Source organism: Pseudorasbora parva, chromosome 4 (genome assembly GCF_024679245.1).
Source record: "Pseudorasbora parva isolate DD20220531a chromosome 4, ASM2467924v1, whole genome shotgun sequence".
Lineage (NCBI taxonomy): Eukaryota > Metazoa > Chordata > Actinopteri > Cypriniformes > Gobionidae > Pseudorasbora > Pseudorasbora parva.
Window position 1 is genome coordinate 11,734,787 of NC_090175.1, and position 110,700 is coordinate 11,845,486.

A 110,700-nucleotide genomic window follows, 5' to 3' on the forward strand; every position below is an offset into this window, starting at 1 on the left:
AAGCAGCCGAGAGCCATTTAAAAAAGCCGCGGCAAATGCAAGCACAACAGCTAAACAAACGCAGCAGCAGTTACACAGAAAAGACAGAACAGAAATGTCAGAGGCACATGAGTTACATGCCAAAGCACGCACGCCAAGTTTATTTTATCAGATAAACCACCGTGTTTCCGCTAGCTGCTAAACTTGGAATAAAATAGAAGCTAAAGAAAACCACGTCTGACCTGTATTGATTAGACCAGCGGTTCCCAACCGGGGTGCCGTGTAAAACGCACTTGCACCGCGGTCCATCTTACATCTGATGATGACGCATCTTTGATATGGGTTGTAACTTGAAAATAATGCTTTATGTATGTTTCTGTCGATGGATACACGTGCTGACTCCTCAGTGATAGGCTACACTACAACAACGATGATAAAATAAAAACTGGCAAAATGGTTTCTCTTTGTAAACTGTGTTCAATGCATGCGAGTGCTGCCGTTTGTCCAGTCATTTCGCCGTCCTCACCCGGGACGGGTATATTCGCCAGAAGACGCGAATGAGAGCGCGCACGCGCTGTGTGAAGATCTGTCATCCGAGAGCGCGCACGCGTCCCACAGCGCGAACGGACAAACTCATACAAAAAGTATGTCAACATGTCCATCTTGTTAAGTATCCAAGCAGACATAGTCTGAATATGCCTTAAGTGAACTTTATACAGTCGAGAAAGACGACGCATACCCCTGTCTTAAAGGGGCAGCAACCTTTAATGTCAAAGAAAATATGAGGACTCACTGCTCTTGATTGAATAGCTTGTGTAAGTTTAATAAGGATTAATCTTTCATTTAAACAGTTAAATAAGTAGTTATTAGGGCCCAAGCCCTGAAAGGGCGCAGAGCCCTATTGTTCTTCTAAGGATTATTATTAGGGCCCAAGCCCTGAAAGGGCGCAGAGCCCTATTGTTCTTCTAAGGATTTTTTTTTTTTTTTTGTGTTATTATTATTATTATTAGGGCCCAAGCCCTGAAAGGGCGCAGAGCCCTATTGTTCTTCTAAGGATTATTATTATTATTATTATTATTATTATTATTATTATTATTATTTTAACCCGACTATTTGGGCATTTTCGAGGCGCTTCCCATGCTCGAAAACTCTTGAAACTTTGCACACGCATCAGAATGCGCGGCCATCAGGGCCGGGCTGAGGCTGGTACCCGGGCGTGGCAGGGGGGCTCTACGGCGCCCCCTAAAGTGGGGTCTGAAAACGTGGTCTATAAATCAAACACACTTTCACGTACATATATGAAACTCGTGCTCTAAGTTATGTGTCAGCCCAACAGGAAGTGAGCTATTATGGGTTGTTCGGAAAACGCATGCTCTGGAATTTGTGATACTCCTCCTAGACGATTCACCCGATCAGCACCAAACTCGGTCAGCATGAAGTCAAGACACTGAGGATGCTAAATTGCGAGCGACTTTTTAATATCTCAAACGGTTTGGCCGTGGCGAAGAGACGAATTTATGGCGAGAAAAGGGAAACAGGAAGTGTGTTATAACTTTTGCATACATTAATTCATTTTGATGAAACTTCAGCTGTGTGTTCGTTGTAAGAGGCTGATCACATGGATATGACTTTTGTAAGCCAAAGTTATAGCGCCACCAACTGGCACCAGGAAGTGTCCCTTTTTTCCAAAGTGGGGGGTTAGTTTTATCTACAGTCACCAAACTCGGTATATATATTGTACTTTTCGAGCCGGACAACTTTCTAATTTACAGTCATTAGCTCTGACCAACAGGAAGTCAGATAATTTGGTTGGAAGATAACACAAAGTGGAAAGCGAGCTCTTAGTTTTTACCTTCTCCTCAAAAGCGATTCATTCAATCTCCTCCAAACTCGGATAACATGAAGTAAATATACAGAAGATGCTAAAATGCGAACGGTTATTGGATATCTCAAACGGTTTTCCCTTAGCATAAGCCTAAAAAACACAAAATAAGCACACAAGTGCCTGGTTCATAAATAAGGCTATACTCCCACCTGCTGGTTATTCTATATATCACACTGTTTTTTTTGTTTTTTGTTTTTTCAACACTTATGTTCTCCCTTAAATGACCAGTAGAGGGCAATATTGTATAAGTTTTCAAGCAAAAAAACTTGCCTCTGTGTGTGTGTGGGTGAATGGTTTTCTAGCCTGGTGGGGACTAAAACCTGAATGCACACAGACTCATGGGGACTTCCCAATGTGTACAAAAGCTTATAAATCAGACAGAATGAGTTACTTTGAAAATGTGAAAATGCAGAAAGTTTCCTGTGATGGGCAGGGGCAGTGTAGGAGGACAGAATATATGGTTTGTACAGCATAAAAACCATTACGTCTATGCTTGAGTCCCCAAAAAGAGTGAACCAGACATGAGTCTGTGTGTGTGTGTGTGTGTGTGTGTGTGTTGGGAGGAGGGGGGGGGGGATCGGGGGGATGGGCTGAGCTTATAAGGGTTGCCTGCAGCATACTTCAGCATTACTACTGTGTGTGTGTGTGCGTGTGTGCGTGTGCGTGTGTGTGTGTGTGTGTGTGTGTGTGTGTGTGTGTGTGTGTGTGTGTGTGTGTGTGTGTGTGTGTGTGTGTTATTTTTTCTAGCCTGGTGGGGACTTCAACCTGAATGCACACAGACTCATGGGGACATGTGTCACTGATTTCTACAGTGTGTGTGTGTGTGTGTCTGTGTGTGTGTGCCACTCTTCTGTCTAAAAAGATTACCTCTCAATGCTGTGCTTTGGCCTGCATTAAAGGATAAAACATATTATTCTGGGTTTGAATAAAAAAATAAATGTATAAAACCAGTTTATTTGTAGGGCATTGACAATATTGTTTTATATAATTAGCTAAATATTTGTGTAAATACAAATAATTATTAATAAAAAATATATAAATATAAAAAAACATTACTAACAAAGGAAAAAACACATTTGAGTGTCTTTAAAAAAAAAAAAAAGTAGTGTAACTTAAAAATTAGAAGATTAATGCCTTTTGTTTAAGGACAAAAATGAGAACCAATAAGCTATTGGTTTGATTTTGTGTCTCTGTCACAACCCTTCCCCCCCCCCCCTCTCAGGATCACTCTATGTGTGTGTGTGTGTGTGTGTGGAGGGGATCTCTCTCACTCTGTGTGTGTGTGTGGGGGGGGGGTCTCTCTCACTCTCTCTCTCTGTGTGTGTGTGTGTGTGTGTGTGTGTGTGTGTGTGTGTGTGTGTGTGTGTGTGTGTGTGTGTGTGTGTGTGTGTGTCACCTTGTCTCTTGTTTTTTCATAATTTAACCCTTTCATATCATAGGCTATCACAAATATCTATCACTTTATTGTGAAAAATAAGTAAAACAAAAACATATATTATATCTTTAATTAAATACTGGTCTTGTGAACTTACAAAATTTTGAGCTGCAAAAAATACATTTGCACATAATTGAAAGTGATATCCTAAATACTTTTCTATAACATGGGCTTTAAAGAAGGTCATGTGCTGTGTTTGCAAAGATCACGTATGACACCTCTTTAAACTAATTATTTATTGATAGAATTCAAATGGATAAAAAAAATTTTTTCACATGATCTTATAAAAGTGGCTGTTTATAATAAACTTCCATAAATTATATGCACGGATATTACTCTTCCCTGACACTGATATTAAAATCATTGTTGCGGTCTCTGTGATTTGGCTTAATTTATTTTTAAGAGAAGTGTAAGGATAATACAACATCAGCATTTGGACAGTATTCTGCACTCATTTTGAAATTGACATTTGACATCATCTGACATAAAATTAATGAATAAAATGTAATTGATCTCATAGATGTGAGTGTTGTGGTTCCTGGTCATAGCGGCACCAGTTGCTGCAGTTAATGAGGGGAATTCAAATGACTTTGACATAGTCCCTTTATTTATTTTTTCCCATATTAAATGCCTATTGGCCTGCTGTGCACAGTTAAACTGATGCCACCAGGGTGGCGGTGCCACCGGCTTGGGCCCGTCATCGCTGCTCGCAGCTTTAATTATTTATTATTTTTTTACGCGACTATTTGGGCATTTTTGGGGCCCTTCCCATGCTCGAAAACTCTTGAAACTTTGCACACGCATCAGAATGCGCGGCCATCAGGGCCGGGCTGAGGCTGGGACCCGGGCGTGGCAGGGGGGCTCGACAGCGCCCCCTAAAGTGGGGTCTGAAAACGGGGTCTATAAATCAAACACACTTGCACGTACACATATGAAACTCGGTACACATATAGAGCTCATCGGGCCGAACAACTTTCGTGCTCTAAGTTATGCGTCAGCCCAACAGGAAGTGAGCTATTATGGGTTGTTCGGAAAACGCATGCTGTGGAATTTGCGATACTCCTCCTAGACGATTCACCCGATCAGCACCAAACTCGGTCAGCATGAAGTCAAGACACTGAGGATGCTAGATTGCGAGCAACTTTTTGATATCTCAAACGGTTTGGCCGTGGCGAAGAGACGAATTTATGGCGAGAAAAGGCAAACAGGAAGTGTATTATAACTTCTGCATACATTAATTCATTTTGATGAAACTTCAGCTGTGTGTTTGTTGTAAGAGGACGATCACATGGATATGACTTTTGTGAGTCAAAGTTATAGCGCCACCAACTGGCAGCAGGAAGTGTGTCACTTTCAAAAATGCTTTAAATCCCCATCTTATTTTCACCCGATTTACTTCAAACTTCATCAGTATAATGTCAAAACATGGCAGATATAGACATATAAATGGATTCCTGATTCTTGAAATACTGTTGTCATGGCAACGTGTCAAAGTCCAATAATCTTTTTAGGTGTTTTTGAGACACTTAGCATGCTTGAAATTGCATGAAACTCAACACACACATCTGACATGCTGTCCAGAAGATGCAAGCAAAGATTCAGAAACGGGCGTGGTAGAGGGGCTCAGTAGCGCCATCTTTTGTCCAAAGTGGGGGGTTAGTTTTATGTACATTCACCAAACTCGGTATATATATTGTACATTTCGAGCCGGACAACTTTCTAATTTAAAGTCATTAGCTCTGACCAACAGGAAGTCAGATAATTTGGTTGGAAGATAACAAGAAGTCGAAAGCGAGCTCTGAGTTTTTACCTTCTCCTCAAAAGCGATTCATTGAATCTCCTCCAAACTCGGACAACATGAAGTAAATATACAGAAGATGCTAAAATGCGAACGGTTATTGGATATCTCAAACGGTGTTCCCGTAGCAAAAGCCTAAAAAATACAAAATATGGACACAAGTACCTGGTTCATAAATAAGGCTATACTCCCACCTGCTGGTTATTCTATATATCACACTGTTTTTTTTTTTTTTTTTCAAAACTTATGCTCTCCCTTAAATGACCAGTAGAGGGCAATATTGTATAAGTTTTCAAGCAGAAAAACGTGCCTCTGTTTGTGTGTGTGAATGGTTTTCTAACCTGGTGGGGACTTAAACCTGAATGCACACAGACTCATGGGGACGTCCCAATGGGTACAAAAGCTTATAAATCAGACAGAATGAGTTACTTTGAAAATGTGAAAATGCAGAAAGTTTCCTGTGATGGCAGAGGCAGTGTAGGAGGACAGAATATATGGTTTGTACAGCATAAAAACCATTACGTCTATGCTTGAGTCCCCAAAAAGATGGTGAACCAGACGTGTGTGTGTGTGTGTGTGTGTGTGTGTGTGTGTGTCTGTGTGTGTCTGTGTGTGTGTGTGTGTGTGTTGGGAGGGGGGGGATGGGCTGAGCTTAGCTGATAAGGGTTGCCTGCAGCATACTTCAGCATTACTACTGTGTGTGTGTGTGTGTGTGTGTGTGTGTGTGTGTGTGTGTGTGTGTGTGTGTGTGTGTGTGTGTGTGTGTGTGTGTGTGTGTGTGTTATTTTTTCTAGCCTGGTGGGGACTTCAACCTGAATGCACACAGACTCATGGGGACACGTGTCACTGATTTCTACTGTGTGTGTGTGTGTGTGTGTGTGTGTGTGTGTGTGTGTGAGCCACTCTTCTGTCTAAAACAATTACCTGTCAATGCTGTGCTTTGGCCTGCATTAAAGGATTAAACATATTATTCTGGGTTTGAATAAAAAAATAAATGTATAAAACCAGTTTATTTGTAGGGCATTGACAATATTGTTTTATATAATTAGTTACCCCCCCCCCTCCTCAGGATCACTCTGTGTGTGTGTGTGTGTGTGTGTGTGTGTGTGTGTGTGTGTGTGTGTGTGTGTGTGTGTGGAGGGGGTCTCTCTCACTCTGTGTGTCACCTTGTCTCTTGTTTTTTTAATAATTTAACCCTTTCATATCATAGGCTATCACAAATATCTATCACTTTATTGTGAAAAATAAGTAAAACAAAAACATATATTATATCTTTAATTAAATACTGGTCTTTTGAACTTACAAAATTTTGAGCTGCAAAAAATACATTTGCACATAATTGAAAGTGATATCCTAATACTTTTAATTGTTTTCTATAACATGGGCTTTAAAGAAGGTCATGTGCTGTGTTTGCAAAGATCACGTATGACACCTCTTTAAACTAATTATTTATTAATAGAATTCAAATGAATAAAAAAATTAAATTTCACATGAATTTATAAAAGTGGCTGTTTATAATAAACTTCCATAAATTTTATGCACGCATATTACTCTTCCCTGACACTGATATTAAAATCATTGTTGCGGTCTCTGTGATTTGGCTTAATTTATTTTTAAGAGAAGTGTAAGGATAATACAACTTCAGCATTTGGACAGTATTCTGCACTCATTTTGAAATTGACATTTGAAATCATCTGACATAAAATTAATGAATAAAATGTAATTGATCTCAGAGATGTGAGTGTTGTGGTTCCTGGTCATAGCAGCACCAGTTGCTGCAGTTAATGAGGTGAATTCAAATGACTTTGACATAGTCCCTTTATTTATTTTGTCCCATATTAAATGCCTATTGGCCTTCTGCGCACAGTTAAGCTGATGCCACCGGGGTGGCGGTGCCCCCGGCTTGGGCCCGTCATCGCTGCTCGCAGCTTTAATTTTACATTTGATTATTTATTCTATTTCTCTACCTAAAACTAACGTTAGACCTACCTGAAAAACAGGAAATGCATTGTTCATTTTATCAGTATCTTTGCTTAATAGAATTTATTTATGCTACTGCTTGTATTTAAGTCATTTGCTCTTATCTTCTTTATTTTTAATAGTCCTTTATTCTGTGAACATAGCAAATACCGAACCGTACTGAAACCGTGAACCTAAAACGTTATACAAACCGACCCGTGAGACTAAGACTAAAACTCTTATGATATTTAGTCGACTAAAACTAGACTAAGACTAAAAGATTTCAGATGACTAAAATGGGACTAAAACTAAATGGTGTGTTATTCAAAAGACTAAGACTAAGACTAAATCTGAATTTGCTGTCAAAATTAACACTGCTTCAGACAAGGCTTTGTCAAGCCAAACAAAACCCATGCTGTTTCTGCATTAGTTGAATATGTGGTCAGTAAACTGTCAAATAGTGAGATGTAAGAAGATGCCATCATCCTCGTTTACTCTCGTCTAAATGAGCAGAGTACTGATCTCTCGTCAGCATGACAGCCTAATCATCTCTGTTCACACCGCTCTGATCTGGGACAGGCATCAGGTAGCCACACACAATCTGTGAAGTAACTCAACCGTGCTGGACATTTAGACAGCGTGTTTGGAAAGGACTTGGAGGCATGTCTGCCGCTGTCAAACGAGTTCACCAGGTCTTTAGAGCCGCACGACTCTGTTTTAAGACGTTAAACTCAATCTTTTAATGGTTAATCATACAGCTCTACTGTCCAGCGTCTGTGCTTCTTCACTTCCTGTTATGAGCTTCACTTATTATGATGGGAACTGTGTTGCTCATTTGACCGTCTGTGTAAGATCACTGTTTGATATTCAGCTGCTTATAGCGCCAGGGCTGCTTTTATGGCTCACTTTTCTCAGGACACGGTGTATGCGTGAGTGATTTAGAGAGAGATATTTTGGTCCATGGAGCAATCTACTGTGCTCTCCTATCAGTGTCGGAGCTGTAAATTTCGAGGATGTTCAGGAATGGTTCTGTCGAGAGTGAAGGATTGTGTGTGTGTGTGTGTGTGTGTGTGTGTGTGTGTGTGTGTGTGTGTGTGTGTGTGTGTGTGTGTGTGTGTGTGTGTGTAGGACAGCATGATGCTCTTTGATAGATTCTGTGCTCTACCTGTGAGTAAATCTTGAACACGACACCTGTTTCACTTTCTGCAGGTTGTCAAGACGCTTGTCTCATCTCGTGAATCCCACGAAAATCAGTCTAGGTCATATTTCAGGCTTTAATTAAAAGGGGAAAAAGAAGAATTTAGTGCCACTGAATTTTAAAAAATGTAAAAGATAATTCTGACTTTTTTTCCTCACAATTTTTTTTTCTTAAAATATTTGAAAAAAAAAAAAAAAAAAAAAATATATATATATATATATATATATATATATATATATATATATATATATATATATATATATATATATATATATATATATATAAAAAATATTTTTCTTCTTAAAACAACCTTCTATGGTAAATTGTTCTGAAAATAATGTGATAAAATTAAAGAAAAAGTAATGTACCTAATAGTCCTCCCTGTCTATAAGTGAAATGCATTTTCTTCTGTCTTTATTCAGATGTCTTTGTTGTTGTTGGTGGTGAAAATGGAGCTGGACATGTTTTGGGGTTTTGAGCTGTTGATTTATTTGCCCAATGAAATGACCTGATGAAATCTCTTCTCGTCAGGTATCGGGTCTATTCCTGACCCTTTAACACCATATCAGTAATTTATGAAGGAGAATATTTCTCTCAAGGTTTTCTCCATCATCAGTCCCCGCTGACACCTGAAACAGAACGATATCAGAGGAGGACATAAGTACAGAAATATTAATGACCAAACTGAATATCACACTTTCCACTGAACTAAACAAGACCAAGTCAAGTCACCTTTATTTATGACTGAATTCAGACCACAAAAATCTGGGATGGAAAAGAGCTCTTAAACTACAAAATGCACTAATGCACATGTATTGCTCCAGAAGGGCCTTTAAATGAAAACCACACATAACAAGACATTTACCTGAACTATAAATGATCTAATATTGAGTGCCATATCATTTATCTAAGGGTTGAAAGTAGTGCTGCTAACCCCCTTCCAAAAAGACAACTGCTGAATGTTGCAGTTTAAGTCTGAGGTGAAGAGCCTATGCGTTTTTCCCTCATGCTTTTCGTGTTAAACTGTGCATTATAAACTGAAGCAATAAAAATATTGAGGCATTTACATTGTTTACATGCGTCTTCCTGGTATTCAAAGCCTTTTGGCCATGTAGATAATCAAACGTGTTTTTTTAAAATAACTTTTTGTGTAGTCATGATATGGGGATGTAAAACTTTGAAAAAATATTCTGATCATGTTTAGGTAAATAAATTTAACCATTTATTAAACAAAATAAATTAAATGGAATATGAAAATGTCCACCCTGTGAGGGACGGAGTCATATGCCTAAAAGTCATTTTTTGTTTCCCTTTTAATGTACAGCATTATTGATATTTTACTATATTTTCATTCACTGAATTATTAGTAAAGTAGTATTGTTTTGCTGATTTTTTTTATTTAATTATTGATTAAAAAAACAGGGTGGACAAATTGATAACACTGTGGAAAAAATAATAACAGGGTTATAAATAAAGTGGTATAAATAATAGATGATTTCCAATTGCGTACATACAACCAGTTACACTTTTACTTTATTTTGAACTGGGTTTAGATTAGAAACAATATGCAAACAAACTTTGAAATGCACTACTACTTTAAATATAGACATACATCACTTTTACAATGTCTATGTAAACCCTGTATTTATTTAAAGGGAAAGTAGTTCAAAATAACAGGGTGGACAACATATTGAGGGACACGCTAAAAACTTTAATTATTAGTTAAATAATCAATTGTTAAAATATGTTTAATAAATAAATAAATAAAGATTAGATAGAATCCTTACTATTATACCCAACCATGTAAACAACACTTACATATATATATATAATAAGTGTTGTATTTATCATGAGAAGAGCCTCCGCCGAGTGGACAGCAGAAATGGTGATATGAGGTGGTTCAAAATGCTGTCAAATATAAAACTTCAATATGCTTACACTTCAATATTTATGACTACGTCTGTTTAAAATTTAAAGGCAAAGAGATCATGATCTTTACTGGGGACAAAAAACATCGAAACCACATCAAAAATGTAGAATTGGAATAAACTTTTCCTCCATGCAGTGCATTGGTCGAACTGTAGCCGTTCACTGTTAGCCTACATGCCAACCAATTAATGTAGCGACTTGGCGCATTTGTGGCATTTTAGTCAGAAATTATTTCCACACTATCCATTTTAAAAGCATGTGGATTTTTTATGAGCTCAGCTCCGAGTGCTGGGGGATTAATTATGACCTGTTTGTGAAAGTTGACTTACATCTCGACGAACGGACTGCTCGATCACGTGAGCCGGGCTGCAGACGCGCGTCACTGCCGCTAGAGGGCGCGAGGCGCTGAGACCGACGCGGCTTCATTCATCAGCAGCAGCCACTAGAGAAGACACATCTGAAGATGCACAGATGTCCTCACTCGGACATCAAGACGAGTAAAACAAAAGGATTAATATTGTGCAGGTAGGACATATTACTTTTTAATTCTGAAGGGAAAGTTGTCAATGTCAATGTCAATGTCAATTTTATTTATATAGCACTACTAAACACAACACTAGTTGACCAGTGTGCTTTACATCAATACAAAAGACAAACTAAAACACAATATAAAAGCAATACATTTCATCCTCAGCCATATGCCAAATCAAAAAGATATGTTTTTAACTGAGATTTTAAAACAGCCAAGGAAGGGGCTAATCTAATATTTAAAGGTAACGCATTCCATAGTCTAGGCGCAGCTGATGAAAACGCCCGGTCCCCCCTACTTTTCAACTTTGTTTTTGGTATATATAAGTACCTCTGATTCGACGACCGGAGAGACTTAACTGGACGATGTTCTGTCAGTAAATCCGAAAGGTAAGGAGGGGCCAAACCATGTAAGGATTTAAAAACCAGAAGAAGAATTTTAAAATCAACACGATATTGTACCGGTAGCCAGTGCAAATCAAGTTAAATCATATTGGGTGTTTTCCCCTGAATACCTGCCTTTTTTGTAATTAAAAACAAAAACAAAAAATCGATTATGTCTGTATGATGGCGTACAACAAAGCCTGTTTTTAAGAAGTTTGTAACCAATTAATTCTGAGGCTGTTGTTGACCGGTGAACCACAAACCAGTGATGGTTTTATAAGTGCATAATACATTTTATACATCACAGACTGAAGTGCGTGTATTGTTCACATGTGAACAATTTATTGTAGGCCTAAACAGTTTATTATAAATATGTGTTTTGCTGATTGCAGTCAATAATACAAACGTTTGTGATTTTACTGCTTGTTTTGCCCATGCCTGATCAAATTATAGCGCCATTCTTAAATAGGGAGTCACATTTTGGTTGTTCCCCAAAATTATAAATGCTTTTTAAGTATACATGCAACAAAATATATTTAAATGTATGTTGTGGAAGTTTAATGCAAGTCTGTTCCACCTTTTTAGTCTAGCCTTGTATTTATACATATTTTGAAAAACGGGTTGAGAACAGTGTGGTCAAATGGTAGCTATAAATAATGGATGTTTCAATATGTTTCAGTATTTTATAAAACTGTTTTATTACTTGTCATAATAGCACTCAAGGGATTATAACTAACTCTAGTTTATGCCACTCTTAGCTGGGAAAGAATCATATAGGCCACTAAAAACACCCACTAGTACACAAAAGTGTAGTAAATTATGTTCTGTTTTAAAGAAAAACAAGCTCAGCAAGTCTTAATTAAACATACCACAACATCTGTGCTTTATCATAAATCAATTTCTAACGTGGCCATCTGTAATCTTTCCAAACTTCAAAATGAAAATCTATAATTGCCAGATTACCAATCACATTTTTGTCTCTCATCCACACGTTTCACAGAGAGTGACTGGGTCGCCAATGTGTTTTTTTTTTCCAATTAAAAGCACACTTCACCCCAAAGTGAATATTTTGTTGTCATTTATTCACCCTTGTGTGAGTAATTTTCTTTCTTCCATGAAAAACCAAAATGAAATGTTAGGCAGAATGTGAGATCTTTTTTTGTTATTTTTGTTTCGTCAAAGTGGTAGTTGTGTGGAGAGACAGAAAGTCTCTCTGTAAGACTTCTTTAAAAAGATCTTCATTTGCGTTCCAAAGACGAACGAAAGTCTTACGGGTTTGGAACATAGACTGTAAAAGGTTTGGAACGACGTGAGGGTGACAGAAGACAAAATGTTCATTTCTGGGTGAACTATCCCTTTAAAAACGTTCTTTAAACTTAAACATTATTTGGGGAACCAAAAAGGATTCTTATGGGAAAAAAAGAAAGGTTCCTAACGGGGAAGAGGGGTTCAGGGTTTCGCAGTGATGTCATAGAATAACCATTTTGGGTTCCTCAATTAATCTTTCAGTAAACAGTTTTTGAAAGAAATGTTAACAATCTGAAGATTATAAAGAACATTTTGTGCAATGGAAAAGTTCATGGAGTCAAAGCTTCTTCATGGAACCGCAGATGCCAAAAAAAAAAAGTGGTTTTAAAAGTGTGGCACCTCTGCGAATACTGCGGTGAATGTCCTTTAAAAGTAAAGTAAAGCTTGTGGAAACTCATTTTTTTTAATTTTGCAGCTGACAACAGATTCTGTACTGGAGAACGAGTATGGAAGACCCTGGTGCTTTGACAGACCAGTAAAAAGAGACGATGGGAGAAGACAACACGAGCGCATGGACTCTCATCCCCCATGACCTCCTGCCGAATTACGACGTCCCTCTGGACTACGAGGTTCCAGCGGACGAGATCCCGGACACGACTCAGGGACGGGCGTTCTTTGTGGCCACGATCGTTATCGCGGTGGTCTTGGTCTGCATCATGCTGGTCTGCGGCGTTGGGAATTGCTTCTTTATTGCCTCATTGGCACGTTACAAAAAACTCAGGAATCTCACTAATTTACTCATCGCCAACTTGGCAGTATCAGACTTCCTGGTGGCGACTGTGTGCTGCCCCTTTCTGGTGGATTATTATGTGGTCAAACAGCTGTCATGGGATCATGGGATTGTTCTTTGCGTCTCCATTAACTATCTTAGGACCGTGTCGCTCTACGTGTCCACCAATGCCCTGCTAGCCATTGCGGTGGACCGGTGAGTTTGTCTCTCTGAGCTCGTCCTGCATGATGCTGAATGTTGTATGCACCAGTGGGAGTTTGTTTAACCCCAGACTTCAAAGAATTCTTACTGTATGTAAGAAATGTATTTCAATTAATCATAAAAGGGCCCTGATATGTCACTAGACAATCACGAAGTCAGTAGTGTTTCTGCATCCGGGTTGCCAGATCTCCTCTAGTTACCACAGCTGCAGATCTCCAAACGTTCCTGCTGATCCTGCAGTCAATCTGGCAACCTCGAGTCAGGGGGAGGGGGATACACCACTCTACAGTCATTTAAAAGTGATTGCAGTACCAGTTTTGGCCACAATCTTAAATACACTTCCTTTAAAGGAAGGGTAGGTAAGAATTGGTTTAAAAACTTTTTTTCCAAATTTGTTTAAACGTTCTTTATATATCAATCCATAATTAAAATGTAGGTACTCTAAAAAAGCAAGTATAAAATTTGAGTGTCTGTAGACCTCTCACGACTGTTTTAAAGACAGCTCATTATTTCCATTCACTCCACCTTCACCCTTCTGGGCTCTTTCCAAAGCCACGCCCCCAAAATACATGAACGTGCCTCACCGACCAAGGGGGTAATCTAGCGCTCGGAAAGCATTCCACCCCTAGGGGCTGCCATTGCTAACCAAGCCATCACCTGCTGTTAGCATCCCATTGACTCCCATTCATTTTTGAGTCACTTTGATAGTGAATAACTTTACATCTGAGGCGTTTAAAGACTCCATTTGTCCATTGTTTATTTCTAAAGAAACACGACAATGCATAAAAGGCTCCGTTACCTTGTATCTTACACTATCGCCCCGCAGAAGCTGTTTTTGTAAAAATAGGCTAACTATTGCGTCATAACCAACGCGACTCTGTCGCACAGTTGAGAAATTACCGTATAGACCTGAGGAGACGCTCGCAGGCAATCTTTTACTGTCTATGAGACAGTCGGGGGGACGTGGAGACATAAAGTCTGATAAAGTCAAAGGAGAAGAATGGGGATAAGCCCATAGTGAGCCAAAAGCAACGGGAGAAAATATTAAAACAACGTGATTCAGCTTTCACTTTCCACAACTACTAGAAGACCTACAGCTGTCAGACAGGAGGCTCACGTCACATCTACGTCCTCAAGCTCAGTCTGAGCCTGCGCAGTTCGCTCAGCCATCAGGAAGTGAGTGCTCCTATACTGACATCACATTCCGCCGTTGACGTCAATGGGGTAGCTTTGTCCATTTCTTTTACTGTCTATGTCACCGACCGCTCAGCTGGAAGACGCATTATTGACCTGAGGAGGCGAGCGGTGTGCACATTATGTCAGAATCACATGTAATAAAACATCTAACTTTATCAGTATGAATATAAACAAATAAGATGTCTTTTAGTACTCAAGCTAGAATACCGATACTGGTAAAGTTTAAAATATATTTTTGTTTAATTCGGTAACAAGCTAGTTATATTTATAAGACAAAGCTAAAAACGGGTAGCATTGATACATTTTTTTCCCCGATAACATCAGTTATACTGTAATGAAGATGAATTTCTTGTAAGATTCATAACATATACTGTGTTTTGCATGTAAGAGTTTCCATGATGAAAGCATTGATGATTAGCAGTAGCTAAAGCTAACTTAGTTCTAAAAAAAAGTTCCTGGATGCGGTGTACTGGTGATCAACTTGAGCTAAGCATATTGAGTATTTATCATCTCTACTAATGGCTAAGTGTATAACATTGTAACTTTATGCTAAGTAATTATGCTATATTAGGCAGCTTCATGTGCTAGTGATACATGCTTCATGAAAACATAAACCGAAAAAATGTATAATCAAAATGAAAGATTACCTGTCCAGCAGAAATACAGCCAGCAATGAGTCGTTTTTCAGGTCCCTCAGTTCTCGACATCGTTGGAAAGCCACTCCCATATTTACTCGCATTTAATTTCTTTGTTTATCCAAAGACTTTTTGTGCATTGCCTTTACATGTAGGTCTACTGTCTTCCTTTTTTTTTTGCATTGTTTGCCTTCACTGACTGCAAAACCCCGCACCGTGCATTTTGAATGCTTTTGCTCTTCCTAGGTAGCCTGGATGCCAGCCGAACTTAGCCCCGCCTGCAAAATTTTTAGGTCGGGCAATTCGGTCTGGCCTTGCTCCATAGAGGCGTAATTATCCCCGAACAGAAACTGTTCAGACCAATGAAATCATCAAGGCGGGCTTTAGACGATGACGGACAGATGATAAACAGAAACGTAATCATGCACGTCATCAAAGGGGCTTGGATTATATTTGTTCGAATCCTAAACGGAGAGCTTGTTTGTATCTGCATTCACCTTCATAATTTCTCTCAGAAATGATGATCATGTTGGATAAGTACTCTGTGTATCATAAAATTATTTTACAACTCTGGCAAAGATCGTGTATTCCAGCCTGATTTCAGCGCGCGTGCAGACAGGGTTGCCATGTTTTTACAACAAAACGCGGGAACTACTAGGGGGGTTCTCCGGGGGGGAAAAGGCGTTTGGGGGGTAAAAGGTGTCTTATTTTGGCAAGGTTGCCTGCTAAAATTCGCACTCATGGGTCTATATATCACATAATAGTCGCATCAACCCGCGGACATAGAAAAGAACCTGCGGAAAAAACGCGGACTTGGCAAGTGCAGTTGAACTCTGTTGACATTTGACAATGCGTCGCTTCGTTGCTCTGATTGGTTGTAGATCTGTCCAATTGAGGCCTTTCCTGGTTCGGCTGAAACACGCCTCATAATCACAGCCCAATGGAGCAGTTTCAGACTCATATTCTGACTGGAATTGAGTATGACCACGTCAGGCTACTTCCTAGGGGTGCGTGCATGTGTTTTGAAAGAAATGAATACTTACGTTAGATGACAATCTCTTCAAGTCGTATTCATGGAAAGTGCCAAGTGAAAAAATAAATACATCAGAGTGTCTAAATCGCTTAAACATACACAAATTCATATATGACTTCCAATCTTACAAGCAGGAATTTCTTGAAGACAGGAATATAGACTTCAGCAGTTCAGATTGAGAGACTCAAGGACACAGTGATTTGGATTAGGTGCAGAAGTCATTCATACACTCGGAGTCGGAGCACATGCATGTGAAGAATTGCACTGTGCTTGCATCACATTTGGCCATTTACTGAGGCTAAGCTAGGCAATTTAAATGACAACATGTTAATGGCCAGGGAGAGCTTGCTGTATTTAGCCTCCAGCAGCAGCTCATGTAAATCGAGGCCTTAGATGTCAGCTGACAGGTTTGCCTGCATGTCATCAGCATCAGGCACACAGAACGGTACAACCAACCGTCTCATCGCCTCTAAAGATCTTAATTCAAACCCGTGCTGCAGATTGGTTATTTTTATTCTCAAGCACATTTAAGTAATAATAGGACATATATTCACTTTAAAATGATCGCTAATGACCTTCTAAGACAGCATCCTAACTGAAAGCCGCCTTGTACGTTTCATTTATTGCTTTATTTTGACAAAATACCACTTTATTAAAGGTGCAGCGTGTAGTGTTTATAAGACTCTATTGACAGAAATGCAATATAATATACATAACTATGTTTCAGTGGTGTATAAAGACCTTAATGACATTATGAACCGTTGTGTTTTTATTACCTCGGAATAAGCCATTTCTACATACACCGCAGGTCTCCTTACAGGGAAGTCACCATTTTGTGCCTCCATGTTTCTACGCTAGCCCTAAAAGGACAAACTTCCTCTCTGCAGAGCACTAGCTACTCTCTGCTGTCACAGACGACGACATCTTTGTCCTGTGTCGGTTATCGAAAGGGAGGGGTGAGCGGTTGCAATTCACAACCTCACCACTAGATGCCGCTAAAATTCACACAGTGCACCTTTAAGTATTAAAACACATAGCAAGCTAAATAGAAACTGGCTAAGGGCCCGTTTACATGACACTATTTTCAACCAAAAACTGAAAAGCTTTTATGCATTTGGGCCATTCATTTACAGGACACGTGAAAACGCAAGTTTTTGAAAATGATACTGTTATCTTCTCTGTGAAACTACAAAAACATGAATTTGTGAAAACGGTGATATCATTGAAAAGAGGAGTCGTTTTCACAAATCTGGGATCGCTTTGATAATGTTTCTAGTACATCGTTGTTGTGTAAACACCCTCAAATAGTAGGGACTTTTCTATTTTGTAATATTTTCAGCATTGAATGAATAATAATTGGACGGATTATATTTTACTGAGCTTGCTGCAGTGCATTGTGGGATTTATTGCCTTCTCATATATTGCAGTATTTAGCCAAAATAAGTTACCTGGGACAGACTATAATGCAGAGGTGTGGACTCGAGTCATGTGACTTGGACTCGAGTCAGACTCGAGTCATGAATTTGATGACTTTGGACTCGACTCGACAAAATGTACAAAGACTTGCAACTCGACTTGGACTTTAACATCAATGACTCGTGACTTCACTTGGACTTGAGCCTTATGACTCGAGAAGACTTGCTACTTTTTGGCAATTTTTCTTTCACACGGCCGCGCTGCTCTCAGTGAAAAAAAGCTGCACCTGTATGCATGCAGAGAGCACGCGCGCTGCCAGCACGAGTCACGACATCCAATCACTGTAGTCCCACGTTGGTTTGATTCAACAGTATCCATAGCTACCAAGTCCGCGTATAACACGTGACTTATTTGGGCTTCTTTTTTTGGCAAGTCGCGGTAAAAAATCTCGAGTTGCGGGTCGCGGTTTTTTGGGCTTATTTAAAAAAATGTGGTTACTTGTTAGGAAAATATGACAAGCAACTTTACATTTATGGTCTCTGTTTTGTCCAAATACATTACCTGACACTGTCTTCTCACAGCTAATAGCCATAGTGCAACGATACAAGTGCTGTATTCATTCGTCCTCATACATCCCGCCTCCTTCCCCTCTTTGAAGAAAAATTGCGTTCAACGTGCAGGCATGTGATGTGATGTTATAAATGTAATGAGAGTTCGTAGACGAATACATTTTATTATTATTTTTTACAAACAATGCAACCAGCAGAGATATACAGAGATGGAGAGGAAACAGGAGGTAAGCCACCTAATTTAATTTTAAAAATATTTTTTATAATGTAGGCTATTTATTATGACTATTATTATTTGGCTATTATAAAAATAAATAATAAAAAAGTATAGGCTACTAATAATAACAGTAGGTATGGTTCGAATGTATATTATTATAAACGTCTCTATATTGCAGCGCTCTGTGTTTTCCTGGGCACCAACTCCCAATCATAGACTGTAAAAAAGTGCATAATAATCCTAAATAGTAGCTATGTGACATTAGTAATTTTCAACACTCTTTAGGGCAGATTGCACATTGAGATGCAGGGCTTATCCTTTTTACGGTTTATAGTGTGCATGTTCACCACTGCTCCTTATATGTGTGCAATAACTCCGACTGGAGTTACCATAATCCTTCACGTCACTTTTTCTCTTTTTCCATCTCCAAACCTCTTCTGTTCAGTCTTTATTGCAACTTGAAGAATTTTGTAAAATGCCATCTGTATTTGCTTTTTAAACTCCACGAGATTTCAATTTAATATGTTGCAGGCACATTTATTGATACATTATTAATCATAAATTATACTGATGATAATAAATAATATAATAATATTGGGCTTGTTTTGGGCCCCCCACCCCTCTAGGTATTCTTCATACCTGAGAAGAATATGAAACAGATGTCAGAAAATCTATAGCCTCACATGTTGTATTTGAACTCTTTACTCATATCAATGTTGTTGTGTCAATATTCATTGTCTATAATACACTACGGTATACAATAATATTTCAGTTTCAGTGTATGCAATATTAAGAATATTTTCACTGCTTCAAAAGTCATAAGAAAGCCCTTTCCCTCCAGAAACTGAAGTCATATGCTTTGCCATGGCAAGCTGGCATAAAAAGTATAGCAAAACAAAATAATTGAATAAATAAAATTATTAAAGTAAACCAAATTAAAACCAAAAATAAGCTAAACAATATTCCCATAATGGCCCTAAGTTTAGGCTAAAAGGACCCATATCTATTTGAAAGTTTAACTGTTTTGCAATATGAGGTCAACACAATACAGCACTGAAGCTGCTGTGCATTGTTCTAGTGCAATATGCTGTTGAAATACAAGCATTTTCTGTGAAAATACAAATCTTACAGACATACATAATTTGTATAATTTTTTTTGTGGTTAGATGACTTGAAGTGACTCGAAACTAAAATGGTAGGACTTTGGACTCGACTTGAGACTTGTTGGCTTTGACTTCTGACTCGACTCGAGACTTGACTCATCTTTGACTCGACTTGACTCGGGACTCGAGGGCAAAGACTTGAGACTTACTTGTGACTTGCATAACAATGACTTTGTCCCACCTCTGCTATAATGTCTTCAAATGCTCCGTACTTAAGGCTCGTTCACACCAAGGAAGATAACTATGAAGATAAGGATAAAGATATAGTTTTAAAAATCATTCTCAATATTAAAGAATAGCAGAATTCACACCACAGCTGTAACGATAATGCCACAGAGAGAGAAACAATATTGTTTGAACGATTTTGTCCAGCTGATGATAAAAACATTGACAGCAAATCATAATCCATCCCGCTGTAACAAGCACACACTCACAATAAACAAAACGATAATATAGCTTATCTTATATAATATAATATATTATGGTTCTTGGTGTGAACGGGCCTTTAGGCAGCTCACTAGGTTTTGAAACAGAGCCGCTGTCGTGTCTTACAATGACACTCATTCAACCTGTTGCTCCAAGCGTGCAGTTTCCCATCAACTCTGACTTCTTATTTGGGATCTCGCCAAGTGGCACAGATGAGATGAGAAGTCTTTAGTCTTCCCATGCATCACAGTAACCGCTGTGTATGTATTTGGGGTAAAAGTACGCTCTGTTCACCCCTGCCGATCTAACAGAGACTCCAGAGTATCGCAAAGGTTTCCTATGGGAAGAACAGAATTTTTTTTAACATCAGAATTTCAAGTTACACACAGATGAATTCAGCAATTAAATTTGTATTCACCAGTAATACATTTAGAGATGTTACAGAGAAAGGGACTGATTTCAGATCTCACCACGTAAGACAAAACAAGAAGAGCCTGGGGCAAAGATGTGCTGTTAATCGAAGCGGACAGAGTATAAATGGGTAGAAATAGTGCTGTACCTTTGATTTAGAGAACAAGAGATGGATAAACCGGTTTTTTACCATGAATGTCAAAAGGTTATGGAATATCTCATTAAGGACGGGGAGCAGTGATCAGATCAGACAGAGGGATCAGAGAGTCAGTGCGTGTTAATAGACCGCTGTGTGCCAGACCGATAATCCTGATTCCTTCTGAGGACTTGAGCCTTGAACAGAGCTGTTTATTAAATATCAATACAGATCTATCATAAACAAACACACACCAGATTCCAGACTCATAATTGGGCACAATTGAGAATTTAAGAACTGGCTACACCCTACAGAAAGTTGAACCAGAATTAAAGGATGTGGAATTTACTGCATTTTAATTGAGAGAAATTCAACAGGTATTGGCATTTTAGAAAATGTAATATTAATATATTTGGATATATTTAATTTTATATTAGTGCTGTCAAATAGATTCATCGCAAATAATCACATCTAACCTAACATCTAAAAAAAAAACATGCGTATGCATACAGTACACACATATAGGCTATGTATAATATATATATATATATATATATATATATATATATATATATATATATATATATATATATATATACACACACTCACCTAAAGGATTATTAGGAGCACCATACTAATACTGTGTTTGACCCATTTTCGCCTTCAGAACTGCCTTAATTCTACGTGGCATTGATTCAACAAGGTGCTGAAAGCATTCTTTAGAAATGTTGGCCCATATTGATAGGATAGCATCTTGCAGTTGATGGAGATTTGTGGGATGCACATCCAGGGCACGAAGCTCCCGTTCCACCACATCCCAAAGATGCTCTATTGGGTTGAGATCTGGTGACTGTGGGGCCATTTTAGTACAGTCAACTCATTGTCATGTTCAAGAAACCAATTTGAAATGATTTAAGCTTTGTGACATGGTGCATTATCCTGCTGGACGTAGCCATCAGAGGATGGGTACATGGGGTCATAAAGAGATGGACATGGTCAGAAACAATGCTCAGGTAGGCCGTGGCATTTAAACGATGTCCAATTGGTGCTAAGGGGCCTAAAGTGTGGCAAGAAAACATCCCCCACACCATTACACCACCATTACAATTGTAGCCTTTTTTTCCTATTTGTAGTGGAGATGAATGGTCCCCGGTGGGGTCTTCTGCTGTTGTAGCCGATCCGCCTCAAGGTTCTTGACAGAGACAGATCTAGCTTCAATGACAGGAGAAATTGAAAGAATATCAAAGAAAATACAGAAATGATCAGACAGTGCCACATCCTTAATGACAATTGATGAAATGTTTAGACCCTTACTGATAAGTAAATCTAGGGTGTGTCCACGATTGTGTGTGGGTCCATTTACATGCTGTGTCAAATCAAAAGTGTTAAGAACAGTCATGAGCTCTTTTGTTGTACTGGATTCAATATTGTCTATGTGAATGTTAAAATCCCCAGCAATAGCAAAACAGTCAAACTCTGAGGAAATTATTGATAACAGTTCTGTAAAGTCCACAGTGAAGCCTGCAGAGTATTTCGGAGGCCTGTAAACAATGATAAGCAGGATGCGTGGAGAACCTTTTAACACAATACCCAGATATTAGAGAGACAAATAGTCACCAAATGATTCTTGTTTACATTGAAAGAAATCTTTAAAAAAGAGCAGCAACACCCCCACCTCTCCTAACAGATCTGCAAACACTCATAAAAGTAAAGTTAGGAGGGGCTGCTTCATTTAGGACTGTTGCACTACAGTTTTCTTCTAGCCACGTTTCATTTAGAAGCAGAAAGTCTAGGTTGTTAGTGGTTATTAGGTCATTGACTAGAAATGATTTGTTCTTAAGTGAACGGATGTTTAAAAGCGCTAACTTAACAGTAATATTTTTTTTCTCCACATTAATCCTATTTTGCAGGTAACAGGCAGCAGATTATATTGGTTTATTAAACGGCCTGACAAGGCCTTAGACTTTCTTTCACGTAACAGAACAGAGATAGAGAAAGAGGCAGGCACACTGGGTTCCCCCTTGTTTTGTAAACATTTGATAAAGTTACTGTTATCATAGCGGGGACCCAAAACACATCACTGAGAGCTGGAATCAGTTGTTTTTGGTTCACCTACAACAGACGGAGGAGGGTGTGGGCCCTGGCGTTGTGACCGAAGAAATCTCACAGGAGGAGGGCGAGGGCAAGCTGGGCCCACAGGCTTAGGTGGTTGTGGGGCTCGACGATTTTTGGTCGATATTTGGGGGCTCATAGCGATCGAGTGTGATAGTCTGATTCCAGCATGAACCAAGTCCTCCCTTTTCTCTGAGAAGCTCAGATGCGGGGATGCTGGAGAGAGGAATGACATGTCCGGTGAGAGGGGCTGTTGCTCTGGTGTTATCGGAAGCTGAAATATGTTGTCCTGGCTTCCCTGTCCATTTTCCAGAAAATCATCCTTGGGTGCTGAATCTTGGAGCAGTTCTAATCCTTCACAGTCTGTCTGTAGTGAGCTCTGTGGGCAGGGCTCAGCTGGGAGTGTGTCCGTGAGCAATTCTTGTTGTGACGGCGTGGTCTTATCATTGTCCTTGTGGGATGTGTCAGCCGCATGTCCATTCAGCTGCTGAAAAGAAGTCCTGTGGTCGTTCATACTCTGTATCAGGTTGAGTGGGTTAAAACACACAGCTGAAGGATGATGAAGGGAAAAATAAAAATTGTCCTTTAACACTCTTGCACCAAGTTTGTTTGGGTGGTGGCCATTTGATGTAAACAATTGTCTCTGGCTCCAGAAGAGATTAAAGTTGTCGATGAAATTCACTCCCTTCATCATGCAGGTTTTTTGCAGCCATGTATTAAGCCCAAGCAACCGTGAGAATCTATTTGTTCCTCTTGCTGGCAGTGGTCCACTGATGAACGGCTGAACTTTCAGTTTGCTAAGTGTTTCAAAAAGTTCATTGAAATCCCTTTTAATGAGTTCTGACTGCTCTCTCTGAATATCGTTCTTCCCTACATGAATGATAAGTCGATTTGCGGTCTTGTTTTATCAGGATGTTCTGAATTTCCCTGTTTACATCAGAAATGGTTGCTTGTGGAAGGCAGCATGTAGTTGTATCTCTGCTGCGAATGTTTCTGACTGTAGAGTCACCCACTATCAGAGTCCTTGGCTCGGCTGTGCTCTGAGCTGAGGGCCGCTGTCTGCTCGACCTTGAGCGCCTGTTAGCATTAGTGTTAGCTGTGGGCTGATGCAATCTGTGTTCGATCACATTCATCACGTTTTGGGTTTCATCACCCTCATTCATTAATACTTCAAATCTGTTTTCAAGATGTATCGATGTTGGTCGGAAACTAGTGTTTGCAATCCTTGTGTCTGGGGTAGAGCATGCAACGGCAGCAATATATGAAGCTCGTGACAATCTGACGTCTCGAGTGCGTTTGGGTCTTGCCCCCTGTTTGTGCCATTGATTAATGTGTTGATCAGTTACTTGTTTCTCTATCTGTTGAGTAGCATTAAATTTATGGGACTCACCAGCTGTGTGCAGAGGGCGTTCGTGATGAAGCTCTGCTGTGTGATTCGTCCGGTTTGGTAGTTCCGCAAATAACTTTGTTTCAAGAACTGCAATCCGTTGTGAAAGTCTGTGGCAGTTTGTGCAGCAAGTAGATTCTTGAACTAAAAGAGGCATTTTCTTATCCTTTCGATAGAAGGCAGCTGTGTTTTTCCTTCCGGAATGTAAGCTGATGGCAGGGAGAGGCAGTCGGATGAAGTGTTCGCTTTTTTGTAGTAATCCAGTCTCCAGAGTTTCAAGTTTTATCATTTAAGTTAAGCTTTGTTGTTTGAGCGCTTTGTTGATTTGCTGAAGTTGAAGTTATGAGATAAAATATAGAAGCGATAGAGCAAAGCGCGAAGCAGTAAGCAAGAGCATCCGAACAGTAGCAAAGCAGGAAGTAGAAGTCTAGTATAATACTAGTATATATACTAGTATAATATATCTAGTATAGTCTAGTATATATACTAGTATAATAATAATGTATAGCTGTGTGTATATATATATATTCGATATACCAATCACAATCAACATCATTTTTAACTGGATTTTAAATATGCTTAATCTTTCAACATCAACAAAAATATATATATATATTATATGTATATACAATATACAGTCTTGTTCAAAATAATAGCAGTATAATGTGACTAACCAGAATAATCAAGGTTTTTAGTATATTTTTTATTGCTACGTGGCAAACAAGTTACCAGTAGGTTCAGTAGATTGTCAGAAAACAAACGAGACCCAGCATTCATGATATGCACGCTCTTAAGGCTGTGCAATTGGGCAATTAGTTGAAAGGGGTGTGTTCAAAAAAATAGCAGTGTCTACCTTTGACTGTACAAACTCAAAACTATTTTGTACAAACATTTTTTTTTTCTGGGATTTAGCAATCCTGTGAATCACTAAACTAATATTTAGTTGTATGACCACAGTTTTTTAAAACTGCTTGACATCTGTGTGGCATGGAGTCAACCAACTTGTGGCACCTCTCAGCTGTTATTCCACTCCATGATTCTTTAACAACATTCCACAATTCATTCACATTTCTTGGTTTTGCTTCAGAAACAGCATTTTTGATATCACCCCACAAGTTCTCAATTGGATTAAGGTCTGGAGATTGGGCTGGCCACTCCATAACATTCATTTTGTTGGTTTGGAACCAAGACTTTGCCCGTTTACTAGTGCGTTTTGGGTCATTGTCTTGTTGAAACAACCGTTTCAAGGGCATGTCCTCTTCAGCATAGGGCAACATGACCTCTTCAAGTATTTTAACATATGCAAACTGATCCATCATCCCTGGTATGCGATAAATAGGCCCAACACCATAGTAGGAGAAACATGCCCATATCATGATGCTTGCACCTCCATGCTTCACTGTCTTCACTGTGTACTGTGGCTTGAATTCAGAGTTTGGGGGTCGTCTCACAAATTGCCTGTGGCCCTTGGACCCAAAAAGAACAATTTTACTCTCATCAGTCCACAAAATGTTCCTCCATTTCTCTTTAGGCCAGTTGATGTGTTCTTTGGCAAATTGTAACCTCTTCTGCACATGCCTTTTTTTTTAACAGAGGGACTTTGCGGGGGATTCTTGAAAATAGATTAGCTTCACACAGACGTCTTCTAACTGTCACAGTACTTACAGGTAACTCCAGACTGTCTTTGATCATCCTGGAGGTGATCATTGGCTGAGCCTTTGCCATTCTGGTTATTCTTCTATCCATTTTGATGGTTGTCTTCCGTTTTCTTCCACGTCTCTCTGGTTTTGCTCTCCATTTTAAGGCATTGGAGATCATTTTAGCTGAACAGCCTATCATTTTTTGCACCTCTTTATAGGTTTTCCCCTCTCTAATCAACTTTTTAATCAAAGTACGCTGTTCTTCTGAACAATGTCTTGAACGACCCATTTTCCTCAGCTTTCAAATGCATGTTCAACAAGTGTTGGCTTCATCCTTAAATAGGGGCCACCTGATTCACACCTGTTTCTTCACAAAATTGATGACCTCAGTGATTGAATGCCACACTGCTATTTTTTTGAACACACCCCTTTCAACTAATTCAACTAATTGCCCAATTGCACAGCCTTAAGAGCGTGCATATCATGAATGCTGGGTCTCATTTGTTTTCTGAGAATCTACTGAACCTACTGGTAACTTTTTTGCCACGTAGCAATAAAAAATATACTAAAAACCTTGATTATTCTGGTTAGTCACATTGTACTGCTATTATAGGCCTATATGCATTATACATGTAAATAAATACATTTGTAATTTTGTAGGGAACTTTCTCTTTAATATCGCTAATATTGTACATTTTTCTTGAGTAATTCATGTGCGTTTACAGTGGAAATAAAGCAAGCAATGACTCTTTTCAAGTATTTACTTGCTTTAAGCATTTTTGGATATTTTACTGAAAAATTTGTCAAATAAGAAAATGAAGAACTTTTTTTGCATTTAGATAAACTGTTACAAAACTTTCTCAAAGTTTTCTGTATTCCACAGGTACATGGCCATCGTTCATCCTCTGAGGCCCCGTATGAGGTTTCAGACAGCGTACTGGCTCATTTTTGGGGTTTGGATTATCCCGGTCCTCATCGCGGTACCGTCGGCCTACTTCGCCACAGAACAAGAGTACCCGCACAGCGCGCTTGGACGCGACAAAAAGATCTTCTGCGCCCAGATCTGGTCGGCGGAGCAGCAGCTCATGTACCGCTCCTACTTCCTCTTCATCTTCATCGTGGAGTTCCTGGGGCCCGTGGTCACCATGTCGGTCTGCTACGCGCGAATCTCAAGGGAGCTTTGGTTCAAGAACGTCCCGGGATTTCCAACGGAGCAGCTGCGTAAACGGCTACGGCGGCGGCGCCGAACGGTCGTAGCGTTGATCGCGGTTCTGGTGGCGTATGTGTTGTGCTGGGCGCCATATTACAGCTTCACGCTGCTGCGCGATTTCTACCCCGCGCTGATCACGCGAGGCCGCAACTCGCTGGTCGTTTTCTACATCATCGAGTGCATCGCTATGAGCAACGGGGTCATTAACACTCTGTGTTTTGTGAGCGTTAGGAACAATGCTGCAAAGTGCCTCGGAGCCGTCAAACTCGCCAACTGGCGCTCGCTAACCAGGGCGATTGTCGGCAAGATGGCGGAAGACGACATTAGGACTTCCTCCTTAAGGGTGACAGAGGATGTGGAATGTACACAAATTAAGTGAAGGGGTGAAATGGAAAACACACTAAAGGTTTGATGGTCTACTTTGGAAGAATCTGCACAGCATGGACATATGATTTACAGATATATAAAATAAATGAAGGGCTTGAGAGCCGAATTACCAATGGAAAAGGTTCAGATCGCATAACTGAAGACCACTAATGTGGTTCAGCCAACTGTTGTGATGTGAAATATTATGCTGATGGAAAGCTGAACTTGTATGTGCGCAACATGAAAGGAAACGCTTCCAAATTAATATATTTTTTGCTTCAAAGGCCCACCTTATGTCAATAATGTTTATTCAGTGTGATCGATGTAGATTATAGAGCAGAAATGATGTTGCTTGAGTTAACACATTTGAACAAAAGTGCCAAATGAAATGTCGATGTTGTTTCAGACTAATGATAAAAAAAAATGTTTGCTTATCGCTATTTTTGCTAACCCTAAACTTCATAAACGTACCTATACTGTGCATTTCAGCTGAAATTATTACTAGCGCCAGTAAAACACCAAGATTTATTCCTTTTAACACAAATTACGATTTCAATGGAAGATTATCCATTGATAAAGACTTGTACGTTATGCACAATATACGTTATGACCAGGGCTTGACATTAACTTTTTTGCTCACCAGCCACCATGGCTCGTTGTTTTCCAAAGTTACTAGACACTCAGCATTTTCACGGGCCACAATTTTGAAATCGATATCATGGGGAAAAACTGCCATATAGATATTTTTAATATTATCTCATAATTTGGCAGCTGGTATATTAGGTTGCTGTCACTTTAAGAGCTGACGTACAGATTTATTGGACTGTTAAACATGCGTCTACCAAAGCATCTTTTTTCACACGGCTGGCGCATTTTTCCGCTTGTTTTTAATGGGAGCACAACATTTTTAAAACACCAGAAGTGAAACGAGGTACTGAGCATTTTATTTCACACTCAAGTGATAAGCGTGCGGCTTTTTTTCCCGGGTTGCTGAGAGTTGAAGAATCTTCAACTTTGGGTAAAATGCAGCGCTCATCACTGTCACTTTTTACCCAGCTGCCGAATCACAGGGGAGAAGAGGCGGGACAAATACAACACCGACCAACTGCCACACACTGCTTGTACAACGTCAACAAGCAAGAATCGTTTTTGATTTCACTATTGTGAAATTAGATACTTAAGCAGACATTCCTGATCATAGCAAGCAAAGCATCTCAAATTAAAAAACTGACTGTGCTTACGTGAATACAAGCCAACACCAGCATTTTGACAATATTTTGTGTAAATTTGACTGTTTAAGTCCTGAGAGGCGGCTTTATGTGCATCTTACTTTGGATGTGAGTTTAGTAAACTAATGCGCAATACGCAAAATCCCACGACATAATTCAAGCCCTATAACACCAATAATATTCATCCAGAGCAAATGAAACAAGTGAGTGACGGGAGGCGGGTTTGTGTGTAACTCGCTGTTGGAGAGATGAGAGAAAGAGCAGCTGTTATTGTGTATCTATTCTGCAGAAAATTAGTATTGGGGTAGCAATTCAGATATTTCAGTATCGATATGTATGTTGACACTTAATTGCACTTGGGTTATTATTCAGATTCCTTTTTAAAAGACTACAATTAAAATATAAATATACAAGATTATTTATAAATTCAACTCGCCAATTGGTTAGTAGGAGCGACTGCGTTACATGCCACTGCTGCATTTGGTGGGTGTTAATGTCAAGCCCTGGTTATGACCTCAAAACACTTTTACCATAGGCTACATGATTTGTAAACTAATACATTTTGATGTTTTCATCACATATCCAGCTCTATATACCGCACTTACGTTATTGAGTCACAAAGACTTGAGGAATCAAGATAAAATGGCATGGCTGCTTCGGCAAATGCGTTTTTATGTCATGTTTATTTTTGTTAACACTATAAGTTAGATTTAGTGTACAACCAGCCTAATAAAAGGTTGTCGGATTTACGTTCATCTGTTTCGGGTTTAGCACCACCGTCACAACGTGGAAAAAGCTATGTAATATATTTTTCAGAAATCTTTGTCCAGTGAACCTGCGGTTTCTAATAAACGATTAACTTTGCTGTTACATGAATAAGAGCAAAGGTAAAATAAAGCATTTAAGATACAAATAAACAGTTTGCAATTGGTACCCAACCTCAAAAACAGAGTTTGTATGTACCTCCATATATATATATATATATATATATATATATATATATATATATATTTTTTTTTTTTTTTTAAGTGACCCCGAACAGAAATGGCATGTAACACTGTAATGAATAACAACAGTCACATCTGGATGCAACGGCTTTATTAATAGTTGCCTACTGGGTTTTCTTTAGATCAGAGGAACATTTCAAACGGGGAAATCAGAGGTTAATTTACAAATCACAATTGTTATTATTCTGAGAACTTGTAATAATAAATAAATAAAACAATAAAATGAATCTAAAAGGAGGAAGCCCATTTTCCTAGTGTTCAATCCAAAACGCACATGCACACTTGGGTACATAACGCACTTTTGTCAAATCGATAAAAAAGAAAGTTTCCATACATGACAGTCAAATCCTGTCATTTGTTTTGATCATATTTAAGACTTTCCGAGTCGGTTTAACGCTCGGAGAAAATATAAAAACAGGAGCAGGCGGTCTGGGGGAAATAAAAAAGGTGTGCGGATTGCAGAGTAACGTGTCAAGAGCAGCAAAAAGCCAGAACAAAAGAACAATGGGTCCCCTCACACTCCATAGGAGTTATCATTGTGGGCCTGAATCTGAAAAACACATTCGTTCTGTTCCTAGTCAACTGCCTACATAGGCAGCATTTTAAGATGCCACATTGCCTCCTAAAATTTTAAAAGCTCCTCTGAATTTTAAAGCAGAATAGCATGTGTCATTTGAAGAGAAAGCTATCCCATAATGCATTGCACAAGCTCTTTGAAAAAATAACTCTTTTGAAGCATCAACAATACATTTTGGTCCAAATATAACAAAAAATACGACTTTATTCAGCATTGTCTTCTCTTCTGTGTTCTTCAAATAAAGAATTAAACGGTCATGAATCAGTGATTCGGATCACGTGTCAAACTGCTGAAGACACGTGACATTGGCGAAACGAATCATGAATCAATCTGCTGATTCACAACCGTTTGATTCTTTATTTGAGGATTGAAAACAAAGGCGGAAGAGAAGACAATGCTGAATAAAGTCGTATTTTTTGTTATTTTAGGACCAAAATGTGTTGTCAATGCTTCACAAGAGTCTCACTAACCAACCATACCTGTCAAGTATCCCGTTTTGGCAAGGAAAGTCCCGTATTTTACCCTTCTTTCCCGCCGGTTGCCTACAGGTGGCCGTTGTCGCGAGGTTATAGTGTGTGAGGTCAGATGACGACGAGTGACAACGCGGGGAAAAACAAAGCAGAGACGGATGATGGACGTAACTAACGATAGAGACGGAAGGCACTCCTGCCAAAAAACCCAAATCCTCGTGTAAATACTGTGATCATTGGGACAGCAAATTTAATTTTCTGAAGAGGAGCAGGTGGGGGACAGTCACGCGTTTTGTAACTGCGACTTCATCATGTGCGACAGGCGGAAGATCTTTTAAAGTGACAGTAACCACTTATAATGACTAAAGAACAAAATTAATTGCTCACTAAATATGCTCTGCTCTTGAGTAAATAACTCCAGTACCTTTAATAAGGATTAATCTATATATAATTCATATCTTATGCAGTGCAAACTGATAACAATTTATGTATATTTCCCACTTGATAAGTTGTTATACAGGTAGGAAGAGCGCAGGTACAAATAAAATGTATTATTATTATTATTATTATTATGGGTTTATGTGAGGATTTTCTGCTGCTGTGTGAACGTAGCCCTTAAATACATTTCCTCTCGGATGTTAAATAGACATTTAGAAAACGTCTTTAAGATGTTTATAATTTTAGAATGAATTATAAAACTGCCTTTTTAAAGATGTTCATCAGATGTTTGTATCCAGCAGATGCTTTCAGGATGAACTGCTCTTTAACAGGCATCTTGTGTGTGCGATCTAATTCGACATGGCGTGAGTGGGCCTCATACCATAAACTTTTGACTCAATGATGCTAACAAACAGATTTAATTTCAGCTGAAAAGCAGCCCTAAAAAGACAATAGCATCATTCAGTTCAGTGTTGATTCAATTATTGTGTGGAGATCATCAATTTGTTAATTTCATCTAAAGCAGTCTTTTTTACTTCTTCTTTTAAATTATCACAGTGAGACAAGATATATCAAGACGCCGCATTGTAAATACAAAACAAGCCTGTATCAGACAGTCTTAAAGGGCTAGTTCACCCAAAAATTAAATTGATTGTCATTAAAGGGGGGGTGAAACACTCAGTTTCAGTCAATCTCATGCCAATCTTGAGTACCTATAGAGTAGTATTGCATCCTTCATATCTCTGAAAAGTCTTTAGTTTTATTATATTTATAAAATAAAATGGGCTGTACCGAGTCTTTCCGGAAAAAAACGAGCGCTCTATCATGTGGAGGCGTATCGTGTGGGCGGAGCTAAAGAATGACGAGCGCACACAAAGCGGTGACGTCCTCAAGCGGGGAGAAACCCATGGCTATCGATCTCAGCTAATAGATATGATCCAGAATCATTCGGAGGCTGAAATAAATTGAACAGGTGAAACAGCAACATCAGGATGTCCGTCTCTGTGGTATGTACTGTATTTAGTGCCCTGTCAACATTTGTGTCTTTAGTCGCAGTTTATGAGGACATGATTCGGTTTATGGACTATTGAATGCGACTAAACCTTAGCAGTAGCAAGCAAAACGGTTTTGCACGTCAGACTAGTGTAACGTTATACAGAACAGCAATGGAGTCTGTTAGCGCATTTGAATGACGAAGCACGCGATCGTGTCGTTTACTGATGTTTACTCACGCGACGAGCCAACAGCAGAGACATTTGAAGCAGTTTTACTCACCGGCTGCTTCCAAAGCAGGACCGAACCTTTATCGCTGGGGCCGCTCCGTCAAAAACACACTTCTTTGGTATGATTTGGTGAAGTCCTGTGACAGCAGTGACTTGCTGTGCTGAAGCGCTGAAGTCGCTTGATGTCACCCATAGGAATAAAGTGGAGCGCGGCGGGAGTGTATGGGCGTGCATTTCCTCTCTCGCCTTCGTCACACGCGCGCGCACCCTACCAGGAGAAGAGCCCGTATGGGCCATACAAGGACCTTCCGCTCTAGTAACGTCAAGCCGAGCCATACTCAGAAAAAAAACTCTCCGAAACTTGTGAGAAACCGGAAGGAGTATTTTTAACACAGAAATACTCCATCAAACGTCCAACATTAGTTTTTGAAACTTTGTCTATGTTTAGGATGGGAATCCAAGTCTTTAACCGTGTAAAAAGTAGCCTGACGTGGTCATACTCAATTCTAGTCAGAATATGAGTCTGAAACTGCTCCATTGGGCTGTGATTATGAGGCGTGTCCAATTGATGTCTTTCCTGGTTCGGTTGAAACACACCTCATAATCACAGCCCAATGGAGCAAACCAATCAGAACAACGAAGCGACGCATCGTCAAATGTCAACAGACAGAGCTCAACTGCACTGTGTTGTCAAGCTCGCGTTTTTTTCCGCGGTTGTTTTCTATGTCCGCGGGTTGAAGCGACTATTATGTGATATATAGACCCATGAGTGCGAATTTTAGCAGGCAACCTTGTCAAAATAACACACATTTTACCCCCCAAACGCCATTTCTACCCCGGAGAACCCCCCGAGAAGTTAAGGGCTAGTAGTTGGCGGATTTTGTTGTAAAAACTTGGCAACCCTGTCGGCACATGCGCTGGAATAAACGACATTTGCCGGTGTTGTAAAAAAAATTTATGATTTAATGATACACAGAGTACTTACCCAACATGATCATCATTTTTGAGAGAAATTATGAAGGTGAATGCAGATACAAACAAGCTCTCCGTTTAGGATTTGAGAAAATATAATCCAAGCCCCTTTGATGACGTGTATGGGTACGTTACTGTTGATCATCTGTCCGTCATCGTCTAAAGCCCTCCCTGATGATTTCATTGGTCCGAACAGTTTCTGTTCGGAGATAATTACTCCTCTATGGAGCAATGCCAGACCGAATTGCCCGACCTAAAAATGTTGTGGGCGGGGCTAAATTCGGCTGGCATCCAGGCCATGGTAAAACGCTCAGTATGCATGAAACAGCATTTCACCCCCCTTTAATGACTCTCCCTAATGTCGTTCCTCACCCGTAAGACTTCCGTTCATCTTCAGAACACAGTTTAAGATATTTTAGATTTAGTCTGAGGGCGTATGCAAGTGACATCGGCGATCCGAAATCATTGATCGATTCACTGATTCATAACCGTTTGAATCTTTATTTGAGTATTGAAAACATACGCGGAAGACAATGCTGAATAAAGTCGTAATTTTGTGATTTTTGGATCAAAATGTATTTTCGATGCTTCAAGAGAGTCTAATTAACCCACTGATGTCTCATATGGACGACTCTGATGATGTTTTTATTCCCTTTCTGGACATGGACAGTATAGTGTGCATACACTTGCATACGCTCTCGGACTAAATATAAAATATCTTAAACTGTGTCTGAAGATGAACGAAGGTCTTACGGGTGTGGAGCGACATTAGGGAGAGTCATTAATGACATCAATTTCATTTTTGGGTGAACTAACCCTTTAAAATGAATACAATGTAGGTTACACATTTAAAGAAACATGAGGACAAATTTCCACCACACACACACTTGAAAATGGAGGGGAAAGCTGTGGATGAATAACATTTGACTGTTTGGTTTTACATGTGATTATGTGTGTTAGTGTGGGGTCTATATCTTGTAGCATTTCTTCAGAAAACAGTAGTGCCATTAGCTCAGTTCAGTTCTCACAGCGGTTTTAGTGCAGCAGATCATTAAATATTAAGTGTGTCCCTAACTAAGCAAGCCAGAGGCGATAGTAAGGAACCCAAACTCCATCAGGCAACAGAAAGGGAGAAAAAAAAACCTGACCCTGTTTAGAGAGCAGGCTCAGTGTGGCAGTAACCGTAAAATCTTACCGCAGATTATGATGCACTATATGCATCAACAGGCGTACAACATCCACTTTAAAACGAGTCGAGCACTGACGAGTGCTTTATCACTTTACTGAGCTCATGAGGAAAACAGACACGTTTTGGCGATTCCCCGCTCTTAATGCTGGAATAGAGGCAGGATTCTCGGCACAAAAAGATAACCTCCTAAATCTTAAAACACTAAATGCTAGAAACAGACCGAACCACAGCGTCTCTATTTACCCCCCTTCTCCTGGAGACTGATTTATAAACCGGCAGCCTTTCAGGGCAGCTCGGACCATCAGACTCTGATTTATGAACAAGCATAGCCTATAATACCGTTCAGAAGTTTGGGGTCGGCAGACATTTATAATGCTATAAAAGATTTCTATTTTAACTAAAACCTGTTCTTTTGAACTTTCTATTCATCAACAAATCCTGAGAATATGTAGTTTCCCCAAAAATATGAAGCAGCTCAACTGTTTGATAGTTTCATCGCAATTTGAGCAAGAAATCCTCATATCTGAATGATTTCTGAAGGATCATGTGACACTGAAGACTGGAGGAATGATGCTGAAAATACAGCTTTGATCAAAGGAATAAATCACATTTTTGACACAGAAAACAGTTATTTAAAATGTAATATTTCACAATATTGCTGTATTTTTTAAATCAAATAAATGCCGCCTTGGTGAGCAGAAAAGATCTGTACATACACAAACAGCTGACTTCCATTAAGTTTAGCTTCATCTGATGTGGTTAATATTAATTTTTTATGGTTTGAATGGGGTTTCAGGTTCAAGTTTCAAACGTTGTGACTCACATTGTGTACAGTTAAACGCATCGTCCAGGTCTCTCCATCCAAGACAAACCTTAGACCAGAAAAGCCCCGGTCAGCCAATACGTTTTTTTTTTTTTAATTATTAGTTAGCCATTAAAAAACACAATTAAATAGGCTAAATAAGCAGTTCTCGACTTTGCTTCAGGACACTGCTTCGTTCTACAATGTGCAACCAAACACAGACCAAAATTCTTAACTGTACAAAAGTTTAAAAAAAAAATAAAAAAACTTGAAATAAACACTTAAAATGAGTTAAAATGAACACAATCTGCATAGGACTATGCATATGAAAATACGACATGCATTTTTTTCCCTTTTAAAAGTAAAAAATCGATTAAACTATGTATTCATTACTGTATTTTTAGCAATGTGAAAACAAAAGGTTCTGACGGGTGTTTATCTTTGCTCTTAATGGTAGACGCATGGTTGATTTAGTGCCTATTTTCTCTTCTGGAGTGTCTGGAGGGATTAAGGTTAAGCCAAAAAAAAAAAAAAAAAAACTAGACATTATTCATCTCATTGAGAGTTAAAATAACTGACATCTACCAAAAAAAGGCTTTGTACCCTACCTGACTGCACGCCGACAGATGGGAGGTCAGGAATGAGCCGGTGTTGGTAGCATGTTTTTATTTCACATCTCTTAGAGATTTAAATCCTGGATGTGACTGGGTGAAATGCAGGACTGGCTGAACTGAATCTGTGCCGTGATTCTCTGATTCGGTTCAGTCCGGCCACTAACAGCATGACCGGAAACTGGACCAAAACAATGGTGCATAAAAAACTCTGACTTCTTTCACTCTTGACAACTACAAAAAATGAAGACAGGCTATTACAAAAAAAGAGAAATGAATATTAGAAAATAGTATCCATATTTTGAAAATAAATACAAATATTATTTGCATCTAAAAGTAGCTAGGCCTAGGCTATGTTTGTTTTAAAACAATCATTTTTACCTCCTACCTGAATAAATGGTTTGGTAACACTTTACAATAAGGTATCATGAACAATGTCTTTTTTACACAATTAATTGTACTGTTCTTCATTTATTTATATTGTTTCATATATATCATATTATATATAGTTATCATCTCCCAAAGAAAAAGTCGACTCTGAACCGCTATACGAGTCATTTGTGATTCAAATCTCACTGCTTGATAGTTCTACGAAACTAGAAAAGACATTTGCATGATACCCGCCTATGTTGTGCCAAACAACTTGACCAGCCCTCAAAAGTCATTTTTACTGACGACTGCTTCTCAAATCTCAGTTCAACTCGGGATTTGCAAAATGCTTGCTCTTGAAAGACGGGCCAGTACCCAGTTTATTTGGACCAGCTTCCTCCTCAGAATCACAACCTGTAAGTATGAATAATTATGGATGTATATATTTTCTGTCGGGTGTTCAAAATACGTAGTTGAGTGTTTTATATTGTGTAATTTTCCGGCTAACTTGCTGAAATACTTCTGCTAATCAGCTGTGTGCTGCAGTATTACCCAAAACTCTGTCTATTAATACAGGCTGTCGGTCATGCTTACTAATTTCTTACAGATCCACCACAAGCTCAGCACCTGCATACCCACCAGAAGCCTTCGCTCGGCAAAGGAGCGATGGCTCGTGGTACCACCACAGAGAGGCATAAAAAAATGTTTGTTCACTGTTCCTTGCTGGAGGAACGATCTTCCCACCTCCAACCAGAATGCAGAATCACTGACAACATTCAAAGACTGCTCTTCCATGAGCACTTAATCTAATCTTTTAAAAAAAATCTAAATGTTCTCTATTTCCTCTCTATTCTATCTTACGCTACTCCCAAAGCTTAGTATTTCAGGGACTTTTTGTGATTTTCCACCTCTTCATGACGGATCGCTTCAGTGGTAAGTTGCTTTGAGTAAAAGCGTTTGCTAAATGAATAAATGTAAATGTACTTTGAGTAAAGATAAAGGATGGAGCAAGATTTGTTTCACAAACGTTAATGTTACACCAGTCATTCACGTAAGTGCTGGGCTAACATATGCATTGTTATTAATACAGTTCCCGCATGTGCATCACAATAAATCAGAAATATACAGATGTGTTTGGACACACACTTGTTAATGTTGATGGTGAGGAATTACAGTTGAAACATCTCATAATGTACTTTAATATGAGGAAAGTATCACTGAGAAACGTCCTGCTCAAGTCGTCCTTGCGATGGAGGTTCAGGATGAGTAACTCATCATTCATCATTGGACTCGCACTCAGACTGATATGGTAAAATCAACATCGTGGAAAGTTCAGTTATGGTAATGGTTTGGTTTTAGACATGTGGAGGGAAAGAGTTGAAATAAAAAAATCCATGTCATGACCCCTTTCATTTAAATTGCTTGAAATATTAAAAATGTATAGATCACTGCAAGTATTGGTGATATCTAATGAATTTACAGTGACCTCTTAAATCTCGCTGTAAAAGTGTTACAAACGTTTTTATAAACATTAACAGGACAACAAATTCAATTTACTTAAATTGTTCGGCTTGTGTTGTATGAATGGCTCTGTTCCAAATCCCAGTGAGCAAGGGAGCTCACACATTTGCATGATTTCATGAAATCATAGTTTCTTAGTGTTAGCAAAGATAATGATATGCTACTCAAAGTATAGAAGTATTCAGCACACAATTAATCAACTTCAATACTGAATTAAATACAATTCAGTATCTCTTAACTTGGATGGATTTTGTATGCTCATGGATTTTGTATGGTCAGCAACTGACATGACAAAACCTCTCTCAGTGTTTAATAACTTCAGGCAGAGAGAAACATCACTCTCATATCCACCGAATAAAGGAGACGCGTCACACAGATCATGTCTGTGTAGACAGCGTGGAGAGCATCTGGCACTGATCGTCAGGAGGATCGCCCCGAGTAAGAGTATCAATTCAACCCAGACTGCGGTTCTTCAGATCCGCCTTTGATGGACTAATGGCCTGATGTTGAAATGTCAACAGAGGACAGCAGCTGACGAAGCAATGTTTTCTCTAACAACAGGTTTACATGCATCCAAGGTCAAACCAAGAGCTTTCTCTCATCTCCTCCTTTTTGAGAAACTACTCCGCTCTGATTGGCCAGAGGACTCGGACTGTTGTGATTAGTTTACTCTGCTCTGATTGGTCAGATGGTCCAGTCTGTTGGGATTGGTTAATTGCTTACAGCGCATGTTGGAAACAAATAAAAAAATGGTCCAAGGAAGGAACAATGGTGAGCCGGCAACAGGGTCATAGATGAAGGCGTTTTCTTTTACATCACATAAATGGTTGGTTACGTGGCTTACCTGGGGAACACATCCATCCATCCATCCATCAATCCATCAATCTATCAACTTTATTTATATAGCGCTTTTACAATGACGATTGTTTCAAAGCAGCTTCACAGTGTTAAACAGGACAATATTGCAACAAAATTGAATTTGGATAGTTAATAGAATCAAATATGACCTAATTAATACATTTAATTTGTATATTTAGTTGAATAACTTGGATCATAATTTTAGTGTCCCCAACTGAGCAAGCCAAGCCAAAGGCGACAGTGGCGAGGAACCAAAACCCCACCAGGGCATGATGGAGAAAAATAAACCGTGGGAGAAACCAGACTCAGCCATGGTGCCAGTTCTCCTCTGGCCTTTATTGAACAGTGTATAATTATTATTCTGCCAACCCTGCAAGTCATAAATCATATTAGATAGGAATATTCAGCATTTTGGGTATCACGCAAGAGACAGGTTCATTTAGGATGGTGCGTCGATTACACAAGAATATGAATACTTGAAAGATCGGCGTTATTGCGCCGGATTATTGCACGGGTTTAAAGCCAACACATGGCCCCAGGATGCACTATGGGAAGAAGGCAAGTCGGCGGAAGCAATGTGATGCTTTGGGTAATGTTCTTCTGGGAAACCTTGGGTCCTGCCATCCATGTGGATGTACTGCCTACTTAAGCATTGTTGCAGACCATGTGCACCCGTAAATGGAAACGGTATTCCCTGGTGGTTGTGGCTCTTTCAGCAGGATAGTGGACTTACAGGACTTAAAGGATCTGCTGCTAACATCTTGGTGCCATATACCACAGCACACTTTCAGGGGTCTAGTGGAGTCCATGCCTCGACGGTTCAGGGCAAAAGTGGGACCAACACAATATTAGGATATTATTATTAGGTCATAATGTTATGCCTGATCATTGTGTGTATATATATATATATATATATATATATATATATATATATATATACACACATACACACACATATACATATACACACACACATATATATATACACACACACACACACACACACACCCAGACACAAATATGTCCATTCTGTTCTACTGTTTTTGAAAAACTTCAGAAAAGCTGGCCTTAATCAGGAAATAAGCCCTGATCCAAGCACTAGGTTTTGTGATACACTCCAAGTTTCAACCTCAGAGTTGGAGACTCCTCATAATTGTGAAGTAATTTCACATGTGCCAATCAGTTAACTCTCCCATGTGGCGTGCAGTCGTTCCAAATCAATCACAAGGGTTACAAATACAAGCTTAATTTTCAGTGTGTTGCTTTATCTGAAATTATAGAAACAATGCTGTCCAAAACAGAAAAAAAGTTTTAAAAAAATATATTCCACAGGACAAAAAAAATCCCACAGATTTGAATGCTTTGTATAATATATAAAGCTTGACCAATCACTCATAATCTACTTAGATCAACAGGTCCTCTTCTGAATGCTCAGATGCCAGTTTATTTGTGTTTCCTAAACTGTGTGTGAACGGTTTAAGACACTTAAAATCAGAGTGACCTGGAAAAGAGCCCTAACTCAAAGTCATGGATTTCCTGTTTAAGACTTGTTTGTTCTCTTCTCCATTTAGTCATTTGTAGTGGCTCAGTCACATAATTCATTGTGATGTCTCTTCTTTCAGAGGCTGTGTTCAAAAACCACATGAGCTGCCTATCTAGACAGCATTTTAAGGTATCAAACGGGGCCTTCCCATGTGAATCCTGTTCTAAAAGGTATGGTTACCTTCTAATATACTTTCTATTAGCAAAATTTAATTTAAATTTAAAGCTGCACCAGACGTGACAATGCTTATTCAATACCTAAAACTATAAATAGCAGTCTTATCCTGCATGTGCACTTAAAGGAGTTCTCTTTGTATGATGCAGGGAGATCCTCCCTAAGGGGCAATTTACAAAACACCATTTTCAACTTAGGCCCTATCCCAATTGGCACACTTCATATGGACTTTCGATTGAGAGGACTTACAAAGGCTGCCACGTGCGTTAAGTCCATGAGACCGTAGTGTCCCCATTTGTCATTTAAGGTTTCAGAAGGGTGAACGCTAGCCTGGATGCCAGCCGAACTCAGCCCCGCCTACAAAATGTTTAGGTCGGGTGGTTCGGTCTGGCCTCGATCCATAGAGGAGTAAACAGAAACTGTTCAGACCAATGAAATCATCAGGGCGGGCTTTAGACGATGACGGACAGATGATCAACAGTAACGTAATCATCACGTCATCAAAGGGGCTTGGATTATATTTGTTTGAATCCTAAACGGAGAGCTTGTTTGTATCTGCATTCACCTTCACTATTTCTCTCAGAAATGATGATCATGTTGGAATGAACGTCATTATTCAATTCTTTCATTTTTTGACAACAAAACCCACCAAACTACTAGCCCTAAACAATAGCTTCTCGGGGGGTTCTCCGGAAAAAAAAGGTGTTTGGGGGGTAAAATGTGTGTTATTTTGGCAAGGTTGCCTGCTAAAATTTGCACTCATGGGTCTATTTATCACATAATAGTTGCTTCAACCCGCAGACATAGAAAAACACCAGCGGAAAAAAACGTGGACTTGGCAACAGGGTCTGAATAGGACCATGTGATATTTCAGTTGTTCTTTTTTAATAAATCTGCAAAAATGTCAACAATTCTGTGTTTTTATGTCAATATGGGGTGCTGTGTGTACATAAATGAGAAAAAAAATGACCTTACATGATTTTAGCAAATGCCTGCAATATAACAAAGAGTGAAAAATGAAAGGGGGTCTGAATACTTTCTGTACCCACTGTATATGAAGGCTAGAATTGATTTTTTAAAGCTTAATAATGTTTGAAATGAATTTAGCTTTCCACTATACTGTAATCTTGAATGTCTAACATTAATGTAAAAAAAAAGAAAAAAAAAAAAAAAAGTTTCAGAGAGACATCAGAAGCAGTGATACTGGCCTTCATTCATAAAAAGATGCATTTACAACAAATATTTAAAATATTCAGTATAAGTTGTTTCTACATTAATTTAGAGTAACTGAAATTACTACAATATAAAACTATAAAAACTTGTAATTAGTTACTTTTAACAAACACACACACACACACACACACACACACACACACACACACACACACACACACACACACACACACACACACCTAAAGGATTATTAGGAACACCTGTTCGATTTCTCAGTAATGCAATTATCTAATCAACCAATCACATGACAATTGCTTCAATGCATTTAAATTAGGGGTACTAGGGTTAACAAAGAATGGTGTGAAAAGGGAAAACCATCCAGTATGCGGCAGTTCTGTGGGGGAAAATGCCTTGTTGATGCTCGAGGTCAGAGGAGAATGGGCCGACTGATTCAAGCTGATAGAAGAGCAACTTTGACTGAAATAACCACTCGTTACAACCGAGGTATGCAGCAAAGCATTTGTGAAGCCACAACACACACAACCTTGAGGCGGATGGGCTACAACAGCAGAAGACCCCACCGGGTACCACTCATCTCCACTACACATAGGAAAAAGAGGCTACAATTTGCACAAGCTAACCAAAATTGGACAGTTGAAGAAAAATGTTGCCTGGTCTGACGACTCTCGATTTCTGTTGAGACATTCAGATGGTAGAGTCAGAATTTGGTGTAAACAGAATGAGAACATGGATCCATCATGCCTTGTTACCACTGTACGGTGGTGGTGGTGTAATGGTGTGGGGGATGTTTTCTTGGCACACTTTAGGGCCCTTAGTGCCAATTGGGCATCGTTTAAATGCCACGGCCTACCTGAGCATTGTTTCTGACCATGTCCATCCCTTTATGACCACCATCTACCCATCCTCTGATGGCTACTTCCAGCATGATAATGCACCATGTCACAAAGCTCGAATCATTTCAAATTGGTTTCTTGAACATGACAATGAGTTCACTGTACTAAAATGGCCCTCACAGTCACCAGATCTCAACCCAATAGAGCATCTTTGGGATGTGGTGGAACTGGAGCTTCGTGCCCTGGATGTGCATCCCACAAATCTCCATCAACTGCAAGATGCTGTCCTATCAATATGGGCCAACATTTCTAAAGAATGCTTTCAGCAGCTTGTTGAATCAATGCCACGTAGAATTAAGGCAGTTCTGACGCCGAAAGGGGGACAAACACAGTATTAGTATGGTGCTCCTAATAATCCTTTAGGTGAGTGTATATAAATCAATGTATTGTAGCGATTAAAAAGCATTTTAAAAATTGTGTAAGTGAACTAACTGTTGTTACTTGGTTCAATAAAAGACACCACAGCAGAAATAAACAGCCAATCAGTACAAATAAAAGTCCACATAACTATAATTAACTAAATCCATACATTAAACAACAAAGAAATGTACTTATAAAGTAGCAGCCTTTATATAAACACTCACAGACAGGATAAGACAGGCTGGGATAAAAGAAAAAAAATTGTCTCTGAAAACAAACAAAAAAAACATTAGACTGCGAAGATTGCAGCTCATATAAAAGGCTCTTTAAAATGATTCCTTAAAATGTAAAAAAAGAAAAGAAAAAAAAAAGGTACTCTAAACCTGATTAAAATCCCTCCATGGATAGGGAGGTTCTATCAAACCCAGTGTCAGAGGTTTCATAGTCTTTGAGAGATCAGTGTGAAGAAGCGGCAGTATTCATGTAATCTACCCCAAACGAGTCACTTCTTCCTCCTCATGAAAGCTTTGGCCTCTTTCTGCAGCCGTTTAAAGTCCTCTCCTTTTCCACTGTCGTCCGATTCGGGCACATAGTCCGAGTCTTCATCCACCTCTTCCTCCTCACTCTCGTCATTAATAAAACTGTTTTCGTAGTGATCTTCATCCTCTTCATCAGCAGCGGTCTTGGCTGGGGAAACAGAACACCATGAAATGTGGTTTGAATGAAACATTTTGGAGCCGTTTACACCAGTATTTGTGATCAACCAAGACAGTGTAAACAGGGCTTAAGAAGAAACATCTTGCACAGCTGCACGGTTACACGCTTCATTTTTTAAGATCTTCCGAGAACGATAATGTGAGCTGAAAACAGCTGCGAGCGTCTGGGGTTTTGAATCTGGTTTTTGTGAGGCGTCCAAAAAGCAGCACATTTTCTGGAGAAAAATAAGCAAACGGTCTGTGTGACTTCATAAAGCATTTAATACCAATCCGTCAGTGACGGCTAATGAAACATCACAGAAGTCTTGGTAGATGTTTCTCCTAATATTTATGCTGTTGTCAATATGTACAATCTGTTCTTCATGGTCAGGGTTCATCACACAACATGTTCTCAGTTAGTTTAAGAGCAGTTTAATTAAGTTAAATGTCCAAAGGAGCCGCAGGTTACTCAAACATTATGCTCATTCAGTCCCATGGACAATAGTTCAGATTTTGGCTTCTTAATATGCATGAGTGGAACAATGAACATCTTGTTTATTCTTCATCTCCGAATGTCAAAGCGATCGCATCTCAGAGAAGAGAAACTGTTTTATTGCACTTTCATAGACTGCTGTATGCAAGCAGAGAAACCTGAGTGATGACCAATGTGACCACTTAGGCATTTTTAACTAAATTACAGATACAACAAAAACCCCAAAACCCTTCAGATGAAGATTAAAACACTCCTTTAAAGTGAAGATGTCAGAGAGCCTTCAACATGACTCACTTTAGGCTGATCCACTTACAGTACATTATATAACAGGGATGTTCCTGGGACAAAAATGCTGTTTTGTGGTTGATTGTGTGATAGAGTTTCAATTCATTGTTTAACTTAAATGATTAAATTCATATCCTATTTAGGACAGAAAGATATTTTATGCTTTTAAAAGAAGTTTGATTTATTTGATCAAAAGTACAGTAAAAACTTGTCACTTGTCATGGTCAGACATCTGTCATTATATTATGAACATATGACCAAAATCAAATTAGGTTTTTGACCAGTGAATTTCAGAAAATTCTGTTAGAATAGCCACATCGGAGAGAGCAAGTGCATCACATCACGTTTTCATCAACTGTGTGGGCAATCAGTTTTTTTATGTTTCATTTGACCAAAATCTCATGTCAATAAAGACGTAGTCTAAGCATCAGACGTGAGGCCATCGGCCCGTTGGCTGAACGTCTGATGCATACGTCACAGGAGTTTCGAAGTCTGCCTCTGATTAGTTGAAATCTACAGGATGTCCAGGCTGATGGACGGGGCCATGTGCTGTAAAATCTTGGACAAGAACCTCCTTCCCTCAGCCAAAACGCTGAAGATGGGTCTTCCAGCAGGACAATGACCCAAAACATACAACCAAGGCAACAAAGGTTTAAGAAGAAACCTTAATCCTATAGAAAATATAGGATAGCTGAAACTCAAGCGAAACCTTAATGCTCTAGAGAGGAAACGTCTTACCGCTGTAAGGGAGAAGGGTTTCTCCACCAAGTACTAAGTCATGTTTTGGATTGAATACCCATTTCACGTACTGAAAAGCAAATCAGTTTATAATCTTTATTTTACGTGTTTATATTTGATGTGTTTATATCATTTCCTGGATTTTTTTGGTTGATATTCTCTATATATGTTCAAACAAACCTACCATCTATCTATCTATCTATCTATCTATCTATCTATCTATCTATCTATCTATCTATCTATCTATCTATCTATCTATCTATCTATCTATCTATCTATCTATCTATCTATCTATCTATCTATCTATCTATCTATCTGTCTGTCTGTCTGTCTGTCTGTCTGTCTGTCTGTCTGTCTATAAATAAATAACTTAAAATGTACAAAAAAAAAATTTGTTTACATTTTTTTTTTTTCTCTGCCTTCGATATCCAGATATCAACTAAGTGCTTGGAGATTTGAGATATTTGACTAGCGATTTATGTCGGATTCAAATGGCTCATTTAGCTTTTGTTTCTACCGCTCAATTGATCCCTAATGAAAACATGAATGCAGGAAAAACTCCAGGAAACAGTCCAGAAGATTATCACGGCTCATATCTCTCACATCAACGCTACGACCTACAGTGGAATTTCACACTGCTTGATCGGTCTATCAACCCAAATTAGCCACAGGGAAAGGAGAGGAGACGGGGAAGAAAGACTGATGCCATTTTTTAGGACTTCGAATCTGTATTTTTGGAAAGTGCAACTAATTTTTCGCTCCTTCTTAGATAAACACAATTTATTTCACATTTGAAAGCAATAATGTTGTGATTTAGCATGAGCAGTCATAAAGTCATATAATACCAAAATCTTTTTTGGCACCAATGATTGAATTCTGAGAGTTACTCATTAAATCAATTTTTCTATATTTTAATTGATTGCCAATCGTCATTAATACGACATTAGTAGGGATGCCACAATTCTCAATATAATATTGAAACGTTCGGTACGGCATTCACGGTTCAATACGCGCTTGTGAAGTGCAGTTTTTTCAGTTTTGCATTTAATGAACTATTTCTATTTCTCTGAGTCTATGCGCTGATATGAGCAAATATCCAATCATATGCACTAAAGTTAGGGGGTGTTTAGCCACACTTCAAATGCTGGTGTTAGAGAGTTATACTCTATATTTATTCATAATCATGAAAGTTCATTATTTGCATGTGTTTTAAAGTCTTTCCAGTTAAACATTTTATTTGCGTGCTTTTGCACTGTTTTACATCCGCTGAGTGTGCGTACTAAGCGTCTGTCAATGATTACTGGACTAAGTCGTCTTACTGCGCTAATACTGTCAAATACACACAAGGTTAACATATAAACACAGTCAGTTATGGCTAAACTGAAAGTAAAATCGTTTGTGTCTGTATAGGAGATGCGAGCAGGTCTTAAATTGACAGCAGCGCAGCCTATAGTGTACAACCTAAAGGAACAGTTCACCTCTAAAATTATGTTAATAAAACAAAAAAAGACAAAGAGAAAATCACTCGCTGCTCTTTAATAAATAAATAATAACTTTCATACAGTAGCTTTTAATCAATGTATATTGTATATTGAAGACTATGTCGTTTTAATTTTAGTCTACATTTATTCATTCAATTTCATACTTAAATGCTACTGTACATCTCTGAGCTGCCACTGTAAATCATTATATATATCTTTATATATATATTATACAATACACTGGGAATGTGTACAAGCTTTTTTTTAAAGGGTTAGTTCACCCAAAAATGAAAATTCTGTCATTAATTACTGATATTTTTGAGAGATATGTTGGCCTTCGTTGACACCTTAAAGGCCTTCATTGACACCAATGTCATTTCCTCTCTCAAGATGGGTTTATTGGGACTATTATTTTTGTATTGCATGGCCAATACGATCGGTCGATATAAGCGCGAACAGCGCGCGCCCTTTAAATGTCAAGTCAAGAGAGATAACAGCGCAGAACAAGAAAGGAATATTATGAGATTCATTGGCCTACCGATGGGCTTTCGCTTTGGTAGCCCGTCTGGAAAACACACAACCCCGGGACGTTGGGCTTTGTGAGCCCTGGCCCATACATGTCTGAGTCCAGTGTGCTAAAGGTATGTTCTGTTAGACACGTACATATAAGCAAAACGATCTATAACAATGCAATACTATTACATATAAAACACACATTTTACTCACATAAGTGTGTTGCACCATTCCTGCCGGATCCAATTTACAAGATAGACAATATAGCATTGTGTTTTAATCTCAAATGTCTGCAAATCCAGCATCGCCCTGAGATTGGTTTACTAACGATTCTGCAGTGAAATTAAGTGAATATGTCTTTCCCACGTCAGCTGGAACTTCATTTAAAATAAAGTTCAACCACACATTCCTAATATTAGGATCCGAAGGAAGCTTATGCAGCGACTGTGTTCTTCCACAACCAGGAATAGCGCAATATCTTGCTATCTTCTTCGCAGCTCCATGAGTCAGAGTCATGCTTATTATCCTGTAGAGGCGTGTTTTGTCAGTCGATGAAGTCAAGATGCGAAAACGATTGTTTTCTGGGCCTGGTGTCTATAAAAGCTTTTCTTTGACTAACAAGGACATTTTCAGCTCTGCAACTTACAGGATATTTTTATATTACTATGACCTTTTATATATCAAAAGCTCAAGGGAAAGGTGATTTCTCAATTCATCACCCCTTTAAAGGAAGTGTATGTATGATTTGGCAAAAACTGGTACTGCAATCACATTCAAATGACTGTAGAGCGGTGTATCCCCCTCCCCCTGACTCGAGGTTGCCAGATTGGCTGCAGGATCAGCAGGAACGTTTGTAGATCTACAGCTGTGGTAACTAGAGCAGATCTGGCAACCCGTATGCAGAAACCCTACTGACTTTTTGATTGGTCGATAGGTGGAGGGCGGAGCTACAGGCCAAAACACAACATGACAACATCAACATCAGTTGAGGGCTGCAACAACAACTTTAAAATGACAATATCCTGGCCGGACTACTGTTTTAATGATATAAATATTTGAAATTAACATGATTTCTTAATGTCTAGTGACATATCAGGGCCATTTTATGATTAACTGAAATACATTTCTTACATACAGTCCCTTTAAGTAAGGTTTTTAAGTAAAATAAAGAAAGAATATTGCAATAAAAACATTTTCTCCTTAACCTCTTTCTGATCCTGTTGTCTAAGAATAGAATAGCAAAAAATTGAACCGAACATTGTGGTTAAAAACCGAGGTATGTATTGAACCATGGACTAACTGTATTGCTGCATCCCTATTATTCAGTTTGAAGTTTAAAAGGAGGACAGATAGAAACCTTACTCTCAATTAGTGGAGTCTTCTAAGGTAAGCTTAGGTCTGAACGAACCCTTCATCTTACTCCAAGTACTTAACTGTGGCAGACAGTTCACATTAATTTGCATTTATAAATACTCACGTGGTGATTTAGTGTGTTTGTACTCTTTCTTGTGAAGTAGATTCTTCCTGAAATATTGAGACAAGCACACAGAACAAATTTTAAACAAATGCTAGAATTACACCTAATGCTTTAATAATCTCTCAGATTTTTTTTTAGCATTTGAGGCAAGACACTAGAGGCACCGCTTTTTCATTTTTTCCCCCCATTAGAGCTGCACGATTCTTGATAAAGTGACAATCATGATTTTTATTTATTTATTCAGATTAGACAACAAAACAAAATAATAACTAGAGGCTGCAGTAAATAGCTGCAGTCTACTTAAAAATATATATTTTTTAAATTATTAATTTTAATTTGTTTTTTTTTTAAATTGGTTGGATGAAAAAATTAAATTTGTTTTTAATTCATAATTCATTAAAATCATTACTGGAGTAATCAGCATTTATGAACAAATCTCTTCAGTGAATGATTCAATGACTCAAATGCGTAACTTTTTTCATTACTGGAGGAATCAGCATTTCTGAACGAATCTTGAGTTTTTTGACAGTAATTTGAAGCATCAAGTAACTTTCAAAAGCTGATTACTGTATTTTGATGGTTACCATAGACATCAGTGATTATATCAGAACTATAAACTTATCCCAGGACTTCTGTGAAAATCTGAATTATTGTAACAAAGAAATAGTGATACTGTGTGATTGAAAAACACTGTTCGTGAAGCCGTTTCATGAAAACTGCTTACTCTGGATCAGCGGCAGCACCAATGCAGATTTTAATGATAGTTCAGTTTAATAAACATAGCTGGTTCATTGTCATTTAAGATCGCGTGGGTGTTTGAATCGTGAATCGCAGTCATGCAGCTCTAATGGTCTACATTCTGAAGGTTTTTACAGGGGAGGGGTAGCCTAGAAATCTAGACGCACCCTAGTGGCAGCAAATTTAATCTGCCCGCAAGTGTCGTCTAGCATCTCTTAATACCCTTCTGAGCTGTAATCGCCTAACTCTTGCCGGGCCAATCACATCGTCTATAGAGTCGGTGGGCGGGGCCATAATGACGACGGCCGAGTTGCGTTTGCGTGCTACTAGTAAACACAGAAGCTGGCGAACGGCGGTCTTTCGAATCAGCTTTGACCGCGACTCTGGAAGACTTCAGTTAAGCTTTTCTCTGAGAAAAGAACAAAGAACGGCACTGAAGTCATTCTTAAAAAGGGAAGATTCAGAGTTTTGCCGACCGGATACGGCGAATGTTTAATCTGTCAACGAGCTCTGCTTCACCTTCATTGCTCTGGTTGGTTGTAGCGCTATCCTATCGTGTGCAGAGGGAGTTTGAAAGACAACCGTTTATCTGCCCCTCGGATTGAGTCCTGTCTATGGTGAGTTTCAAGACCAAACATCTTGATGTGGGGCTAGCTTGCCAGGCTAGGGGAGGTGGGAATTATATATAAAATGCCTGATTTACATTACATTTGCTTTTACTCCTAAAAACATATTGTGTGATTTATTGTCCAAAACTAAATTAGGGCATTTTTATTTAATTAGACAATCTTAATGCATCGTGATTAATAAACTGTTCACCCTATTAACCCGAAGTGCCTTGCCTTAAATTTGTCTTCCTGAGCTCCACCGTAAGTTTTTTATGATAAAGACATGTAAAAAAAAATCTTAAAGAGAAGTTTTCCCAAAAATGACAATTCTGTCATCATTTACTTTATTTTTTTCATATGGAAGTCAATGGGGACCAGAAATTGTTTGGTTACCAACATACCAAAATATAATATTTTGTGTTCAACAGAAGGAAGAAACACATACAGGTTTAGCACATCTTGAGGGTGAGTAAATGACAGAACTTTCATTTTAGGGTGAACTCTCCCTTTAATGTCTCAGGATTTTATGAGATTAGAAAAGTTAAATTATTTTTTGCATTTTAGTTTCATTAAATGTTTTGAGTTTTAAAAGTTTTTCCATGTTGCAATTAACTACAAAAACTTGAATAAACTTCTAACTAAAAGACATTTAAATGAAGAACGGTGGTGTGTCATTTTATATGTTGGCCTTTTTTAAGCACATTGTTGTCACCTGTAGCAGTGGGTCCCGTACGGACACTCCGGCCTGTCATCCTCATCAGCGTCCTCTTCCTCTTCCTCCTCAAAGTCGCTGTCTCCGGGGTGACTGCACTCCTGAAAGTGGAGCGGGTTTTTCCTGGAGAGAGGAAAAGCACAACTGCTGAGTGAAAGGCAATGCACGCTGGAACACAATAAGGCAAATGAATTCAATCAAGAGCATTCATGCAACTTAATTACACTGACAGCTAATCTATTTGGAAATTAAACGTTTCTCTTCATTGCAGATTGCTGTTATCATTCTGTGGACCTTCAATTGAATATTTCAAATAAACTCAACAGAACAGTTAGAGAAGATGCTTTTACTATGCAGTTTCTTCACAACGGTTTGTTCACAACGGAGTGAATTAAACAATAAAAAGAAGAAGAAAACCGAACTGAAAGCAAATGGTTCACAGATTGTTGTCACATCACAACGTTTGAGGACAGCACCCTCTGGCTAAAACACAGATTTAGTGTTTTTATCTCTCAGCTTTTTGTTATTAAAAATAAAAGTCAGAGAAACTGAAAGGGAAACGCGTGCGTATGTCTTTGAAGAAAACGTGCAAACCTTTTCAGTCGCAGATCTTGATCCTCTTCTTGCATTTTATCTTGAGATAATATGAACTACATGAAACTAATTAGCAAGTGCAGTGTTGACCTTCAAGGAATATTTTGAGTTATATTATGAATGGCATTATAGACATTGAATGTTTACACGCTGGCTTTGTTTAAAGGTGGGGTAAGTGTTATTTCAAAACCGTTTTACAAAACGGACTTGGGCCGAGTCCAATAACAAACTTGTAGCCAATCAGCAGGTAAGGGGCGTGTCTACTAATGATGGTGAGAAGAGAGCGCTCAGTCATTATTCAAAACACATGATGGACATTAGCCGAGAACTAATATATGCTAGCTTTTGCTTGACTATGCCCGTGTGTCATTTTCTCTTGTTTGTCCATTTGCGATCATATTGTCGCTCACTTCAATGATGTTAAAGACCCGTTCATTTCCGCACCGTATGGAGCATCTAAATCTCCTCACTGTCTGTTTCAAGCGTCAGCTCACAAAATGTGTCCAACAAGTAAGATAATATACTCCTGATATGTTTGTTTCCTCTTTTCATGATCTATACAACCCTAATCCGGTCATAATTGTAATATGTCGTCAGTTGGACTGTCGGCTTGTGTACTATGGAGTTGTTCATGAGAACTTTTTGTGTTTTGTGATGGAAAGGGTTACCTTTTAATTGAATATTTGACCTGGATTAGTAACACACAGATTCTGCCATAGTCGTTGCCTGGGTTACATATGTGTGGGGCGGAGCTATCGAAATAGGGCGTGACCCTTTTGGGGGTAGAGGGGTGTTTGTTTTGGTGATTTGAAATATCCACAACATTTACCAGAAAGCACTTAAAGGGATAGTTCACCCAAAAATGTAATTTATTTAATTAATTACTCATGTAGTTGGACACCCGTAAGACCTTCGTTCATCTTCAGAACACAAATGAAGATGTTTTTGTTGAAAGCTGATGGCTGAGAAAGGCTTCAGAAAGGCCTCCATTGGCATTCAGTACATTCCCACTGACCCACTCACAAGACCCATAAAGGCACTAAAAACATTGATACAAAGTCCATCTCACTACAGGGGCTGTGCAATAATTTTACAATGCAGCGAAAATAGTTATTGTGCGCAAAAAAAATCTAAATAACGACTTTATCCACCAAGTTATTGACGTGAACTCGACGCATGCGTGAGAATATGACGCAGATCCGCCGTTCAATACATGAACCGGAAGAGAAGAAGCGCCGCTATAGCCTGAGTTCACGTCCGAGACCTACACGGAAGACAATAACTTGGTGGATAAAGTCATTATTTCGATTTTTTTGCGCACAAAAACTATTCTCGTCGCTTTGTAAAATTATTGTACAGCCACTGTAGTGAGATGGACTTTGTATCGACGTCTTTAGTGCCTTTATGGGTCTTGTGATTGGGAATGTACTGAATGCCAAAGGAGGCCTTTCTCAGCCATCAGCTTTCAACAAAAATATCTTCATTTTTGTTCCGAAGATGAACGAAGGTCTTAAGGGTGTCCAACGACATCAGGGTGAGTAATTAATGAGATAATTTTAATTTTTGGGTGAACTAACTCTTTAACCCACCTTTAAAGGTAGGCTGTTGAAGTACCTGTAGCAGGAGCTGCCGTAAGCACAAGGCGTCCGTCGCTGTTTTTTCACATTAATGGTGCTGGTTTTGCTCTCGGCCTCCATGATCTTTGGCCTCTGCGAGGGTCCCTGGCTGACCTGAGGATCACTGGGATCTTCTGCCTGTGTCTCCGAGTCTTCAGCTCGAGCTCCTCGTCTGACCTCGACTCCTTTCGTCTCCCCATCATCACGCTCCATCAAACCAGAGCCGTTATCTCTGTCTGGGACTGTTGTGACTCTACTGCTCTTGGGAGCGGCTGCATCCTCATCCTGTCAGGACATGCATGCACACAGTTAGTACTTCCATTTCAATGCAACCAAATTCATGTACATCTCTACCAGGTTTTACTAAGGAGCCCTGCACATGACATGTCAAAAACACACATATTGTGGTGACAAATTATTTAAAAATTGTTCTCGTTTTAGTAAATCACACGTTTTAGGTCGTTCCCTCACATTAAATTAAATAAAATGTCACTGTCATTTTACTAAATCATGCCGTTCTCTCGTTTTAGTAAATTGTGGCCATGTTGTACTAATTAGTTCCCTCATTTTGATTGAACTAAAACAAGGAAACAAATGATTACAATTTGGAAATGATTTACTAAATCGAGGGAACATATTATTTTATTGTGTGCACAATTTACATAAAACGAGGGAGTAATTTAGTAAAATGTGCCACCGCATTAATAACTTGATGAATAAATTAATAAATTCGTGGCCACGACATACATACTGTGTGGGGTTCTGTATTTTACAAATAAAATGTACTACTAAAATCTGGCAAAAATTAAATAAAGATTTTAAATATTATTAATTAATATTATTATTTGTATCCAGAAATGTAATGTTTGGAATATGCATACTTTTTATAGTTTATACTATAATAATTAATAATTGTATACCATTCCCCATTCCATAGTCAATTTTATACAGGAACAACAAATTATAAAAATTGCATAAATAATGTGATATTATTAATTTTAATAGTGTTTCTATAAAGTATTCACAAATTAAAAAGTTGCAGTATGTAAGTCATTTCAAATTATTATTATCATTACTTATATTATTACTACCAATTATTATTTTAATTCATATTTATCATCATCATTATTATTATTTGCTGTTATTTTTAATAAACAGTGTGCCTCGATCAAGTAAAAGTGAGTAAGTTGCAGTATGCAGGTCATTCCGAACTATTAGTGATGTTGTTGGTTGTATCATTATTAATAATAATGGTAATAACAATAATTTAATAAATGGTATGCTTCCATCAAGTAATCACAAATTAATAACTTGCAGTCTGCAGGCCATTTCATATGATTAAGAATCACAATTACCCTTTTTATACTAATATATGTAATAATAATACAGTAATATACAGTAATGTATCCCACCGGAGATACCAGAGGCACCGACTCATCTTCAGAGTCACTCTTCAGTCTTTTTGTTTTCCTTTTGGGCATCTCTTCCTCCCGCTCCTCTTCCTCAGATGACAGCTGTGCGGCTCGGGCTCGTTTGGGTCCAGTTGCCCGCTTTGGTGTTGCTACTCGTTTGGGTTTTGTAGGAGTCCCTTTACCTGCTGAGCTCCAAAAGGACATGAAAAAAATAATGTTCATGCGTTAAAAAACCCATTTTCTGTCACACCATAATTTAAGGCAAATCATGGTCTTCTGATTACACATTTGTGGGACCTCAAGAAAGTAAAAAGACCTTCAGATGTGAGCCGTGGCACTGAGATGGTCAGATATGAGAGGTGACATGGATGTTTTGCAGACAGAGAGAACAGTACAGCTAATAAATGCCTCATGACTCAGTCTTTCCAAACATCCATTATCGATCACAGTAAGTGTGTGCAAAGGATAGAAAATGTCTGAAGCGAATGCGTGTGTGTACTACTAAGTATGAAGGCCGTTGCCCAACTCTTGCTTCAGTCCATTACTGCTGCAGGTGCAAACAAGAGCTGAAGTCCTTTCCCACACTTAACTCGACACTAAAACATCCATAACAGAAAATGATAGCATGTGTTTTAAGCTGGAGTCCTACAGACAGCCAAAGCTACGCTTACAGATTAAGTGGGGTAAAAAACTACAGTTCAAAAGTTTGGGGTTAGTACGATTTTTTTCCGATTTTTTTTTTATTAATACTTTTTTTCAGCAAAGGTTGCATTAAATTGATCAAAAGTGACAGTAAAGACATTTTCATCATTGATAATAATAATAAATGTTTCTTGAATGCATCAAATCATGATATCAGAATGATTTCTGAGGGATCATATGACACTGAAGACTGGAGTAATGATGCTGAAAATTCAGCTTTGATCACAGGAATAAATTACATTTTAACATGTTTTCACATGTTTTCACAATGTATAATAACGCAATGGGGGAATATTTGTGGGTCCTGATGTCAAATTACTTATGTTACCAGTAAAAACTGGCCTACATTATTTTAAATATATCTAGTCAGTGACAGTATTTTCAGCTTCAGAATCATGAATATTTGTATTCTGGTGTCACCATTGTCCTGTGCATTGTGTTAACAGCACCAAGTCCAAGCCTCTTCATTTCCATCCCCAATGTAATACCACTTTTAGCATTTTAAAATCAACAGTACATTTTTTGTTCACCTTTTACCATATGTCTTGGAGTATTGCAATAATACTGTATTGTGAGTTCACTATCGTGATAAACTACAGGGAGTGCAGAATTATTAGGCAAGTTGTATTTTGAGGATTAATTTTATTATTGAACAAAAACCATGTTCTCAATGAACACAAAAAACTCATTAATATCAAAGCTGAATATTTTTGGAAGTTTTAGTTTTTAGTTTTAGCTATTTTAGGGGGATATCTGTGTGTGCAGGTGACTATTACTGTGCATAATTATTAGGCAACTTAACAAAAAACAAATTTATACCCATTTCAATTATTTATTTTTACCAGTGAAACCAATATAACATCTCAACATTCACAAATATACATTTCTGACATTCAAAAACCAAACAAAAACAAATCAGTGACCAATATAGCCACCTTTCTTTGCAAGGACACTCAAAAGCCTGCCATCCATGGATTCTGTCAGTGTTTTGATCTGTTCACCATCAACATTGTGTGCAGCAGCAACCACAGCCTCCCAGACACTGTTCAGAGAGGTGTACTGTTTTCCCTCCTTGTAAATCGCACATTTGATGATGGACCACAGGTTCTCAATGGGGTTCAGATCAGGTGAACAAGGAGGCCATATCATTAGATTTTCTTCTTTTATACCCTTTCTTGCCAGCTACGCTGTGGAGTACTTGGACGCGTGTGATGGAGCATTGTCCTGCATGAAAATCATGTTTTTCTTGAAGGATGCAGACTTCTTCCTGTACCACTGCTTGAAGAAGGTGTCTTCCAGAAACTGGCAGTAGGACTGGGAGTTGAGCTTGACTCCATCCTCAACCCGAAAAGGCCCCACAAGCTCATCTTTGATGATACCAGCCCAAACCAGTACTCCACCTCCACCTTGCTGGCGTCTGAGTCGGACTGGAGCTCTCTGCCCTTTACCAATCCAGCCACGGGCCCATCCATCTGGCCCATCAAGACTCACTCTCATTTCATCAGTCCATAAAACCTTAGAAAAATCAGTCTTGAGATATTTCTTGGCCCAGTCTTGACGTTTCAGCTTGTGTGTCTTGTTCAGTGGTGGTCGACTTTCTGCCTTTCTTACCTTGGCCATGTCTCTGAGTATTGCACACCTTGTGCTTTTGGGCACTCCAGTGATGTTGCAGCTCTGAAATATGGCCAAACTGGTGGCAAGTGGCATCTTGGCAGCTGCACGCTTGACTTTTCTCAGTTCACGGGCAGTTATTTTGCGCCTTGGTTTTTCCACACGCTTCTTGCGACCCTGTTGACTATTTTGAATGAAGCGCTTGATTGTTCGATGATCACGCTTCAGAAGCTTGGCTATTTTAAGACTGCTGCATCCCTCTGCAATATATCTCACTATTTTTGTCTTTTCTGAGTCTGTCAAGTCCTTCTTTTGACCCATTTTGCCAAAGGAAAGGAAGTTGCCTAATAATTATGCACACCTGATATAGGGTGTTGATGTCATTAGACCACACCCCTTCTCATTACAGAGATGCACATCACCTAATATGCTTAATTGGTAGTAGGCTTTCCAGCCTATACAGCTTGGAGTAAGACAACATGCATAACGAGGATGATGTGGTCAAAATACTCATTTGCCTAATAATTCTGCACTCCCTGTATATTGCAAGTATTGGGACATCCATCCAAATCATTAAATTCAGTTCCAATGATGTAACATTACCCTAAATGGTTAAAATAAAGGTTTTTCCGGAAAAGTTGTGACTGGTAGTACCTTCACACTACCATTGGTCAGTGGAGATTATGTAAATTAGTAGGTGTGGCTCTAAGGCTCCGCCTTCTTTCACTCTGACATTTTTTCTGCTTCATTCAGGGCGGTTCGGTCTGGACTCGCTCCATAGAGGAGTAATTATACCTGTTTCGGACCAATGAAATCATCAGAGCGGGCTTTAGACGATGACGGACAGATGATCAACAGTAACGTAATCATCACGTCATCAAAGGGGCTTGGATTATATGTGTTCGAATCCTAAATGGAGAGCCTGTTTGTATCTGCATTCACCTTCACTATTTCTCTCAGAAATGATGATCATGTTGGGTAAGTACTCTGTGTATCATTAAATTCTTTTATTTTTTTACAACACCGGCTAAGATCGTTTATTCCAGCGCGCGTGCAGAGTTGCCAAGTTTTTACAATAAAACCCGCCAAACTACTAGCCCTAAACAATAGCTTCTCGGGGGGTTCTCCGGAAAAAAATGGGGGGTAAAATGTGTGTTATTTTGGCAAGGTTGCCTGCTAAAATTCGCACTCATGGGTCTATATATCACATAATAGTCCCTTCAACCCGCAGACATAGAAAACAAACGCGGGGGACAACACAGACTTGGCAACACAGTGCAGTTGAGCTCTGTTGACATTTGACAACTAACGTTATGTGTCGCTTCGTTGCTCTGATTGGTTGTAGGTCTATCCAATTGAGATCTTTCCTGGTTTGGTTGAAACACGCCCCATAATCTCAGCCCAATGGAGCAGTTTCAGACTCATATTCTGACTAGAATTGATTATGACCATGTCAGGCTACTATAACTGATTTGACAAGTGGAAAATTACTAACTCTCTTTGCCTTTTCCAATTTATCCCATTAAGACTGGCTGAGTTCATCACTGTGATGACCGGACACTTGACAGATGTGGGGCTTTATTCCGTCTGGGTGTGAATAGACAGAACACTGGTTCTGTTGCCATGGGGACAGTGTCCCATCGCTATAGTGGCCGTACCTTTGGCAGGTGATGGGCTTGAGGATGCTGAAGTCATCATCCAGGCTGGCAAGACACGCTTCTTCTGTGGCAGATCAGACTCCACGTGTTGACTCTTTGTGGGCACCTTGAAAACACAAAATAGATTAGAATTAGATGAGAAAACTATAGGACCACAGTCAAGTAGGGTATAGAAGAGCATATGGTAAAACAGTAGGGTACAGAATAGAAGAGTATAGATAAGTATTTAAAAGAGTAGGGTATAGATTTATATGACAAAACCCCTATTCACACATGATTAGTATTATCTAGGGACCTCTGTGATTTAGAAATGACTCCCCCACATCTGAGTTTTGCGTGGCACATTCGCACGGGATAAGTAAAGCCTGTGATTTTACTCGAATTTACCGACTTATCTCCCGGATATGATGTCAAGACTTGTTATAGATATAGCTGTTTGAATTAATAAACAGTCATCGATATCGTTTTGATTATTTTATAGTAATAAACATCATTTTGTTCACTTAGAGAACAGACGCTACAATTAAAAACTGACCACCGCCAGGAGTCAGATTTAATTTTAATAAATAAATCAATCAATCAATCAATCAATCAATCAATCAATCAATCAATCAACTTTATTTCTATAGCGCTTTTACAATGATGATTGTTTCTAAGCAGCTTCAGTTTTAAACAGGACAATATTGCAACAAAATTTGATTTGGATAGTTTATAGAATCAAATATGACCTAATAAATCAATTTAATTTGTATATTTAGTTGAATAACTTTGATCATAATTTTAGTGTCCCCAACTGAGCAAGCCAAGCCAAAGGCGACAGTGGCGAGGAACCAAAACCCCACCAGGGCATGATGGAGAAATATTAACCTTGGGAGAAACCAGACTCAGTCGCGGTGCCAGTTCTCCTCTGGCCTATTATTAAAAAGTGTATAATTATTATTCTGCCAACCCTGCAAGTCATAAATCATATAAGATAGGAATATTCGAAATTTCGAAATTTATCACGGGTATTCAAAATTTATCACGGGTGAGAAGCTGACGGTATACGGCGGAAGATTCAGTTTCAAAGCTAAATGTAAAAGCGCCCGTTTAAAATCAGCTTGTCATTGTACTGTTCTGTTCTGTTTTTCATTAAGAATAGTATTGATATTAATTTTAAACACATCATTCAAGCAATTTGCTCCCAAATTGGAAATCATTCAAAACTGCAAGTAATCCATGCAGGAATTCATAACGGTGCGCATTAGCCTCCATTCTTCGTGAAAGATAAAGACAGAAATGCGCACAGGAAACAAAAACCTTGCAAAAAATTATATACGATCCGCCTAATCCTGGCCAAATCACAGAGATGCCGTTTCGCACGGGACTAATATTATCACAGGACCTTGGTGTTCGGCGAAATATGGTAGGTAATTTGCGGGGGAATATTTACTTTACATATTACAGACTTGGCCAATTCGCACGGGATTAAGATCACAGACATTCCCTGCAATTATTACAAATCACTAGAGGTCCCCAGATAATACTAGTCCCGTGCGAATGGGGCTAAAGAGAGGCATAGAAGAGAGAAATTATAGAACTACAGTACAGTATGGTATATTATCCAAAATAAAGAACTAATATGTATAGAAGAGACTGGTATTAAACACATATATCATTTCTGAGGGGAAACAACAAACAGCAAACAGAGCACATGATGTGACAGGAAAGTCCAAATAATAGCAAAAGCAGCCATAACAGCAGGGTGAGTCCTGCTGCTCCTGGGATCAAATATTTCCCTTTCGCAAAGAATTAATGTACACAGTACAATTATGCATGTGTGTAAATATATTTAAATCACTAAAACCCACATCTATAGCTACGGAAGTTTGGAGTCAATGCGATTTTAATACTTTTATTCAGCAAGGATGTTTTAAATGTTTGAAAAGTGACAGTAAAGAGAGTTATAATGTTACTAAAGATTGCCATTTAAAATAAATGCTGTTCTTTTGAACTTTCTATTCATTAAATAATCCTAGAAAAAAAAATCCACAAAGATTTGAAGCAGCACAACTGTTTTTAATATTGGTAATAATCATAAATGTTTCTTGAGCATCAAATCATCATAGCAGAATGATTTCTGAAGGATCATGTGACACTGAAGACTGGAGTAATGATACTGAAAATACAGCTTTTAATCACCGGAATAAAAAATTACATAGAAAATGGTTAATATTTCACCAGCGCGCAATAATTCACAATATTATTGTTTTTACTGTATTTCTGATGCAACAAATGCAGCTTTGTTGAGCAGAAGCAACTTCTTTCAAAAGCATTTAAAAATCATACACACCTCAAACCTTTGACTGGTAGTTTATAGTACGTAAACACACACACACCTCGGTTACAGAGCAAAGAGTGTGTGATGAAGCAGCGCCTGCTCCTTTATCTCCGGTGAGTGTGGAGCTCGGGCTCGAGGGCGTGCAGCTGTTGGCTTCAAGTGTGGCAACGTCTTCAGAGAGCTCTGCCGGTCCAGTCAAACACTTCTCCTCCTCAAACGCCTGACTGTTTCTGTGAGGAACAGCAGTGGAAAATCTTAAAGAGGCCCAATTACGACCTTTTAAAAGTCTTAGTTTTGGGGTAGAATAGGTTTTCATGCTTGAACATAAAAAACACACATAATTTTTTACATATTTGACATTGTTGCAGCACCACACTTCCCAGTCTGTCAGTAACGCTCTGTTTAGTAGTTCCTGTCTCTATGAAAACCCTCCTTCTGAAATTCACAATGTTCTCTGATTGGTCGACTGGACCAGTGTGTTGTGATTGGTCAATCAGTTTGAGCATGTGTGTTTCAACCACAGACTGTAAAAAAATATGGAGGTAGTGTCTGTGGCGTCACCCATACGATTCTGAAGAGCCGCTTTGAAGCATAAAGTAAAGACGAGCTGGCCGTTGCCATCTTGGCATCGTGTCACTCGCGGATAACAGAAAATGGGCAAAGAGGCGGGACGTGGGCGGAGCTGAGGTAACGTGATGACTAACAGAAAGCAGATAAACTATCCACCGGTCACTCAAAGTGGCCACGCCCTTAATGAATATAAAACCCCATCACAGTCAGTGGTGGTAACGAAGTACAAATACTTTGTTACTTTACTTAAGTACATTTTTCACGTATCTGTACTTTACTTAAGTAGAATAAATAGTGCATACTTTTTACTTTTACTTCGTTACATTTTGCAGCAATTATTCTACTTTCTACTCCACTACATTTCCACAACGTTTCGTTACATTTTCGTTACATTTTCTGATCAGTTTCAGGGCTCGAGATTAAGGCTTGCCCGGAAAATAATATATGATGTAAGTTATAGGCTAATGAATTGACGGTTGCTGTTGAGGCTCGCGCAGGCGCAGCCTCTCGAGGAGAAATGGAAATAAATCAGCCCCGCTCACACAAAGAAACTCAGTAACATACTGCATTAAAAATTCAAAATGTTTAGTTTTTATATTTTATAACAGTTAAAAAAACATCACATGACACGACCAACGAGTGTAGTTTTCCTGAATACCATCACGACAGAAAATGTGACACCGATTTCATTTGACAGTTCCATAAACAATTAATTAACATCAAGTCACTTACATTTTATTGATTGCTTTAATGCTTTTGCTCTATTTCAGCAGCGAAATATTTCCAAGATCAGATTTCCACATCCGAACTAGTGTTGTCAAAAATATCGATATTTCGATATATATCGATACTGGAATATCTGAAACGATACGATTCTCAGTTTTTACAGTATCGATACCAGCTGCGCTCTCCTCTCTGACCGTCAGTGAGTTGACACACACCGGCATATTCTCCCTCAGCCCGGTTAACCTCTGAGCACGGCGAGCGCGCGTTCTGCTGAACTTTTTCCTCATGACAGTGTGTTAGTGTTAGTGTGTGATCGGTCTGAATTTCGCACGGGATTGCACATAAATTAATTCTACTAATCCCCGCAGATTTCGTGCTCACATCTGAAGCGCACACACACATAGCCTACCTTAATAAAGCCGCCTCTGACATGATACAAGTGCAAACATTTGCTTCCTTTTCCAGCTTATTATTGGTCAAATACACTCAAAGAATAATCAGTGCACATCTGGAAGAGTATTAACGTAAACACAGTCGCAAACAGTTCAGGAAGAAATGAAGAACGAGTAACAGGAACAGTGTTTAGGATCCACGCGTCCGTTAGTCTTAAAGGGACCGCAGTCATTTGCTGTTCAAACTACAAAAAGACAAACTATCAACTGCTCTTGACTGATCAACTTGTGTAACTTTAATAGTTTCATCTGTACGCCATTGAATTTTTTTACAAAGAACATTATCCAATGTTGTTTTAAATGTAATTACTATGCATTTTTTAATTCAGTTTCTTATCTGAATGTTAGACCTACCTGAAAAAATAAAGCAGTCTGTTTAATTTGTATCTTCTATTCTATTGCATTTATTTGTGCTATTGTTTGTAATCTGTTTATTTGTTCTTATTTTATTACTGTTTACTCGTCTTTTTTAATTCAATTTACCATTCGAAATCAAGCTTTCTTGTGCTGTGTGTAAGCTATTGCAACACAATTACCCCGTTGTAAAAAATACATTGAGATAGCAAAAATTTGTGAGATAATTTTAATAGTAATTGATCAATTGATCAATAATTGTTCAAATCAAAACGATGCCCAACCCTAAGGAACATGCTGGCCACATGAATTTTTAGTTAAAAATAACAATGAATAATAACAAGTTCTGTTGTCGTATTAAGCATCTTATCTTATTTATTTATTTATTTTTTTTACTGTGGTATCGATTTAGTATCGATATATCGATATTTTAGTCTGATATCGTATCGAAGTCATAATTTTGGTATCGTGACAACACTAATCCGAACCATAACGTATTGCACAGCAACAGCGTTACTGAATCAAAGATTCAATGCCCTATTCATAAACGACTGCCTCATTTATGAACGAATCAGCCGTTTGAACGAATCGACTCAATGACTCTCATAAGGATTCACCTGCCGCCATCTACTGGTGGTTTAGTTAACTTTTTTTAGTTAAAACAATCTCATAGCATTATTTAGTGCAGTTGTAATTTTTTAGTGTTAATTATTTAATTTGATTGGCAACAACCCTATTGTATCTTATTCTAATTTAATTTATTAATCAAATTTAAGAATATAAAGGGAAAGCTGAAGCAAAGCCTATATTTAATAAGATTAGGGGAAAATGTCCTTTATAAAAGGTAAAAATATCATAAATATGAAGATTTAAATACATCAAAGCTGATGAGAATGTTGCTTCAGAAAAATGACATTTAACTTTGCAGATAACCAGAATTGTAAGTCACAAAGTAAACTAGGCAACAGATGGTAAGAACAATTACATTAACCCAAAACTAACTCAATTAAAATGCCACCGCTCATACTGTTTTCTTCTTTTTAATTATTAGAATTAGACATTAAGAGAATACATTTTTATGCAAGTACTTTTACTTTTAATACTTAAAGTACATTTAAAATCAGGTACTTTTTACTTTTTACTTAAGTAGGGTTGTCGTTGTAGTACTTCTACTTTTACTAAGGTAAATATATATTTCTGGTTACTTGTACTTTTACTTAAGATTCAGTACCTCCTCCACCACTGATCACAGTTGTCATGAAGGGCAAATTTAGGCGTATAGACCAAAACCACAATATTTTTCTGCTGTAAAGTTGGGCATTTTAACTTGGGGCTCAATGAGATTCTGCTCCCTGTCCTTAGTAGCCAGTAGATGAATTGCAGTTTAAGTCACTTCAGTATTGGCTTCAACATAAACTGGGGGAGGTTGCCGCTTGGATTTAACACACTACTGACTCAAACAGACCTCGCTCCCTTCATTTGCATATGCCTTAGGCAGAAATTATTTAAATGAGGAATATTGTGATGTGTTCGTTCCCAGAAGAAAACTTAAGACTACAATGGAGACGTATCATAGAGTTCAAAAACAGTGACATTGATATGGAGGACAACTCCCATTGGGCAGACTTTATGATTTGTAAACGTACAGATCTTTTTCATGCTCAAATAGCAACATTTCACACTAAAGAAAGTTAAAACATAAAAAAGCATAAAAGGTCCTCTTTAAACCCTGCCATTTTTATACACTTTACAACATGGATCTAATAAACTTGGGTACGACATGTATGTTGACTGTACGATTATGACACCTATTGAATTGTAGGGTATGCCGCACGTTAGTGCAGAAGAGTAAAATGTCATCAGCATGAGTGAGTGGTAAACAAATAGAGCAAGAAAAAGCACAATTTTTCAATTGTGGTTTTTGTGCGCTGAAAAAAAAGAGGGGAATATGCATGTGGTCATGGCTACGGAAAAGAGCCCCATGTCGCATTTTTCAGGATGTATTTTTATTGGTTAGTCAGTAGACGCAGTGAGATGATCATTATACGGTTCTGGCACTTACAGAAAAAGCCTTAAAGGCTATCTTTTGACAACAGCCGTCTTTAAATTTCTCTCACGGAATGATTTAGGACCACCGTTTAGAAACCATAACCACAGAAATCAACCACGATTGGTTATCTTTCATCTGGGAAAGTCCAAAATCATACAATGTGTACAGCATAAGCCTTGGATAATCTTCAGCAACGTAGAGCACAAGTCAGACACAATAACTGCGCCCTTTTGAGAAGACAATCAGGCTAAAAATCTTGCCTTTAAACCAATTCATCACTAACAAAAACAACAATCCCTCGTCAGCGTGAGCACACCATAAAAAAAGACAGCCACCTAATTGTCTAGTTTCACAGATAAAAGGCATGACTTTTAAATGCATGCAAATCAGCACATTGAGAATCAATTCGCCACAGCAGCACTTATCATTTGTGTTTTCAGCTGATCATCTGGGTGTTATCCATCTGTTTGAAGGTGTCCATTCAAGACCAGTGTGCCTGTCTGCTCTTTATAGAGAACGATAATAAAACTGTCCTTTGATCTAAACTCAGCGGGTCACAGATCGGTAACACGTTCAACCAGACGCTAATTATCATGGCCAGAGGAAATGTGGAACGATGAGATAAATGACTGGCCTTAATAAAGTGCACTATTTGAAGATGACTAATAATGATAGCACCAAGATCATGAATGTATTTGAATATTCATGAGGATCCTTAATTGAATCTAAACCCATTTCACTTCCATAATGTGACAAAATGTACAATATTCAACAGTAAAACAACGCAGCTCTTCATTTTATCCATCAGGAATTAATTTAGCTAATAAAAGTGAGTCTTTCAAACAGAATGAAGCCAGACCTGTTAGTATTAAAGAAGGTAAATTGTGTCAATAATATATTAACCCTTTCTTTTACGGAGTTATAAATAGAGAGGTTATCTGTTGTACTGTCAGACCATATCATCGCATGGCCAGTGAGATTCAGCTCTGATGTTGTTGAATAATAAATGAATGGCTTTTAGTGAATGGTAGAATCACCTGAGGGTTTGATCCTCCTCTTTGACGCGCACTCTGTAAACATATTTCCCGGGCATGAGAGAGAAGATGTCACCCTCTTTTAAGCAGTGCCACTGGTCCTTCTCCAGCGGCTGAGGGCCGGCCACAATGTTCGTCTGAATAAAACATGGGTTCAGGTGTATCTAGAGGACGGAAACCAGAGAAATGCAGGTTGAGAGCGTGCAAATAATTATGTTTGCACAGGTCTTTATTAGAGATGTACCAATATATCGGCTTATGATCAATTTATAACTATCGGCTATAGCATGAAAAAAGGCAGATATAACAAAACAATGGTTTATTCATTAACTGCTATGAAGGCACTGAGATGTATAACGTCTGTGGCATAATCCAACATTTTTCTCTGGTAAAAAAAAAATGAAATCTGTGCAAAATATATGTCCCAATCGGGCCACTGCTCTAACTTTATCCTTTGCATGTAGAAACCTGAATGGAGTTGTCTTTCCCTTCTAATTGGTTATGTCTTAATTAAGTGTAAGCAGAGAAATAAAACGCTTGTGTAACAGTATATTGGATCCGTGCAGCTCTTAAAGTGACAACAGCCTAATATTCCTAATCAAACAAAAAAATGATAAATTAATCAGATCTTGACTAAATAACTTTTGTAAGTTTCATAAGGATTAATATGCTTCAAATTTATACAGCGAAGAAAATGCTGTTATTATTGTACATAAAAACATTAAAAAAGATACTTTATTTCATATGTATCTTTATTTTGTTTATGTATTTATGTTGAATTAGCTTTTATTTTTATATTTTCATTTTATTTTTCATTTTGAAATAAATTTATTTGAGTAACTTTGTTGTGCTTTTGTCCTTTTTGTATTATTTCTATTATCTTTATTCTTTTTGTTTTGTTTGATACATTTACATTTTTCCTCTAATATTTATACTATATCCTTTTAGTCCAGACTTATTTAAATTAATTAAAACTATTTTGGTGACTCAAGAAGGTTTTGAAATAACGAAAAACAATACTTCTACAGCATTTATTATTTTTAGTAAAGTTAATCTCAGCATTTACTGATGCATTTTTAAGAACAAAAGTTGTGTCTGTTAACATTAGTTAATGCACTGAACTAACATGAACACAAACATTTTAATAAATAACATCAATAAAGGATAAATGCTGCTAAAATATATTGCTCATGTTAGTTTAGTTAATATATTACCTAATGTTAACAAATGAGACCCTAAAGCATTACCAAGATTTTGGTTACAATTTATTTGAAGGTGTCACTGTTAGAGTATAATTATACATTAATGTACTTAGTAATATTAATTAACTACATGTACTTACTACAGGATTAGGGTTAAATTAGGTTTAGGATCAGTCACATGTAATTATGCATAATTTTCTGTTATTACTATAGTAAGTACATGTAACAAGGAAACTAAATAAAGTGTTACCAACATTTTTATAGATTTAGTAACAACAATAACAAAATTGAACTGAGTTTATGCAGCTAGAGACATTTGTATATTTGCCTAGACTGTGTTTAATTATTTAATTCAATTAGCTAAACTATCAATAATCTGAATATTCATAAGATAAATGCAGTTTTTAAAACAAGGGCTTGTTATAAACTCAGAGTCAAAAGATCAATAGAGGTGAAAATGACCCAAATGCAAACATTGTTGCTATGACAGCATGACTAGGAGGCTAAAATGACACATGTAATTAAGAGAGACAGCTGCTCAAGAGAGCAAGAGCTCATATTCGAGAACTTTTGATGTCTTAACATCAAAGGCGAGTGGCGCTTTTGTTCAGCAGAAGAGTATAAAATGACAAAACCACCATCACGACTCTCTGCCCACGTCAGACAACTCATAAAAACCTACAGGCTTCAGACGCAGTAGACCATTGTGGTTCTCCAGGATGCAGTGGTTCCTGGACACCCTCTTATCATTCACCTGGTGGAGAAAAAATAAAGACAAGGTGAAACAGAAATATAATTATTTGCAAAACAATATAATGATAAACTGTGTCTTAAAGGGATAGTTCACCCAAAAATGAAAATGATCCCATGATTTACTCGCCCTCAATCCATACTAGATGTATATGACATTATTCTTTCAGAAAAACACAATCAAAGTTGTATTTAAAAAAAATCCTGGCTATGGACTGGAATGGACTTCATTTATATAGTGCTTTTATCCAAAGCGCTTTACATTTTGCCTCACATTCACCCATTCATACACCGACGGCGATGTCAGCCACGTAAGGCGCCATCCAGCTCGTCGGGAGCAGCTGGGGTCAGGTGACTTGCTCAAGGACACCTCGACACTTGGTCAGGTGGAACCGGGGATTGAACCACCAACCTTCTGGTTTGTAGACAACCTACATGAACCACTGAGCCACTGCCGGCTAATCCAAGCATTGGATAATGGAGAATGGTACGTTTATAATGGATGGATGCACTTTTTTGGGGTTCAAATTTTGGGCTCCTATTCACTGGCATTATAAAGCTTTGATTAGCCAGGACATTTTTTTATATAACTCTGATTGCATTTGTCTGAAGAAAGTCATATACACCTTGGCTTGAGGGCAAGTAAATTATGGGACATTTTTGGGAGAACTATTCCTTTATCTTGAAATGTATGAAGGCATCTGGTGATCTATGGTTCAAAAGTTTGGGGTCAGTAAGTATTTTTATTTAGCAGGTGACAGTAAAGACATTTTTAATGTTATTAAAAAAATTATTCCAACATTCTATTGAAAAAATTAAAATAAAATCACAGTTTCAACAAAAATATGAAGCAGCACAACTGTTTTCAACATTTAATAATGATCATAAGCATCAAATAATCATAGAATGATTTCTGAAGGATCATGTGACACTGGAGTAATGATGCTGAAAATAAAGCTTTGATCAGAGGAATAAATTACATTTTAAAATAGTATTCATGAATATATACAAAAAGAAAAGTTATTTTTAATTGTATTTTTTTTACTGTATATATGATCAAATAAATGCACCCTTGGTGAACATAGGTGACTTCTTTCACAAACATTTAAAAAATCTCTGACCCCAAGTAAGAAATATGTATTTTTATATGAAGATAATTCATAATTCAATGCCACTTCTGAATATAAATGTCCAATGTCACCCAGCACTATCATAAACTGTACAGTTTCTGTCGCTCAGTATCATTTATCATACGTGTAGCAGAGCACAATAACACACTTCACTAAGATCTGGGTGATTTAAAGACATGAAATGGCTCATATAAGCTTTCCGTCTCGTCTTGTCATATTTCCAAATGAAACAGGAAGAGATTTTTGAAATGTGTGTTCAAAAAAAAAATCTATGCTTTATAGCTGTTCGGGTTAGGGTCAGGACTTCTGAAGCTTGTTAATACAATGAAGAATGCAGCTCATGGATCACTCCATGAGATATAAAATTATAATTATGGATATTGCTCTTACATAAAAGCATCACTCCAGAAAGCCTTTATTGTTCTCTATGGATTACTTTTATGATGGATGGATGTGCTTTTTGGGCTTCAAAATCGCAGGCTCTATTCTCCCATTATAAAACTTGAAAGAGCCAGGATGTTTTAACTCTGATTGTGTTTGGCTGAAAGAAGAAAGTCATATACATCTAGGATGGCTTGAGGATGAGTAAATATGGGAACATTTTAATTTTTGGGTGAACTAATCCTTTAACCTCAATATCTTCTATTTCTAACCCTCAGATATAAGAGTTTGGAGTACCATCTACAGGGCTTTGATTGTCATTGCTCAAAAATAAATGACTTAATCATGCTTGAAACTGAAAGTAACACATTTGTTTCGAGAGTGAAACAACAACGAAAACATTCAATAGGCCAAAATATTATATTCCAATATACATCAATTCACTGCACTTGATGCAAAAACATGTCTCTTTCACCCGGCTCCATGCTTATTGAGCTTTAAAACATTATTTCTGTAAAAGCACACACTAAAGTGTATTAATTATAACGTGATAATTTGCACAATGGCAAGAACCACAGAGCAAGGTTAATATAGCATGTTGTCTCGTACATTATCAAGAATAAACAGCACAGTAGTAATGGCTCACTTTACCCCCAGAAATGGTCCTCTCCCCAAGACAGTTTCTCCATAGGGTAGATCTATAGGACTGCCACCGTCCACCTGCTCCAGCTCAAAGCCTGGCATCTGTGCAGAAGAGAAGACAGAGTATAGTTTATTAAAATATAAATAATAAAAAATAAAGTGCATACAACTGCTGTAAAGCAGCCCGCTCGCGCTGCTGGCTTTCTCAGTATAAACTCTCCCATGATTAGTTGAAGAATTACTTACTATTTAATTAGGTTGCGAAGACAAACTCGTTAGTGTTATATGTAACTTTTAGCTGCTTCACGTACGTGAACGTGCGAAATAAACTCAATGTGTTGACTGACTATAAAGTGCAGTAAGAAATGAATTATGATTACTTTTAGTGCGCGATTAAGCACTTCCGGTCAACTCCACCATTAGCATGCGCTGTATAAACACGCACGTCTCACCTATCCAAAGCTCTTGTCGACAAGGGTGCGCAAATTTTAGAAATAATATAAAATGTAACCTACAATTCATATTTTTGCACTACAAAATCAAACGGAGAATCAAAATAACTCCACATTGGCGCTGAAGAAACGCGCATGCGCAGTGAGAACTGGGCGAGGTTTGCCTTGTGACGTGTCTGTCGTAAACAAACAGAGACGTTTAAATCCTCAGCTGTCAGCGAGACGCGACTCTCGGTATGAATCTTTACCATAGACCGTAAAAAAATATGGACGACTCGACATCATCCGTTTCCGCTTGCCATATTTGAAGCTTTCAGGCGGGGGTGCACGGCGCTGACATCTTGGGACCGAGTCTGCGCAGTAGCGATTTCGGGACCGGAGTTGCGCAGTAGAGCGCAGGAAGTAGAGCAGGAAGTACAGCTGCGATATCTAAAGCCCGCCCACACTCTCGCAGATGCAGAACAATTAATTATGTTGGTGTGAAATAAACAGTTATGGAAATGTAGAAATTAAAGCTAAAGCTCTAATCTGCTCCCAAAAATTTCGAAAAAAGTCCGTTAGTGCCTCAGTGACAACTTCACTCAGAGAAGCCGTCAGTCTCAGCTGTCAATCATGACGTCACACCCCCCGTTTTTATAGCATCAAATAACTAACTCAAACTAAACTTATTTTTAAAACGAACAACTGAAATGAAATCATCGTGATGATAACTGCCTTCAGTGACATAAACTAACTTTGGGGAAACATTTTTAAAGTGTAATTTTATTATTTAGTTTGCCTCGCGTCCATTAGAAAACACAGAGGAGCGGCTATACTGGGACCGGTCACCGGGGGGCGATCGAGGCGCGAAAGCTTCAGTAAATGAGAGGGAGACTGCAGGCTTGATCTTTACACATAAAATGTTTTTATTTTTATTTTTTTATATCATCTTAAATATCACCGCATGCCATGCAGCTATATAGATGTGACCTTTCGTGGTTGTTTTTAAAATGCTTTATAGTGTTGCTTTAGCCATTGGGTAGACTAGCTAGCTAGATGTACAGTTACGTTGTTGTTGCGGTCCGCTAACGTTATACGATCAGATACTGCGACCGTTCAGTTACACGCACAATATAGCCTTCGTATTGCTTACATGATAATGTTTGATTTGTAAGTCAACGGTTCTGTCATGTCACTGGGTTTCTTGAAACCGAAACTGTTTCAGGACGTTGAGAGATGCAGCATGTCTGCAAAAGGAGCAAAAGCGCCATCTTCAGCCCAGAAGGAGACTCGACCATGATCCCTGGTGGCCAGGATCCACTTCAGCAGGACTTTGCAGAGACTCTGCCATCAGAGATGAGTGTGAGGATCTTCAGTGAGCTGGACATCAGGAGTCTGTGCCGGGCCTCGCTCACCTGCAAACACTGGAATGGCATAATCGAGGGCAGCGATCACCTGTGGAGGAGCCACTGTCTTACGGTGCTGGCTATTTGCCGGAGGGAGGTGAACGGGGACAGGCTTGATGGGTGTTCATGGAAGGTTTGTGTTATTGTTCTGTCTGAAAACATCTGCTTCACTGACCTCTGTTGTTTGTTTACCTTTCTTCTTTCTTCTGTCCCAGGTTACTCTTGTGTGTAACTACAGGAAAGTCTGCGTAAGAGGAGGTGGCTAAAGGGATAGATTTTAAAAATATCTAAAAATATTGGAACTGAAAGCATTACAAATTAAATATAAAATAATTAACTTCTCAACTTTTATTTAAGGTTTACAATAAAAAATTTTTTAAACAAAGCTTGATCTCTCTTTTTGCAAACTATATCCACTAAAAGACAGAGAAAATATTGTTTCATCAATTGTATTGTAGACAATTCATTACATAAACAATTTCATATCATTCAACAATAAAGCAAAATAAATAAATACCTTCTGAAGTAAATAAAGAAAGTATTTTTAATAGCTATAAGTAAGTACTTTCTGTTGACAAGTGACGTTTCCTTAACTCCTCCGTGGTCAATTTTATTTTAAACATTTAAAAAAAGTAATAATAATCATTGAAAAAAATCACATCAATAAGCGCAGCCTACAACACCTCACAATCACACATGCGATTGTGTGTGCGTCTCAAATGACGGCACTACAATCTGCGGAAATCTGCGCGCGCAGATTCAATGTGGGCCTGTTGTTTGTTTACGTTTCTTCTTTCTTCTGTCCCAGGTTACTCTTGTGCGTAACTACAGGAAAGGCTGTGTAAAGAGGAGGTGGCTGAAGGGCCGGTACAGTAACATCCGCTCAGCCGACGATATCCCACCCAACAGTATGTGTCCACTGGATGTGGAGACCTGGGGAGAGATACTAGAGGCAGAACTGGAGAGATAAGAGACTTGCCAACTGACTGAAATATAACAGATGCTGCATCTACAACGGAGCACTTCGACTGAAACACTTGCTGGATTATTTTATGGGATGATTTATAATCAGTGTTGCGAAAAACACATAGACTGAGGTGGTCTGAAGACATGATAATGTGTCTTTTGTAATGGAAAATGTCGTTTGTATTACTGAAATATGCTAGAGACTGTATGGGAAAGGAGATTTTATAGGTTTGAAATCATTTTATAGCTGAAACAGAGAGATAATGTCTTCACTCTTTTTATAGATCAACATAATTGTGCAAAAAAGAGTTTTGATTTTATAATCAGTGTTGTAGACGGAATACATGATAATGTGGCTTTTGTTATGGAAAATGTAGTTGTATTGCTGATGTGTGCTTGAGATCGTATGGGTTTTAGCTAATGGAATCATTTTATCACTTTGTAAGCTTTTTTTGAACAAAATTGAGCACCTTTTTTTAAAAACATTTTTGTATTAATTTATTAGATTTTAAGAGTCACCGCTAAAAGTGTTCTGCCTTAAATCATGCAACTATTATTTTTAAAAAAGCTAATATATTATTAAAAATCATGTGTCTTTATATGCTATACTTCTCCCCTCATCCCCAATCTCCCAATCTGTTTCTGCTGTTATGTCTGCATATGTCTTTATAATCACATAATCATTTAAACAATATAGAACTTAGACACACACAGATATCAATAATCAGCATATGAATCTCAACAATGGTGACATACTTATTGCTGCAATGCATGATGGGGGCCATGAGTTTTATACTGTGGTGGTTTAGTAGGGTTGGAGCTAAACTCTGCAGGACATCCGCTCTCTAGGATCGAACTTGCCAACCCCTGACCTAGAGCAGTGGTTCTCAAACCTGTCCTGGGGACCCCTCACCACTGCACATTTTGCATGTCTCCCTCATCAGACACCCAATTCAAATCTTAGAGTCTCTACTAATGAGCTGATGATTTGAATCAGGTGTGTTTGATGAGGGAGACATGCAAAATGTGTACTGGTTGGGGGTCCCCAGGACAGGTTTGAGAACCACTGACCTAGAGGAACAAAAATGTACCCTTAGAGGGTTAGTTCACCCAAAAATGAAATTGATGTCATTAACTCCTCGCCCTAATGTCATTCCACACCTGTAAGACCTCCGTTCATCTTCACACACAGTTTAAGATATTTTAGATTTAGTCCGACAGCGTATGCAAGTGTATGCACACTATACTGTCCATGTCCAGAAAGGGAATAAAAACATCATCAGAGTAGTCCATATGAGACATCAGTGGGTTAATTAGACTCTCTTGAAGCATCGAAAATACATTTTGGTCCAAAAATAACAAAAACTACGACTTTGTTCAGCATTGTCTTCTCTTCCGCGTTCGTTTTCAATCCTCAAATAAAGATTCAAAACAGTAATGAAGCAGCTTATTGATTCATGATTCAGATCGCGTGTCAAACTGCTGAAATACGTGACATTGGCGATCCGAATCATGAATCAATCCACTGATTCATAACCGTTTGATTCTTTATTTGAGGTTTGAAAACAAACCAGGAACCAGTATAGTGTGCATACACTTGTATACGCTGTCGGACTAAATATAAAATATCTTAAACTGTGTTCTGAAGATGAACGGAGGTTACGGGTGTGTAACAACATTAGGGAGAGTCATTAATGACATCAATTTCGTGAACTAACCCTTTAAGAGTAGGCCTACCAACCCAATGAAGGACACTTGCACATTTTTTTGACAGTGTTGTTGTTATTGTAAAGCTGTTCTACGAAGACAAAAAAATTATGCAAATAGACATAATGTTTTTTTTTTCTCACAAAAAAAAAACAATCTAAAAAAAGGTGTATATTTAATTTGGTTAATTATATTAATTTAATGAAAATATTTAAAGCTCATTAAACACGTAATTTGTGTGTGTGTATGTGTGTGTGTGTGGGGGGGGGGTATAGTTAATGTTATGGACACAAATGGCACAGCATTATGATTCTTCAGTTTCAGCACTTTGGACAGGGACAGTTTTAATCGCGAGAATAACGGTGATGGACACCAACACATTGGGATTAGGATCTAAATCTAATGCTTGATAAACTATTTACGATATCTATGACTCCTGGAATAATATGCTCTGCACTGGTGTATGTGAGCCTTGTGCATAAGCACAGATGAATGCTGCATGTCTGAATGGGTGTGTGATGGCTTGTGTAGACGTCACAGCATCTCTCAACAGCTTCCTGGGACCATCATCCGCCATCCCTTTAATGACGGGGAGCCCTGGAAACACATCGACCTCCGTTATCTCGCGACTATGGCCGCCGTTCCAGCGATAATAAACATCGCGATTTCGTTGAAAATCCAACCTAATGACGGACCCGTGTTTTATAAAGTGGACGGGACAAGGTTCGGCCAGAGCAGGACAATCAAAATGCTAACAGGATCCAAATACAAAATTGAGGTGATCGTGAAACCGGGTAGCACGGAGGCCATGTAAGTCGGTTCAACGGGAATACGCGGCTGAATTCGTCGTGTAAACCCTGTATTAGCTATGCGTCTGATAAATTGTTGCATATAGCCTAGCTCATAAAAAAAACATCTTATCGATGTTTTGCCTTTATTGTAACGATGTCGAAATATGCACCTGCGCCCCTGTAAGAAATGAAATAGCACATCGCTTATCCTATATATAGACTGCGTATGTGCATTAAATGGGATTCTTTATTTGGGAAATGCATTATCTTTAGAAACGTCTAATCGCTGTAGGCTACAACTGAACCATGCTGACGTGCACAAGTCTTTAATGTTTTATCGGCAGATAGATAGCCTGACACTTGTTTAAATGGGTTTTCAGCACAATGGGGATCGGTGGAAAGACCTTCCCGTTGGAACAGCAGTCCAAAGATGATGAGCAGATCGTCTACAATGGCACCTACGATACTGAGGGTGTGCCACACACCAAGAGCGGGGACAGACAACCAGTGCAGGTCTCCATTGAGGTAACAAAACCAGCACAGAATGATCAGCCTACTGAAATCATGTGGAATTTGGTAGATGCTAAATTGCTCAAACAAGAGGATTAGGGATTTGAAGCTAAGTATGAGACTTCACCCGACCTGGTGTGCATGATGCCTCGAATCACTGAAGGCATTTATTTGGTTGTTTATGATTTGCAGGTGATAAAACAGGACAAAAAAATCGTACATTGAAGGAGCTGGGGCTTGCAAGAGAGTGACAGGGGGTCTGTGGGAAAGTCTATAGGAAAAAAACTGTAAAAAAAAAAAAAAACGGTTTACATTTTTTTATAACTAGTTTAAAATAAACGGGTTAAGCAAAAAAAAAAAAAAAGATTAAAATAAAAATATATGCATTAGTTAGTTATTCATCTATTAAATAAATTAAATTAAGATAAATAAAATAAAAAATGATTAATATAAATAAATAAAAAAGTAGATTAAATAAATAAGAAATAAATATTACATATAACACTACATTACTATATTGAGTAGAACAAAATATATAATAATGTAACTGAAACAAATTTAACATTTATAATATTTTAAATGTTTATAAAAAATCTGTGTTTATAAAAGATAGATGCTTTATGAATTTTCCCTCACACAGGGATGGGTCTGTGGCATCTAAAAGATTGAGAACCACTGGCTTAAGCTGTATCTGGGGTGTCAGAATATCACATTGGAGTGCATGAGCTCTTTTGACCTTTTGTCCATTACCGCATAACAGCACCCTGGAAACCAGCTGCACAGCAGCCATCCACAATCCTGTCATTTACATTTACACACTTGGCAGACATTTTTATCCAAAGTGACATTGCATTAAAGCTAAAACCTTAGATTTCATGCCTATCCGGGGAACTGAAGCCACTATCTTGGCGTTGCTGACGTCATGCACTACTGATTGAGCTACAATTATTATTATTTTTTATAAGCAATCACCTTACACTTTCTTCAGAAAACAGAAACATCTAGCTAATAGTTTCTGAAATTCTAGGTCCTTTAATTTTGAAATCAGAATGTTAAGATTCATTAAAACATTTCAACACAACACTGATTATTATTTTCTACACTTTCTGCACACTACAGTTGATGCTTAAGGATACAAAGCCTATTTTTGTTATTATCAATATACATATATACAGTATAAAAAATAATCTCCAAAACACACACACACACACACACACACACACACACACACACACACACACACACACATATATATATAAAAAAAAATTTATACACTGCCTGGCCAGAAAAAATAAGTCACTGTTTGGATTTAAAAAGGCAAATGCTTAAGAGTCTATGATTGGATGAAAAATATATGCACCTCTTGATGGAATAATAAATGTTGTGATGTTATTTCCATAGAGGTGCATCAGTTTGTGGTCCAGATCTTGTAGTGTCAGTGTAAGAGTCCAGCTCTCTGTAAACTCTCCTCCAGCACATCCCAAAGACTCTCAGTGAGTTTAAGCTCTGGACTCAGAGGAGACAATTCATGAGTGAAGATGAATCTTCATCCTCACAACCATTCCTTCAGTCTGAGCTGATGAATCTGGACATTGTCATCCTGGAATATGGCCATAATGAGTCTTCCTAAATGAAAAGTTACACACTCCATCAATGAGGGTCAGAAGAACTGATGCCGAACATATAACGTGCTAGAGACATACTAATCACTGCAATAATGATAATCAATCATTGACTCTTGAGCATTTGCCTATTTAAATCCAAACAGTGACTATTTTATTTTTGGCCGTGGAGGAAGCAAGTACCTGGACAAGCAAAAAAAAATCTGTAACACCTAAAATAATAGCAATAAAAATGTATTAACTGTGAGCTAAATCGATTTAGGATATTACATGTATATATCTAGTTAATAACTTGTGTAATTTTGCATTGTTATAGAGCATATGAAGAGAGGTGAACTATTAAATGTTAACCTAACCTTCCATCTTCCTGTCGTCGCCAGTTCAAAGATGCCGGCATGTTTGAGACTGTGTGGCAAGTGAAATACTACAACTACTACAAGAGAGAACACTGCCAGTTCGGCAACAGCTTCAACTGCATCGAGTACGAGGCCAAGCCCAACGAGACCCGCAGCCTCATGTGGATAAACAAAGAGGTGTTCCTGTAAAACACAGCACAGAAGCAGCAGCAAACATGCACAATATGTCCCGTAACCATCATGGGGCCAATGTGTGTGGGACAGACGGCTCCAAGCTCCTCAGTGAACATTAAAGGATGATCCATCAGGGTATCTTTTCACCAGTCAAGCAATGTCTCTGTTTGTCCTACCACTGGTCATGCATGATTTCCAGTTTCAGTTGTCTGTCAGTTCGATCTGAATTTGCTTTATTTGCTGTATGTCTCAAACCTGAGCTGGTGAAACTCCAAAAAAGATGAGTTTTAGGATTTTCAGCTCTCTCTTGGTCATTTGCACATCACACATCTGCTCTATTATGGTAACAAATACACTGAGACCATCTTTCCATGAGACTCAGATAAGAAGGCTCTGAAGGCCTGTATTTAACCCAGTCATTTGCTGTTAAAGAGACAGGCAACGCTTGCTCAAAAAGGTGCTCTATGAACGTACACAGGCTATACATGATACTCTATATTAGTGTGTAATCATAAAAGTAAAGACCAGTCAGTTAATATTGTGGTCTTTTGGAACCAGCGTAAAACAATTATTTATTTGTGACAGGCGTGCCTGTTTATGGTGTGAATGGATGTTTCATTATTTCCTATTACTGCTTAAACTCTTATTTATGTTGCCTATTTGTTCACAGAAGCATTAGTTCACTGGTGAGAGTTAGACGTGAATGAGAAATGAAGTTAGTGCTTTATTTTGACTTTATTACATTCCTATTTTTATTCATATTCTGATTGTGTTTGCCTGTGTGTTACTGAATATCAGTCTTGATTTGAATCAGTCAAGTGTGACTTTGAGCCAAACTTTTGACTTTTTTTGTAAGAATATAAAAAATATTGTTGCTTGAAGTTCTGTGCTGTTTTATTAAATGTGTTACAGTTTAAGACAAAATACCAAAAGCAGAAAAAGAAAAAAACGTACAAATATGCAATAAACTGTAAAATGACACACTGGTTGTTTTTAGTTACGCATATTAATTTAATTTAGTAACCTTATAGCTGACAGACATTATAGATAACTATAATGACCATAATGTGAAGCTATTTTTGTCATCGGATAGCTGCTGCAGATTAAATACAGTATATGGGTTGTTATTTTTAATATGAATGAATTCATGCAGTGTCATGCTTATGGTGCCCAGCCCACATGGGCTTATATGACACTATCCAATCATTAGGAAAGATGACCATCAAAATGTAATCATATGCATACAATAAAACAATATAATAAGCCACAACATCCTGACATAATCACAACTAAATTACCTCCTGTCAGGGTACAAAGTATTTTGTCGTAATGTCCATGCCTTCTCAACAAAGGTTGCCATACAAAAAATAATAATTTTCAAATGACCAAAACATAATTTCACCTTCAGGAAACTAAAATTAAAATACAGGTTTTTCTGTTGCATCATATTATACAAACCAATTCTTAAATTATTATACAGTGGGCAATAAAACATAAAATGGAATTCATCCTTCACCTCACATAAATCACATACAGAACATAACCTGTCCTCCAATGGGACTCCTTTAAAGCTCTAGGGGAAGATAAGAAGTAATAATAAGTATGTTTATGGATCTTTTTAATAATAAAACCACCAATAAAATGCTTTCATGACATATATAAAATGTGCCACAGCATAAACAAATAATAAAAAACACAAATAAAAAAAAACATTTAAAAATGTATTCATTACACATGTAAAACATTGCAAAAAATGCAGGTGTTTTATTTAGCCCCAATACCAAAAATGTTCATTACAAAAACAATTGTATTGTATTGTACTTTATTTTTTACAATCAGGTAATTCAACATGAACCAATAATGAAGGCATTTCAAATTATATATAAACGTTTAAATTCTTAAAGGGACAGTAGGCTACACACACACACACACACACACACACACACACACACACACACACACACACACACACACACACACACGTAGTGTTTACATGTTTTATGGGGACTTTCCATAGCATAATGGATTTTATACTGTACAAACCGTATTTTCTATCCCTTACACTGCCCCTGCCCCTAAACCCACCCATCATAGGAAACATTCTGCATTTTTACTTTCTCAGAAAACTTCTTCTGTATGATTTAAGATGTTTTCCTCATGGGGACCTAAAAATGTCCACACAAGGACAAGGATTTCGGATATTGCCATAGTTCCAAACCTGTATGAATTTATCTCGTCTGCGGAACACAAAATAAACACTATATGGTCACACTATGTGTGACCATATAGTCACACATAGTGTGACTATATGGTCACACTATGGTGTGACCACATCAACCGTTTGGCTATCCATATTCTTCAAAATTTCGTCTTCAGTGTTCAGCAGAAGAAATAAATTCTTGCAGGTTTGGAACAACATGAAGGTGAGTAAATAATGACTGAATTTCACTTTTGTGTGTGTCTGTGTGCGTGTGTGTACTGTCCCTTTAAGTAACAGCATAAATAAATATCCATACATCTCCTCTTCAGTAAAGTCAAACACAAGGTTTCTCTTTCTGACTCAAAATCATTTGATAAGCGTTAATGATGCAAATGTTCGTGTATATTCACAGAGAGAGAAACTAAGGCAGAAATACCCGGATGTGATGTGCTGTTCTAATGCACCTCCCCCCTCCGCTCCGCTTCAGTCTCCGCTCTCCCTCCCTCCCTCTCTCTCTCTTTCTCTCTCTCTCCACCACCACCACCAGCTCAACCCACTGCCTCTTCTTCCCCCTCCGCTACGGACCTACCGAAGCTACTGCAGTGAATCCGTCATCCGTCGACTGAAAAGACCGAGGAGAAAATCCGAGCGACGCGCTACGCGACTTCCTCGCTCAGAAGAATAACCGTCACCGAAAAGCGACAGTTCAGTTCCGCGAGATTCTGCACAAGGCGAAGACAGCCCCGGCGACAGAATGGTAAGGGTCCCCAACCGTTGCAAATGTATCCGAGATAGCCGATACTTCCTATACTGTTGCGCCTCGTATCAATCGGGCGTTTAAAGCGCTTTTCTGGTTCCGTGACGGGCTGGAAATGCGCTCTCGGTGTCGTGATCAAAACCGTTGTTGATAAAACAGAGCCATGGCTGTCAGTGTGGCCCACGTTCAGGCTCTGTTAGGCTATTAACAGAGAAACACACACGGGAAACACGTCGCTATCTTATATATTTCACTGTAAATGCTGTGTTTGCCCCGATCAGTGATCAAATGTAATGGCGCGGCTGGGAAAGAGAAACATTGTGTGGCTGCTAGTAGCCGAGGCTCGCTCAATCGATACCGCTGTCAAACTGATCGAGAGCTGGTTTGCGTGTAAAATAGATTTGTTGACAACTTCAATCGACTGGTTGATTCTCCAGAAATTATTGAATTTGCTGAGCCATCAGTTATGAGACGGGGATTCCTACATTTGGGGAACTTTTCTACCCCCCTGGCACGATTTTAAATACGTGCTTCTTCATGAAACTTTCGTTTTAAAAGTTTAGATTATAACAGGATTTTCACTCATTTTTAAGGTTTTTTAAAGGGATAGTTCACCCAAATTTTTTTTTAATGTATTTTACTCACCCTCAAATTGTTTCAAACCTTAATTACTGATGAACACAAAGAAAGATTATATAAAGAATGTTTGTAACCATACAGGTGTGTGTGTGTGTGTGTGTGTGTGTGTGTGTGTGTGTGTGTGTGTGTCCCATACTATGGGTTGCTTAAATTTTCATTCTTGGGTGAACTATCCCTTGTTAGCTAGAAGGTCTCTGTTTGGGCTTGTCCATCCACCCAGTCTTTTTCAGCTTACCCTGTATAATAATTTTCTAAAAAGTCATAAAATTAGGGGGATTTCCCCTTGCATCTTTTCAATTTTGCATCATTATATATTAAAGTCACAATATGTAATTTTGTTGCCCCTACATGTCCCATATTCAAAATGAAGGCGTAGTACGCAGTAGCTTGATGACTCCTTGATTTTGCGGAGCTTTTATTATGTCACCGACATCTGCTTCTTCCGCCCATGTTTATGCGGGGTAACAAAAGCAGTGCTGTTTTATCATATAGATACATTATTTGAGTGTGTTATAAGTCTATTTTATAATGTCACTTTATTTAGCGGCTACTCTGAGACACTTGTTCACACTGCAATGAGGTAGCTTGATATTAGGCATGGTACTCGCGGTAAACCCAGAAAACCAGATTTAAACAATAAGGCTTACTGTGTTGAGCTGTATAACTATTTGTTTTCTGTCAGTTCATGTATCCAAAGAGTTGCTCACATGTCTAATAAAACACAATATAATAAAACCGGAAACCAAGGTTAATGTGGGTATGATGTCATTGATAGGCGATGCACAGACATGGTCCAGAAATCTTACATATTGTGCCTTTAATATGTGCATTTCTGTTGTTCTTATAACGAGACAATCACTGTCCCGAACACTGCTGTCGTTTCCGCCACACCAGGCATTGTAGATTACAAATGGGTTTCTTCAAAAACCTAATGGTTATTATAAAAATTATGAAGTAACTGGAATGTTTTTAGATTTTACATGATGATCTGAGAGTGGCTTATTAGGTGTCGTTGGCCAAATGGCTTGAGTTTATTAGAAACATTGTTGATAAATCAAGCTTACATGGCTTCACTGTAGTGTTGTGTATGCTATTGTGACAGTTAATGAGCTGATTGACATCAGAGGAAGTTGTACATCTCAAGGTTTTGGTCATACTAGTCCAATCTATATCTACCAATATACAGTAAGTTGAGATGACAGAGGAATGTGTGCCAAACGAGGGTTTGATTGGATGTACTGCCGTTGAGGTAAACAAAATATATGGGATGTTAATATTTATTTTGCCATCATAACTATAAATCATTGTTTTTTTGCATTTTCTTTTCAGAACAGAGCTGCAACCCATTTTTGACTTTTGACCTACCAAAAATGATTTATTTTTAAATTGCTGTCTAGTAAACTGGTCATTTTGACTGGTCAAATAATGGAAACTCATTGGTCTAAAGGTGTGGGAACCCTGAACCTGTTGTTTGTGTGTTGTAGGCATTGAATTTAGCCTCAATTTACACCGAATTGCTGTCATGAGCAGGGGGCCAATACAATGAGTATGCATGTATAATTAATGATAGCTAATAAAAGATACACAATGTAAAAGTTTAAAAAAGACCTTAGTTGGAATGAGCACTTAATCAGATGCTGGCATCGGCTAATGAGAGAATGGCAGTCTGCATATCTGTGTATCAATGCAAATAAGAAACTCAATGCACTCAATTCAAAGAATAGAAAAGCATGCACACTTGGGAAGTATAGTGTAGCATTACGTGCTTCAAGTTCTAGCTTCACAGACCCAGAATTAGCCTAGTCCCAGACACTACCAAAACCATGTCTATATTTATTTTAAATTTTATCCTGTGGCCCAAATATTTATAGTGCTTTAAGATCCAGCCTACACAAATCAGATCTCTTTCACATTTCCAGTGCTGACCGAAAATGTGTTAAATAGATTTTACCATGGTACCATACTACCATAAAACTGAATAAAAAATACCATTGACTAACTTTATGCTTAAGTTTATATTCTTAAATAATGGCCAATTAAAGGACAACTCCGGTGAGAAATGAACCTAGGGGTAATTAACAGATGGTTACCGAGTAGATCGTTCTCTGGGATGCGTTTTCATGAAAATCGAATGTAAAGAGTTTTATCTTTAAAAACAGATTAGCTTATAACACTAGTCTATGGTGCACAGGGTAGACACAGGGTGGTAAAATTAAATCGCAAGTTAATACGACTAACAAGGCTCAAAATAGCCTCACACTAACACGGCAGCATAATGAGGGTCCCTACATGCAAACCGAAGCAGTGAGAACTTTGTAAGAGTACAAACAGATTAATAAGAAGAACCTTTATAAACAGTGCATTACCCATTCACGGACAGGCGCCATCTTGGAAAACAGTCTCGACGAATCGATCCACGAGCGCTGTTCTAAGTGAGCTGGTCGATAGGAATTAAGTTTGTGAAATGTAATAACATGGACATTTTTATTTTTATTTATTTATATTCTCTGTTGTGTTCAGTGTTTCCGGAAACACTGGACCCTATGAGATTCCAAGTCACAGTTCATCACTTAGCAGAGCGCTCGTCGCTTGACGAGTCGAGACTGTTTTCCAAGATGGCGCCTGTCTGTGAACGCGTAATGGACTGTCTTTATAAAGTATCTTCTTATTAAACTGTTTGTACTCTTACAAAGTTCTCAATGCTTCGGTTTGCATGTAGGGACCCTCATTATGCTGCTGTGTTAGTGTGAGGCTATTTTGAGCCTTGTTAGTGGTATTAACTAGCGATTTAATTTCACTACCCTGTGCCCCATAGACTAGCGTCATAAGCTAATCTGTTTTTAAAGATAAAACTCTTTACATTCGATTTCGATGAAAACGCATCCCAGAGAACGATCTACTCTGTAACCATCTGTTAATTACCCCTAGTAATTAACAGTAATTTTAGGTTTCAGAAGTGTGCTCGCGAGTGTCCCCTTTGCAGCCGGTGTGCGCATTTTTGTGACAGACTTCTACCCGACAGTCAAAGCAGTGTTATGTCATTAAAAAGTGTGAACTTGGTGGAAGATTTCAAGGGCTTAGGGTTCCATTTGGGACATGGCCGCAGATGAATATGAGCTTGAAGGGGCGGTTTAAGTGCACTAAATGATTGAAGAAGTCACCAGAGAGTTGCCAAGCCTTGTGTTTTCGCCAGAACATCCAGTTATGACGTTTTGATTAAACATTATGATGTCAAAACATTTGAAAAAATAAATAAAAATGAAACCTGCTCAGATGACCTCTTGCATTGCATTTAGTAGGGGGTTAAACGGATTGTAGTTGATCCATGATCCATACGGACCAGGCTCCATGCGGATTAATTGCAAGTTTAACCACCTTAGAGGGAAAGGTTATCAGTTGCAGATGTTTTGTCTTGCTAGTTTGCGCATTTCAATAGATTTTAAACCATTCCAGCGCTGGAAAATATTTGTTCTCTTTACTGATCGGTCACTTGCCTTTTAATGATAGGCTAATAGTTTTTGCTGTGGTATCAGAGTACTCAAAGCTGCAGTCTGTAACTTTTTTTGGGCTAAAAACTGTCCAAAAATAATTTGAGCAAGTACGTAACCAGCCAGTGTTCAGAACGATATCTTACCTTAGCCTGATTCACAATGGTTAGCTTAACAATGCGCTATAATTTGAGTTGTACTGGGAGCTTTCCGCAGAAAAATACAAGCTTCCACCATCCGTCTTTGCATCGTTATGTCATGTCTGTATGGACTTCGGGCCAGTATAGGCTATTCCGCGTGTGTTGATGCTGCAGGTGGTGACTCATTTGTAGCCGTTTCTTACAGCAGCTGGAATATAATAAAACTTGGCATTTTGATAGCGGCTTGTAATCTAGAAAGTCAAAATGGCAATAATCGTTGAAGGACAACCCACACAAACTCCTCAAAACATTCGATTTTTCCACGATGAGGAGCCGTGCCGATGCACAACCCCCCCTAAAGAAGATCACTCTGAGATTGCTGATCCGAAAAATGATCCGAGCCATCACTCAAACACCGTGATATGATCCGAACTGTGAGTTTTGAAACGTTAGCATTTAGAAAATAGATGGGGTGAATTCTCATTTCATGCTGACTTTGAAATAATTTTAAAAAGTGAATTATGCAAATGTGTATCTGTTGACGTCATGTTTAGAGGTGATTTGCATATTCTTCTATGTCAATACTAATTAAAATTAAACTGTTATTAAAGCATTTCTTCCCAACTAAAGTACAAATCACTAGGGTTTCCCTCTTGGTCATGAAAGTAAAGACACTGATGCATCTACTGAAGAAACCTCCTGATTAAACATTTGAAATGATTTGGAATTCAGGCCTTCGTTCCCAGTATGAAAGTTTCCTCCAGGTTTTGTCTTTCCTTGCCTGCTGACTTCCTCACGCTTGAGACTATATAACCAGATGAAGTAATCCTAAACCCTCAATCCACTTTAAGTTAATTTGCTGTCTCTCTACCGCTAGTCAAAATAGCACAGGGCACTCAACCTTAGCTAACCTACTAGCTGTGGTCTGTTTGTAGTGCACGTGAGCGTGCTGACTAATTTTAGAGGGAGAGACGTACTGAAACGGCTTTGTTTGAATACAGTAAACTAGAAGTCACTGTTTGACCGTGCAGTGACTAAAATGACCTGTCCCACACGGGTTTTATCTACTTCCACGCCATATGTGCAAACACACACTCCAAAAATACACCTCCTCTACTGCACGTTTTATCAGCACTGAAGTGTGCTTGACCAAAGTGCTCACATTTATTTAAATTGTAACGCTTATCCCAATGAAATGGCTGGATCACATAGCTATTAGCCACACAGGAACACGACTTTGTAAGCTGTGAAACTACGTGATACACATTTAATGGAGAGCTCCAGATATTGTGGAAGTTGGCGTAGAACCTTCAAGGCACAGCACTGCCCCAGTTTATCTGTCCCGCTCTCTATATTGGGTTGTGGTAGCTTTGGTTTCTTCCTGCAAGTCATGACAGGCCTCCGGCACACCGCCCCACCACTTGCTGACTTGAAACAACTTGATTTTTGTTTGGGTTGTCACACCTACCAAGAAATCTTTTGCAGAAATCTTGCTCTCTGGCGGTCTCATTGTCACTTAAAAATGAAATTGTATCATTTACTCATGCCAGTAATGGAAGACGTATTATTTTCTTCTTTGAAACCTCAAATTAGAGATGTTAAGCAGACTCTTCTGCTCACCAAGGCTGCATTTATTTGACTGAAAATACAGTAAAACTTGTTACATCAAATATTATTACAGTTTTAAATAACTTTTCTTTCATTTTTATATTTTTTAAATGTTATTTATTCTTGATTTTGGGGCTCAAAAAACATTTCTGATTACCTTCTTAAACCCTTTTTTGCAGATTTCTTTTTGTAAATAGTACGTTCAAAAGAACAACATTTACTTGAAATAGAAATCTTTTATAAGATTTTACATTTCTTTACGGTCACTTTTGATCAATTTAATTTGCTGAATTTTGAATAAAGTATTGGTTTATTTATTTATTGTTATTGTTTTTAATCTTACTGACCCCAAACGTTTGAATGTGTGTGATATTAGAATCATTTATTCCAGTATTGCATGCAGGGAAAAGGCACTGCTGTCCCATGTGCAGTCTCTCTTTGTCCCTTCTTCCTCTCTTTCTCTGCTAAGTTATCTCTATCCTGCTGTATTGCTTGTTCTCTTCTTTCTCCGTCTCAGTTTTTTTTTTCTGCTGTCCCTGTGTGCCGAAGCTGGGAGGTTATGGGGTGGCCTGATTTCTCTCCTGGCTTATTGCTGTGTTTTTTAGGGCTGTTTTCTGCATGTCCAATCATTGGGGAACTTAAACAGCACAACGAATTGACGCGTTCCACACAAATCGACTTAATTATGTAATCAATTACATCGACACGTCGTTCCAGCCCTTGTGTATTTCCACTCTAATATATAACAAAGGAACCTCTGGCTAGAAACCTCTATAGAACATGTCAGTCGGCAGAAATTGTGCAATGCTGTTTATTTTGTGGTTGATACTTCGCATCTTAGAAATGACCTTTTATAGTTGATTAATGAAAAGGGTGTTGTAAAGTGAGGCCAAATAAGGTTGCGAATCGAATATGAAATCGGATACCTAAAGGGATAGTTCACCCAAAAAATTATAATTAGCCCATGATATACTCCCCCCACCCCCCAAACCATCTTAGGTGTATATAATTTCTTCTTTCAGACAAACACAATCGGAGTTATATTAAATAATGTCCTGGCTAATCCAAGCTTTATATTGGCAGTGAATGGCAGCCCAAAATTTGAAGCCCAAAAAGTGTGCCTCAAAGCCCAACATGGCTCCGTGGGGTGAATAAAGGTAAAAAGTAAAAAGATTACTCTTTCAAATAAATGCTCAAAGAATCCTGAAAAAAAAAGATGCTGCAAAATCCAGACGTCACAGGAAATTAGATATTGCCGTTTATGAGTAAAGTCAACCAAGTCATCAATAAAGGATTTTGCAGTTTCCCTTTCAGTATACTTTTGATTATGTATTGTCTATAGCTGCGTAAAAACTCCCGAAAAATTCAGCTAGTGAAGATCAGGTGGCTGTTATATTACTATTGTCAAAAATAGCGAATGCTAAATGCGCAAGACGTCAGAACATTGCTTTGGTTACCAACGTGTCAATCATTGCAATTTTGAGAGAATTCAGTTACACACACACACACACACACACACACACACACACACACACACACACACACACACAATGATAATTTAGGGGATTCAATCTGTATTTAAATGCAGTTGTCACTCCTGAAACTTCACAGTGTGTTGGTCGTCTGTGTGTTGTCTACAATAATACACACAGCAAAATCCATTTCCATTAGCTGTCTGTAGCACTGTAAACTCACTCTGCAAATCTGATTAACTTCTTAGCTAAGACACGTTAAGTGCCATAGTGGTGACTCTGAGGACCCTTTCGTCTTGTGACTCTGGTGACCGCTATGTGTCATGAACTTAGGAACATTAATGAAAAAGTTTTTTGAGGATTGATGTAATTAGAGTCATATATTATGCTTGCTTGAGGTGTTTTAAAACGTGAAGAAATCATTATATATAATCATACTCATATAAGGGAATTTATTTTCTCAAACAGTATCAACGACAGTCAGAAATGAACTCCCCTTGGTTAACATTTGAAGTGTTTTGTCATGCTGATTCAGACTCTTGTTCTCTCTCTACAGGGAAATGAGGCGAGTTACCCATTGGAGATGTGCTCACACTGTAAGTAAATTGGGTACTATATTCTAGTACTTTTCCATACTTTTTATTCTTGTAAATAGGCTTATCCAGTCATAGTTTATGCAGGTCGAACACTAGATCTAAAACAATGCCTGGTCCACATCTGGATTTGTTTCAGGACTCAAAAACGTGTTCAGCATCAATAATTCAACAATATAGAACATAGTGATTATGTAATTATTGAGCAAAAGATTATGTAGATGACGAAATTTGGAAAGTGTCCAGAGCTCCTCTGATGCATTTTGTATGCTAGGATGGCTTAAAATCCCTTTAAGGCAAGTCAGTCCACATGGAGGCCATCTTGACAGGCCCCTGAGGCAGTGATTGAATGAGGTTTGTTTCCTTCCTACAAGAAAAGAACAAGATCTTGCATTATATTACACTACTGCATAAAGTAAATATCTTTAAAATAGTTTGTACTTTTGGATAATATATGAACTATATGTAAAATATGTAAAAAAAAGTCAAAAAAAAAAAACATTAAAGCATGTTAACCTAATCTATTAACCCAATAAATGAAATAATTAACTTTTAAAATATATATTTTTTAAACTGCTTTGAAGGAATGATTTAATGACTCACTCATAAATACTTTTTTAACAAATCTCTTGAATGAATGGCAAATGGCAATGGCAAAAACAGTTTTAACATTCATTTGTTGTACACCTAGTGGTCTAATGATGTAATGGTCCGCAGCGCCAGCACAGATTTTAATATTCTGGTGTGATGTTGTAAAAGGTTTACTAGACATGGAGTGAATCGCCGTCATTTAGGAATGGGATCCCCTGGATGTTTGAATCAAGATTGCAATGTTTTAACGATTAACCGTGCAGCTCTATTAGTCACCTTCATGTTGCTCGTCGTAGGTGATCATTAGGGCTGCTCTCTAATATGCAACTAATCGTTAGTCAACCGTATAAACATGCAAATATTTGGCTAATTTCTGGATGTAACCATCACAAAATCAGTCATTTTGATCTCACAAAAATCACAAATGATTGAGAGAGAGTGAGAGAGTGAGAGAGTGAGTGAGAGAGTGAGTGAGAGAGTGAGTGAGAGAGTGAGTGAGAGAGTGAGTGAGAGAGTGAGTGAGAGAGTGAGAGAGAGTGTGAGTGAGTGAGTGAGTGAGTGAGTGAGTGAGTGAGTGAGTGAGTGAGTGAGTGAGTGAGTGAGTGAGTGAGTGAGTGAGAGAGAGAGTGAGTGAGAGAGAGAGTGAGAGAGAGAGTGAGAGAGTGAGTGAGAGAGTGAGTGAGAGAGTGAGAGAGTGAGTGAGAGAGTGAGAGAGTGAGAGAGTGAGTGAGAGAGAGAGTGAGAGAGTGAGTGAGTGAGTGAGTGAGTGAGTGAGAGAGTGAGAGAGTGAGTGAGTGAGTGAGTGAGTGAGTGAGTGAGTGAGTGAGTGAGTGAGTGAGAGAGTGAGTGAGAGAGTGAGTGAGTGAGTGAGAGAGTGAGTAAGAGAGAGAGAGTGAGAGAGTGAGAGAGTGAGTGAGAGAGTGAGAGAGTGAGTGAGAGAGTGAGAGAGTGAGAGAGTGAGAGAGTGAGTGAGTGAGTGAGTGAGTGAGTGAGTGAGTGAGTGAGTGAGTGAGTGAGTGAGTGAGAGAGTGAGAGAGTGAGAGAGAGTGTGAGAGAGTGAGAGAGTGAGAGAGTGAGAGAGTGAGAGAGTGAGTGAGTGAGTGAGTGAGTGAGTGAGTGAGAGAGTGAGTAAGAGAGAGAGAGTGAGAGAGTGAGAGAGTGAGTGAGAGAGTGAGAGAGTGAGTGAGTGAGTGAGTGAGTGAGTGAGAGAGTGAGAGTGAGTGAGTGAGTGAGTGAGTGAGTGAGTGAGTGTGAGTGAGTGAGTGAGTGAGTGTGAGTGAGTGAGTGAGTGAGTGAGACATAAAAATACATCATTTTTGGTCTTATATCAAAAGTTTGTACTTTTTGAATACATCATTCAAAACTGACTACTTTTATTTGTGTGCACTGACATTATCCACTAAACGTTGTGCCTTTGTAAAATAAAGAAAACCAACCGGATGCGCTTTCTGCCATATTGATCTCCGTGAACTTCGAAACTCTGCGTGATCTTTCCTCACAGACATGCGAAATACATCGGTCGAAAGCTTGAAATGTCTGTTTTTAAATAAACCAATTCAAATGGAAAACAAACATTTTGAGACGGTTCAGAGAGTCTCCTTACTGTTTTTTAACAACACATTCGTAATCATTACTTTTGCCGATGCAATGTGGCAAGCTTTATATGCGCTTGAGCGCTGCTTAGGCTGTGTATTATTTATAAGCAATTAAATTAAAGGCAACATTTATTTTTTATTTAAATGGCTTATTAAAGGTGCACAATGTAGTACTTTTGCAGTAAAAAATATTCGAACACCTCTAGGCCAGTGTTATATATTTCGTTCAGTTGAGTTCTTACAATATCCTAAATGTTTCCAACTATTTGCAAATTGTGAGAAAATTCCAGTTTTAACCAAAGAACAGAGACGTCTGAGGGAGTCGCCTGACAATTGCGTCATATCTGCGTTACCCTCGGTTTACGGTTTTATTTAACAGAAACGCTTTACTCTCACTGCAGTGTGAACAGGTCACAGCAGCCGCTGAGCAAACGCACAGAGTAACGTCATAAAATCATTTAATACACACTTTACTTTAACACAATTTAATCTAATATGATGAACAGAGCTGCGTTACCCCATACTCATGACCAGAAAAGCAGAAATGGTGCGGCCACTGTGGCATAATAAAAGTCCCGCTGCTCGCGAGGCGTGTGTCGTTCATCTCATTAACAATCGCTCCAGCGGCCGTGCTCAACTCCTCAACACTCGGCCCTGCTCTGCTTCACTACAGTAACGTTAATAATCACATCCATCAACATGATTTCGGTCCATATTCTTTTCCACAGGCTGTGAGGCGAAGACCACATGCCAAGATTCTGCGCTCAAACTTACCGTTATCAAACTACGGCTTAGTTTTGAATAAGCGACCTCTAGCGGACGGAAAAGTTACATAGTGCAACTTTAATATACACGTGCGATTTAGTCGACTGATCACTTGCATGAGCGACTACTAGTCAACTGGAAAAAATCTTTAGTGGAGGGCAGGCCTAGTGATCAGAATAAGCAGCAGTCCGTGTGGTCCTTTAAACACCTGTGCCTGCTGCAGGAAGATCAGGGCATGAGGGAGAGGGCTTTCCCTGGATCAGTGGGGCTCTCCAGGTTTGGATGAGGGCCAGTGCAAGTGCAACCACCAGACTAGACAGGGTGGCGTAAGGGTTCTGCTTTGGAAATGTGGGCTATAAATGCCTCCAGCTGGTAAAGGTTAGTCTTGGGGCTGCGGGAAGCACGGGTCTGTTTATTTTTAGAAGTGGTGGGGATGAGTAAAAAGATCATGAGGTGAGGGTCCGCTTTTAGTTTAACTCTTTTCAGTGGTGCTTTTCAATCAGAGTTACTAAAAGAAAGACAGCACAGCGTTTGTTTGAGAGATTTACTTTTTAAATGATAATTAAATATTTTTTGGTGTATTTGAAGTCTTTGATTGCACCAGATACTATGTATAACTACATTACCCAGAGTTCCCTGGGCACAAGCACAGTGGTTAAGTTGCTATGGCAACTTCACAGCAACCACAGAGATGGGGTTAAGATGGGTCTTACTCATACGTACAGCACACAGCAGAGAATAAGCTGTGTGTGTGTGGTTGTGTGTGCGTGTGTGTGTGCGTGTGCTGTGAATAAAAGGACGCTTTCAAACATTTGATAGCACTTACCCCAGGCAAATCCAGTGATTTTGTTCTTCCTCGTATTGTTCAACATATAGTGATTAAAGCATTGGGAGGTCAAAGGTCAAGGTAAGAGGTGAAACATAACCCAATTACCAGGAGATTATGCCACAGAATGAGGTTACAGTAATTAATTGTGCAGGACTGTAACTGGGTGATAACGAGTGAGCTGCTGTGAAACTGAGCCACCTGTTGGTCAGATGGGTGCTTGGCAACCACAAGGACATCATAAGGCCTCTTAAATTAGCAGATGTGGTAACACAACACGCATGACATCATCCCAAATCAGTTTTGTAGATGAGATGCATCTGGCAAACGCAGATTGTTTATTTGACATGCTAGAGAAATTATGATTCTGGTCACCAGCCCCTACATTTCACCACTGCACTGATTTGTTGTATCACAAAAAGGCATTATAGTTAAAGGAAGTGTATGTAAGACTGTGGCCAAAACTGGTAAAGCAGTCACATTCAAATGACTGTAGAGTGGTGTATCCACCTCCCCCTGACTCGAGGTTGCCAGATTGACTGCAGGATCAGCAGGAACGTTTGGAGATCTGCAGCTGTGGTAACTAGAGGAGATCTGGCAACCCGGATGCCCAAACACTACTGACTTCGTGATTGGTCGATAGGTGGAGGGCGGAGCTTCAGGCCAAAACACAACATGACAACATCAGTTGAGCGCTGCAACAACAACTTTAAAATGACAATATCCTGGCCGGACTACTGTTTTAATGATATAAATATTTGAAATTAACATGATTTCTTAATGTCTAGTGACATATCAGGGCCATTTTATGATTAATTGAAATACATTTCTTACACACAGTTCCTTTAAGAGGGAGGTGCCCCTCTACCCTCACACACTATATTAATAATGTACATTACTCCACTAATATAGTCCACTTGAAGGGAGTGAATGAAAACAGTTTGTGCTTGGTGTCTAATAATCATTTGAAACTTGGCAAACTGGCAGCTCCAGTAGTAATGAAAATATTTATCCATATGTAAAAATCTGCTAAAACAAATGTATTCCTGTATGATATTATGCTGTGCCCACATATGGATGGATGATTCAGCTGTCGTCGCCATCTTCTAGTCAGATGCGGGAATTCATTCAGCACACGACTCTATGAATGAATAAAAAAAAACTAATAAAGTGCACAGATAAATCATTTATAGTAAACACTACAATATTACATAAAAAAAATATGAATTGTAAAATTAATTTCATGCTGTCTTTAATCTTTTGTTTTCACAGTTAGACAGATATCCTCTATATGTATCATTATAGGATTGTCTAGCAAAATATCGATTATCGCTGAATTGCTGTATCGTGATATTATCGGTATCGTGTCGTGAGCTACCCTGTAATTCCCAGCCCTACACCCGTTATTGCGGTGCATTGTGGGATTAAATGAGTGCACTCAATAATGTCCACCATGGTTTCGGACACCACTGCAAATGGTTGTGCCCTAAAAATAGTGCCTTATTTAGGGGTGTAGGGGATGGTTTCAGATAAAATGATGTATTTCAGAATTAAAATAACATTGTTCCAAGTTAAACAAGTTGATATCAATTGACAGGATTTACGGCATAATTTTGATTTGCCACATAAACAATTTGACACCCATCATTTACTTAAAATAAAGGTTACGGTTCGGTTATGATGGAAGTCAATAGAGCTAATTTTTTTGAAGGATTAATTAATTATTCAGGGTTTTTTTCAACTTTAATTATTTTAACTCATTGTTTTTAGTATTTATTGTGTTACATTGAAGGGGTGATGAAGTTGTATAATTGAATTTGACTGTACACACGTAAATATGGTTGGTATGCTTTTTTTCACACTATATTGTAGGGCTGTGATATTGAAGAAAAATGCGATATGCAATATCTTGTTAAATAATGCGATATTCGATATGCAATAGGATATTGCAATTAGTGTGTGAAATCTATTTCAATTATATATCTTTTTTAAAAATTTAAAACTGAGAATGAAACCATTTGTGTTTCGCATTCTTTCTGCGAACCGAAAGCATCGCTACAACTTCTGAAAGTGACCAGCAGTGTTTTAGCAAACATTTGTGTCACACATTGTTCACGTTTCGGTGCGTGTGTGTCAAGCAGTGCGAGACTGCAAGTTATTGTTTTTCGCAAATTACAGCGTTTAATAACTCTTTTTAACGTCAAGGAAGTCACGTAAGTAACAGTAATGTGCCCAGTCTGTTCTCTGCCCAATGTGTGACCTAAAACGTACACTTTTCACAATGTTAAAGTAGCCTATTAAAAATCATTCAGATATTGCGAACCATTGCGATATGCACAGCCCTACTATATTGTTTAAATCCAGTGGCTATACTATTGAAACACTGAGTATTTTAAAGGGATCCCCTGGTGTTGAGACTTGTATGGCTTAATATAACATGAATGATGTCTCTTACTGAAATATGTAGTAGAAAACCCATGAAAGATTTACGTTATTTAAAAAATCGATTTTATATTTGGACCATGGGCGGCGCCATTTTGTTTGCGTTCTAGGTTGATGACGTAGAATGGTTGCACTCCTCAATCAGCTGGCGTTACCCGTAGCTATTTTTACCACAACGCAACTCGAACATTGTTTCAGAGTTAAAAAAAAAACAATGAATTGCTTTGTAATTGTACTTAAAACACACTCAAACATACATGTGCACACAAACTCACCTACACAAGTCACAAACAGATCGGCGGGCGCGCACACACACCTGACAGACTGCGCTGTCTCAATCGAGATGTTGGGCTGCTCAGTCTCCACGACAGGGGCTGAATCTGAAATCGATCCCCTCTACCTTAAATAGGGCATTATTTGAAGGGACGGCCATTTGTAGTGTTGTCCGACACCAGTGGACATGTTCGAGTGCAGTCATTCAGTCTCACGTTGCACCGCAATAACGAGTGTACAGCCGATTTACAAACAGCTGTCCGACTTCACGCACTCAAACATACATGTGCACACAAACTCTCTCTCTCTCACAGACTCACACACACCTCAACAGTTCGGCGCGAACACACACACTCACACACACACACACACACACACACACACACACACACACACTGCGTGCGCGCATACATAACCCTCAATCACTATTCCCTGTGTTGATATCATAGATAGACTGTTGTTGATATGCAGTAGATTAACTGTAATGCCTAATGTATCCAGCAGAGAGAAATATCTAGGTAGGACGATGGGATAGGGGAACGTGAGGAAGAGAGGCAGGATGTTTTGGTGATGATGCATGGGATTGGTTTGTGCATTAAAGTTTGAGCACCAGCTCAGTGAATTAACCACAATCTTTAAACTTTCATTCTTAAGACACGAATAACATTCCCTGCTTTTGTTCACTAATACAACTTGAAGGAGTGAATGAAGACGAGTGCGTGAAGTCGGACAGCTGTTTGTAAATCGGCTGTACACTCGTTTTTGCGATGCAACGTGAGACTGAATGACTGCACTCGAACATGTCCACTGGTGTCGGACAACATTACAAATGGCCGTCCCTTCAAATAATGCCCTATTTAAGGTAGAGGGGATCGATTTCAGATTCAGCCCCTGTCGTGGAGACTGAGCAGCCCAACATCTCGATTGAGACAGCGCAGTCTGTCAGGTGTGTGTGCGCGCCCGCCGATCTGTTTGTGACTTGTGTAGGTGAGTTTGTGTGCACATGTATGTTTTAAGTACAATTACAAAGCAATTCATTGGTTTTGTTTAACTCTGAAACAATGTTCGAGTTGCGTTGTGGTAAAAATAGCTACGGGTAACGCCAGCTGATTGAGGAGTGCAACCATTCTACGTCATCAACCTAGAACGCAAACAAAATGGCGCCGCCCATGGTCCAAATATAAAATCGATTTTTTAAATAACGTAGATCTTTCATGGGTTTTCTACTACATATTTCAGTAAGAGACATCATTTATGTTATATTAAGCCATACAAGTCTCAACACCAGGGGATCCCTTTAACTTTTACCAATTTACCCAATGCACTTTCATTGAAAGTGCGTCCCTTTTTTTTAAACAGTTGAAAATTGTGTCACAAATGCTGTAAACTGAACTTGGAATTGTCCAGGTTTTGGATTCACCTGATCCCAAACAGGCATGTTTTTTAGAGGAGCATTGACATATAAGACCCCGTTCTTCTTGCATTTAAAAACATCTAGTTGGAGCTCAGTGGAGCACAAGAATCTAGTGTCATTTAAACACATTTTAAAAGTGGAACGCCAATTAAAGCAAAATAATCTGCAGCACAAACGATACAGCAGAACAAGTTGACACATTTCTCTGAACCGTCATGCGCTAATGAGCGTGTGCACCACTGCTCTCCCTCCGCTGAGATGGCTGTCCCTGTTGCTAGGGGGCTTTTCTGAGAGGTCCTTATCAGCCATTACAGTGGGTGAGTGTGAGAGACCACTGAGGATCAGCCCGACTGCTATAAATATTTTCCCATCTCCACATTGTTTGAATGCTGTGGCTCAGTGATGCAACAGCCCTTGCTGACACCCGTAATAACTCTGCCTTTTATTAGAGAGAGGCACAGATACTACATTTCAGTGATATCTCTACCGAATAATACTGCAAACTATACAGGGAACTCTCTCATTTGATACACCACTATAAAATTAGAGGTTAAAATGAGCAACAGCGCTTTTATATTCAACTGCTAATATATTTTTTTAGATATAATAATTACACAAGTAAAAACTGGAACGTTTGTATACAACTTATAAGGTAGTTTTTATAAACGCTTGTCTTCATGACAAATTTATTCAGGCATGCATTATAATTAACAGTAAATAAGCTCCTCATAGTGTTTTTATAGCTAACGAATGATCTGTGATATTAAAAATGAAGTGTCATATTGTTCACAAGCTGTGTTTTATGTTTGAAACACTAATTAAGTGATTACATGAGATATGTTGAAAGATACAGTACACCTTACAGAAGTATCTCATGTTGTTCTTGCTATAACTTGTATTAAAGTGGAAGAAAAGACTCATGAGGTGCTACGGTTATCTGTCACGTCACATTTAAGAGCGTCAAAACGCCATTTATTGTTTGAATTTTGTGATTAAAATGGACAGAATTTGAAAGCTAAGACTTTGTTTCTTATTAGAAGCACTGAGTTATGATTATTAGATGGAATGAGCTACAAATCATGTTTGTTGTAGGGATAAAGCACGGACCTGGCAATCCTGGCTTCAAAGACAGGTGCTTCATGAGGTCTGCTTTAACGTCACTGTTTTAAACTGTATATGAATTATTATTACAGTATGGGTTGCAGTCTGACACGTTTTTACTCCCCTTTTGATTGACAGGATATAATCAGCCCTGACCATCAGCTCGTCGATTGTGAAAATAATAGCTTTTTATTAGCCAATACTGATTATTGACCAATGCATTAGTGCATCTCTGATTTTTATTCTTTTGCTGCCTTGAAATCACCTTTAAGTAATGCGAATCTAATCGTCTCGCAGCACGACAGATGTATGATGGTGTAATACAGACACCTGGTTTATTGACACACATTGGCACTAGCTGTATCAGGGTTAATCAATGGCATATTAATAGATATGAAGAATACATTATATCATCTGCTTTAGGGTAATCTGAGAAGCGTCCACAAACTCAAAATAGCACAGTGGAAATCCGCATGCGTCTCTTTACCTCTCTTGAACCATGGAGAATATTTGGATGTGCAACAGCAGTCACTGAGCTCTTTTTCATCTGCTTTAGTAGTGACAGGATCTCAGGCTGCTTTTCATTTACATGGCTGTTTTTCTGGAACCCATTCAATTTATATGATATGTACTTAAATACTGAATATTATTGTCCTCCCGAGAACCCAGATATTCGCTCTTGTCCTCTAAAAAGTCGATATTCTACTTTTTTTCACAAATTGCTGAATAAGTAATAAATAATTTATCTGGTCTGTCAGTAATATTTAAATTATTTGCATTTAAATTACTAAAATTATATTAGTTATACATAAAATGCGAAAATCTTAAACTTCAAATGAAGGGCTAATGTTTTTGTTGTTTTTTTCTTCATGTTAATTAAGACTAATGCTTACTTTGAATGGGTGACTTCATGCATTGCCGAACTGAATTGTGGGTTTTGTTGTGTCTTGTCACTGGCGCTGCTTGCAACAAAAGTTGGAAAGTTTTCAACTTTTCAAGCGCTAATGCAGGCGTCAGCCAGTCAGATCGCCTATGCAAATACCCCAGCACAGACGCTAGCCTATTCGGTTCATGTAACACCGGAAAAGTAATACGATTGGCTGTTGTCACTATGACGGTCACATCAGCACCAGCTTCAGACATGGCCTCTGTCAAGCTTTGACGCCTCGTGTGAATGCATCGTTTTTTCTTCACTACAACAACAACTACGGTCATCTCCAGAACAGCCATGTTTTATTGATGTATTCACAACTGTTTTATTCATCTGTCATGCACCTCCATGTGTTTTTGTGTAAGTTTGTTGGAACAATTTGGAAGTCTGGTAATGTGTGACCCTCGTTTAGTGTATGATGCCCAGTTTTTCCTCTTTTACAAAGTCTGACAAGTGCATGATGCCTGAAATCTGTTCAGATGTTAGTCATGTAGTGTATTCCAGTTAAGTTGAAGAGCCAGAGTTTTGTTTCATATGTACTGGGGCCTGAGGATATTATCCCTAAATGACTTAAAGGAACACTCCCATTTAATTATTTTTTTTTTATTAGGCTCATTTTCCAAGTCCCTTAGAGGTAAACAGTTGAGTTTTGACGTTTTTGAATCCATTCAGTCGATCTCTGTATACGGCGGTAGCACTTTTAGCATAGCTTGGCATACATCATTGAATCGGATTAGACCATTAGCATCACGTTCAGAAATGACCAAAGACTTTATTTTTTCAAAGGTAATATTTTTCCTATTTAAAACGTAACTCTTCTGTAGTTACATCGTGTACTAAGACCAACGGTATAGATAGGAACTGATATAGACAGGAACTATTTTCTCATTCCTGGGTAATAATCACAGAGCTTTGCTGCCGTATCATAGGTGCAGCGGCGCAATGATATTGTGCAGTGCCTGAAAGTAGTCCTCAGATAGGGAACTTCCAATGTGACCGGTACTAAGTTTGTGTAGTTGCAGAGAATGCACTTTTACGGCAGTAAATCTGTGATTATTACGCTGGGATAAGAAAATAGTTCCTAGTCATATCAGCCTAAAAAAATTCAACTTTTAATTTTTCGTTGGTCTTAGTACACTGTGTAACTATAAAAGAGTCAAGTTTTAAATAGGAAAATATTGAAAGTCTTTGGTAATTTTTATGAGCGCGATGCTAATGGTCTAATACGATTCAATGATGTTTGCTAAGCTATGCTAAAAGTGCTACCACCAGATACAGAGATCAGCTTAATGGATTAAAAAATGGGAAAACTCAACTTTTTAACTCTAAGGGACTTGGAAAATAAGCCTATTTTCACACAAAAAAGTGTAGTGTTCCTTTAAGGATGAAGAGTGAAGAATCGGTGCTCTCGGCCACATTGTGATTTTAACGTTTAATCCGATTAACCGCACAGCGGTAACAGCAAACAGCCTGACAGCTGATTACTGGAGGTGTTGTACCACGTGGCTGCGTGAATGAGATTAGGTCATTTAACTGTCCGTGGCACACAGCACAACACTGAGCCGTAGTTGAACGGCAGTCCTCTGAGAGATGACCATGACTGCCAGGCAGGAGAAACTCGGTACGGTTCCTTCCGGCTTTCTCATGGGAGCCAATGATGGATACAAGTGTGTGTGTGTGCATGTGAGAACCTTGGATATGGAGTTGTGCCTCCCTGTGTGTGTGTGTGTGTGTGTGTGTGTGTGTGTTTTAAGACTTGTGCAAACCGTTTGAGATTGAAGTTTTGAAGATGATCTATTATTGATGGTGGTAGCTGAGGGAAAGCTAAGAGAATGAGAAAAGGATGTATAATTTAGTTTGTGTTTTGTGTTGCTCTTCTGTTGGAACTGTTGTTCTCACTCTTGTTTCTCCATCTCTCTCTATTTCAGTTGACGCTGATGAGATTAAAAGACTAGGAAAGCGGTTTAAGAAACTCGACCTGGATAACTCAGGCTCTCTCAGCGTGGAGGAGTTTATGTCTCTACCCGAGTTGCAGCAGAACCCACTGGTACAGCGAGTCATCGATATATTCGACACAGACGGCAATGGGGAAGTGGACTTTAAAGGTTAGTAAAAGGGTCTTTTCTATGCGTCATGATAGTGATGCCATTGCAAAGCATAACCTGAATCACAATTAGTTTTTTGTGTGATTGGTCTTGTGCTCCTTGCATATACTGTATTTAACCATTCAAGCCTAAAGTAGTTTTTTGTGGCCTGGGATTTGAAACGTTATCTGACAAGTTGAAATTGTTGCACAAGTTTCATGCTAGTTACTAAGGTGCTTTGTGTACTTGAGGAGTTCAGATGCATCAGCATAACTTAGTCTGTCAAAGGATGGAGTGTGTAAATAGTTACCTCACCCTTACTTCTGTCTGTCTTTTTTTCTTGCAGAGTTCATTGAAGGCGTCTCTCAGTTCAGCGTCAAGGGAGACAAAGAGCAGAAGCTCCGCTGTGAGTCTCTTTCAGCTTTGAATCTCACCAGCACTTTTCCTAGTTAACCCTGTGAAGCCTTACTGTATCATATTTGATGCGCAAAATTGCAAATTATCAACATAATCCAAACATTGCTGAAAAACTCACATTCTGATTGAATCTGTGTATACCGTTTCAGTGAGTAAAAGGCTTTTAGTATCATATAAAAATGTCCACCCTCGGGTCGTGGTATACATGCATTTTACTCTGAAATCTTTTAAAAAACAAAACTAGAAAATAACTTTTTTAATTGTTATTAATATTTCAGTAAGAACGCTTACTGGACTGAAATAACTCAATTTTACTTGATTATCCATACATATAAAAGTCATGTATCAGGCGTTTGACGAACGTTTTTGTTAGTCTTTGTCATTGTATTGCATTGCATAGTTTTGCCGCCCTACAAAAAAAAACTACAGATCATAAAACTAAGCATTTAAATATTACCAAGACATATTATTGGAAAAAATAGTGACAACTGATATTTACTGTTATAAAGATCCTATTAATTTACCTTACAAGCTATCAGAATTTCATCTTGGTGCAACTGCAATAAATGCCATATTTACTTAGCTTGTGCCTCGGAATAAAATGAAGCCATTTTTTCCTTAAAGAGTTTGAGCTCCATATTCTCACTACATCATACTTTATGAGCTTTAAATGTGTAGCATGTGCAGAGAACTGTGCGTGTGGGTGGGTGATCGGCTAATATTTGATGTAATGGGTGGAAGAATATTTACATTATCATGTGCGAAGCGGGAGCGGGTCAATAGGCGAGGGCGGACTGCGGGATCCAATAGACAAGGCTTATTTCGACTCAATGCTGATAGGAAGCTGCTTTCAAGCTGTCCTGAGAGCATATTTGTGTTCACAGTCTGAAGACCATCGACGGTTTCTATATACAATGTGTTTTGCAGCATTAAACATTGAAGCCAACCAGTGATTTGTCCGCTTCAGTGATTTATATAGGGATCACAGGTCTTTGTTAAACGGGTCGTGTAGAATTAAAAAAGGGTTAGGGTCGGATAACGGGTCAGGTGTTATGTTAAGTACTTCAGGTGCAGGGCGGTTTGTGGGTTAATGGGTGCATGACTCTGGAATGATAAGTGGCCATTTATCTTGTTTAACACATTCATTTTGTCATCATTTGCTATATCCAACAAAGAAAAGATTTAACAGCAATTCTCACAAACCTGTATTTTCCTGCTTCAAGGACCCTTGGAGACTCCAGAAGGACACCAAATAACCAAATTATATAAGGAGTCTGTATAATTCAAATTTATAATAAATGTATGCACACCAAAGCTAAAAAAATTACAGAAATAACACTTTTGTGTAGAGAGCAACAGCAAATAGCTTGTTTTCATTTTAGATGAGTCGAGCTGCAATATCAAACAGGAACACATGGAGATGCCTATCAAAATCAACCACTTTGACGGCATAAACCTATGATTACTAAACACAGCAGAATACACCATAAATCAAACATTATCCTTCCTGAGTGTGTGTGGAAACAACGCGATTGTGCGAACTGTGACCTAGAGAGCACATACACAGTTTGTTGTTAGTGCATCAATATAACAGAATCAAGGTGAAGGTATCATTTATTGCCTCCCTTAGGAGAAATTTGTTTTGGATGAGAGAACTGCTGTACATCAACACACACAGACATACAGGGAGTGCAGAATTATTAGGCAAATTAGTATTTTGACCACATCATCCTCGTTATGCATGTTGTCTTACTCCAAGCTGTATAGGCTGGAAAGCCTACTACCAATTAAGCATATTAGGTGATGTGCATCTCTGTAATGAGAAGGGGTGTGGTCTAATGACATCAACACCCTATATCAGGTGTGCATAATTATTAGGCAACTTCCTTTCCTTTGGCAAAAGGGGTCAAAAGAAAGACTTGACAGGCTCAGAAAAGTCAAAAATAGTGAGATATATTGCAGAGGGATGCAGCAGTCTTAAAATAGCCAAGCTTCTGAAGCGTGATCATCGAACAATCAAGCATTTCATTCAAAATAGTCAACAGGGTCGCAAGAAGCGTGTGGAAAAACCAAAGCGCAAAATAACTAATAACTGCCCGTGAACTAAGAAAAGTCAAGCGTGCAGCTGCCAAGATGCCACTTGCCACCAGTTTGGCCATATTTCAGAGCTGCAACATCACTGGAGTGCCCAAAAGCACAAGGTGTGCAATACTCAGAGACATGGCCAAGGTAAGAAAGGCAGAAAGTCGACCACCACTGAACAAGACACACAAGCTGAAACGTCAAGACTGGGCCAAGAAATATCTCAAGACTGATTTTTCTAAGGTTTTATGGACTGATGAAATGAGTGAGTCTTGATGGGCCAGATGGATGGGCCCGTGGCTGGATTGGTAAAGGGCAGAGAGCTCCAGTCCGACTCAGACGCCAGCAAGGTGGAGGTGGAGTACTGGTTTGGGCTGGTATCATCAAAGATGAGCTTGTGGGGCCTTTTCGGGTTGAGGATGGAGTCAAGCTCAACTCCCAGTCCTACTGCCAGTTTCTGGAAGACACCTTCTTCAAGCAGTGGTACAGGAAGAAGTCTGCATCCTTCAAGAAAAACATGATTTTCATGCAGGACAATGCTCCATCACACGCGTCCAAGTACTCCACAGCGTGGCTGGCAAGAAAGGGTATAAAAGAAGAAAATCTAATGATATGGCCTCCTTGTTCACCTGATCTGAACTCCATTGAGAACCTGTGGTCCATCATCAAATGTGCGATTTACAAGGAGGGAAAACAGTACACCTCTCTGAACAGTGTCTGGGAGGCTGTGGTTGCTGCTGCACGCAATGTTGATGGTGAACAGATCAAAACACTGACAGAATCCATGGATGGCAGGCTTTTGAGTGTCCTTGCAAAGAAAGGTGGCTATATTGGTCACAGATTTGTTTTTGTTTGGTTTTTGAATGTCAGAAATGTATATTTGTGAATGTTGAGATGTTATATTGGTTTCACTGGTAAAAATAAATAATTGAAATGGGTATAAATTTGTTTTTTGTTAAGTTGCCTTAACAAATAGTTAATAATTATGCACAGTAATAGTCACCTGCACACACAGATATCCCCCTAAAATAGCTAAAACTAAAAACTAAAACTTCCAAAAATATTCAGCTTTGATATTAATGAGTTTTTTGTGTTCGTTGAGAACATGGTTGTTGTTCAATAATAAAATTAATCCTCAAAATACAACTTGCCTAATAATTCTGCACTCCCTGTACATTCCATACGTACATTAATTCATGAAACCCTACTCTACAAGCATGATAATTCTTATAAAGATCTCTCTCATAAAAAGGGCATAAAACTCTCATGCGACACCAAAACTGTGCTTTTCAGAAACAATCACCGAATATGACAGCACACACTGGAATGAATAATTCACCACGTAATTGGGTCAAATTTCGTAAATTTCGTAAAACGTAATTTGAGTCTCTATTCTCTGATATCTCTGATATAATCAGTCTGGTCATTGTTACAATTTTGACATCGATACCATGAGGAAAAACTACCATATAGATATTTTTAATATTATCTCATAATGGCAGCAGGTATATTAGGCTGCTGTCACCGAGCTGACACACGGATCCATTATACTGCTACACATGCGTTTTATTTCTGTTTAGGTTCACCTAAAACATAATTGACTGTGTATACATGAACTCTTGCTAAGACTGGCATTTTAACATTATTTTGTATGTATTTTAAGTCTTTGTATTTTCGGACTTATTTAATGGCAGGCTTAACAGGGTTAAACTAGACATTTTAAGCATCCAAAATAAACAAAAACCAAAAAAAGTCTGTAGTGCACTTGAGCAAAGTGCACTATCACCTTTTTTTTTTGTGATGTTATTGATTGTTTGTTTGTTTCTGCAGTTGCGTTCAGGATTTATGACATGGATAAGGACGGCTACATATCCAACGGCGAACTCTTCCAGGTGCTGAAGATGATGGTGGGAAATAACCTGAAGGACACTCAGCTGCAGCAGATCGTCGACAAAACCATCATCAACGCAGACAAGGACGGGGACGGGAGGATATCCTTCGAGGAGTTTTGTGCTGTGAGTCTCACATGGGTCATTTATTTTGGGTCTGGTTTCTAATGTAGGGATTTCTTTGAATGTTGACTCATCTAACATTTTTATCTGCAAGTGCCATTTTTACTTCAAGAGAAAATGCTGGAAATAGGGTCATTTTAACTTTAGCATTGCCGGGCGCAACATTAATGCTTGTCCCGGACAAGCCAGTAAAATAGTTTTGTTCTTGCCCGACCAGACAAGGAGCATGATTATATCTTCAGAGACAAAAAAATGACTAGGGCAGCACTTGTATGCGATAATGTTTCTGATTTTATTACATTCATTGTAAAGAGTGATTGATTTCTGGCTTGTGCTTCCTGTCTCTTTGTGAGAGACTTTCGTGGAGTAATCAAAACAAATGAGCTTAACAGCACACATAAAGAAACGTACTGAGGTAAAAAATGTAAATGGTGAGTTATTATACTATATTGTATAACATATGATATAGTTAAGTAACACAACAGGACTAAGGGAGCTATTGTACCGAATATTGTCACGATTGCAAATGTTACATTGATTTTTCAGTTCAATAAACAAGTAATTCAAATTACATTGTAGACACAATATTGACAGTTTTTGTTCTGTTTCACCAAAGATCACAGAGGAACTACTGCACTTTCTCAAAGCAACACCCAGCTGTGTTTTGTTACCGAATGATTCAATGTTTTGAACAAATCAGTTGAATGAATGACTCAATGACTCCCTCATTAAGTGACTTGCCGCCTGCCACTGCCGTTTTTAATTTCGTGTTTAAAAGAATAATTGCAAAAAAAATTCCCCAACATTTCTTATTTGTATATTAAAAACTTTGTTTAAAGGTGCAGTTTGTAGTGTTTATGAGGATCTATTGACAGAAATGCAATATAATATTTTTAACTCTTATGTTTTTATTTACCTTAGAATGAGCCGTTTCTGTCTACACACACCGCGGTTCCCCTTACAGTGAAGTCGCCATTTTGTGCCGTCATGTTTCTACGGTAGCCCTAAACGGACAAACTGCTCTACGGAGCGCTAGATACTCTCTGCTGTCTCAGATTCACAACCTCACCACTATATGGTGCTAAAATTCTCACAGTGCACCTTTAACACATAACATTATTTATTGCAGTTGTAACTTATTTGATTATTCATCACTAACGTTTTTAACGGTGAGCCTGGCATTGGTTTCAAAGGTATTTTATTTTATACAGGTTTGCTGCACCATTAATCGTTAAAAGATTGTGATCACTCACGAGATCACAATTGACAGCGTTTCACCTACAACCATCGAGACACAATTCACCTGTGTCTGTTAAAGAGATCCACCCAAAAATGAAAATGCTGTCATCCTTTACTCACCTTTTGAAAGTAACTTGGCTCTTCAAATAACGATTGCATCGATTACATTTACACCAGTAGGTGGCGACAAGTGACTGTTAAAAAAAGTATTTGTCATCGAATCATTCATTCAAGAGATTAATTCAAACACGCTGATTCAGAATATTGAATTATATTGTTATTGAATTACTATACTTGTTTTTACACTTTCTGATTGTGAAATGCACTGACATTTTTTCCCCCGTCGCTCTTTTTCTTCTCTTCCGCAGGTGGTTGGTGGCTTAGACATTCACAAAAAGATGGTGGTGGATGTGTGAAGAGACAAACCAGGCCCTTCACTGAACGCCCTCTTTTTCACTTCTCCATTTCTGAGAATCAGCTCCAGATGTTCCGCTAACTCTCTCTCTCTCTCTCTCTCTCTCTCTCTCTCTCTCTCTCTCTCTCTCTCTCTCTCTCTCTCTCTCTCTCTCTCTCTCTCTCAATGGAAGTATTTCTCTGAATGATGCCTCTGTTCTCCGTCTCTACTCCCTGAGCCTTGTGACGCCTGCCATCCTAAGTGTTATAGAGCATGAGATTCTTCTGTCCACAATCTCGGGTGTTTAAGGACAGTCAGAGGGACAACGTCTCTGACGATTACCGAGCGATTCGGTGTGGTGGAGAAGGAAGAGAGGAGGGTGCGTGTGTGTGTGTGTGTGTGTGTGTGTATGCGTATGTATGCATGTGTGTACAATCTTTATTTTTCTTTTTGAATGGGGGGGATTTTTTTGTATTTATTTTGGTCCTGTCTTTTTTAAAGATGATCTAGGTCTACAGGGAATACGTGTATGTGAGCGATACATGACTTGACACTTGATTTCAGTGCAACACGCTTCAAGCATGAAGTGCCAATCGAAACATACAATCGAAATCGCTATCTGATGTTCTTCATGTTATGAGGAGATTAAAAAAAGTTTATTAACGAGCTCATTGTTTTTTTTTTTGGTTTGATACCTGCTTCAGATCTCACGCGAAATGCAAATCCGAGTTTTCTACCGAGAATGTGTGTGTGTGTATGTAAATGTGTGCTGTTAATATCGTCAGGGAGTTCATATACCGTCTTGCTTTCTGATATACAGTAGACTAGGATTTAAAAAAAGTACAAATATTTGAAGTTGTGCACATGAATATGTATGGTTTACTTTTCAAGACAGGTGTTTTATCGCAGGGATCGGGTGGGGAGGGACGATCAGATCACACCACATATTACTGTAGGATGGAACAGTGCCATCATCTTTCTCAACTTTTTGAGTGTGTGTGTGTGTGTGTATTCTGGATTTATTACCATTTTAACACAGCAAACGAGTCATTTTGATTTACCTCTTGACATTGTAGTTACATACAGTGCATACTGTGGCAAACTGAATCCACAATAACACCTGATTTCAATATTTGTGTGGAAATTTAAGGTTAATTTTTCCACCTTGACTGCAGGCAGCATTGTAAAGATCTTAGTAGCTCATATTTGTATATTAGGGATTGAAGAACAGAATGTGTGTGTTGTGGGTTTGGGTTTTTTAAGCTTTAATCGAGTTGGTTCGCAGCATGCTATTGTCGAAGTAGGCCTTCGTCATTTCAAAGACTGATCGATGGGATTCGATCTGTTCAAAAAGGAGAGACCAAACAAAACGCTGTCAAAGCGGATGAATAAACCCGGCCACTCCGCTGCTTTGCTTACAATGTGAATCTACCGTGCAAACCGGCGCCATCTTATGCACGGTGGCGGTGCTTGTGTCTTTCCCGAAGACCGGTGAGGTCTAGTGATGTGCTTGCATGATACGGGAGGGTTTCTCTCTTCTTTTTTTTCTTTCTATTGTGCATGTAGATTTGATTATTTTTTTGGAGGGGGGGTGGGGGGGGGATTCTCTTGTTTACATATGAATTGTACCGTTGCGATATTATAATCTGAATGACAGTTACATATAAATATATATGGACGTTGCCAAAGTTTTGGTAAATGTTTAAATATGGAAATGATTTTAAAGAGAGTTTCTTCACTACATTTATCCATAAATATTATTATTCTGAAAATGTGTGAGTTATTCTGGATTGGTGTCCGTCACTCCCAGCAAAGCGTAATTTTTTTTTCCCCTCTTTAAAAAAAAAAAGAGGGAGTTATGTTTTTTGTGTGTTTCTTTTTTGTTTATGGTTTGGTCGAATTGTTTTGTACAGAATGTGTGTTATTAATGCTTCTTGCTTTCGGCTCTTTTTTGTATTTCTTTAGCTGGGGGTCAGACAGCCGTCTATATAACTTTCGGTGTGGTGGGTTTTTGGACAAAGGAAACATATAAACGTGAATGAAAACGTTTGGCTTTTAGGTTTAACGTTTTGTTTTCTTCATTTCTCTGCATGCTGCGTCATAAGCTGTGGGAACCATTGAAATGTCATTCATGAAAATGAGAAATAAAATATTTGAGACTTGTACAACTGTGTTCTGGTTGTGTCAATTGCACCATAATGTCGAAAAGCAGTTCATTTTAATGACTCATCATACAGTTCTTAATGTACGCTATTGGATGTAATTTATACTTTACATGTGCTAAAACTTTTACCCCAATTTGCAAAAAGGATAATTCACCTGGGGGTGAAAACTTTATGAATTTAAAGAGATTAAGGTAAATTGTACTTAATTTCTCTTCTGGGAAACAGTAGTAAGTAAGCATCTTCTGTAGTTTCACATAAGGGCAGTACTAAATGAAAAAGTGATATTTAAACAAAATGAATAACATTTTCATCCTGTTCAAAAGTTTTCACCCCCACCTCTTAAACCCCTCGTTTGTACTCGGTGTGAAGATGCATCTCAAAATGATACAATCACTTCTGGAAAGGGTTCAAATCTGCAAAAGATGCTGGGAAACTGAAGAATGTGCAGGACCTGGAGGATATTTAACCAATTACAGACGGAGCTGCTTAAAGGTAAAGTTCATGTGAAAAGTTGTTCTAAACCTGTCAGAATTTATTTCTTGTGCTGAACACCAACACAAACTAAGCTATTTTGAAGAATGTTGGAAACTAATGTTTCTGGTCCCCATTGACTTCAATAGTCGAGTATAGTATTTTTTTCCTACTTGAAAGTCAATGGTGCACTGCAACTCTTTGGTTACCAGCATTCTTCAAAATATCTTCTTTTGTGTTCAACAGCAGAATAAATTCATACAGGTGTAGAACAACTTGAGGGTGAATAAATGATAACAGTGTTGAAATGTTAAATGTAAACTATATGCACACGATTGGATTTCGTCCTCATTGTCGGACTATCTATCGTATTTTTTCAACTCCATTGTTGATTTGAATAGCAAACGACTCTGACTGTACGTATTGCAACAGACGTTTAGGTTGAAATAAAAAGCTGCGCAAGCTCAACCAATCACCATGTTCAGCGCCAAAATCCCACCCCCGAGACTTCCTGAACCTTTAAAAAGTACTACCTCGCAAGCAGGGCCATTTTGAGGGGGAATCTTTGCCCGGAACTTCATTTAGACCCCGGTTCCTGCGGGTTGAAACACACCGAGTACCACCCCAAAGTCCTTTATTCTTGCGGTGGAAACACGGCTATGGTTTATTTTAGATGATGACATATCAACAAACAAACAAAAATAAATCCCACACACTATCAATACTTGCAAAAATCAAAACCTTTTTATTAGCAACGTTTCGGTGTTGATTCATTTGTGTATCTATATGTGTGTGTGTGTTCGTGCGTGCATCCGTGTGTATACTTGTGCATGTATGATGTTGCGGTGATTTTGCTTATGAGACATTCAGTCATTGAGTGTGATTTACTAATTAATGGTTCTCTGCAATGATTGGTCATGTTACCTTTTTAAATGTCATGGATTTATATGCCTGATGAAGGTCATGAGACCGAAACGTTGCTAATGAAAAGTTTTAGATTTTTGCAAGTATTGATAGTGTGCGGGATTTCCTTTGTTTGTTGAGATTTTTGTATCTGGAGCCTTTTGCACAAAACTAGAATAAGGGATTAAGCCGGGATATCTTGGTGATCTTGTCGTATGCAAAATTTAGTACGCAGCTGTCGTGTTAACGTACCCTGAAGGCACACTCATACCAGAACGATAACGAAAAAATAACTATTAGTGGATAATTATCACCAAGATATCCTGGCTTATTCTCTTATCCTAGTTTTGTGCAATAGACCCCTGGTTATCCTTCGTCCTAAATTATCAATTGTGCACTAAATGATGACATATGGAAAATACAGCTTAGCCTCAAAAAATAACCACTTTCTTTCTAAAAAAAAAAAAAAAATATATATATATATATATATATATATATATATATATATA

At 38.4% G+C, this 110,700-nt stretch overlaps 5 protein-coding genes and 1 long non-coding RNA gene across 6 annotated transcripts; 4 read left to right on the forward strand and 2 right to left on the reverse strand.

Moving 5' to 3' along the window:
• Positions 1–7,595: 7,595 nt before the first annotated feature.
• Positions 7,596–10,556, reverse strand: LOC137072901 (uncharacterized). The gene is made up of 3 exons (XR_010904703.1): positions 10,513–10,556; positions 8,623–8,883; positions 7,596–8,328 (listed from the first exon to the last, which is right to left on the reverse strand). It is a non-coding gene; the product is annotated as an uncharacterized lncRNA (long non-coding RNA).
• Positions 10,557–10,609: 53 nt separating this feature from the next.
• prokr1a (prokineticin receptor 1a) lies at positions 10,610–29,062 on the forward strand. Its single transcript, XM_067440901.1, has 3 exons — positions 10,610–10,708; positions 12,819–13,328; positions 26,560–29,062. The coding sequence occupies exons 2-3, from the start codon at positions 12,892–12,894 to the stop codon at positions 27,263–27,265; spliced, it is 1,143 nt and encodes a 380-aa protein (XP_067297002.1). The 5' UTR covers positions 10,610–10,708; positions 12,819–12,891; the 3' UTR covers positions 27,266–29,062.
• A 13,412-nt stretch (positions 29,063–42,474) lies between these two features.
• Positions 42,475–70,239, reverse strand: aplf (aprataxin and PNKP like factor). Its single transcript, XM_067440907.1, has 11 exons — positions 69,873–70,239; positions 69,636–69,728; positions 67,406–67,477; positions 65,525–65,685; positions 60,394–60,565; positions 58,016–58,121; positions 54,045–54,229; positions 52,631–52,917; positions 50,423–50,545; positions 48,365–48,411; positions 42,475–43,369 (listed from the first exon to the last, which is right to left on the reverse strand). The coding sequence occupies exons 2-11, from the start codon at positions 69,726–69,728 to the stop codon at positions 43,185–43,187; spliced, it is 1,431 nt and encodes a 476-aa protein (XP_067297008.1). The 5' UTR covers positions 69,873–70,239; the 3' UTR covers positions 42,475–43,184.
• A 1,061-nt stretch (positions 70,240–71,300) lies between these two features.
• On the forward strand, positions 71,301–73,228 carry LOC137072905 (F-box only protein 48). Its single transcript, XM_067440906.1, is given in 3 exon segments — positions 71,301–71,349; positions 71,352–71,596; positions 72,272–73,228. Coding segments are annotated over 3 exon segments (456 nt in total). The 3' UTR covers positions 72,434–73,228.
• Positions 73,229–74,680: 1,452 nt separating this feature from the next.
• Positions 74,681–78,570, forward strand: cnrip1a (cannabinoid receptor interacting protein 1a). The gene is made up of 3 exons (XM_067442617.1): positions 74,681–74,946; positions 75,308–75,452; positions 77,440–78,570. Exons 1-3 carry the CDS (start codon positions 74,768–74,770, stop codon positions 77,602–77,604), a joined length of 489 nt encoding a protein of 162 aa, XP_067298718.1. The 5' UTR covers positions 74,681–74,767; the 3' UTR covers positions 77,605–78,570.
• Positions 78,571–80,287: 1,717 nt separating this feature from the next.
• ppp3r1b (protein phosphatase 3 (formerly 2B), regulatory s1ubunit B, alpha isoform, b) lies at positions 80,288–108,820 on the forward strand. The gene is made up of 6 exons (XM_067440903.1): positions 80,288–80,546; positions 88,450–88,489; positions 100,353–100,529; positions 100,855–100,914; positions 104,838–105,022; positions 106,627–108,820. The coding sequence occupies exons 1-6, from the start codon at positions 80,544–80,546 to the stop codon at positions 106,672–106,674; spliced, it is 513 nt and encodes a 170-aa protein (XP_067297004.1). The 5' UTR covers positions 80,288–80,543; the 3' UTR covers positions 106,675–108,820.
• The last annotated feature ends 1,880 nt before the right edge of the window (positions 108,821–110,700 follow it).

Bases quoted from the DNA above. Each gene is read 5' to 3' on its own strand.
- prokr1a (XM_067440901.1), top strand. From the start codon at position 12,892: ATGGGAGAAGACAACACGAGCGCATGGACTCTCATCCCCCATGACCTC. The intron at 13,329-26,559 runs GTGAGTTTGTCT...TGTATTCCACAG, and splicing joins CTAGCCATTGCGGTGGACCG to GTACATGGCCATCGTTCATC.
- cnrip1a (XM_067442617.1), top strand. From the start codon at position 74,768: ATGGCCGCCGTTCCAGCGATAATAAACATCGCGATTTCGTTGAAAATC. The intron at 74,947-75,307 runs GTAAGTCGGTTC...ATGGGTTTTCAG, and splicing joins CCGGGTAGCACGGAGGCCAT to CACAATGGGGATCGGTGGAA. The intron at 75,453-77,439 runs GTAACAAAACCA...TGTCGTCGCCAG, and splicing joins CAGTGCAGGTCTCCATTGAG to TTCAAAGATGCCGGCATGTT.
- aplf (XM_067440907.1), bottom strand. From the start codon at position 69,728: ATGCCAGGCTTTGAGCTGGAGCAGGTGGACGGTGGCAGTCCTATAGAT. The intron at 65,686-67,405 runs GTAGGTTTTTAT...TCCGTCCTCTAG, and splicing joins GTCTACTGCGTCTGAAGCCT to ATACACCTGAACCCATGTTT. The intron at 52,918-54,044 runs GTGGGATACATT...ATGTCCTGACAG, and splicing joins CGGTGCCTCTGGTATCTCCG to GATGAGGATGCAGCCGCTCC.
- ppp3r1b (XM_067440903.1), top strand. The intron at 100,530-100,854 runs GTTAGTAAAAGG...TTTTTCTTGCAG, and splicing joins TGGGGAAGTGGACTTTAAAG to AGTTCATTGAAGGCGTCTCT. The intron at 100,915-104,837 runs GTGAGTCTCTTT...TTGTTTCTGCAG, and splicing joins CAAAGAGCAGAAGCTCCGCT to TTGCGTTCAGGATTTATGAC.